Raw genomic sequence first — 144,179 nt, forward strand, 5'->3', positions numbered from 1 at the left:
ACCAATATAGAAGAGTCAGAAGTTGCTCCGTACGACCCCTAGATGGTTATGGAACGTCGTTGTCGACGTTAACTGCCTAATAGCCCCAAAAAGACAGAAAAATAAAGCCTCAAGGATAAAGGATACCGATTTAACTCTCTTTCGAATAGAACTAATAAAAAATGAAAGACTGCATCAATTTCGAGAGTTAACGAAGGAGAAATCCTTGCGAACCATATCACCAGCTTTCCTACCAAATCTGCTGATGATAACCAAGCATTTTCTAAGAAATCTATTCCCCCTTATACTCGCAAACACACTACCATGCAAACAAAAGCATTCAATTCCGATCCCAATGAGAGTAGACCAATTTTAAAATCAAGGGATAATGATCCCTATGCAGACCGACTGATTTTTCCAGATAATGTTGCTGAGAATTTTATTTAGTAAAATAATGTATTCAAAATTATTTCTTCAAATGGAGTGATTATTATAGTACACACGAAAGACGCATTGCACTCCATGCGTCTCTCCCCTTCCCTCGAAGACGCATTGTACTCCATACGTCTCTCTCCTCCGAAGACGCATTGTACTCCATACGTCTCTCTCCTCCGAAGACGCATAGCACTCCATACGTCTCTCCCCTCCCTGATGCCAGTCTGTATGCATCATATGCAACAATAACAGCATGAATAATGCTGCAATCACGGGTTTGGTGGGTTGGTTGGGTAATAATTGGGTTGGTTGGGTAATAATGGGGTTGGGTTGTTATTATATAGGGGAGTGTATGGGAGGGGGCACCAGGGAGAAGAAAGAAAAATAGGAGAATGAAGAAAGGAATGAAGAAGAAGAAGAAGAAGAAGAAGAAAAAAGAAATAAAAGAATAAGGAAGAAGAGAAAAGAGGAAGGAAGAAGAGAAAAGAGAAAGAAATAAGAAGAATAGAAGAAAGTTAAAGTCTATCTGTGCTACATTATTCGATAAATTTAACCTGGTTAGTTGTCTTCCGAAATTTTATTTGAGGTATTTGACTATTGATTATTACGTTAATATTATTTTTATAAATATTTGTTGTTTTTACGATTATTGTTATGTTAATATTATTTTTATATTGTATAATATCAATTTTATGATTTATGATCATAGTGTACCATAATTTTGCTATTCTAAATACAAATTTTGAATTTGTGGAGAAAATGAGCAACAAGTTTTTCATGATTGTCCATTATAATGGACATATTATGGAAAATAAGGTCGGAGTTGTTTTTCAGTCTAAAATACCTATAAATATGATATTCAAAAGGGACGTCACATTTGTAGAAATGAAGCAGATGATATAAAGGAATATCAAAGCTACAGTTGATGGTTTGAGGTATAGGTTCATGGTATGTCCCAATCTAGTTAGATATGATGCAGTACCAGTTGAAGAATATGATAATATTAGAACCATAATTGGAATACATGAGTCAACAAATATTTCAGTTATTGAGTTATTTGTTGATGTGCGTAAGATATCTGATGTTCCTGGGTCATCAAGAAATGTGGCTGGAGATTCATCTCAAATGGATTTCGGAAGTGAGTTTGAAGACCCGACATACAGATCGATAAACACTTTTATGGCGCTATTGGAAAGTGGAAATGAAATCGGTGGAACATCCGCATTAATAGAGTACGAGGAGAGAAACATATATAACTCGGAATTGACTATTGATGTTGATGCTGAAAATCGATGGGGAGAAATCCATGATGATTCTAGCGAAGATGAAGAAACTGAGGAACCGGTTTTAGTCGACGATGATAATTTTGGTTGTGGTGGTGCACCTTACCTGGCCACTGATGAAGTTCCGACACCATATCAACCTATCTCTCACATGTATGAGATAGACTATGATGCGATGAGGGCACCAAAGTTCCCAGACATGCCACATATACCTTCATACCACATGATTTCGACGCTGAAGGCATGCAAAAGGTAGCTGAATCACTTGACGATATCATCGACACTGTGCATGTTTTTAATTGCCAATATCGATCAAAGTTTCATGGATATTATCCATGGTAGCTAGTACGAGGAACTTGGGGTAACATGGGGGTCGACGAAGACTTCAACACTAACTACAGTGGCTTTTATTTCGGTATGAGGGTAGTAAATGACACTCTTTCGATGGTGGCAAAGAGTTGCTTATTTGGAAGGTCTAAGAAAACCACTATTTTGGCAAGAGTTAACTTTCTCGTCCCAAAACCACTATTTTACTGTTAACTCCCTCTATTAGCGGTATCTAAGAGTTGATTGTTTGGAAGGTTGATAATGACTTTGATTTCATATTTGGGTAATGCATGGAGAACGGTCGGGTCAGTCCTACACTTTGACATGGTTGAGACCTTGGAATTTGAATAGTTTCACTACCTTGGTTGCAGTCAGGAAGGGGCGGTTGTTGCCAACTTTTCCATAGTTAAATCCAACAGAATCGCATCATGTAAAATGACAAGAGTAAATACGTCACCTATAAAAACAAAGAAAAAAAGGAGGAAAAAATGAAAATGTGGGTTACCTACATTATTGAAAAAGGTGAAAATGAGTAAACGAGTGAATAAAAGAAAAGAGGTAACCATTGTTTTGCTCTATGTTTCATTGTTTGTAGAGCAAATATTAAACAGAGTAATGGTAAAGGTTTGATATAAAAAATTAACAGATGGGGCATATATTATTGCAATGAAGAGTGTAATGAAATGATAAAATTATAAAAGAAGAAGGCATGTGTCTTAAGGAGCAAGATTTCTGGCAATTTGAAGCTAGAACCAATGTTAGTTGGAGCATCCGCAGAATCCTCAAAATGAGGACTACAACTTATCCTCTAATTTCTTCTGGTTCTCTGCAGGTTAAGGAAATCAGGGAAAAAATTCGGATGCAAGGGCACAAAGTTTTTTGGCATAGACTTATATGGTATCCTATGCATATTCCAAAGCATAGCTTGATTGCTTGGATGACCATTTTGGATAGGTTACCTCCCAGAGACCATTTACAAAGAATGGGAATATGCACTGAAGGAATCTGTGTTAACTACAACAAATACCAAGAAACAAGGGACCACCTATTTTCCCATTGTTCTTTGGCTGTTGGTCTTTGGAAATCGATCTTAAACCTGAATGGGATGAATTATACTGCTCTGACTTGGGAGGAAATGGTCTCTCGGGCAAGCTCAACATGGAAAGGGAAGTCCCTTATCACCACCATCTTGAAGATTGCTTGGAATGCATTATCTATTCCTTGTGGCAGGAACGAAACCAGCGAATGTTTCAGGGTCGATTCCGAATTGTCGATATTATGCTCAAAGAAATCATTGAAGCTGTTGGTATTCGGCTTAGGGGTAAATCTATTAGCAGACTCGATAGTACTAACTTTTACCTTTGTAATGTTTGGGGTATAGTCTAACCAATCATTGGTTCTTTTTGTAATTAGGCTATCTATTTAGTTTACTTTTGTTGATTGGTTGTAGCAAAACTTTGCTATTTTGGGTAATAAAATCTAAATTATCCAAAAAATGATTAAATTATAAAAGAAGAAGACGTGTATTTGATATAAAAATAAAAAGATGGGGGCGTATATTATTGCAATGAAGAGTGTAATGAAATGATAAAATTATAAAAGAAGAAGACATGTGTCTTTGATATAAAAAAAATAAAAGATGGGGGCGTATATTATTGCAATGAAGAGTGTAATGAAATGATTAAATTATAAAAGAAGAAGACATGTGTCTTTGATATAAAAAATTAAAAGATGGGGCGTATATTATTGCAATGAAGAGTGTAATGAAATGATTAAACTATAAAAGAAGAAGACATGTGTAACACGTGGATTTTTTTACTTTTTAAATTGTGACATAATATTTTTGTTAATGAGTTAACAGATGAGTGACTTAAACCGAATGAACCGATAATATAAGGGATCAAACGCGCATAATTTTTAAACCAGTGACCAAATCCGATCATATCTAAAACAAAGGGGACTATTTTCATGATTTACCCATTTAAAATTTACATAAAATAAATTCCAGTCGCCAGCTGTCAGATCGCAAATCCGGTTTGGTCCAGTTCTTCCTAGTAATTTCGTTCTATTCGACCCTTCAAGCCTTCTCTCCTCTGGAGTCGAGCGTAGTTTTTAAAGCAATAAATAAAATAGACGTATTTATATTTTATAAAATATAAAATATTTCAATAAAAGGAATGGTATTTATTATATTCATTTTAATTTATTTTTAATATTTTATAATACTAATAAAATATATTTTTTCATATAGAAATCTCATAAAAATCATTTACCCTAAAAAATATTCACTTAATCTCTAAAGTTTAATAAACAATACACTAAAAAATCTAGATAATTTAGATACCATATTAAAAAAATTAGTGTTTATAATTTTAATTCAGTGTCAATATTAAGATTAATAAAACTTAAATGTACTTTAATATATATATAGGTTTAATACCAAAATAAATACCCAAACTATACCTAAATTCTTGTATAGGTGCTTAAACTATTTTTTGACACATCCAAGTACTTAACGTTACACAAATTACCTATTTAGGTGCCCTGGTCGTCAACGACATTAATTTTCACGTTAAGTGACACATGTCACAATATGGTATTTTAAAATTTATTTTCTTTTAAAAATATTATTATATTTATAAAACCCCTAATTTCTCTTAAATTATAAAAAAGCTCCAAAATACCTAAAATCCACAAATCCTATCCTTAACCTATCGTTTCCCCCTTTCCGACCACAACCACCGCCGCCTACATAGTCCCTACCGTCCTCCTAGTTATACCCCATCGTAGTTGTCATCGATTGACCATCAAGTTTGCTATTTTCATCCTAGGTTTTGCTGGGTATAAAATGTCAATTCGTCGTCGATCGATCACGATTTCATGGGGGTTTTGGTAGCTGGGGGGAGATGAAGATGTGAAGCTTCGTCGATGGTCAAGGGCGATGGCCGACGTAGGTTTAGGGGTTGAAATGAAGGTTTTCAAAGTTTTTGGTTTATTTCAAAATGTTTATGTTTTTCTTTAAAAATATATATAATTTTATTTTTTAAATTTTAAATAAAAAATTTTAAATATGATATGTGTTACTTAACTGGAAAATTAACATTGTTGACGACCTGGATACCTAAATGGGTAACGTTTGTAACATTAGACACCGGATGAGTCAGAAAATTAGTTTAGGTACCTATTCGAGAATTTTAGTATAGTTTAGACACTTATTTTGATATTAAACCACATATATATTAGTAGGTCTAGGTATTTTAAGAATTTATCAAATATATAATTATAATAAACAAATAAAAAATTTTAACGTGAGGAAGACGTAGCTTGACCAAGTATTACTACAATACAAATGCATGCCCGAACCTAAAAGGAAATTAATAAAAATAATAGTAAAAAGAAAACAGGGTTGTCCACAGCCGCCTATTTATTAGGAGCTATATTTTTTTCTCTCAAAAAATTCCTTCTCCACAATTCACTCTGAGGTGCCTTCATATATAGAGAGAGAGTTGTAAGATCAGAAAAGCTGCACGGAGCGTTCGATCTGAACATTTTTGATCAAATGGCTGAAAATAATTATTTAGTAAAGGTAGAGGAAGGGAAAGCGGCCAGCGACGGACAGCCGTCGATCGGCCCTTCTTATCGCAGTATTTTTGCCAAGGATGGATTCCCTGCTCCGATTCCTGGAATGGAAAGTTGCTGGGACATTTTCCGGTTAGATTTTTAGACTTTAAGCCTCTTGATTGACTGCTAAGAAAATAATGAAACTACGAGAGAAAGTTTGACTTTTTTTTTAGATTTCAGATGACTTTCGAATTGGTTGCTTTTTCTTTTCTTTTGAAGTTCAGTAAATTTTTTAATTTGTTTGCTTATTTGTTTGATTTCGCACCGGAGTGGCGATGAGATCGAGGAACGTCCTTTTAAGGATCGTATGAGAGTTTTTTTAAGATCGAGGCGCCTATTATATGAATCTTTTGAATTTTAACGCTCACACAGAGAAAGAATGAAGATGGTGATATTTCCATGCTTTTAATTGACAGATCGGTGGTTTTTATTCAGCTCAGTGTAAAACTGTAAAATATATAATTTAAAAGTGGGTAATTATTTCGATCTTGATGCTTATGTGATACGGAGATTAAAACTTTGCCTATTTATGATTTAGCTTAGTCATGGATGCGGGGTGATTGAACTTGTTAACTAACTGGAAGACAACTACTTATTATGCTCGGGTAATGAGTAATTTTGGATCTAGGATAATGATTTCCATTTCGTTCTCTCTTTGCAGTATGTCGGTTGAAAAATATCCTACCAACCCTATGCTTGGTCGCCGGCAGATTGTGGATGGGAAAGTATGGTTGCTGCTGCAGACTTCTTTTCCTTTTTCTTTCCTAGTTTATTGTTATTTTTGCTTTCTGTTCTAGTGCTTCCTTTGACTTTTACTTCATGTCTAAATTGCTGCTTTTACTGCAGGCTGGAAAATATGTGTGGCAAACTTACAAAGAAGTTTACGACATTGTAATAAAAGTCGGGAATGCCCTCCGAAGTTGTGGTGTTGAGAAAGTAATGCTCTAACTTTTTTGCTTTTTAATTGTAAAGTTATTTGTCAAGATTTTATAACAATAAAAAATTATTTCTGGGATAGATATCCACACCACAATTGATGCGTGTTTTAAATTTTTTAAGCGTTTTATTCTTTGTTACAGGGACAAAAATGTGGTATTTATGGTGTCAATTGCCCAGAGTGGATAATAAGCATGGAGGTATGATCAAGTAGACATCTCCGGTGTCTTGGATGTCACTGTAACTTATTTCTGTTTAGCATATGTTTTTCCACGAAAATGCTTGTTGCTCAAAATGTTTGCTAATGCTGCAACATTGATACAGGCCTGCAATGCTCATGGACTCTATTGTGTTCCTTTGTATGACACTCTAGGTATTTCTTCTTGAGAACCAATAAAAGCATGCTTTCAAGTCTTTCTAAATCAGTACTTTTCAGTTTTCACGGACAACAAGCTTGTGTATTATGGAAGCTTCCTCTTTTTTGGATATCATAATAGTCTGTTATTTAGAACATTTTTAAACCCTTTAACTTATTTGCCCATTTCGATGTGTTTGCTAATGTATATGATTTTTTGATTCGATCCTTTGTTGTATATTTATAGGTGCTGGTGCTGTGGAGTTTATAATATGCCATGCAGAAGTTTCTATTGCTTTTGTAGAGGAAAAGAAGATTAATGAGGTATGCATATTTACACCTATATTTGAAATCCTAGTATTGTTCTGGCAACAATTTCGGAAGATCTTGCTAGATATTTGCAAAAATAAGTTTCTACTTGATAGATCCACTGTTTTTTTATCATCAGCATTCGCTTCTATGCATGCTGCTCAGTTTTCCATATTTGGTTTTGATTTGGGAATCTGTGATTCCAAAATTTTTTTTTTGGTTTCTCATGTAAGGTTTTTCTTTGCCCTTTCAGCTGTTTAAAACATTTCCAGCCTCAAGAGAATACTTAAAATGTAAGTCATCTTATTTTATTTGTTGTGTAAACTAAATTCAGAAACTTGGAAAATGGCTGCTAAAGTTTATATTACATTTTCATTTTGGTGACATGTTTCAACGTGTGATTGGTCTATGGTTAGATGAAAATAAAATAATGGTGCTTGAGCTAGGATTGAAACCCAAGTAATCACTGCACCAACTTGAGCATTTTATTTACTTGTTAGTTGTTGACAATATTTATATTTTAGGTTGAAACTGAAACCGAAAAGTTTTAGGCTAAGCTAGAGTTCAAGTACTTGAAACACTACTAAACCGAAATGAAAACTTTTGATAGTTGGATGACCAACCATGTAATTTTCCCTTTTTTATTTTTATTTTTTGGTTTGGGGTGTTGGCAGGGATTTTATTCTTATGTATTGTGTTACAAATAATTTATGTGCATGTATGTATGTTCGCTATGCAGCCATTGTTAGCTTTGGGAAAGTAACACCTGAGCAGAAGGCAGAAGCTGAGAAGCATGACTTGGCGATATATTCTTGGGAGGAATTTTTTGCAGTTGGTAGGCTATTTGCTCCGTTATGCTCTTCTTGAATTTATCACTAAAAAAATTTATTCTGCTGAACATGTGTTTATTATAGCAGACTGCTATCCTGTTAGTTATGAGTTCAGATAAAACCCATGTTTTGCAGTGCTTAATATGAGCTAATAATTCATTACTTTTCCATGCACGGGTCTCTGTCTTTGTAAATATATGAGTTGACATGTTCCATGTATTCATTGTGATTGAGCATTCTCTAGCGAATGTTATGTAGATTGTTGCATAACCATGTCTCATGCATTTTTTTTAATAATTGTTTCATAATTTTATTTAATGTTTATCAACCATTACTGGATCTGGATTTTAGCTTATAAGTTACTGTTGATTCTGATTCAAGTTTGATGCCTGTTTCTTGCAGGGAGAAAATAAAACATTTGATCTTCCGGTGAAGAAGAAAACTGATATCTGCACAATAATGTATACTAGTGGAACAACCGGCGACCCAAAGGGAGTCCTGATTTCAAATGAAAGTATCGTTACTCTTATAGCAGGGGTGAAACGCCTGCTAGCGAGTGTAAATGAACAGGTGATCTTTTCATTTGATTTTTTGATTCGAATACAAACCATTTCACCAGTCGCTTTGTTTGACCTGTGTTATCTTTTTCCCTTCTAAATTTTGTCATGGTTTTTCTCTTCCTTGCTTTTTCTCTAATTTTTTTTGTTTCTTGTGAAATTAACAGTTGAGTACGACCGATGTATATATTTCTTATCTTCCTCTAGCGCATATCTTTGACCGTGTGATTGAGGAAGCATTTATTTCACATGGTGCTTCAATAGGATTTTGGCGTGGGGTAAGCACGATTAGTTGATACCGTTTCAATAAGAATTTATTCAAATTAGCAAGTGCTTATTTGTTTCATCCTCAGGACGTGAAACTGTTGGTAGAAGATATTGGGGAGCTAAAGCCAAGTATCCTCTGTGCTGTTCCTCGTGTGTTGGATAGAATCTATTCAGGTTACCTTCCTTACATTCTTGAATATTCTGAGGAGACTGGTTTCTAGCATTTTTGTATTTGAGGGGTCTTTTTAACCTGGCTTAGGCAATGTCATTTTTGGGTTGTTTTTGAAGGTTACATTAGGCAACCTGGAATACATACTTGCCGGAAAACTTAATTTTCTCTTTTAGTATTTATTTAAATAAATGATATAAACTATTGATTCAATTTTACATCAAACATAATAAAATTTATTCAGTTTTCTTTTGAAAGACGTCACTGCATTTTCAGCTGACTGACTGTCATAACCTTCTTACATTATCAGGTTTAATACAGAAGGTTTCTGGGGGTGGTTTCGTGAAAAAGAAGATGTTTGATTTGGCATTCGCATAGTAAGTTACTTATATATTCAGTTTCTAATGAGAAGTGGTTCATTTTATCTGCTAACCGGCAATAAATATTGATTGCAAATAGGGTTAAATTGTTTTATTAGTTTCACAACGCTTACTCACCAGTACACAGAACAAAGGATATTAGGGCCCAAGGAAGACTAATCAGTTTCTTCAGTTGGTTCAGTTTAAAAAAAAATGACCAACCTAATCCAGTCAATTTAGCATGTCTCACTTCAGTGTGTTAACCGTCTTTTACTGTTTTCCGGCCTTTTGTTTCTACAATGCATTATTGCTTGTGGAAAACTTTGATTAAAGTTTGCTCAAAAGTTTAATGTTCCATTAAATGTTTGATCAAAAGCATTTTATTCTTATTTCTGCAGTTAACTGTTATGTCGAAATAACAGAAATTGCTATAAAGATTTTGACTGCAAATCTTAAAGAATATAACCATAGGAGACCTGCTGGTCTGGGTGGAAATTGCTTCTAGAATTTACGTTCAATTCTTAGGACTGTTTTGTACTTGAAATAAATGGATGCGTGTAAAAAGAACTTCGGATTTAATTTAAATTTGAGTTGCGTTAAAATAATTTGGATTGGACTGGCTTTTTATGGTGAATTTATGGGGTTAAATTACTTATATAAATGAAAATAATATATATTAAGGTCAGCCCGATTTGGTTATAAATTTCGTTGGTTGCTAACCAATCCAAAACCAATAAATTGAATGTGTCAGTTGGTTTTTGTGCTGACGTTTGCTCACCACTATTTGGAAGTTTTCTTTGGGCACTTAGGTTGGCTTTGCTATGGCCAGAAGTTATTTCAGGATAAGAATGATTTGGTATGCTATGCTTAGGCTGTCCGACAGGATTACTAAGTATTCTTAGACTGTTGCTATGGCAATACTACCCGTCGTGAGCTACAACCCTTGGTTTGTCAGACTGTTGTTGTGGTAATACCCCTCAGCGTGAATTATAGTCGTTGTCTATCCTACTCAAGTGTCTATCCCTTTTAGTCTATTGAAACCCTCTGCTTATCTCTAAGGCAGGTTAGAACATCACCATCCCGAATCTATTCCATTGCTCACGTAGATCTATCTTAATTCTCTCGAATCTAAGAATCTATTTCTAGAAAAACGGCAATCTCTCAAAAACACTCTGTCATTTCTCATCCCACACGAAAATAATCCCTTTTAAAGTAATTTTGTTGATGGGGAATCTATCATCGAGAAGTCCTAGATGAACCAATGATAGTACTTAGATATACCAAAGAAACTATGCATTTCTAACATATTCCTTGGTGGCTCCCACTCAACTACAACTTGAATCTTCTGAGGGTCCACTTGGATGCCGTCTGTTGCTACGACGTGACCAAAAATGATACCTCTGACAACCAGAATTCATACTTCCCGAGCTTAGCATATAACTGACACTCTCAAAGCATTTGCATAATAAAACGGAGGTTTTAGTCATGATCTTCTTTTGATCACGAGTACACAAGGATGTTGTCTATGAATACCACTATGAACTGATCTATGTATGGGTGAAAGACTTCATTCATCTTGTCCATGAATACCGATAGAGATTGGTGAGTCCAAACGACATCACGAGAAACTCATAACAACCATACCTTGTCCTAAAAATCGTTTTTGCTACATCTTTCACCTTCAATTGGTAGTACCCCGACCTTGTGTTAATTTTAGAGAAAACGTAGGTTCCCCTAAGCTGATCAAAGAGATCGTCTATCCTAGAGAGATGGTAACTATTCTTGATGGTTGATCGCTTGTAAATGCATATGCTAAGGCAAGCAAATCCGTGCAAGTATACACAATCGATGCAAGTAATATAGTAGTGAGTGAGTTATCGTCTTTATAGGGATTGGAGGGCTTTTAAAAGATTGCTACAGCTAGGAATAGGTGTCACTAACTAATCCTAAGTATATAAGTCTAATGATATAAACAAGGAAAATATGCAATGGAAAATGGTATGAACAGATCGAAAAAATATGGCCGAGCAAGAAAAATTGTAAAGTGAAGTGAGTAGAAAAGTTTTGTCGAGGCAAGAAAAATATGCTGCCTAAGATCACATCGAACTTCCGAAACGGTAGCTCCATCAAATCGGCTAAGAATACCTCACCCTGAAACTCTATAGGACATCGACGATAAACCTTGTCAATCAAGACATCTAATCCTAGGGGACTAGACACTCTAACCTAACCCCTATCTCTAAATCCTCAGCCGAGATATTTATCTTTCAGTCCAGATCCTAACAAACATAGGAGTGGGTGGAACCAGGATCTACCAGTGCAGTAACAAGAATGGAGAAGACTGAATATACCTAAAATCACATCAGCAGTATCGTACTCCTGGGCTCGCACGATATACTGGCATGAGGCTACTCTAGGCACCTGAATAGTTTCAGATCTAGTGGTACTCCTACTATACTACCTTGAAGCAACTCTGCCACTCCTCGAGAACACTGGGCCTCGCTAAACAGATGATTAGATCTTTGCGATGATGTGGGGGCTGAAATCTAAACTCGAGGACAGTCTCTTACAAAGTGGTCCAAGGACCCACAGCTAAAGCAACCTCTAGTCGCTCGATAGCACTCTCCGGGGTACCTCATGCCACATGTCGAGCACACCGGATGAGCTGGTGCCCACTCTGATATGCTAGCGCTAGATCCAAAAGCTGATAAAAAGGGTCTCCTACAGGAGTCGGATATACCCCCACTGTGTGAACTCTGAGTTGTTCCTCTAGACGGCCTTGACGGTGGTCTCCTTTAGGGACAAGACCATCTTTGTACTTGTAACAAAACTTGAATTGTCTCAAATACCTACTGGATTATGAGCTTTTGAATCTGTTGCGCATTTTGTGCTCGTGTTTCTTGTTACTGTGTTTAGCAGAGTTGCTTGATATGGATTACATTTAGCTTTGATCATACTAATATCTGACATCTATGCCAACACCTACAGCAAATACTATAACATGAAGAAAGGCCACAAACATGGAGAAGCATCTCCGATTTGTGACAAAATTGTCTTCAGTAAGGTGATGAAAGTCTTCATTGGTATATAATATGATCAAGGCTACTTTCATATTGGTCAAAAGCTAATTAAAACACATTTATCGGCAACACAAATGCTGTTGACTACTAAATCTCATGTCGAGATGTAATTTTTCTCAGGTAAAGCAAGGTTTGGGAGGGAATGTGCGGCTTATTCTATCCGGTGCAGCACCCCTTTCTGCTCATGTGGAAGAGTTCCTGCGAGTTGTGGCATGTTGTCATGTTATTCAGGGATATGGTATAGTTGAAGTCGGCCTTTGTTCTTGTGATAAATTTCCTTTTCCTTTACCAGCTGTGCACACTTGCTTCAACACAAACAATTTATCAACATTATATCAACCTGAATGTAGGTCTGACGGAGAGTTGCGGGGGGAGTTTCGTCTGTTTACCTAATGAATTATCAATGCTTGGTACCGTGGGGCCTCCAGTGCCAAATGTAGATGTACGCCTGGAATCTGTTCCCGAAATGAATTACGATGCCCTTTCTAGCACACCGCGAGGGGAGGTTTGTATCAGGGGAAAAACATTATTCTCAGGATACCACAAACGTGAAGACCTCACCTCTGAAGTATTGGTCGATGGGTGGCTCCACACAGGTCTTCTAGTTTGTCTCTTTTTAAGTAGAGATTTTATATCTATAAGTTGACATCCTTTGTTCTTTGTGCATTAGGGGATGTTGGTGAGTGGCAACCAAACGGAAGCATGAAAATTATTGATCGGAAGAAGAACATTTTTAAGCTTTCACAAGGAGAATATGTTGCGGTTGAGAACCTGGAGAATATATATGGTCAAACGTCGGCCATTGATTCGGTACGTTTCTTGTGCTCTCTCTGTGATACATTACCATGCATGATGTTGGAGTTAAAATGTAAAATGGATTTACATTTCTTGTTTTCATCGATTTCAGATATGGATTTACGGAAACAGCTTTGAGTCGTCCCTCGTGGCAGTCGTGAACCCGAATAAGGAAGCACTCGAAAGCTGGGCTGCTGGCAATAATGTAAGTGGTGAGTTCGAGTCCATCTGCCAAAACCCCAAGGCCAAAGAGTTCATACTTGGAGAGCTCGCAAAGACTGGCAAAGAGAAAAAGGTTTGTTATTAATGCTTTTCACCCCCTTTTCATTTTCCAGAGCCCATAAACTACGAGTCCACCTACAAAAGGAAAATATAAACCCGACATTTATACTTAATGTTATAATCTTTGCGCAGCTGAAAGGTTTCGAGTTCATAAGAGCCGTTCATCTCGATCCGATGCCCTTTGACATGGAACGCGACCTTATCACTCCAACATTTAAGAAGAAGAGGCCTCAACTGCTTAAATATTATCAGGTTAGCTTTTTCTGCCCCCTTTCACTTGTGTTTAGTTGGTCTTTTTCAACTTTCTCCTGCTGTCTCGGTTATCTTTTGCGTGCGTGTGTGCGTGCGTGCATGCATGAGCACGTGCCGGATCACTGACTAAAAACCATTTGGGTGCAGAGCGTTATTGACGACATGTACAAGAGTGCAAACCAGCCAAAAGCTTGAGAAAATGCTTATGGAGTTGTGAACGTTTGGTTCTGTGATTTTATTTAGATCGTATGGATTTAAGCCTTTTTATATTCTTTTGTTGGTTTCGAATTTACCTGTTGATGTTGGAAACTTGTTAGTCTAAAACCAAATTTCCTTTAGTACAACTCTAAGCTGTTTAATGACCAAAATATCCAAATTTGGTAAGTTCCTCTTGCAAATTTAGGCATACTGTTTCTTAAGCATTATTAAATGCCTTATTCGAGTTTAATTTACAGGGAACATGAATTTCTGGGGTCGAGCAATTACGAGCAATTACGTTTATAGAGCTTATACGTGTTGCCAATGGTTAATTTTTTTTTATACATATATTATTTTCTAATCATGTAATTAAACTTCAATAATAATTTTAATAATTGAAGTAATTACAAAATAATCCATCAACTAACTGATGGCTATTGTTGGCAGTGGGGTTCTAACCTTATTCAAATGCTAATTTTGCTGTGGTGTCGGCTGTTTTATTCCCTTTTCAATTAACATGATTAACAAGCACGTCTTATTCCTTATCGCATTCGACGTTAGTGATCAAGCTAATAGTGTCGTTATTTATATCTTATATTTTTTTATTAATATGGAGTAAATACAAGGTAATATCCGTTCAAAGATAACTCTTAATCATTTAACATTGTATGCTTACACTCTTAATCTTTATTCATCTCTTAAATCACCTGAAAGAAGCCTAATTCTCTCGCAAGAATTAACCCATCATAAACTGCCCATAATTCTGATTTTAGAATCGAACATATGCCAATATTCTGATTAGTTGGTTAAAGGTACAAGCACATGAATAAAACTTACTATAAAAAAATTAACAAATAAAAGCTATTTCTATATAGATAAAATCATATTCATAATAAATTTAGAATTTAAAATTATTAAGTAATATCCTTCGATTTTATTTTTCCAATAAAATAGCATCCAAAGGAAATAATTTAAAATTAAAGAATGTAGATTGGTAACATATAAAAATTAGATGTGTGTTTAAATAATGGTTTTTCTAAAAGAAAACATCAATATAATATGAAGATATTACGTTCTTTTAGTTTATTATTATTACAAATTTGTAGGCTTAATCTTAAAATTGATATACTTAATTTAGAATATTACATTACCTATTATAACACTAGGCTTGATATATTTTAACTAATTTAAGATATTGCATTACCTATTATAGTATATGTAATAACCTTTTTTAACGAGTTAATTGAATTAAAAATAATTATGATTTTGTTTTGGAAAATTGGATTTTTTTATTAAAATTTGATTTAATTTGAATTTGGAGTCATCATCGACCTTTGGGTTAGGTAGATTGAATACCTAAAAATGTCATTTAAAATTAAAAAATATTTTAAAGACAAATATCGGTCTGTGTTTATCAAAGATTCGTTTTTAAGAGTTCGAGAGTCGATTACATGTGGGGAAGGGTGAGAACCCCGCAACGCCTAAAATTAGTACCAAATCGCTTATACGTCGTCATCGTAACAATGGAAACCATAAATTCGAGTTAGAAATTAAAGTATGACCCTCTTTACTGAAACTGACTAATTAATTATAAGTTCGCTTTTCGTTTGAAAGTCGTCGAATCACACTTCTTCTATAGAGTGGTGCTTTTTACACCCATTCTACGATAAAAGTTCTTGAAAATATACTAGAAAGATATAATAAATAAATAAATGAATAATAAAATAATAGTAAAAATATAAAACCATATAAAATAAAATATGAACGTATTTTAAAAACATAAAAAATAGAATATATGTTACTAAAACATGATTTTGGATCGAGAATTCTTTTTATATTTTAATACCTATTTATACATATATTCGTAATATAATTAATTTAATAATATATATATATATAATAATAATAAATATCACACCTATATAATTAACCAAACTATATATGGCACACACACACATATAAGAAAGGTTAAAGAGTATTCAAATAAAGTAGAATAAAACACCAAATTGAATCAAACCCAACGAAACCTGCCAAGGAGCCAACAGGATATTAATCCACGTTATTTCTTAATGATTTAAAAAAACAGTGACTAAAATGAATCCACAACAAAACTTCAGCATTCAATGGTATAAATCATAATATTCTCACATTTAATAAACGGGGGACTGAAATGAACTTTCTCAAACTATTAGGTATGGCCAGATATTAAACTAAACCATAAATATAAACGAACAGTAACTGAAATATAAGCATAACAAAATTTAAATCCCAAAACATAATAAACGAAAGCTTTGCATTTACATTTAATAAACGGGGGACTGAAATGAACTTTCTCAAACTATTAGGCTTGGCCAGAGATTAAACTAAACCATAAATATAAACGAACAGTAACTGAAATATAAGCATAACAAAATTTAAATCCCAAAACATAATAAACGAAAGCTTTGCATTTAGTGACTAAATGAAAAGTTGCAAAACAGGGATGACTCTTCATGGAATTAGACCATGAGCTAGATAGAAACCCTAACCTTATACGACGTCGTTTTGGGTTATTTAAATACCCCATTATAAAATTTTCTAACCCCAACTTTCATTTTTTTTCTGTCTAAGCCATATCTTCTCTCTTCCTCACCCTTGCTTCTGTTATCTCCACCGAGAAAAAAAAAACTTTCTCCGACCACCCTAAATGGCCCCGACGAGGGGGCGATGACATTCTTTTACTCTCTAAATCCCATCTCTTTGAACCCCATTACAAACCAAACTTCCAAACTATGAAATCAACCCCACCCACTCTCTCAAGTATTGAAACCGAAAGGAAAAGGACTACCTTTTGATGCTTTGAAGCTTCTTTCAAATCCGGTGAAACAAGGATGTTCCAAATCGAGGGATAATGTTATCTTATTCAGTTTCTTCCTTTTTTTTCTTCTTATGTTTTCTCTGTTTTATATATCGTTTCTTCTCTCTGGTTTCGTTCCCCTCGGTTTTATCTCTTTTTTATTTTCTGTTGATGGTTGATTTGATGAGGATATGGCATGATTACCCTATCCCGAGACTTGACAATCCCAGATCTCCTCAGGATTTCCTTTTTTGCAAGTGGATCTTACATTTTATTTATTTATTATTTTTTGACTAATTTTGGCCCCTTTTTTTGACTGATCTGTGATAGCTAGCTAAAGCGTCGGCGTTAGAGTGATTGGAGAGGCTGGGCATAGGTGGTGGTGATAGTGAGGGTCTCGACGGCGGCGGCAATAATAGAGAGCAGTAGGGTTCCATAAACCCTAGTTATCTTCTTGTCTGGGCTGTTGGATCAAGCACAGATCCAATAGTTGGAAGCAAACGACGATCGGAAGAGTTAGGGTAAAACCCTATTTTATGGGCTTAGGTTAAAACCCTATTTTCATGGGCTTAGAGTGCCTATTATATCATTGATTGGGCTTGTTGTTTGAGCCTTGGTTGGATCTGTTTTTGTAACCAATAATCATATGAATAAAATTATTTATATATATATATAATTATTTAATATATACTTTATATTATATTAATTCTACCAAAAAATATAAATGAGCTTTTAATTAATTGTGATTAATACTTAATTCGCATACTAATAGTAATTGAAATATAAATAACTAAAAATTAAAATCATGATTAATCTAATAATTATTAAACTAAAATTCTCGGACAAAATATAGTGTCTACAGTTGTCCCTCTTTGCCCATTGTCATGTGACTAGAATGGGGCAAAGACCAAATACACCATGTTGTCCGATTTCGATGGTCACTCTTAATTTGGTGACGATCTCACTCTTTCCTCTAAAAGACTTTGAGTCATGGAACAATCTTACTCATTCCTCTGAAGGATGCTGAATCTGGTGACGATTTCACTCTTTTCTCTGAAAGACGCCGAGTCGTGGAACGATCTTACTCCTTCTTATGAAGGACGCTAAGTCGTAATTCGGGGTGATCCACTTCTTTTGCTGAAGGATACTAAATACGATGATGATCTCACTCTTTCCTCTGATGGACGCTGAGTCGTGAAACGATCTTACTCCTTCCTTTGAAGGATGTTAAGTCGTGATTCTACATTTGAATCTGTTGGATCTTGCACTTGCGAAACTCCTTGGTTCTGAACTCTATACATAGCTCTATTAGCAAGTTGATCACATCGTCTTCTATTAAATAAGTGTTCAATCTCAAGTACTAAAGGATATAGAGGTTCCTTAATAGCTCTTCTGGTAATGCAATAGTAAAACCTGAAAAAGAAGAACAAAGAAAACAACAAGTAGAACTATAAACAAAATCAAACAAACAGAAGTAAAATACAAATGCTATAACAAAACCTTTAAACTTTCAATTGCCAATCCCCGACAAGCGCCAAAAACTTGTTGTGTACTGTGAGTATTATAAATTGGACGCAAATTATGTGCAAGTATACACAATCACACAAGTAATAAAGAGTGAGTGAGTATCGCTCCCACGAGGATTGGAGGAAATTGCAAGTTAAGTTAAAGCACAAATAGTAAATTATCTAAGTATAGTTAGTGTGGTGGTATGCATAAATGAGAATGTTGTGGCAAAACGGAATCTGTGCGGATGGGGGTTTAATGATATTGTGGAAATGTGATGGAAATGTGGCAGTGTAGCAAATAGAAATGTTGTGACAATTGAAGATGTATTTGAACTGTAAACAACTGAAAATGTCAATGCAAAATGAGTTGAGAATTCAAAAATAGGTAAGCAGACTTAATAATCCTCACACGACAAGCTACTATGGGAATGAATGGTGGGGTTACTAAGGATTTCTAAGCCTTGCCTCTCATAATGTTTCAAGCTTCTATGGTCTATTTGTTCAACAAAGTTTACTAAGAGTGCCCCTACGCTATCTCTAGTCATGGGACTTGATAGATAAAAATGTCACGACAATAAGGATCTTTCACCTAGTTTCTCTCAAACACTAAGTGTTCTACCTAAGAAAATGCTACTCCCATAGCTCCTACAATCCTAAGAAATAAAGCACAATGAGCAAAAGAAATAGAAAAACATAAAAATTCAAATAATTCATTAAAGCAAATACTTAATCATCCATAAAAACCCACACCATTTAAGGTTTAGTTCATGGTGGGATTCGAAATATCCAAATGAATAATCCAAACCATACAACCAAAATACTTGAATGAAAATAAAAGCATAAGGGTGGAGGAAACTCCCAACGCATGATATCGGTTGCTCCTTGGACCATCACGAACGACACCTTAGCGTGCTAGCTCCTCTCGGACATCTAGCTCACCACTCTCTCGAGCTTGGCTATGGAAGAACCCTTTAAAAAGATGAAAGGGGAAAGAAAGTTGAGTAATTTCAATCGCCTCTTGCTTAGCTCAGTATTTCTCTCTAAAGAATCATCCCTTTAATTGTGTGGCCACATTTTTTGTTTATACTAGGGGAATGTCCTGGGTTTTAGTGCAAAAATTCCCATAGTACCCTAAGGTACATTCCCCTCACGTGAATTAGGATACAAAGGTGGCTGTTATCTTCCCCTCATTTTTGTCTTTTTCTGCGCACAGGAGTCATCCCAAATTACCTTGGCAATTTCCCTTTGCTCACAATCTGGTAATGTTGAAGTAATTCTCCATACTCATCCTTTTCTTCATCAACCTGCACATCATCAGCAAAACACAACATTCCCCGTAAAATAGCACCATTTACAAAATAATATGCCATGACAAATATAAACCACAAAATGAAAATTATATGCTCCTAAATACATCTATATGAACCTATATGTGATTTAAGATAGCCAATAACTTAAGTGAAAAAGCCCTAAATATAGCATTTTTACGGAGTTATCAATAACACTGCTTCCATCCCATAAACTAATGAGAATGGCGTCGCCCCTAACGATGTGTGAACATAATTACGATAAGCAAGTAGTCAAAAGGGAAACTTTTCATGCCAGTCCCTATATGTCTTAGTTGTCTTCATGACAATCCTATTCATATTTTTATTTGCTTCCTCTACTTCCCCATTCATATTTCGGTGATAAGGAGCCGAATTGTGATGTTTGATTTTGAACTTTGTGCAGACCTCAACCATCCAGTCATTATTCAAATTCAAAGCATGATCTGAAATAATTATTTCAGGTGTTCCATATCTGTAAATAATCTCTTTCTTCAAGAATCTACATATTACCCCCTTTATAAAACTAGCATAAAATGCAACTTCGACCCACTTGGTGAAGTAATTTATGGCCACAAATATGAAACGATGTCCATTAGAAGCCTTTAGTGTGATTGGTCTGATGACATCCATACCCCACATTGAGAATGGCCAAGGTGCAACCATTGAATGGAGTTGTGAAGGACGTACATGTATTTTATCACCATAACTATGATATTTGTGACATTTGCGAGCATAATTAATACAATATCCTTCCATTGTATACCAATAGTACCCCAATCTCATTATTTGCTTGGCCATTGTGAACCTATTGGCATATGTTCCACATATTCCTTCATGAACTTCTTCAAATATTTTCTTGGCCTCCATTTTGTCCAAGCATCTCAACAACATCTAATATTTTCCTTTCTTGTACAAAATATCTCCGTCAAGTACATACCCCATAGCCAACCCTCTCAAGGTTTGTTTGTCATTTTCAATGACTTATGTCGGGTAAGTTTGATATTTGGCATACTAAAGGATGTCATAATACCATGGAAGACATCATCTTTGTAACATCCTCCATACCGGGTTAGTGATCAAATTGTGAAATTATAAAATTCAGAGACCAAAGTAGATAAATTGAATAGTTGAAAGATTTAATGGGAATGTTTTGTGTATGATCAATTAATAAAGAAGGAGGAACTAAAGGGGTAAATGAGTCTTTTAATAGGGGAAATAATTAAATATTAGATGAGGATATTTAAATCCACGTGGAAGGCAAATGAAGAGAACAAAAGTTTCCAGATTTCTCTTCTTCTTTACTTCTTCTTCTCCATCAAGAGACCAAGCTAAAGGTGAGTTTTCTTGTTGATTAAATTCTTGATGAATTTAAGGTTTCTTATTGATCCTTAGTTGATAACTAAACTTAAGGAAAGCTTAGATTATCTTAAAACCATAAGATGAGGAGAATATGAAGAATCAAAGAAAGGAAGTAGAAAAGTGAAATATTGGATTAGAGTTCCTAATAAGAATTAGAAGTGGAATTTGACTTGTCATAAAGCTAACTAAGAAGTATGAGGTGTTAGAATTCAAATTAGAACATGTTGGAATTTGGGTTAGATTCTTAAATTCTACATGGAGAATTGGATTTTTAAGTTTCAAAAGTATGGAATGGATAATAATTAGTTTAAGTAAGAGTATGCAAGTTAAGGATATATAAAGAGGGGAAATATAAAGTGTTAAGTAGACTAAGAAGAGATTTTCGTGCTAAAATGACAATTCTGGGCAATGTGCATCGTTGCACATTCATTGTGCACCGATGCATCGATGATAAATCCCAGAAATTGTTTAAGGTGAATCGATGCACATGTAGTGCATCGATGCATTAATTTAAAAAGAAAACATCGAATAGGATTTATGCATCGATGCATAAGGAGTGCATCGATGCATCCCCATTAAATACAAACATCAAATAGGATTTATGCATCGATGCATGGTGTAGTGCATCGATGCATACCTCCATTAAAAGATGAAAATGGCTTTTCTTTTAGCCTAAGAAATGATAGTTTAGAATATATTAATTAGTATACTGATAAGTATCAATGAATTATTATGTAGATATCGAGCCTAAACGAGTTCCGGAACCATTAACAAGTATGATCAATCGAGGGAAAGACAAAGAAATCTAGGTGAGTGCATATGCATAGCATGAATATGTATTTTATTCAGTTCTAGACTTGTGATAAGTCTAGATTCAATATTTTGATACATGATAGTATTTCATATTATGATATATGACATGAATCCATACCATATGCATTATGGGACATGAATATGCAAGAAAAAGTTATATGAGTTATGTGATAAAGGTATGAAAATAATATGTCTACGTGATACAAATAAGATAAATTGTGAAAGCCCATGTTATGTAAATGAGAACTATAGGTATAATTCTCATGCCAAGGGTAGAGGGTCTATGTGGTCCTTCGGGACATATATGTATTCTTTAGAACATGTGTGAGGTCTGGTGAGACACATACTTGATCCTTGGCATATGTATATGATTCTTAAGGAATGATATGTGGTCATTCGGGACATATATGTATTCTTTGGAACATGTGTGAGGTCTGGTGAGACACATACTTGATCCTTGGCATATGTTTATGATTCTTAAGGAATGATATGTGGTCCTTATGGACATTATATATGGCACTACAGTGCAATTCTACGCGGCACTCTGGTGCAATTCTACGTGGTACTTAGGTGCAATTATATGAGCTGTGGTGACAGCATAGTGCACAACCTCACAATACTCACATACCTTAGGTTCTCTGTATGGTACCATGGGCTAATAAACTTACTAAGGCGAACTTATGAATGTGAATTTGATAAGTATATGTGTAAGAAACATGGTTCTGGTTATTGCATTGTTTACATACATCTTATCATTGCAACCCATCTTATTTTGGCAATTACTTTATATTTATCGATATTATTATTATATTGCCTCACTAAGTCGATGACTTAGCGTGTTAGTGTTTCACACGTAGGATCTGATAAAGTAGACGATCGAGGTTAAGCAACTGGACAACATTACTCCTGCAACTATCAGATCAGAAGCAACTTAATCAGTAGGTCATTTTGTTATGAAAATGGATGTTGGCATGTAACTAAAGAGTTAAGTTGTGTATGCTCTGAATATTTTAGTAAACTTATATTACCATATGTATATTATTGTATTTGTCGTAATATAAGTTCAAATATTTTGATATTATTTGTAATGAGTTGTGTTTTAAAAGTCAATGTAATATCTCTGAATCGTATCCGGGTTGGATACGGGTTGGGGGTGTTACAATCTTCATCTTCCTCGATGTTACAATAGTAAGTTGGAACTTCTCTTATGCTTATCCGAATAGGCATCATTCGAGCTTGATCATTGACATTAAACATTGAGGCCAATGTAGCTAAGGCATTTTTTATTTGATTTTCTTCACGTAGGAGATAAGTAAAGGCAATTTCCTCGAATTCTTTTATCACATCCATGACCAGATTCTTGTATTCTATCAACTTGGAATCTCTAGTCATTCATTCTCTACGAAACTGGTAAATGACTAATGCAAAATCACCAAACACTTCTAGAATTTTGATTTTACGTTCAATTACAGCTTAGATCCCCATGATACATGTTTCATACTTAGCCATGTTGTTTGTACATTCAAAGGCAAGCCTACTGGTAAAAGAATAGTGACCCTCTTTAGGTGAAATCAAAACTGCTCCAATTCAATGCCCTACGACGTTTGAAACACCATCTAAATTCAACTTTCAAACTTTATCTTTTGGGGCTTCTTCTTCTTCTAGGGAGGAGATACACATTAGGTCCTCATTAGGGAATTCAAATTTCATGGGTTCATAGTCTTATAGTGCTCTGCTTCCCAATAAGTTTGTGATAGCACTACCCTTCACTGCCTTTTGGCTCATATAAACTATGTCAAATTCAGACAATAATATTTGGCGCCTAGCCATTCGCGCAGTCAAGGCTGATGATTCCATTATATATTTCAACGGATCTAGCTTTGATATCAACCAGGTGGTATGGTATAGTAGATAATGTCTCAATCTTTTTGTGGTTCGTACCAAGGTGCAACATAACTTCTCAATCGGGGAATATCGAGTCTCACAGTCTGTGAATTTTTTAGTGAGATAATAAATGGCTTGTTCTTTCCTTTATGTTGTGCTAGTAAACATCCCACCGAATTTTCAAAGACAACTAGGTACATATCAGTGGTTTATCTGGGATCTATGGCATTAGAACTGGGGTATTTGATAGATAATGCTTTACTTTATCAAAACCTTCTTGAGAATTGTCATTAGGGATGGCAAACGGTTACAGTTTCGTGGATTCCGCACCGCATCCGTTTCAATTGGAGCGGGGATGGGTATAATTTTAGCGGGTAGTGGGCGGGTGTGGATTTATAAAGTAGTATCCGTCGTGGATGGTGGGCAGGTAATGGGTTTGAGACATTACCCGCCCCGCATCCGCCCGCCCCACATCCGCCCACCCAGCTAAATATCTATTAAATTTTGGATCATTATGAATTTAGGTGTAATTTTAGAGACTAATTTATAAATTTTAATATTGTATAATATATAACATATAATTTATCCAAATATTAAGGATATTTAGTCTTTAATCTGGTCTTTAATTAGGGAAATATTCGGCTCTTTGATTAAACCCATAATCCCACTAACCATGTCACTTTCCATGTTCTTTAGCCCATGCTGCCCATCCAAACACAAATTAGTCGTACTATAAGTATTAACATCAAAAACAGCAGTTCCCATGTTCTTTAGCCCCTCAAAACCCATATTAGGCGCACTATAAGCATTAACATCGAAAGCAACACAACAATCCAGCTCTGCGACTACATGCTCCCTACAATCTGTCTCCATAACATTCGTAGAGCTACTCCTCTGACAAATTGAAGCATGCGCTGCTACCCCATCACGAACTGTCTGGGAACCAACTCCAACATCCCATTAGTTTGTTTTCAGGTGGGTCTAGATGGGTATGTCGCTAGTGGGTAGTGGGTGTGGGGATGGATTTGAAAATATACCCGCGTGGGCGGGTGTGTATTTGAAAATTTGTACCCATCATGGGTGGTAGGCGGGTGGTGGATTGAAAAATATTAGGTGGGTATGGGGATGGGGGAGGGGGTATCCGTACCCGACCCGCCCGTTTGCCATCCCTAATTGTCATCTCATATTTCAGGGTTTTATCTTCTCAGCAAGCGGAAGATTGGATCATATTTCTGAGTTAACTGAGAGATATACTTGGAAATGTAATTCAACCTCCCTAAGAATCCTTGGACTTATTTTGGAGTTTTAGGTGGTGGCAATTCTTGGATTGCTTTAGTTTTTTTGGATCAATCTGTATCCTCTTTTCACTGACTACAAACCCTAGCAACTCTCTTGAACTTTCCCCAAATGTGCACTTGGTCGGGTTAAGCTTCAATTGGTACTTTCTCAACTTCTGAAAAAAAAATTTTTAGAACTTCAACATGTTTTTCTTTGGTTTGTGAATTGACAATCATATTGTCCACATATACCTATATTTCTTTGTGCATCATATCATGGAACAAAGTGACCATCGTTCGTTCATATATTTCCCCTGTATTCTTTAATCTGAATGACATCACCTTGTAAAAAATGTGCCCTACATTTTCATAAATGTTATCTTCTCCATGTCTTCAAGGTCCGTCTCGATTTGGTTGTACCTTAAGAAGCCATCCATGAAAGAGAAAAAAGTATGCCCAACTGTATTATCGATAAGGGTATCGATATTGGGAAAAGGGAAGTTGTCTTTGGGACTTGCATTCGAACCTTTCAATCCTTTTTAGGGATTGTCACAATATTAGCTACCCATTCGGGCTACTTAGACACCTGTAGGAATCCCACATCGAAATGTTTCTTCATTTCTTCCTTTATTTTCAATAACATGTATGGCCTCATTCTTCTAAGATTTTGATGTACTGGCTTGCATCCAGGCTTTATTAGTAACTTATGTAAATAATGTTCGTATCCAGACCAAGTATATACTGATACGACCAGGCGAAAACATCTTTGAACTCATGTAACAAATTTATGAGGTATTGCCTTATTTCTGATGAGAGTGGGGTGCCAATCTTGACCCTTTTCTATCTTCTTTTGTCCCCAAGTTTTTATCTCATTCATCTCTTGATGGGGTAAAATTTGTTTACTTTCTTGTTTAATTAATCTAACAAGTTCAGGGTTCAATTCACATTCGTCATTATCATTATAACCTTCAAATTCCTCTAGACATATATCTTTTTCAAAATCATCTTTTGGTTCGTGGATATCATTCTTCGAGAAATTGATATCTGGATATCTATGAATGGAAAAGAATATATTCAGGCTAAGGACATGTATTTTATTTTATTTAATGAAAAATTGTCATAATATGATAATAAAGAATTAAAGCGAAATATTTACTATGGGAAGAATGAACAAAATGCATCATTTCATTAAAGTAATGAAAAATAACAGTTTATCTTTACAAAAAGATCCGTATAATACTAAAGTCAAAAGATGACAAGATTATTATTATTATTATACATTACTCTGGAATATACTTGTAGAATATATGGAGTTCTTCAACAGTATAATTATCTAGAGAGTATCTAGGAGGACAAGGACATATCACTGCTCGAGAGCCTTCTGTAACTGAATCGTCTATTATAGCATTGATGCTCAAGTTTTCCATCATAACCTTAACCTCATCAACCTCTTCATCAACCCATGGGTACTCTAGCGTGTCAACCACGAAACCTCTAGACACAATAGTTTTGGTAATGGGTGGTATGACTATGGTTCCCCACATAACATCTTGACCACTTGCTCTCGCATTCCTTCTTTCCTTAAACGTCTGAGCATCCTTGACTTTATCTTGATATGAGGGCTTATACTCAATTCCAAAACAATTCCTTTTATATACCAAGGTTGGAATCTCAGCAATTCCTTGCTACCTCTTTATCAACCCATGGGTACTCTAGCGTATCAACCATGAAAACTCCAGACACAAAAGTTTTGTTAATGGGTGGTATGACTATAGTTCCCCACACAACATCTTGACCACTTGCCCTCGCCTTCCTTTTTTCCCTTAAGCTTCTGAGCATCCTTGACTTTATCTTGATATGAGGGCTTATACCTAATTCAAAAACAATTCCTTTTAGATACCAGGGCTGGAATCTCAGTAATTCCTTGCCAACTCTTGCCAAACCCTTTCCCAACTTCAGCTCCCCAAGCTATAGTTTCCTTTAAATGCATCATCGTACTTTTTGAGAGTTTATGGGAGGGTAATTTCTTTCCTTCAAAAACAAAGCTAGCATTGACAAATTCTAATGATTGGAATGAGGAATCCAACGCATTCTCCTCTACTTCCACATATGGTGCATCAGTAGTGACGAAAGCTATAATCTCTTCCCCAGCTTTGATGGTCAGCAAGGTCCTTTCAAAAATGAACTAAAGCTTCTGGTGCAATGATAAGGGAACTGCCTCAGCCATATGTATCTATGGCCTTCCTAGCAAACAATTGTAGTTTAGATGAATGTACAAGACTAAAAACTCTACTTCAAATGTAGATGGGCCAACTCGGAGAGGAATTGTTATTTTTCCCATAATGTTATTTTCGGTGCCATCAAACACACGAACAGTATTGTCACAAACTCTCATGTACGAAGTCTCTATAGGGAGTCTATTTAATGTTTCCAGGGCATAACATTCAAAGTTGATCCATTGTCTATTAATACTCCTGATAGAATGACCCCTTTGCAATGGACAATTATGTGCAATGCTTTGCATCTACCTTTTCCTTCTTTAAGTATTTCATCATCGTAAAAGTAGATGAAATTATCATCAATAATGTGATTCACCAATCTATCAACATGCTCAATTGGTATATCTTTTGGCACAAAAGTATCATTTAACACTTTCAACAATGTGTTTCGATGTACCTCTGAATGCAAAAGGATTGATAACATTGAGATTCGTGTTGAGGTCCTTCGGAGCTAATCCATAATGTTCTATTCACTGTGCTTTAGAAATTTTAGGAACTTCTGAGCCTCCTCAGTGTGAACAGGCTCATTCATACAATTTTTGGGTTCATTCATCACTACAACCCTTGTCTTTTTAGCTAAGCTAGGGGCATAACATCTACCAGTCCTGGTGAAGCCCCCAACTTCATCTTTCTTATCTTCAGGAGTGCTATTTTCGAAAGTGTAATTTCATGGGACCTTCTTGTTGCTTGTATAGGCAAACGGTGTTAGTGCTTGTATCACGACTTTTGGCATCACCTTTTCTTTGTTCTTCTCATAGTTCAGCTTGGATATAACTAACATTGTTTCCTCATATTTTCTTCATATTTTCTTCAACCTTTTCCATATTCTCTTCTGTTGGGTTCATATTTCCTCCATCGTTCATGAGACTTTCCTCAAAGAATTATATTTCTTTGGGGTCCATAAATTCTTGGACCAATCTTTTGAACTCTGTACAAGTCTGGATTTGGTTACCAGACTCACCATGATATTCACAAAACTCCTAGGATTCTTATCAGTAGATTCTTCCGTTGGACTTAACAATCTTCTTATGACCATTTGTTTATAGACCCAACTTAACGGTGTCTTGATTACTTCCACCTTGATTTTAATTCTTCGACCTTCATCAATGGCGTTGACTCCTTGATTTTGATGGTTTGGAAGCATATTTGCTGCAACACAAGACATTTATGAGTTATTGAATGACACCACCTTTCTCTTAATCAAATCTTCCACTACCCTTTTGAAAGCAAAGCAATTTTCAATGTTATGCCTCGGGATATTAGCGTGGTACTCACAAGTCTCATTTTCATTGTACCATTTTGGATACGATGGTTCAAAGTAGTTCACATACTTTGGAGCTGCCACATGTGCTTTGACAACAAATGATCTGACAGGAGACCCAGCAGACTTTTCAGGCGTAATGACCAGTCTTGGGGCCGACGGAGGTGCACATTCAGAAGTTTCAGTTACCGCAACCGCATACTCTTTTCCTTTCTCCACCTTCATTCCATCCAACTTTGTGACAATCTGATCCACCATGCTAGACTGATTTTGCATAATGCTATTTGCAGTAGATTTCTGTCTGCTCCATTTTAGCTTCCCAATCATGCTACATCTTCAGTAGATTCTCTTGCATCTCTTTCTTTAACTGTTCAAATTTTTCCTCTATGTTTTTCCTCGAGTTTTATGATGACGTCCTATTTTTTCTATCAGTATCTTCTATCATATAATCTTTCACGAATTAATTTTTATTATCCTTTTGAACATGAATGCATGTTATGTATGATGAATGTTTAATAAATGAATGAATGAATTCTTATGGAAATGTAAAAATACAATGTAAAAGGCATTTATCCCCAATAGAAAACATCATAGAACAACATTCATTAGACAAAAAGTTTCAACCATTACAAAGTAGTTAGATTACAGATAAGGCCTAACCCTCATATTCAATTCTACAATTTCGCTCATAAGCTCAGTGACCTTCTTTTCATAATAAAAAGCTGGACTAGTAAGAACTGAATTAATTTTTTCCCTATTAGCCAGTTCCCCTGTGTAGTGAGCTACATCTCCCATCTGAGCTAGCGCTTCGCCCATCATTCGCTCACGCTCTGCAACTATCACTTGATAATGCTCTAAGATGTTTTTTCATCCAGCATTGGTATTGTTGATTTCTTTCTCCAATTTAATGATTTGAATCCGAAATTGTTGGAATTCATCTTCCAGTCTTCTGATCTGTCCTTGCAAGGTTCTATTTTCTTCACGAGAAAGTCTTATATTTATTGATGCTGGTGGGACTTGCTCTTGTCGCAGAGCTTCTTCGAGTTGCGAGATATGGTCTTCTAACTCAAGGTTTCTAGCTCGAGTGTTGCTCATCTCCTATTCCGCCTTAGTTGCATCTCTTCCATCTCCCTATTAAGTTCCTCGACACGCTTATTCTTTGTTGAGTGCCTTTGCATCCAGGATCGGACCTCAGTCTGCTTTCTATCAAGGAGACGATTCCATTCTTGTCTTTCGGGCCACACTTCATCCTTCTTTCGCTCTCTTTCTTCTTTGAGCTCTTGGATTCTTTGGTCTCTTGTCTCGAAGTCCTCAAGTATAGTACTCATCTCAACCTCTAATCCTTAAACTCAGTTTTTCCGTATTTCCACCTATATCATACTATCTTCTTTCTCTTTCTTCCATTTCTCAACTTCACGGCTTCTAACTTTTCTTTCATTTATCAATTGCCTTTTGTCAGACTTTAGACCCTCTATTTTCTTCTTTGCCACCTCTAACCATTTGAGCTGACATTTGTTCTCGAATTCTAGATCTTTTACTCGACGTTTTCCATCTGCCACTTCCTTAGCCCACTGCTGAGATGTTTTGCTTGATTCGACTACCTTTCTTTTTCGTAGCAAATCTTGATAGTCTTTTTTCCAAGTTGCCAATTCTGCTTCCACATTTTTCCTTCCTTTCCCACATCATTTGAAACTTCCTAGCATGAAAGTCGACCTCAACAGATATCATAAAATTCTCCCTTCCCAATTCTTCTATTCTCTTGGCATCTTTGGCTTTTTTGCTGCGAATTCTCTTCTTTGAATTTCTAGATTCAAAGGGACTACCCTGAAGTGTTCTTCCATAGAGGATAGTCCTTTTCCATTCAATAAAAGGATCTTATCATTTGCTATTTTTCTTCTCCATACTTCGTAGTCTAGGGTCATCAAAATATCAGCTCCCTTTACTTTTATTCTGAATGTAATTATCCACTCATTTTTTACTTCATGGGCCCTCTTTTTATAATTGATTGTTTTGTAATCAAACTTGGCATCAGCGAGTCCAAAGGTCATTGGGACAAATTGTGGATCCCCATATCGTCGCAAAACTAACAATTGAGCATACCCTACTCCCCCAAAGTCTAAGGAGGGTGATCCAATCGGAATTGCCACATTTATACAGAATTTGGGTGTGCATTAACCATGGAACTTGCCATACAATATATTGGTCTCGAATATTTCTTAAGTAGCTAATCCACTGATCTTTGTGCGAGGTTACATGCCACTCTTTTGTGAGATACTCTTCAATATGTGAATAACCCCTTAAGAAATAATCAGAATTGGCATTTTCTTCTTTCCAAAATGACTTTGGATCCGCACGATAAGCAGTTGACTACACCCTATAAAGCGACCACCTTCAATCCTTTTACAAGCATTCAAGGACCTAAATGTCTCAACAAGATTGCAGGCACATGGTTTAGTTCGCCTTCTAGCTTTTCGAACAAATCGACAACAACCAGCTCGACGTGACCAATGCAATTAGGAAAAATCACTAAGCTGTAGATCCGCAGAGCAAGGACATCTCTCCTTATTTTCCATCTATGTGCTCCTCATTTATCTTTTGAAGATGAGACCATGGTACTCCTTCGCTTTTCCCCTTTCTTTTGGTGACGATCAGTCACCCACTTTTCATTTGTGTTAGAAATCTTCGCAAGCTTAGCTTTAAGGGGCGATCCTTTTGTTAACTTAAAATAAATCTTGTCCACTTCAACTCTTTGTAAATTCAACAAAAAGTGATACTCATTTAAGGTCGGGGTTATGTCTCAGATTGAAAGTGAGACAACTATATGCAAGGTTCCAGAATTGTATCAAGCTTCGGATAAGGATCAAATCTACTTCAATGTACAACAAGTGTCACCATGGTCCTGATGAAGTGCTTGCTTCTCACTACGGCTCCAACTCTCCCAAAGGAACTCTCCCAAATCCTTTTCAAAGCTCGAATATCATTCAACTTGATAATGACGGGTGCACAACTAGACAGTTCTGACACATACCGAGCTGGTAAACTATCTCGTTTTTTTTTTTTTTGCCTCAGACCAGTCACACACATGTGCGGGATTCACTTCTTTGTTTATGAAACTCTTCTCCATCTTAAAAGTTTTTTAACTGGATGAACAATTGTGGATCAATCACCCTTTTTTAATGCTATGAACATGCAACATGACAGAAAAAAGAAAAACAAAACAAACAAATCAATTAGTTCATGATAAATAAATTAATTAATTACATAAATTAAATAAATAAATTACTCCTATCCTCATATGATCTACCCAAACATAATTTATTAAAATAATCCCTAATCAGACACGCTTTCTACCCATATGCATTTCTTTGGGTAAATAAAATCTAACCGCATGATATCTAGTTCGTATGTTTTTATTAAAAAAATTTATTCAACAATTTTAAAGCAACGAAAAAAAGGTTATAGTACGTTTCACCATTGTGTGTACTTATTTTGGTACCTACCAATGGACATATGTTCGGTATGATTATATCGAGGGTGACCATTCTATGGTTCACTATATATGCATGGTTTCGACTCTATGGAAAAAGGTACTCGGATTGTCATTGATGTTAGTGCCCCCTTTAAGTTGTCAAACCCTCAATCCTCACCCATTACAGGCTTCAAGCGAAACAAGTTCAATTCGAGAGGATCCACTTCTTTATACCCATACGAGGAAATAAATTTCCACGGAGGTATAAGATGTGTATCCCAGAGGTTAACTGCTATAACTCATACAAGGAATAAATTCACCATGAAAGTATATCGTTCACCCCTACTTAATTGAGACGGAACTTGTGTATAAAGCTTATGTCATGGAATGCACGTGATGTGTGAGGAGGAGCATACAAACCTTTGACCAAACAACCCCACACCAAAATAAAAGAAGAACCTACGAAAAAAAATATGAAATCAGAAAATATAAGAAATTAGTAAACTTACCAATAACAAAAATATTCGAAATAAGTTAATCAACATTAGATAAAAAAGAATCATAAACTAATTAAGGACTCGAATTTATATTTTCCACTACTATGAAAATGTATAAGCGATTAACGACCTAACTCTATAAAATATCCTCGGCGAAGTCGCCAAGCTTTCATAGCCATTTTTAACGAATTAATCAAATTAAAAATAATTATAATTTTATTTTGGAAAATTGGATTTTTGATAAAACTTAATTAAATTTGAATTTAGAGTCGCCATCCACATTTGAGTTAAGTAGGTCAAATACCTAAAAATGCTAAAGAATCATAAACTAATTAAGGACTCGAATTTATATTTTCCACTACTATGAAAATGTATAAGCGATTAACGACCTAACTCTATAAAATATCCTCGGCGAAGTCGCCAAGCTGTCATAGCCATTTTTAACGAATTAATCAAATTAAAAATAATTATTATTTTATTTTGGAAAATTGGATTTTTGATAAAACTTAATTAAATTTGAATTTAGAGTCGCCATCCACATTTGAGTTAAGTAGGTCAAATACCTAAAAATGCTATTTAAAACAATTTTAAGAAAAATTATTTTAAAGACAAATATCGATATGCGTTTATCAAATATTCGTTTTTAAGAGTTTGAGAGTCGATTGCGTGTGGGGAAGAGTGAGCACCCCCACAACGCCTAAAATTAGTACCTAATCGCTTATACGTCATCGTACCAGCGAAAACCATAAATTCGAGTAAAAAATTAAAGTATGATCATTTTTACTGAAATTGACTAATTAATTATAAGTTCGATTTTCTTTTGAATGTCGTCGAATCGCAATTCTCATATAGAGTGATGTTTTTCACGTCTATTCTACGACAAGTGTTTTTGGAAATATACTAGTAAGATATAATATATAAATAAGTGAATAATAAAATGATAGTAAAAATATAAAACCATATAAAATAAAATATGTACGTATTTTAAAAACATAATAAAAGGGAATATATGTTACTAAAACATGATTTTGGATCTAGAATTTTTTTTATATTTTAATACCTATTTATACATATATTCGTAATATAATTAATTTAATGAATATATATATTTTAATTCCGGTCGTAAGAGCTCGTTAGAGGGTTTTGTGGTGCTATTTTCTTCCTCCGATATCAACTTCTAATTTCGACCATCATTCTTGCCTTGTGTTCAATTTTGGTCTGCGTTTAAGAAATTTGTTTCAATTTTGTGTGGTTTCTCAAGAAATTTGAGTAGAGTTACTAATTTTATTATAATTATTTATAGTATTATAGAAAAGATTTGTTTCAATTTTTCGACTTTCTCTAACCATATAAGATATATAAATATATATATTATATTCTTTTTACATTATAATATTATTTAATATATTAATGCAATCTAAAATCATAAAATATATTAATAATATTATATTTCAAAGAAAGTATTTTGAGGTTAAAGTATTGATTTAAGTATAAGGACTCAAAAGAATTTGATAGGATGAAAAAAAATTACAAACAAATTGAGTAAAATGCAAAGTTAAGGAATTAAATAAAAAAAAGGAAGTACAATTTTAGAAATTGAAATTACATAAGTATTCCATTGTGATATAAGAGTATGTTGTTCAAATTTAGTAAAAAAACTTAAAATAAAAGATGAATTGAAAAAATAACAAAATTATGAAAATAAAGGGACTAAATTGAAAAATAAAAAATTTATTATCCAAAAGAGAAATTGAAAGTATATATGCATTCTACTGTGTTTAGGAGCATATGGTTAAAATTTAGTGAAAAGTGAACTTACAATAAAGGAGAAATTAAAAGAATAATAGAATTAGAAACTAAATCATAAAACCATCAAAATAATTGGTCATAATTTTTAATTTTTGAGTAACTCGAAATTTCAAAATTTCAACTCGACTCAAACTCAAAACCCAAAGTGATAGTTCGATTTAACTCTAACAACTCGACTCGAGCAACTTGAATTTGGAAAAAAAAAATCAATTTTTCGAGTCAAGTTTTGCTCACCCCTTCAATTAACTCAAATTTTTACAACCCATATCCGGTTACTCACCTAGATATGACAAGTAAAATCAGGTCAGATTTTTTATTTCTTTGGAAAGTAAAACTTGATCCGACCCAAAAATATATATCTCCATCCAACCTAATTTAAAAAATATATATCATCCACTCAAAATTAATCCGACTTGAATTTTTAAAATGCAAATGTGATATGATCCAACCTGACCCCTTATAAAATAAAAACTCAATTAAAAAATAAATAAAGTAGTATAACAATTATCTACAAATTTATCTAACGAAATTACACTATTAGCCCTAGTTAAGGTCCAAAATTTTCACTCATAAGTGTGGGCTCTGGGCTTCAACAGGTTTGATATTTCCTTACGGGTACATGATTTTAGCACTTACGGCGGATAAAAAAATGGGTATATATACAAGTATATTTACAAATGAATTTACAAATAGCACTAATGAGTAAACATTTGACTAATGATCCATCTACAGACGATCTTAGACTGTCTAGGATGAAAGAAGATATATATTCAAATTCATAATATTATTGACAGTGAGGTGGTGGATTTCGTTAACAAACTAATTGATTATCTATATGTAATTTTTATATTCTAGTAAAGAAAATTTGTTTCCTATCTAGTAAAAAGGTAAAAACACAGTTCATCATTCAAGTACAAACATACGAGTACAGTAACACATATATATTGGAATTGGGGGAGGGATGAAATTAAAAATAAAAAAAAAGCAAGCTTTCATGTCTCACTTAGCTTTCTTGTTGCCTCTAAACAAAGTAGTTGTCAATGGAATTAGTCCATTTGATATTATTGTAAATTGGGTGAAACACTACCCGTCTTATGTGGATATTTAAGGGATAAAGGTGAAAACTGTAGTGCAAGTAACTCCTCTTTGCTATATTTCAATCTTTGATCTAATATTTGAGGGAAAAAAGGACAATTAGATTATAAAAGAGACTCGATATTTGATGCTAAAAGAATAAAATTGTGAACGTCTACTTACCTACGAGAAACTCGGGCATGGGTGATTTTTCCTGCTTTTTGTTCCATCGAGAAATCTTTGAAAATTGTTGTGATGAGGATGGGCTACTGGAAATTATTTGCTGTTCTGCTGAAAGGTTCTGGATAACTTCGTGTCGTATCTCAACTTGAGGATGTTTCTTTAAGAATAGCGAGATAGCATCTTCAGTTAAAAGCCAACAACCCATCAGGTCCAGTAATCTCAGTGTTTTTGGTGGGCTAAATGCATCCAGGCCACTAGTTGTTAACACAGCGTCACGGACCTGAAGAGTGGTCAGCTTTGGGAGAGATGATAGGTGATGCAAAGTGGCATCCGTAAGGGACACACATCTGAGAGATAAATGACTCAGATCTTTGCAACTTGATAAAGGGTACAAATCCGGATCCCTAATTTGTGTATGCTCCAAGTTCAAGCTCTCCAGATAATTAAGACTTTGAAGTACTGTTAGTGTGCTATCCTTGTGTGAGTCGGTGCCTGGCTGGAGAATAAAACCTGCAAATTGCAAAAGAAATGTTAAAAACTAATTTTTTTTATAAGAAAATGTTAAAAACTAAATGAGCATGCCAAGGATTAATAATTCCGTTTTAAGTCCACAAATGAAGAACAAAGGCAACAGAAAAAAATATTCCAAAGCCGTGAAAAACTCAAGACTTCCACAATATTCGTGATTAATGCAAGTAACAACTTAAGGTTTGTGGTGAAGAAACCAAACCTTTAATGTTTGTGTTGCTTAGATCAACAACCTTAAGTGATGGCATCAAGCCGATATAAGACAAGGCAACATCATCAATTGATGTTTGAGATAAAGATAAAATTTCAAGTTTGGGAACTTGTCCAGCTAAAATCCCAATCCCCACAGAGCTGACCTTTGTTCTGCTTAGATTTAGATTTTTCAGACCAGATCCAATACATACAATCATTTCAACAGAACCATCACCAAAGGTGCTAGAGTTGAGATCCAAATGTTCTAGCATTTTCATATCAGCTAAAAAGCCAAACTGGTCAAGGGAAGATTTGGATACATCTAAATAGGATAAGGAACTTGTTTTGATATGTAAAAAGGCCTCGGCCTCACTCGCGAAAGTTGCTCCGGAAAAGACGAGCTTCAAGAGAGGAGATTTATCACCACCACCTTCAAGGATAGAATCAATTGCACAATTACTCATGTTCAGACATTCAAGAGATGGCAGATTCGGAAAGCTTGTAACATTGGTCCAAGCAAGATTGAGGAAGCTCAGCTTGGGGAAGCTTTCAAGGACGAAAGCCCCTTTGTTAGATATTTTACTCCCCCATAGATCAAGGTATTGTAGCTTTGTCAATACCTAAAACAAAACAGCCATCACATATCATTTTAATCTGAATTATTTTACCTGAAAATGAAAACTAACTAATAGATCTTAAAATCAATCATTCAAAATGGAACAGCCAAACTTAGACTAAAATAACAATCTATGGTAATTGAAATATAACTAACATCGTCTAGTTCTTACAAATGATTTTAAATGCAAGGAAACTTCATTAACACAATACAACAACCGAGACACCAAGTTCTCATCTAAATAAAGTACTAACAGAGTTTGCAGAGTCCAGCAAAACTCAAGAGCCATGGATCATCAGTAATTTCGGATATAATTGTGGATTATTTTATTCTTCAGCCAATGATAATATATACAGTAAATACAATGTAGTACCTGGAGAGAATTCAATGCAGTATCTGTGACAGGCAAACCACCCAAGTCTAACACAGACAAATCCTTAAGAGACGAGAGCAGTGCAACGCCGTTCGCAGTGACACCAGTCTCAGAAATCCATAACTTATCCAAAGTTGAAATGGATATAATATGCCTAACGCCAGCATCACTAACCTTCATGCACCGTGAAAGGTCCAGTTCCTTCAGACTAGTCATTCCTAAAACGAAGAAAATAAAAACACTACAAATTTATAAAAGTAATTCAGCTTATCAATAACATGACAAAATTGAGTTCTGATAACCATTTCTTTGTGGAATTATTACTTTTAATGCTTCTAAAATATCCTAATTTTCGTACAGATAACTGAAAATAAACTCCCTTATATTTTTTTGTTACATTTGAAAAAAAATGAAAAACATACCAACCAAGGACCAAATAGCAGAACTATTAATTCTATGACAATCAGAGAGATTAAGAGTTCGTAGATAACGAAATGCGCCTAAATACGCCATCCATTCCTCATCAACATACTTCTCGCCTCTAAGATCAATCTCCTCCGCACTGTGTTTGAAGACTCTGCATTATGAAAACGAACAATCTACTTTAACAGGGATCAGATTGCAAAAATTCAAAATTAAACTGAAAGCTAAATAAACAACGTAAATTCCAATTCACGGTTTTTTTTTGGGCAGACAATTCAGATCTAAGTTTTTAGAAAATGTAACAATTGAACAAATAGAAAACTAAAAAAAATCAAATTATTTAGAAATATATCGAAAAATTGAAGTGATAATAAACGAATGTATGTTTACTCGAGCAAGGAAGGGAAGAGGAGGCGACGACGGAGGAGGTTTCGAAGGAGAGCTTGAGAAAGGTGAGAAGGCAAACGCTCAAGACTTCTTCTTTGCCTCCGCCATTTCTCCACGCTCTCTTTGCTTCGGCAGGCTGCTTCTATGCATCGCCGAATCAACTCGCTCTCTTGCTCCATTTCCTTTAGATTTATTACTTCTTTTTTGTTCTCCATTGAGTTTAGATCTATCTTGTTCTTCGCTTTTTCTCGCTTTGATCTTTCAGTCTTCAGATCTTCGAAAATTGAATCCGATAATAGAATTCAAAGTCGGCAACTATCTTATATTTGATTACCTTTCTCGAACTGAAATGTGGAAGAAAGTGGAACGCTTATTTATTTTGCTTTTTATTTTGGTTTAATACCAAAATAAGTTTCCAAACTATATCACTTTTTTCAAATAGGTGTCTAAACTATTTTTTGACTCATCCCGATGCCTAACGTTACAAATATTACCCATTTAGGTGCACGGAGCGTCAATGGTGTTAATTCATCTTTTAAGTGACACATGTCATAATCTCGTAATTTTTAAAAATTTATATAAAATTAAAATTATATATATATATATAAAGAAAACACATTTTGAAATAAAACACATAACTTTGAAAACCTTCATTTCAACCCCTAAACCCACACCGATCACGATCTTTTGTCATCTACGAAGCTCCACCCGACCTCTCCTTCACTCGACGACCAAAACCTCCATGAAATCGTGACTGATTGACGTCCGATCGACGACGAATCGACGTTTTATACCCTGCAAACCCTAGGATGAAAATCATGATCCCACTAGATTCTGACGGCCAATCGACAAAAATACGACAAAGTATGAATAGGAAGATGATAGGAACTATTTAGGTAGCGGTGGTTGTGGTCGAAAATGGCAGCGAAGGAAGATTACAGTTAGGGTTTGAGATTTTGAGGTTGTTTTATGATATAAGAAAAGTTAGTGTTTTTTAATAAGTATCATAATATTTTTAATATTTATTTAAAAATAAATTTCAAAATCATCAGATTGTGACACGTGACACTTAAAAGGGAAAATTAACGTCGTTGATAGGTCGAACACCTAAATGGGTACCGTTTGTAACGTTAAGCACCTGGATGAGTTAAAAAATAGTTTAGGCACCTATTTGGGAAAAGCGGTATAGTTTGGGCACTTATTTTGGTATTAAGCCTTTTATTTTTATTGAAGGCTAAGACAAAATTCAGAAAAATAACATTTTTATAAGTTAATTGCATCATATGTCCTCAATCTATAACTCTCATTTTAAATTAGTCCCTAAACTTTTAAACATTTCAATTTATCCTTAAACTATGAATATTATTCTAAATTAATCCTCAAACTTTTGAACATTTCATTTTCATCCCCCAAACTATGATCTTCTTCCTAAATTGGTCCCTTAACTTTTTGAATATTTTAATTTTATTCTAAATTATTTGTATATACGAATCACATCTCTTATTAACAAAATCATTAGACAAGTTATATTATTATTTGTTTGAAAAACAAATTAGGTTAAACTATCGTTGAAATGGATTGCATATTTGGATGAATTTTGGGATGAAATTAAAAGATCTAAGTTTAAGGGCCAATTTAGAATGAGATTTATAGTTTCGGGATGAAATTAAAATGTTCAAAAGTTTGATGACTAGTTTCAAATAAGAGTCATAGTTTAGGGGCATATAATGTAATTAACTCTTTTTTATTATAAAATATTAATTATAAATTTTACTTTTAATATTTATAGATTTGATTTTGAATTACTTTCTACCCTTACATTTCATTACCTATATTTATTTTTCCTTTAATTTTGGCGCTTTAATTTCAGTAATTAATTTATTTCCTAACTTACTTATTGACTTTTTCTTTCTTAAATTTTGTTTAAATTGATGACATATGTTTCTTTTAGTTTTACCTTTTTTATTCTGATTTGGGTTCCTTTCAATTTTGCTTAACTCATGATTTTCCTTTATATTTTATTTTCCCTAATTTGATGTTTCTTCTTAATTCTCCATTTACTTTGTAAACTTTTGCTTTAATTTTTCGTTTGTCTCTTTTTAAATTTATTATGATTTATTTATTTTTAGAATAACTTTTGTTTATTTGCTTGAATCTCTCTGACTGTCTGAGGATGACACTGCTCCTTTGCGTTGAGGAGATCTGGTCGGTGGATGAAATTTTTCCTTCGTGTTGAGGATGACACTGTTCCTTGAGGAAGTCTGGTTATCTGGATTACACTGCTCCTTCACGTTGAAGAGATTTGGTCGGATTTGGATAATGGAAACAACATTGTTCTTTCGCGTTGAGAAAGTCTGATTATCTAAGGATGACACTTCTCCTTTGTGTTGGGGAGATCTGGTCGGTGGATGGCATTGTTCATTCGTGTTGAGGACGTCTAGTCATACTTTGATGGTTTAATTCGACATAGTTCCTTCTAGGTTAGGAAAACTAGTCGTTCTTGAAGGATTGTGAATCTGAGGACAATGTTGTTCTTCTTGCTAAGGAAGTCTAATTGTATAAAGATAGTTTGACTTTGAAAACGACATTGCTCCTTCATGTTGAGGAGAGCTAAACGTTCCTCAGTGTCAAATCTAATGATGACATTGCGCCTTCTCGTTGAGGAGATCTAGTCATAGTTGCTAATGATTGGCTTGACATGAAATCTTCTTCTTCAACATGGGATTGCAAAACGAAGTCTTTGCTAACTTTGAATTCCTATCAAATATTCGACATTTAAGTGAAAATAAATGAGTGAAAAGAAATTTGTTTCAAGAGAAGCTATCTCAGGTGAGATAAAATTTTGTTTTGACGAAAACAATTTCAAAATTTGTTTTGACGAAAACAATTTCAAAATTTGTGTTTCAAGGGAAAATTGTCTCAAGCGAGACGATACTTGTTTTTAGGAAAACAATCTCAAGTAAGATCAATTTTTCTTCAAGAAAAATTGTCTTAAATGATATGAAACTTTGTTTCGAGAGAAACAATCTCAAAGGTGACAGACAGTCTGCTTCTTCATGTTGAGGAGATCTAGTTGCCTTTAGAAGATCTGTTCACTTCAGGATGTCAAATATGTGAACGACATTGTTCCTTCATGTTGGGGACGTCTAGTCATCATCAAACTTTTCTTTCCTGAAAGATCTATATAAAAAATGATGCATTTATGAATGACTATCCTGAATGTTTTTATGAATGTTAAGATGAAGTTTATTTCATGTATTTGATTTGACGTCTTTTTGAATTTTTCCTTCTGAGAGGAGAAAATGATCTTGAGAAAGGGAAATTAGATGATATCCTCGTGAGAGGAGAAAAATGACCTTTAAGAAAAATGAAATAAGGATTTCAGGAAAAAAATCTTAAGAAAGACTAGATTGATGTTCTTAGACGAACAATCTTGAGAAATATGAAATTAGTTTCTCAAGAACGATTATAAAGGCATCCTTACGAGAGGGGAAAACATTTTTATTGCATGCGATAATGAATGTATTATGAAAAGGTGCAAATTCATGATGTATATGTTTATGTTTATGCATGTTTTCTTGATCTGTGATGGGAATGGTTGCATGAGCAATCTTTATTTTATCCTTGATTCGGTTGTCTTCACTCTTTGTTTGTACCAACGTGCATCCTTGCAATTCTTGACTCGTGTTAATTTCTTCTTGCCCCAAGAAAAAAAATTTTGCCCCTGATAAATTTGGCTTCCCTTGCATGAACTTGTGTATAAATCCAATAGAGCTTTTATCCCACCGCAAAAACTGGCAGAACATTCGTGTTCTCTGACAAGTTCTACGATACATCCATACCAAGGATGGTAGTTAGAGCTATAGAGGCAATCAAAATTGAAATTGAATGTATTTGCTCAATTGCTAACATCGAATTCAGCTCTCGAAGCTTTGCATTGAGTTTTTTCAAAGTTCTGTTGCCCATTTAGCAGAAAGATAACTTCCCCATTGTCCATTTTTTATCTTGGCACAGACAGAACATGACCTCTAGATTGGGATTTAGAAATCCCATATGAACTCAACATTGGCTCTACTTCGTAACTACTGGTATAGAAAACATTCATCATTTGTGGTTTTAACATTAATGCACGACAAATCATCAGTATGATACAATTGTATATTGTGATGGTTGACAAAACAGTCATATATAGTAACCTTCACTGTCTCTACTTCATCATTTTCAGTCTTCACACCTTTCTATCTCATTAAAAATAAATGTCTGTTCGATTCAAAGATCTTGTATTCATAGATGATATGGGCCTTCAATAATGCCACAAATTTATCATTTCTTGCTCCATTTCTGATTCTATGCCTGAGCTTCTGTGTTTGGGAGACATGTTTCAATTACAAATATCTACTCTAGAGAGATTGTCTTATTTGAAAATGTTTTTCTTCTTCTAATATTTTCAAATTTTGAAAAAATCAATTAAAAGAATTTTGAAAATGTTTAATCAAAATTTTGAAAAAAAATATAACCCGTTTTTAGGTTTTATGACTGAGACAAATCATAAAACAAGAGTTCATTGGATAACAAAGAATTAATTACTCTCTTAATCCTTCCAAAATTATAGTTATTTGACAAGTGTCAAGATTAATGCTATCTTTGAGATAGGTTTAAGTCTGGAAAGATAAGGTGTCTCAAATTGGTTTATTTGGTTAGGATTTATTATCTTCAATTATCTGGTATTCATCGATTTGATGAAGTAGCTTCTATGCTCATCTTCTAGAAAACACTATTCGGTTCTCAGCTCTCGTAAGCACACTTTGGTTGTACGATATCTTATAAAGGGATTTGTGAGATCACCTCTTATACAACAGCTGCACAATCTTCCTATTCGAGTCTTATATTCAGGTTTTTAACTCGAATCCTCCTTTTCTTTCAAGACATTATTCAAAATTTTACGTCTTGAAACTCCCTTTGTCATTTTTTCTATATCATGCATTAAAGATTTTAGAAAATCTTTTGTAAATAAAAGATTAGTCCTGATGGGCGGGATAAAATCTAAAGATAGTCTCTTCTATTTAGAAAACCCTTTTTCATTTTTAGGCACATAATGTAGGCTATGGTTCACTGTTATGAAAGAAATGTGTAAATGGCCCAAACAAATGTTTAAGGGTTATCAAACCAAGGATCAATTCGTTATGTTGTCTTCAATCTTGTCTTGCTCAATTTGAATCTTGTCGTATGTGTCTTTTATTTTCTCTTGAAGTTCCATGATCTTTTTTGTGAATTGATTCTGGATCTTTGAACAAGTTTTACTTGCTCAATCTTACGACTTGAAGCTCGATGAGTCACTTGTTTCTTAATACTTTATCCATTTTCTTTCTTTTCCTTTTTTTTCTTTTTTTTTCTTTTTTTTTTCTCTTTTCTCTTTTCTTTGTGTTCTCACCTTGATTTGATCTTCAAACACCTCGTATTTGGTTTACCTTATAGTATTTTTATATGGATTGATGGTCTTCACTCATGCAAGTAGATTTTCTTCACCTTTCCCCCTAGTGTGGAAGGTGATCTTTGGTTAGGGTTGAATCAGAAAAAAATATAATTCAGGCTCAAATGGGGACAACAAGGGATATATTTTTTCATTTTACGAAGTGATAATGAAAGAAAGTCATTCGTCATTCTATACAAGGAAGTCCTTGCATAAGAGGTATCCCCATGGGGATACATATTCAGGATTAACTCTTATTCACTTGTAAACTATGTAACTAATGCATGGTAGAATTATTTCAAACCATTTCATTTATTTTTTTTTCTTCTTGCTTCTAGCATATCCCAATTGTTCAGGCTCATCTTAATAAAATTAATTCCAGATGCTCCATCTTGTTTCCCATGCAGAACCATTCTCGTACAAGTAAACATCTTGTACTAATTGCTTTTAGGTTTTATTGGTAGAAAATATCGATTTTGTGTCTCAAAAGACGAGGATGTGAATTTATTGTCTCAACGAAAGGTAAGAGTATGAATTTTTGTGTCTAAAAAAAGATAAAGACAATATTTCAAAGTTTCAAGGAGAGGTAATGTCAAAATTTTAGTCCTTTGGTAGTGACAATGAATTATTTTGGGTAAAAATGAGTGATCTTATTTTTGGCTTTGGATGGGATAAGAAAGGTATGATCTTTCCATATGTCAAAAATCTATAATTCTTGAATATTTAAAAGAATTTATAATTCAATCAATATTAAAAAAACTACAAGATTAAAACTTGATTAATTGTTCATAGCCTTAGAAGGTAGCATAAGTTCAATCATCAAACTATTTACAAAATATTTAAGGAAATATTAAAGGAAAAACAAAAACGAGTTCAAACAAAACAATTTTGTTAATGCAAGTGCAATAAAGCTTCATGGTAGATGCAATGACTTCTCGATCCACTTTAGAATGCCCCATCATTCTTCGAATGTCTATGCCCTTAAATCAATCAAATTTTGGACCTTACGCTTCAGTGCCTTATAATTCTTAGCGGAATGTCGTAAACTTCCTATGTGATAGTTGCATATGGAATCAATATCGTAGACCTTAGGATATGGGGACTCTTTTGTCTTAGACTGAACCAGAGTCAGAAGATTCTTCTCAACCAGCGTTGGAAGTAATTCCTCATAGGTCATTGGAATTGGATCAAAATGACTCTTTTCTCGGATCATCCTATAAGGCTTATCCCTACGACCAACTGAATTAATTGTTCGAAACTTGTTTTTATTCTTAATGTGGTGTCATGTGATTAAGATCACTTTCATCGAATCCTCCATGAATTAATTCCATGTTTTTATGAATGATGCATGTGAAAACGCTTAAATAAATGTAGTGCAGAATGTAAATATAAAAATGCAGATGTAAAAAGTATTGATCCCAACGATGAATATTATAGAATAATTTTCATCAGAGATAAAAAGTCTTCACATTAGAAGATAGTCCATTTTACAAACATGCTTTCGTTTAGACGCTAGGTCTGAAATTGGTCAATGCTTTGTCTCGGAGCTTCTTCCTTGAAAATTATACCCTTCAAACGCTCTATAACCTATCTCGGTGAATGCCCCTGTAGTGCTAGAATTATGTGGCATGCCTTGATGATTAATGGTGGAATAGTTGTAAGCGAAATATCTACCATTACTTTACCTTTTTGGATAAAGGGATTACCTTTCGAGTCTTCGAGGTTGTTCTATCAGTTAAGTCTAGTGCACAATCTTCAAGCGATTTTCTTCCTTATTAGCAATCAGTGCATGTCTGTGTATGCGGCTGCTTGATTAAAAGCTTTTATCTCTACTTATGAAAATTTTCACTTAAATATTCCCTTGCAGATTGACATTTTCGCATTATATTATGATGATGCAATGTAAAAAAGATGAAAATGACACAAAAAATAGAAAAAATGAGTTAGTACAAGTAAGATAATTGATATAGAAAAAAGTGTTATTCATATTTGAATATAACACCTACCCCATCATGGAATCTACTTGAGCATGCTTTTATTAAATAACAATCCTACCCAGACATGTTTTCTACCCGACGTGCTTTATTTTCAAGAAATTGATCCTAACCGCATGTAATCTAGTTCACACCTTTCAATCAAAAAGAAATATATGCTATGAATTTAAAGCTAAAGGTTTAGAATTGTTCCTCCTTCGATACAATTATTTCGGTTCCTACTAACGGACAAAGGTTCTGTATGACTCTACCTAGGGTGACCATTATATGGTTCACTACATGTTTCAGCCCTAACAGTGAAAAGATACTCGAATTGTCCTTTTTGTTGGTGCCTTTTGGGCTGCCAAGCCTTCAACCCTTACCCATTATAGGCTTAAACAGATCGATTTCAATTCGAGGGGATTCACTTCCTTATACCCATACAAGTAATAAATCCCTACGAAGGTATAAGGCATGTGTACCCCAGGGCTATTTGCTAAAGCTCATACGAAGAACAAATTCTTACGAGAGCAAAGCATTCAACCCTACTTACTTGGGACGAAGCTCGGATATAGAGCTTATGTCATGCAAATGCACGTGAGGTGTGTAAGGAAGAGCATACAAACCTTTGACTAAAAAAAAAGTCTCGGCAAAAACTTTAACAAAGCCGAAAACATAAATTAAAACATCAGTATGACAGTTTAAACAATAAAAAAACTATACAAAACTTCAATAAATGGATCATAAGTTAACGACAGACTCAAACTCATAACTCTCACCACTAAGACAATGTATAAGCGACTTACAGCCTGACTCTCTAAAGTGTCCCCAATGGAGTCGCCAAGCTGTCATAACCATTTTTGAAAAAAATTATTATTTTAAAAAATATGACTTTATTAAGAAATATGGATTTTTAAATTTATTATTATGAATTGGAGCTGTCATCGATCTTTGGGTTAGGTAGATCAAATACCTAAAAACGTCTTTTGAAATAATTAAAAAATCATTTTAAATATAAAAACTAGTTTGCGTTTACCAATGATTTTTTTTGGATTCGGGAATCGATTACGTATGGGGAAGGATAAGCACCCCACAGTGCCCAAATTTGGTATAGTCTCTTATATATTATCGTAAATGGTGGACATCGTGAGTTCGTATCAATATTTAAAGTATGATCCTTTTATTAAACATTGACTAATTTGTTTCGAATTATTCATCAAGGAACATTCCTTAATCTGAGAAGAAATCATGGGATTTGTACATCCTCCAATGGGAAGGTTGTCATATTTTTTTCTTCTTTATACGAGAAGTATTTTATCCCTAATGTTCGTTTAAAAGTACAAATCGAATATAAAGTGAACATCAGTAATAGTATGAAACAAATTGCTATTTAAAGAGACATGCATTGCATCATTTAAATTAAAATAAAAACGAATTAATTATCATTTTTATAAAAATAAAATCGACTCATTTCAAGTTCATTTTTCTTTCGAATGTCGTGTTGAATAACACTACTTCGATCAAGCAGTGTTTTTCACGCCCATTCTATGATAGAATGTTCTTAAAAATATTCGAGTGAGTCACATTTAACAAATTATTAAATAAATAAGCATTTAACAAAAAAATTAAAAAAATATACATAAATATACTATACAAAACATAAAAATATACATGCACGTAGACATATACATATAAATATTTAATATGGCATCACATGCATAGCAATATTTACAACAAAATATGCACTTGCTAAGTTAAGGGCTAATATACGAAAACAAACAATGTAGGGATCTAAAAGCATGAATACAAAAATACAAGGGGTTAATCAAATACTAATCCGAATTTTCAAGCATAAAATAGAGATCGGGTTGCGTATAAACAAAAAATCCGAGGAACTGAAAACACAAATAGACCGATTTTAAACAATATTGGAAACAATGGACCAAAATGCAATAATTCAGAAATAAACCATTGAGAATAGATATTTAATCGAAAGCTAGCAGTAAGAAAATAGTGACCAAAGTGCTAACGAAATAAAATTTAAAATATGAAGTATAAATAATGTAAAATTGCATTTAGTGACTACAATGGGGTTTACCCACACGCTAAAATACGCTCCTGCCCCTCCCAAAACTACGTCGTTTCATGCGTAATATATATGGTTAAAACCTAAGCCAAAACTGGTCATTCCCCACCATTTGCTTCATTTCCATTTTAGACCAAGGGAGAGAGAGAGAGCAAAAGCTCTCAACTCTCTCTTGTTCCTCCCTCACTTCCCCGTCGTTGGGAAAGAGAAGAAGACCACAGTCACCATAAGTCGGCGGTGATGGTGGTGAAAACTAAAAATTCCTCTTGTTCCTTCCCTAAAAACCCGAGCTTTACCTTCTATGATGAAGGATTCCGTTGGCTCCAGTGAGGCAACAGTGGCGGCTGTTCCAAATGTGAGAACTTTCTTTCAGTTTTTTTATTTTTCTTCTCTCTCGATCTGACTCCTCGTTCGAATCTCTCTTTGGTTTCTTTCTCTTCGTTTTGCCCCCTTTCTTCGAATCTGTTGCGTTATTAAAGAAAATGGTTGCTTGTTTGGTTGAGTTTAAGGTATAGGGAGGGTAAAGGTTCAATGATAGCTCCAAAAAAATTTGAGAAATCTCAGATTTTTTGGGAATGGTTTTATTTTATTTATTATTATTTTTTTATTGATTTAAGATGTTTGTGGTTACTGTTTGGCCGGATTCATTGACGACAATGGGTTGACACATCATCGATGACAGCTCACGCAACTAGGAGGTCTACGAGTTGACGCGTGCAACACGTGCGCATCTTCGGACAATCCAGATATGATGGTGGCACCGGCGACTGTTGACATGCTAGGGTAAAACCCTACTTTGTATCACAGATCAGGACTGTTGGATGGGTCCAAATCATGCGGACGAGGACGAACGGTGCTGAAGGGTTTCCCAAAACCTTAATGGTTGACGAGTGTCGATCGTTGGATATTCCACAGATCCAATGGGTGACAGTGAGGGGGGCCATATGCTAAGGGTGAAAACTCTAGCAGGGTTTGGGTTTACAAGTGGGCCATCTCTTATTGGACCTGATCTGGTGTGTAGCTTCAGTGGGCTTGGTGTTTGTATTTCGGGCTTCAATTTTTTTAGGCTTTGGTTTCGGGCCTATAAAAATGTAAAAATAAAATATTATTAATAAAATAATAATGATAATAATAATAACCAATTAAAACCTGGACAAAAACGGGTGTCTACAATGTCCTTTTTTCTCTTGAAGCACTCGCTCTGGGTAGAAGTTCTCTCCATGACCACCACAAAAAAAAAGCAAAACATTTTAAGCTTCTTGTATTGAAAAGTGTCATAAGCAAAACTGTCATTTGAAAGGGAAATTTTCTTCTTTCATTTCAGTGCCTTACGCTCATCCACCCCAACACGAATCCTCATGCTCCCTCTATATCCCAATGAAACGGTCGAAGCATCAAAATCAATAAAAGAACCAATAAAGTTACCCAACAGCCGAACAACTCACCCATACGATGCGCAAGCATGATGTGATAATTAAAATACCAAGGTGATAACCATCGTATTGCTATCAAAATAATTCCATCTTCTTAAATAGAAAGGAAAATGTAGTATAGAGAAGCAGGGTCGATCCACATGGACTATGATTTTTATGATTTAATAAAATTGTTTCTTGATTTTAGGAAAAGATAGAATTCCAGGTAAAGTTGAAAATGTTTAAAAATAAATAATAATATAATAATAAATAATAGTAGTAAAATAAAAAGGGGGTTTTTAAAAGTTATTTTTAAAATAAAAGATAAGAATTAAATAAAAGAAAAATAATTAAATAAACAAAATTAAAGAGATTGAGATAAAGAGAAACTTATTGTGAAAGCAGCCTCAGACTTCAGCTTCACCTCAAATTCCTCGGATCATCAAAATAGATTTTTACTTCAAGATTCATGTCAGTTACTACAATAACAATTCTTAACTGCCAACTCGGATTGCGTCGTTTCAACAATAACTGATTCTGATCTCAGTTTTCTCTTAGGAAACAATTTTGCTAAGTGTGTTCTCGGGAAGTTAAATATGCTTCAATAATCAAATCCTTCTTCAAACGTTAACCATAACAATATCCAAATCAATGTCGAAGTCGTTTTGATTTTAAAAGTAAGCTCAGAAAACAGAGAAAATCCGAAACGATTTAAGTACCTTACAATTCTCACGTTTGGAATTGAGCCTTCGCTTTAGTCTTCGGCTTGAAAGAAAATTAGCTAAGCATGACCAAAGTCATACTTAGCATAATTGAAAAGTATGTGAAAAATAGAGAGGAAGCTAGAGAGAAAAAGAAGATTTTATTCTCAGATGAGAGAGATATGTTTCTAGGCTCGCCCTTAAAGGGTATTTATAGCCTTCAAATTCCTAAAAACAAGATAAAACATCTTAGATCTTAATTAAAACACTTAAAACTATTTAAACTAAAATACCTAAAAAATAATATTTAAAATAATATTCTAAATCCTAATTAAAATACTAAAACCTATTTAAACTAAAATACCTAAAACAAATATAAAATATAAAAATATAATATCCTAAAACTTAATTAAAATACTAAAACCTATTTAAACTAAAATACAAAGATAAAATATAATGTTTAAAATATTATCCTAAACTTGAGTTTCAATCAAATCCAAATTCCAGCCTGCTTTGATTCTGAAACTGAAAAAAAACTGCAGAATTGTGTCCTTTTTGTGCAATTTCTAAAATCTTATGTCCTTTACAAAAAATGAATTAAAATGAACAAATAAACCACAAAAAATCAATGATTAAGGAGTAATCTAAAAGTAAAATATTAAATAAATTAAGCACTTATCAAAATTCCCCCTCACTTATTCAATGCTTGTCCTCAAGAATTTCTCAATTAACATATCAAAATCAGAAGTTGTCATCTTCAATTTCAACTTATTTCTCAAACTTCAAATCGAACTAAGTCCATGATATTTGTCGAATTCAAGTTACAATCAAGCAAAGATACACCCAAGAAAATTTAAAGTAAGCAAGATATCACAATTAATTGCCAACTTCAATGAAATATGACTCAATACCTCACAAAGATTCACACATATCCGCTCAAAGTGTTTGGGGTAAATGAAATCCCTCAAACCGAAACTAACCAAAATATTACCATAGGCTTGGAATCCAATCAAGTCTCCACTACGAAAAATGAACATAATGCAATAATCAAGGGGTCTTTAAACAAAATGTAATGAGGCTTAGGTTAGGGTAGGGAAAAGGAAAAAGAATAGATGAAAGAAAATTGAAGCGATCGATTTTTCCTTCTCCTTTTTTTTTCAAACAAAGGGTCTTTTTGTTCTTCTTCTTCTTCTTTTTTTTGCTGTTCGAAACAGTGAACAACGTTTTTTTTGAAACATTGAATTTTTTTTCTTCGTGGAACAATAATGATACAAGATCTCAAGTCTCGGAAAGAGTGTGAAAAGAGAGGAAAAATAAAAAGAAAGGTTTCGAGTTTAATTATGAGGTGTAAAACAAAGAAAGAGAAATAGGCTTAAATGTGGTTCACTAGTGGATATATAAACGGGTAGGCTTTTTGGGAAGAGTGGGTTTATCCTAGGTGCCCCTATCACATTAAAACATTACGTTCAACATGTAGTCTCGATATGCATTGTGATTACAAGTTGTAGAATATCCTAATTAGTTCGGCACACACAAGTCAAACAATGAGCAAGAAAGAAAATGTATGCTCGTTAGGCTCAAATCTCACAAGAAAAGTTTATATGCATTGAGTCAAGTTCATCTCTATCGATAAAAGCATGAAATATCAATACTCAACAAAAAATTCACCAGCTATATAAATCACCAATCATGCAAATTAAATTCGATAAAAAACATGGTCATAATCCAAAAGGAAGCAAGAGTATAAAGCGAAATTCAAGACTAGCAACCAACGATCCCAACATATCAACATCAAAATAACTCAATTTCAAACAATTAAACAAGTCAAGGAAAAATTTGACACATGTTTATCCTTCCCCCCCCCCCCCACTTAATCTAGTGGCGACCACAACCACGTCGATACGAGCTGTTGTAGAGTAGAATGTCCGATACTGCACTGTTCTGTTCGAACTTTTCTGCACAGTTCGAATCAAATCTATTTTTTCTGCACTATTTTTTTCCTACACTGCATTGTTCGAATCTGGTGTGTATTTTTTTTGCACTGTTTGAACCAAATCAATTTTTTCTGCACAGTTCAATCGGAATTCAGATCTTTTCAGAGAAAAAATAAAATAAAATTAATCAAAATAAAATAAATAGAATGAAATAAAGTTTGCTAAAAAATAAAATAAAAATAAAACGAAATAAAAAGAAAATGAAATGAAATAAAAACAAAAATATAACGAAATGGGTTGCCTCCCATCAAGCGCTTTTGTTTAACGTCGTTAGCTCGATGACCTGATTTTTCAAAGCATGGGTTCCTCTAAATTGATTTCTTCGATTAGACCAACCAGAGCATTTTCATAATATGACTTCAATCTTTGACCATTAAATTTAAATCGTACTCCTGAGTTATCTTCAATTTCAATAGCACCGTGAGGAAATACTTGAGTAACTGTAAACGGTCTGAGCCATTTTGATTTGAGTTTTCCTGCAAAAAACTTAAATTTGGAGTTAAATAATAAAACCTTTTGACCGACAGAAAAAGTTTTAAAAGAAATTCTACTATCGTGAAATTCTTTTGTTTTTTCTTTAAATATCCAAGCATTATCATAAGCATTTCTTCAGATTTCCTGAAGTTCTTAAAAGTGTAATCTCCGAGCTTCACCAATTGCATCCATGTCCATGTTACATTGTTTAACGACCTAGTAAGCCCGATGTTCTAACTCAACTGGTAAATGACATGGTTTACCGAAAACAAGCCTATATGGTGACATCCTAATGGGACCTTTATAAGCGGTTCGATATGCCCAAAGTGCATCGGTTAATTTTAAACTCCAATCATTTCGGTCCGGTTTAACAAGTTTCTCAAGAATTGTTTTAATTTCCTGATTTGATACTTCTGCATGTCCATTTGTTTGTGGATGGTAAACGGTAGCAATTCTTTGAGTTACTCCAAACTTTTTCATTAGCGACTCAATTACTCGGTTGATGAAATGTGTTTATCTGTCGCTTATTATAGCCCATGGCGAGCCAAACCAGGAAAAAATATTTTTCAAAAAATTAACTGTAGTTTTAGCATCATTATTTCGAATGGCTTTAGCTTCCACCCATTTAGAAACATAATCTACATCTAAAATAATATAAGTATTTCCCAATGACGAAGTAAAAGGACCCATATAGTTGAATCTCAAACATAAAAAAATTTAGAAACTTGTATAGAATTAAACGATATTTCATTCCTACGGCTTAAATTACCTGTACGTTGACATCTTTCATAAGTTTTGCAAAATAGATAAGAATCTAGAAAGATGTTAGGCCAATAGAAACCGCATTCAAGAATTTTATGAGTTGTACGTTTTGGCCCAAAATGACCACCGCAAGAGAAAAATGACAAAATTGTAAAATTGAGTTTACCTCACTTTCGGCAATACATCGTCGAATTACCTGATCTGAGCAGTGCTTCCATAAATAAGGATCGTCCCAAATATAGTATCGAGATTCTCGCTTAATTCGATTGATTTCAGCTCTCGACAAATCTAATGGTAACTTACCTATGGCCAAATAATTAATCATGTCCGCAAACCATATGGTTATGCTTTGCGCCACCATCAATTTTTCTCCAGAAAATTCTTCTCTAAGTGGTGGGTCGGATGTGGAAAGGGTAATTCGACTCAAGTGATTCGCAACCAAATTTTTGTATCCCTTTTTGTCTTTAATTTCTAAGTTAAACTCTTGTAAAAGTAGGATCCATCTGATAAGCCTCGATTTTGCCTCCTTTTTGCTCATCAAATACCTTATAGCTGCATGATCAGAAAAAATAGTAATTTTAGTGCCAAGAAAATAGGATCTAAATTTTTCTAAAGCAAAAATTATAGCAAAAAGTTCTGTTTCTGTAGTCGAATAATTTTTCTGAGCCGAGTCTAAAGTTCAGGACGCATAGGCTATGACATGTGGCTCTTTCCTTATTTTTTGGCTGAGAACGGCTTCAACGCTAGTGTCCGATGCGTCACACATAAGTTCAAAGGGATGATTCCAATCTGGCGACTGAACAATTTGAGCTGAAATAAGCTTTTTCTTTAATGAATCGAAAGACTCCTTGCATTTTTGAATTAAAGTCAATGTCTTGATCCTTTTGAAGTAGATTGCATAAAGGTTGTACTATCTTCGAAAAATCCTTAATAAACCTGCGGTAAAATCCTCCATAACCAAGAAAAGAATGAATTTCCCTCACAGTTGAGGAAACAATATGACCTAAAAATAACCCTTTATCAACCATAAAATGACATTTTTCATAGTTCAAAACAAGGTTATATTCTAAGCATCATTTAAGCACATTAGTTAAATTATCAAGACATTCATTAAAAGAGTTATCATAAACCGTGAAGTCATCCATAAAGACTTTGATGCCCTTCTCCACATAGTCGGAAAATATACTTATCATGCATCTTTGGAAGGTGGCCGATGCGTTACAAAGACCAAAAGGCATTCGCCTATATGCAAATGTACCGAAGGGACAAGTAAAAGTCATTTTTTCTTGATCCTCTAGCGCCATTGGGATTTGGAAAAAACCTGAAAAACCATCAAGTCAACAATAATAAGTTTTCCCAGTTAATCTTTCAATCATTTAGTCTATAAAAGGAAGAGGAAAATGATCTTTTTGAGTAAGAGAGTTCAACTTCCTGTAATCAATACAAACTCGCCATCCATTTTGAACTCTTGTTGGCACTAACTCCCTTTCTTGATTTCGACTACTTTGACTCCCGTTTTCTTGGGAACCACTTGAATCGGACTTACCCAATTACTATCCAAAATTAGATAGATTACGTCAGTATCAAGGAGTTTCTAAATTTCTTTTTTTACTACTTCCATCATCGGTGGATTTAATCAATATTGTCCTTCACGTGATGGCTTTGCTCCTTCTTAGACTTTAATCTTGTGCATGCAAGTCGAGGGTCTTAATCCTTTAATGTCAGCAATGGTCCATCCTATGGCTTTTTTGTGAGAGCGTAGCACTGCTACCAAAGCTTTCTCTTCTCCTTCAGATAATTTACTTGAGATGATCACCGGTAAGGTTCTATTTTCTCCCAAAAAGGCATATTTCAAATGTTCTAGTAATTGTTTAAATTCTACCTCAGGTGCCTGTAAAACATAAGGTAAAATTTTAGTTTTAGAGGAAGATAAAAAATCAGAATTAATTGAATGAATATTTTCAAACTCCCTTTCTTCCTCTTCGTGGCAAAGTTCAGGAACCTTAGAAATATTATAAGAAAGATTGGATTCAATATATTCATCAATTAAAGGATCTATAACATCACCATAATTAATTCTTTCAACATGATCAGGGCATTTCATTGCTTTATAAACATCAAATTAAACGATATCACCATCAAATTCCATTGTCAGTATACCACTTCTAACATCGATATTTGTATGTGCGGTTCTTAGGAAAGGTCGGCCTAAAAGTACCTCGGAATATGTATCCAACCTATCATGTTCCATGTCAATGACATAGAAATCTGCAGAAAAAAATAATACATCGACCTTCACTAAAACATTTTCCATCATTCCCACTGGATAGATCACGGACCGTCAGCCAACTGTAGGGTTACTCACGTTTCCTTCAAAGGCTCGTTAGTAATCATTTTATGAATATATATAATGGCATAACGTTGATTGAAGCTCCTAAGTCACGCATTACGCGTTTAATTTTAAAATCACCTATTTTGCAAGGTATAGTGAACATACCTTGATCCTTCATCTTTGGTGGGAGCTTTCGTTGAAAAATTGCAGAGATATGTTCTCCCAAATTTACCTTTTCGTGCCCCATTAATTTCCTCTTTGTAGTGCAAAGTTCTTTTAAAAATCGAGCATACCTTTTCTTTAGCTCTTTTATCACGCTTCATCAACCTTGATGGGAAGGGTGGTGGCGTGATTTCATGAGAAGAAAGAGAAATATGTGAGTCAGACATACCTTGTATTTCTAAAGGTGGTGTGTCCTTTTGTTCTTCCTGATGTGCGACTTTTTTTTGCTGGAACTTCGGGTGAGATAATTTTTCCCCTTCAGAGTGTGATGGCATTAACATTCTTTCTCGGATTTAACTCCGTTTGAGAAGGTAGTCTTCCTTGTGATTATAATTTCCCATATTTTGAGCTAGTCAACTTACTTGGTTATCTAACTCTTGAAGATGTGTTTCGGTTTGGCTTTGGGATTTTTCCTATGATGCAATGAACTTTTCTTGTGAAATTGATAACTTCCCTATGAGTTCCTCCAATGATGATTTTTGTGTTTGCTGTTGAGGAGGATAAGTTGGTATTTGATTTGCCGCATAGCTGAAGTTTGGGTGGTCTCGTCATCCTCCTTCTTGTATCAGCGAGCAACAATCCGTCGGATTGTCTAGCTTTGTGCATATCCCATATGCTCTTGTTGCTCAAGATTTTCCTACAACAAGTGAATTAACTACTCCAGTTAATTTATCTAACTTATTTTCAAGGGAAAATATACTTATCTTGTGAACTCGTCGGCTGGGTTCACTTGAAAACTGTTGAGAGTTGGCTGCCATGGTTGAAATCAATTCCCTTGCTGTTGTTGGGGTCAGGTTGACTAATGGTCCTCCACTGGCGACGTCCACCATTTTCATCTCCATTGGTAAAAGGCCTTCATAGTGATGTTTGCTCACTTAATCTGTGTTGTGGACAACGTTCGTAAAGCTTTTTAAATCGCTCCCAATAGTCATAAAGACTTTCTTCGCTCTTTTGCTTAATGGAAATAATGCTCCTCGCAACTCGCTTGCTTTAGCTGCTGGAAAGAACCTGTCAAGAAAAATTCGATTCATGACAGCCCATGAATTAACTGAATTTGGAAGTAAATAAAATAACCAATCTTTAGCCAAATCGGCTAAAAAGAAAGGGAAATTTCTCAATTTAATTTGATCCTCGGTAACTCCCTGTGGTTTCATGCTCTTGTTCCTAATTAAAATACTTAAAACTATTTAAACTAAAATACCTAAAAATAATATTTAAAATAATATTCTAAATCCTAATTAAAATACTAAAACCTATTTAAACTAAAATACCTAAAACAAAAATAAAATATAAAAATAATATCCTAAAAATTAATTAAAATACTAAAACCTATTTAAACTAAAATACAAAGATAAAATATAATGTTTAAAATATTATCCTAAACTTGAGTTTAATTCAAATCCGAATTTCAGCCAGCTTTGATTCCGAATCTGAAAAAAACTGCAGAATTGTGTCATTTTTATGCAATTTCCAGAATCTTACGTCATGTACAGAAAATGAATTAAAATGAACAAATAAGCCACAAAAACCAATGATTAAGGAGTAATTTAAAAGTAAAATATTAACTAAATTAAGCACTTATCACAAGGGCCTTCAGATAAAATCATGTTCTAATCAATCTCATGATACAGTCGAAAAAAACCAACTCTCACCCAATTCCTTGAAAGATGCCAAAAAATTTGCTAGAGTAGTTTTCATTGCTTGAAAGTTAACCATACATGAGGTTAAGAAACAACCAATAAAGCAATTCTAAAAAATATATATTAGGGGCGAGATAGTATTAGGAGCAATTGTAAGGGCCTCTTCCTTCTTATCACCAAGATTTAATCCTTCTAAGTCGTGCATAATCTCCATCATTAGCAAAAACCACCAAAATAGGGCCAAAGAACTGAACCAGAAAACTAACAAAAGCTAAAAAAATTAAGAACAAACCTCAGAGACATGCTATAAAAGCATAGATAAATCGTGTTAAACGACAGAGAAAAACCCTAACACAGAGAGAACCCCTAACACATAGGCTTATTTTATAACTTTTTAAAGTTTTTTTTATTAATCTAGGATAAGTGTAAGGCCATATATGTTTAGAAATAACTCTCAACATTTTAATATTGAACGCTCACACCCCTAACATTCATGGTGCTCAAATCCGGATCCTCAAAGAATAATAAGAATTCCTTTACTACGAAAGCCATGATTCGTGCAACTTTTGAAAGTTAAATGACTAAAAAAATCATTTTAATATACTTCAATATTTATTTGTAAATTTTCTTATTTTATAATAATGTATATCAGTATGTAATGTTTGTTGTAGACTCATTTATTCCTATCTATATCTCCCACGGATGAAATGACAATTAAGTTTCGTAGATTCATTATATACAAAATTCGTTGTAATGTATAAAGCTGATTGAATATTACAATAAAAGGGCATTACAACAAATTAAATCAGAAGCTGTTGTAGTCATTGACTGATATTCTGCCTCAACAAACCCTTTAACCATTCAATTGTTCACTCTTATCAGGTTCATATAGCCTAATAATTACTGTCAACTCGATCTAAGGCTAACCAAGGTGGTGTACATATGGACAAAAATGGGTAATCTACAAGTTTATGGAAGGTCTTTCTCTTATAATCAGAACTTGTAAGGTCCACGCAATGGAAGTCTATTTTTGTTTGAATGGATGAGTGACGCTAGACAGAATAGTGATTATCCTGCAAGCGCTCCAACAGATGATTCACAAGAGAAAATTCGCCCAAAAAAATCCAGAGAAAAAAACTCTTTAGGGTTTAATAAAATATTATCAAATCAAACCATCCAAAATCAGTCCACAAGCCGGACTGTTATAGCCAAAAATAGTCTTTATTCAAATTTTGCCAAAAATAGCAAATTCCCGAAAATCACTCTAAATTGAAATTCGAAATAAAATAAGCAATCTCCAAAAAATTTGGCCTAAATCGGATTTAAATTGACTTCCTAATTGACAATCGAAATATTACCATAAATAGTAAAAATATCTAATTCTAGTGATTCGGAGGGGAAAATGGCAGAATTTGAGGTTGAAAAAAAGACCACATGGAGCTAAGCTTAGCTCCATGTGGAGAGCGTGCGCGTCGAAAAGAGCTTTCCGGATTGGGGTCTTATGCGCGATTCTGACACCTGTAGCCAAAGTTATGGCCAAAAGACTGAAACATACTCAAAACGACCCCAATGAGGAACATGTCACAATTAATTCCCGCCTTTGCGCTGATATGCCAATTCATGGTATCTCAGCGCCATCAAGGTGCAATCTGACAGCTCAGCATCATCTGTCTTGGATCCCCCTGTATCAGTCACCCCGGGTTGGAAAGAACTCGTCCTCGAGTTCAGAGTAGTGTCATCAGAATCCACAAAACAATGACTCAGGTGTTTCACATTAAAGACATCAGAAGTCTTCAAGTGGCTGGGAAGGCGCAACCTGTAAGCATTATCATTGATCTTCTGCACGACCTCACAATGTCCAATCTTCCGATCCTTAAGCTTATTATACTCACCAACAGGAAAACGATCACGAGTTAATACAGCCCAAACAAAATCACCAACATCAAAAAGTACCTGACGACGATGATTGTCGACCTGAGTCTTGTACTTGGTATTGCTCTCATGAATAGTTTATTTCACCTGCTCATTGATACCCCGAAGATACTTTGCCATCTCATCTGCTTTAGGACTGAAATGACCTATACGTGGAATAGGGGCTAAGTCCAGCACCCCGGATGGGTTCTGACCATAGACAATCTCAAATGGGCTTAAACCTGTGGTTCTGTTTTTTGATCTGTTGTAGGCAAATTCTGCCTGAGGCAATGCCAAATCCCACTGCTTCGGCTTCGTTCCTGCCAAACACCTCAAGAGGTTTCCCAAACTTCGATTCACCACCTCGGTCTGGCCATCCGTCTAGGGGTGGTAGGCGCTACTAAAATTCAACTGTGTTCCCAGTTTCCCCCACAGGCTCTTCCAGAAATGACTGATGAACTTAGTATCACGATCTGAAGTGATGGATCGAGGAACACCATGTAAACGCACAATCTCCTTGAAATAGAGATGGGCAATCCGGTCAGCATCCATAGTCTTTCTGCAAGCTACAAAATGAGTCATCTTGGAAAACCTGTCAACCACAACAAAGATAGAATCCGAGGCCCTTTGGGTGCGGGGTAAGCCTAGTATAAAATCCATGCTGACATCGAACCAAGGAGCTTCAGGAACAGGTAAGGGAGTGTACAAGCCCGCATTGGTGAGAACTCCCTTAGACCGCTGGCACACATAACAACGGTCCATATAATGGGCCACATCACTAGTCAACTTGGGCCAATAAAAGTCAGAAGAGATAAGGGCCAAGGTCTTATCTCGGCCAAAGTGTCCCTCATTATGGAGTTCACTTATAATTTGCTGCCTCAATGAACAATCTGGAATGCACAACTGTAATCCACGAAACAGATACCCATTATGCAAAACAAAATCATGACGGTGACCCTCAGTTACCTCTTGAAATATCCTTCCAAATGAAGGATCAGCTGCATACATATCTGTGAATGTCTCAAAGCCTGTAACTTTAGTACTCATGGTGGTGAGAAGTAAGGTACGATGGCTCAGGGCATCTACGACGCGGTTCAAACTCCCTACTTGGTGCCTCAGCGTAAAAGTGAATTCTTGCAAGTATGCCAACCACTTGGCATGACGTCTACTCAGCTTGTGTTGTCCATTGATGTACTTCAAGGCCTAATGATCGGTAAACAGAATAAACTCCTTCTGTACTAGGTAGTGACGCCAATGCTTCAGGGACTGAACTATGGCATAGAACTCCAGATCATAAGTGGAATAATTTTTCTTTGATCCCGATAGTTTTTCACTGAAAAAAGCAACCGGACGACCTGCCTGACTCAGAACACCACCAATGCCAACGCCAGATGCATCACAATTTACCTCAAACACTTTGTCAAAATCTGGAAGTGCCAAAACTGGAGCCTCGATCATCTTCTGTTTGACCAGTTTAAAACTGGCCTCTGCCTCCTCGGACCACTGGAAATCACGCCCCTTGAGGCACTCTGTGATAGGGGCGATCAGAGTACTGAAATTTCTAATGAATCGGCGGTAAAAAGACGCCAAACCATGGAAACTTCGGATTTCATGTAAGGTCTTTGGTCTGGGCCACTCCAAGACTGCATCTACCTTTGACTGATCTGCATGAACACCATCAGTAGACACAACAAAACCAAGAAAAGTCACAGAAGTAGTGAAGAAAGAACACTTCTTTTGATTGACAAACAAGCACTCCGTTTTCAGCATCTCAAAAACAGCACGGAGGTGATTGAAGTGTGAAGTCCATGTCGGACTATAAACGAGGATATCATCGAAGTAAACTACAACAAATTTCCCCATAAAAGGCCACAAGACCTGATGCATAAATCTCATGAACGTACTGGGCGCATTGGATAGCCCGAAAGGCATGATCATCGACTCATACAACCCTTGTGGCGTTTTAAACGTCGTCTTCCACTCATCTCCAGGTCTTATTCTGATTTGGTGGTAACCGCTCTTAAGGTTAATTTTTGAGAAGACCTTAGAACCAGATAGTTGATCCAACATATCATCTAGACGGGGAATTGGAAACCGGTACTTAACTGTAATTCTGTTGATAGCTCGGCTGTCAACACACATACGCCAAGAACCATCTTTCTTTGGCACTAGTAGAGCAGGGACTGCACATGGGCTCATACTCTCTCGGATATAGCCCCTCTCCAACAACTCTTCCACCTGTTGCTGCAACTCTTCAGCCTCTTTGGGACTGAGGCGATATGCTGGTCGATTTGGCAAACTTGACCTAGGAACAAGGTCAATTTGATGCTGAATATCCCTCATAGGTGGTAGCCCAGGAGGAAGATCCTCTGGCATCAAGTTAGAGAATTCTGCTAGCAGCCGCTGCACTTCTACTGGTAAATCTGCATCCACGTCTACTGCATTGTTCTCGCAAGGTAGTAAGGTATAGACCACGTCGCCATGCTCAATCTCATCTAAAAACCTGGACATAGAAAGCAGAGTAGTATTATGGGTTACTGGGGTAGGAGTGAGTCCTTCCCGCCGGGGTGCCAACATAATTTTTTTTCCCTTGATGCTAAGGGAATATGTATTCTTCCGTCCATCATGAATGACACTGCGATCATACTGCCAGAGAATATATGACATGCATCCATTGACACAACATCACACTAGGCATTATCAAAATATTTTATACCAATTGAAAAAGACACGAGGCATCGCCTATCAACTGTTACCTCACTACCTTTATTTAGACATGACAGCTTGTATGGCTTAGGATGGCGGTCCATCTTCAACTGTAATTTCTGGATAACCTCCTCGGACACTACATTCTCACAACTGCCGCTGTCAATGATCATTTTGCAGACTTTATCTGCAACTGTGCAGGTTGTGTGGAAAATATTGGTTCTCAACCAATCATCCCCTGAATCGCCCTTGGGAGTAAGTAAACTCTTGCGAACCAGAGTCTCATGACCATCTCCATACAGCACATCATCAGTCTCATCATCTTCATACACGGGTTCGCCAATCTCCTCAGTCTCGTCTTCCGCGTTTTCCTCAATCAACAAATTTTTGCCCTTTTTACTAGCAGGCTTCCTACAATCAGTCTCCCTATGCCCTTGTTCACCACAACGAAAACATCTAATAGTAGGGTTAGAATTACCCTACGGTGGCTGTTGAGCATGACGGGAATCCTGAGGATGAACTGGTCGACTGTTATGATCGTTCCTGATCACTGGTCTCCTGTTTTGCTGTTTTTCAACAGCAAGTGCACGCTAGTAAGCTTCTAAAACACTCCACAGTGAATGAAGGCTGAGAACATCTTGTAAGGGCTGGCGTAAACCACCCAAATACCGCGCCACCATTTGCTCCTCCGTCTCAGATAAATCGTTCCGGGCGACCAATTGGTAAAACTCCTCCATGTAATCATCGACTGATCGTGCGCCCTGCCTCAACGCATGAAGTCGCTGAAACAAGGTTTGTGTGTAGCCGAAGGGAAGGAAGTGACCCTTCATCTTCTTCTTCATCTTCTCCCAATCAATGATCTTGGCCTTGCCCTGTCTTTCTCGTGAACGTCGCAACTGTTCCCACCACGCAGATGCTCTGCCCTTGAGTTTGATGGCGATCAGTTTTACTTTCACACGATCGGGGACTTCCTTATATTCAAAAAATACGCTCTACTTCATTAATCCAATCCACGAATCCCTCGGCCTGTAACGTACCAGAAAACTCATGGAGATCGACCCGAAAATCGAGGTCTCCATGACGCTCTTCCCGACCACGGTGTTCCCGGAATAGAGCACGATTGTGATATGGGTTTTCGAAAGCGGAATTGGTATCGTGATCAGAGGCCTCACGATCCTCGAAATCCTGCGTCGCCAGGCGCTGGGTTAATTCTGTGACTTGCCTCTGTAAATCCGCAATCATCACATCCTGAACGTTACGATCACGGCGTTGGGTTTCCTCATTCGGAACCTGCTCACGATGACCACGACCACGACCTCCAGCCATTGAAACTGGTGAAATTTCCCAGGAAGATGTAAGGTCCACGCAATGGAAGTCTATTTTTGTTTGAATGGATGAGTGACGCCAGACAGAATAGTGATTATCCTGTAAGCGCTCCAACAGATGATTCACAAGAGAAAATTCGCCCAAAAAAATCCAGAGAAAAAAAGTCTCTAGGGTTTAATAAAATATATATTATCAAATCAAACCATCCAAAATCAGTCCACAAGCCGGATTGTTATAGCCAAAAATAGTCTTTATTCGAATTTTGCCAAAAATAGCAAAATCCCGAAAATCACTCTAAATTGAAATTCGAAATAAAATAAGCAATCTCCAAAAAATCCGGCCTAAATCGGATTTAAATTGACTTCCTAATTGACAATCGAAATATTACCATAAATAGTAAAAATATCTAATTCTAGTGATTCGGAGGGGAAAACAGCAGCATTTGAGGTTGAAAAAAAGGCCACATGGAGCTTGGCTCCATGTGGAGAGCGTGCGCGTCGAAAAGAGCTTTCCGGATTTGGGTCTTATGCGCGATTCTAACACCTGTAGCCAAAGTTATGGCCTAAAGATTGAAACATACTCAAAACGACCCCAATGAGGAACATGTCACAATCAATTCCCGTCTTTGCGCTGATATGCCAATTCATGGTATCTCAGCGCCATCAAGGTGCAATCTGACAGCTCAGCATCATCTGTCTCGGATCCCCCTGCATCAATGAGTTGGTCAATGGGTGAGTTAATCATTATCCATTATCCTTTTTTACATGTTTAAAGAAGAAGAAGGAGATGGACAATGGGTGAGATGTTTAAAGAAGAAGAAGTTAAACCGAACGAACCGATAACGTGCACTTAATTAAAAGATCGGTGACCAAAGTCGAAGAAGAAAAAGAAAAAGAAGAACGACCGAGTGACTTATATCGAGCGAACCGATAACACAAGGGATCAAATGCACTTAATTAAAAAATCGGTGACTAAATTCGGTCAGATCGAAAACAAAGAGGGCTATTGGCATATTTTACCCAATTTTAAATTATCATGCATTTTAGATTTTTTTTAAATATTTTTATTGATAATTTGTTTTCATCCTTTTAGAGAAAGTTTGTTTTCTAGTATAAAAATCTTACGTCATTCTCTGTTTATGATGATACTTCAACATCAATGTTAATTTCTTTAACGATGGTGGCCAAAATGAAACTAAAACTAAACGCAATGTATGATTTTGAAAAAAGAATAATTGAGTGATCAAAATGGGATAAAAGTGGTAGTTGGGTACTAAACGGTAGTTTACCCTAAATATTTATATGAAACTTGAAGCATTGAGGGAGACACAACATTGTTGTACAAACAGTATTTATAGGGGAAATACAAAATGCTGCACAATGCAACATCACGACACCAAAAGGAAACAAAAACCAAAAGGAAATTGGGTGCTCTGAAGTACACATGAAAAACAAGATTACTTGCAATCTATATGATAAGTCAGTCGGGCATTAACTTCTCAATTCTAACTCTTTTAATGCCTCTCAATCTTGTCTATTAGATATATAATAACAAAATGAAGCAGAAGGAGAAAGAGGATGAGCAACTCCTTTAATTTCTCTTCACTTCTTTCTCCTCCCATCTTCCACTGTAATTTCACCTAATGATATCAACTACAACAGCTTGAAAACCAAGGACACTGCATTTTTTATGGCTGCACAAATATGTATCACCAAATTTCTTCTTTCTTAAGCCAAATTGTAGCTTGAAACTGAGACATCGGCAGGAGAAGCAGCATGGATGTACACAAACTCGATACTCTTTCCTGCAGGTAAAGAGTTTATGTGTGTTGGGAGACCATAAGAAATCCCAGATTTAGTGAGACCCCACAGAGGACCATAGAGCTTTGATATAGACAGCTTGAGATCCTTTAGTGTCTTGGAAGACTTGTTGGTCACCATTGTGGAATACCTGTAGTAAGTTCTTCCTTTTTCGTTCCAGGACTTCGTCACCTTCTGTTGTATGGAAACTGGACTAGAAGATGCTGCAAAACAGAATCCCCGGGTCAGATTCGTGATTTGATATCGAATTATAAAAGAACTATGACTGCAATCAATGTACCAAGAGTTGATTTGGCTTTTGGCTCGGTCCTCGGTTTGGCAGAAACTGGTTTAGGAGCTGGGATGGCCACTGCATTGGAAGGAAAAGCCATGATCATAATCATTGATACAAAAAGCAAGAACCATGGAACTAGATGGGGGGGGGGGGTACACGCTGTATATACCAGGAAGCAGCTGGTTGTAACCGCATGACCGCCCCCGAGTCTAGCCAGTATGCCGAGCAGAGGAGCATTGTTATAGGTAGCAGGCTCTGTTTGTTCATAATTGTCCCTTTCATCAGCAAAGTTATCGTAGGCATCAGGCCCTCCAACCACAGCACCGGTGAGGACGTTTGGGTCGCTTGTTTTCCTTGAATACCAAGCGGCATAACCTTGTCGGCAAGCGATGAATTGAGGGTGGACCTTGATTGAGACAATCGAAGAACCTCGGTGATGAACTTGTTGCGGGAAATTGTTACCATAACCAACCATGTAACTTGTAGCTCTTGGATTGTCCCCTAGAAGATAATCCACCTGAGATTTTAACATAGAAAAAAGCCATTAGAAAACATTGCTTAAGGCTGAAGTGTTAATCATTTATATCTAGATCTCTTTGGAGTTACCTGAGATTTAGCAAAAGAAAGAAGCTGAGATGGTGCAACATTGCCAGCATCACACCTCAAGGTTCCTCCAGAGGAAGTGAGATAGTCAGAGTACACGGTGGCTAAAAACGAGGCGCTCGTTACGAACTGCATGTTGTTCCATCGCTGTCGGAAAATCAAACCACCGGGAGTCTTCTGAACATTACGGCTACCCTTTCCGATCAACGCACACATGAAGTGCTCTGCCTTCTGATGATACCTCTCAAACACTGGAGCATGGAGACCAGCTTTGCCTTGCATTAAGAACTGCAGGTTCACAACAACCATTAATCACGAGATAAAGCAAAGAATTACTCGTCGAAAAGACGAACAATTATCGTTCGATATACCTTGGCGACAAGGGTCTGAACACCAGCGTACTTGACGTCCCAACCGAACTCGGTCATGGCCCAACCGGTTCCACCCATTGAGTCACCATTCTTTCCAAGATAGTTCAAGTAGTAGTCATTGTTACTAGCCTGGTACAACCATGCAGCGGCCCACAACAACTCATCCTATACAAAATTCCAAAATTCCGAGTTATCACAGCAAACATCCCATTTTCAATCATCAACCGACTTTTGCAGTAACATTGATTAACAAATATATTTTGATTAAGAAGAAAAAGGAAACTTACATTGTAGCCACTGACGGATCGGTAGTACTTTTGGGCAACTGTGATGCTGCTGTCATATTTGCCTCTGTATTTATCAGCAAATTCGAATAGCTGAAAAAACAGAAACCAAAAATCAAAATGTTTATCACTACAACAATTAATGAAACTTTCGTTAAGAAGCAAGTTGGTGATGTGTTTGAAATATGTGGAAAAAAAGGAAGAGTAAGCCTGGGATTGTATTCAGGAATACCAACTACAAATTTTTTTAAAAATGGGAACTTTTACAAATTTAGAGAAGTGAAAACACATTATCCGTCTAAAATACAAAGAAATATCTAAAATATATAGTAATTTAAAATTGGATAAAGAACGTAAATGGTCCCCGACTATAGGACATTGGTTTATTAAGTCCCTCAATTATTAAAAGTTACAAAATAGTCATTCGACTATGGAGTGTTGTTTTGTTGAGTCTCTTAACTATTAAAAGTTATAAAATTATCACCTGATTATTCATGATGTTCCAAACTGTCCTTCTTTCGTTAAAAAAATGGCAGCTGTTTAAGCTAGACGTTAACATGATGATTAGAATGTGATAGTTGAGATTTTAAGATCAAATTTTATCATATCACAGTTAACAAGTTAACGTTCAACTTAAAATATCGTCCATTTTTTAATGAAAAATAATTAGTCTATAATAAATAAAAACGATCATTTTATAATTTTTAATAATTAATACAATTAATAAATGGACGATCACCCTCGGCTATTTTCTCTATCCATTATTGGATATGTACGGTTTCATTTGGAGAGTTGACATATAGGTTTGGTACGTGAGGAACAAAAGAATTTTATTGTAACCTTTGCGGTACAATGAACGGTTAAGATCTACTAGTACAACAGATCTGTGGGTCAAGATACAATTAATCACACATGACAAAGGTACCAAGCCAAGCGCCTCCTAGATCCAATTTACACGCCGAAAATGTTTACTCGCCTATATAAAATTCAATTTGACACCAAAAGTTTTGAAGAAAACACCTCTAAACGACAACGTTTCTTTTGTGGACAGTTTTTTAGGAAACAGATACTAACACGGAAAATAATTATTACTATCATATTTTATTCTTCTTGTAATTTTATATAGATTAAACTATATGTTTAGTATCCTATTTATTACTTTGATTTGGTTTTGATCACTCGACTAATTTTTTAAAAATCATGCTTAATGTTATGTTTTAGTTTTATTTTGATCATTCGTCGTTAAAAAATTAAAAAAACTATTTACGTGATAATTTTTTTCAATGATGACATGACATTATCTTACGGCGATGCTCATCACCGTTAATTTTTTTAACGTTCGTAACTAAAATGTAACGTTAAGTGTGATTTTGAAACAAATAATAGTTGAATGACCAAAACGAAACAAAAGTTATACTTGAGGTACTAATCTTGTAGTTTACTCTTTACATAATACACAATTAAAAGTTGCTAGTAATATTGTTGAATTACTTTTAAAATCTAGAACTAAAATAAATCCACCAAAATAGGCTCAAGAAGTGTAACCGTAAGCTAAAGGGAGTAGGAAAATAACCTGAAAAGCGTGGTGAAGAAGCTCGCTGGAATACGCGGGGTAGGAGCGGCGGAAGACGACTGAGGCGGCAGCCATGGCTGCGGCTGTCTCACCGGCGAGATCCGACCCGGGATTGCTTGGATCGATCTTGTAAGCATGACGGTCGGTGGTCATGTCCTCGGGTCTTTGCCAACAGTAGTGGTCACTGTTGCCATCTCCCACCTAAAATGAACATCACTGGAAAGTTTCAGAAACAAATACAGATTCAAAATGCATCTTCACTTACTAAGAGTACCTCTCCGTAAAGAACGTAAGGTTCGGGGTGAGCTTTGATGAGATAGTCAGTGCCCCACTTGACAGCCGCCATGGCATGACCGAGCTCTCCGTTCGCTGCCATTTGCTTGCCGTACTCTACTATGCTCCACGACATCATCGTGATGGTGAACGCCATCGGCAGCCCAAACTTCACATTGTCCCCTGCATCATAGTACCCTCCTACCAGATCCAGCTGTTCGATTCCACATCCAAATTTCAATCATAATTTCCGATTGCAAAATTCAATGAGGGCGTTAAGCGTTAAGTTTAGCTTACTTACCCCACTGGCCTTGCCGTCATTCAAGCCGGAATTAGCTCTCCATAAAACTCTCTGGTCACGAGGAAGATAACCAGATCTTTGAGCTTCAAAGAAGAGAATGCTCTTACTCAGAGCTTGGTTATAGTCATGCCCACCAAATGCCAAAGGAAGACACAGTATTAAAAGCAAAGGAGCCATCGAAAATAGCCTCGTTAGCTTCTCCATGTAAAAGAAAAATCTGTTTTCTGCAGAATCTGTACACTGCAAAATGGGATTTCCTTCAACTTTCTAAAACCGAAAGAGATTGAAGCAATGTGGGTAGAATTTTATGGATTAAAATTCCAGATAAAACCCACAAATAAGAGACTCTTAGAAAGAAGAGAGAGAGAGCAGTGAGAGTGGGAAATGGAAGAGGAGCTGAAGCCTCTTTATATTGCAGAGGGGAGGAAGCAACCAAGAGAGTAGAAATAGGCCGGGATCAATAAATGCAAAATATTTTAATCTTTCATATGAAAACAAAAATAAAAACTTGTTTTTCCATTTTGGAGGAGAGGGAAACGGCTGATAAAAGAAAAGAACAGAACCATGTGGCTCTTTTACTGGGAAGAGTCGGTGTGGATTTTAATGCATTATAGGTGAAAGCAAATAAGGGTGTAAAAAGTTGATCCGACCTATAAAATTGATTGAAATTGACTCAAGTTAAAATTGTTTTTGATCTGTGCTGTGGCGATCCGAAATCGATTCGAGTCGGAATTGGTGTTGATCTGAACCCGAATTGGACCTGGAAATTGTGTATCTGAACCCGACCTGCATCCGACCTGAGAATGACCTGAACCCGAATTGAATCGAAAATATGATACCCGAACCTGAACTGCATCCGACTGATATGAACCTGAACCCCAGATTGACCTGGTAAATAACTGGTATTACCCGACCTGTTTTCAACCTAACCTATAATTGACTCAACCTGTAAATGATCTGACATGTTAAAATGATCTGATATTATCCTGACTTATAAGTGAAATTACAATTACTATAATTATGTTATTTTAAATTTATAATAAACTTATGATAATTAAATTAATATGATTACTTTTTGAAATTTAGTTTTTATATTAATTATAATTTATATATATTATAAATTTGGTTTTTATATTAATCCCAATTCTTTATATTATTTATATTTCTTATATTATAAATTTTATTTACAATCACTAAATTAAATTTAAATATTGTCTTATTGAACTTGATTTTATTAAATTATATTAATTAAATTAAAATATTCATAAATCTAATTTACTTTTAATGTGAAAATTAATTAATAATTTAAGTATAACTTAACTTGAAATTTTAAAATAAAAATATATTAGTTGAAATGATGAACTTATTAAATATTTGAAACTTGAATAACATTACAAATACTAAAACAAAAAATTTATAAATGAAATTAATTTTATTATACTTGAAAACACTAAAATTACAATAAAATCAACTAAACAAAATAAATTTATGTTGAAATAAATGCTCTCAAATCTTATAGCTAAAGTTTTACAAGGCTAAAAGCTTAACTATACTACCAGAAATATCATCATCGAGTCTTTATACCAAAATGTTGCCAACATGTTTAATTATGGGCAACTTTCTAGATTTAAAATTCAAAATGCCACTAACATAATTTCACATGAGTAACTATTTAAATAAGAATTTATAAGGTTCAAAATTTGATTTAAGTCACACCAACAACAATAATTTACAAGGCATCAATGAGTTATAGATAATAGCAACCGGCAAACATCAATGTACCAATTCATCAAGTATCAATGTACTAATTCATCAAGCATTATTGCATCAATTCAGCAAGCATCCTGCATTAAGAAAACATACAATCAGTGGTAAAGCCAAAGGGAATTCGATGGCCAAGAGTGCCAAACATTTCTGACTTTACCAAACCCTTACAAATATCAAGTAGAAGCAAACAATATCAAACAGAAGCAAACAATATAAAATAGAATAATGCAGAATCAAGCACCAAATATTGCTTCTTGTAAGGCACCCTACAAAAAAAATATTAATGAACTTAGCACAATGAATGGGGCATGCACCTAATATGCTGCGATGATGTAAAATCAAGAAAATAACAGACATACCTTGTAGCAGACTGGAGGGCTTTAAAGCTGGAAAGACGTCTCAAATTAGCTAGAGATAACAAAAATGAATTCAGATCTTAGCACAATGAAGATTAATGATATTCACATATAACAAAGATATGAGCAAAGGAAAATTTTCAATTGGATGATGATTTAGAAAAATGGGATAACTTCAAATGAAAAAACAGACTTTAACGTTTTAAGTAGTATAGAAAAAAGAAGTAGAAGAGGCAAGTGGATTCAGGTTATGTTTCCACTGAGTAGTGAGTACATAGCTGTAGCAACTTTGAAATTAGAAACACAATTTAAAGTTCGTTTATCACCAACCTCTATCTTTCCGTTGAAACACCTTGGATAGCATCAAAAATATATGGTGTAAACACATAGACACCGCAGTTGATTCGATCACTTACCTGCATTATGGCAAGTAATTACAGCAGAGCATCCATTATATTCAAGCATTGAAAGGTAACAAAAAATAGAGAATTTCCTGAATTGTAGTTGAATCTCTAATCATACAAAAGTTTCAGGTTTCTCCGTATAATGTAACAGTTCATTGGTGACTGGATCTGCTACCAACTCCCCAAACTGGTTGGCTGACTCAGCTGAAACCTGCAAAGAGCAGAGAATGAGACCAAACAACAAAAAAGTAATAATAATACAAATACTAAAAGATCACACGATGACAGAAATTTCATTGTGTGAACATCTTGCAAGTCTGCCGACCAACCTTGATTACTAGAATAGTCCCCATGCCACCATATCTTTTGTGAGCCTCTACAAAGGAAAAAAGGAAAGAAAAAGGAAGAATTAATCCTCAAGAAGGACAATATAAACAGAAATAAACCTTGCTGTCATTGTATAGTGCCACTGCTAGTTTTACTTCAGTCCTAAAAGACTGACACCAGAATTTTCGCAATGTAAAACACACCACTTAGCATGATAGCAGCAAGAAACTATATAAATAAAATTAAGATTGATACGTTACAGGGCTCAAACATTGAAAAAAAGATTACCGAGCATTTCTGGGAGTGGGAAACTGCAGCAAACATCACAATTCAGCAAGAAGATATGAGACTGCTCAAAGAAAAGCAAGGATTTACCTGACAGGAACTCTTAGCTCGGTAGAGATTGATGAGACATACAATGCAAACTCACGCTCCTCATAGAAACCGACTAGATAGATCTGGGCTAGATTCGGAATCTACAACAGAGATGTTAATCTTAATAAATACCGGAACTATAAATAAAAAGACTATATTTTATGTTCTCTTAATATATAGATCAAACATTATACCTTTTTACAAACAGAAATTGGGTGATGTACCATAGGTTGTCCAGCCAAAGGAAACAAAGGCTTTGCAACGTTCAATGACAAGGGACGAAAGCAAGTGCCTGCAATATGCGAAGTATTATATAACAAAAATAAGACGACCATTTGCTAAAAAAACAAACAAAATGAATTCACATCCAACACACGACCCAGATGAGCAAATTCGACGAAAATTCAGTTCATTCGCTACCGACCAAATAAGATCGAAGCGGCAGTGACTAAAATGTCTGAAAGTGCTTAAGTAGAAAGAAAGAAATGTTGAGAGATAAAGAACGTAAAACAAAGGAAGCGACTTTCTTGAATATCCAGTAAAGTGTGCAGAGAATCGGATAAACGAGTAGAAACTGGGATATCCGAGGATGAGGCAGAACACCACTCGCTTACGATAAATCAAAACACAAAGGAAAGGAGAGCAAACCCCAATATAGCAAAATGAAAACAAAAATTAGAATCTAACAATTTCCTCACAGAAAGAAAAGAAAAGAAAAGAAAGTGAAAGGGAGCAAATTCGATAACCTTTTCGACCCACAGTATACGTTCCGTTCTTGAAAATATAGAACTTATCTTCTTCTCCTATTTCTTCAGCTGCCCAAATGGAATAGGGTTTCAGTCTTGAAAATAATGCAACGCAAAAATGAAGCAATAGTAGCAGCGGGAACGGTTGGAGCGAAAGGGTTTGGCCGAAAATAAAGGAGGGAGCGTTTGGCCGGGAAGAAGCGGGAGAAAATGGGAAAATGGCTATTTTGGCGCTTCAATTTCATTCCTATCAAATCTATATTAATAAACTATTTATAATTAATATTAAAATAATTATATAATATAATTAATATTAAAATAATTATATAATATAATTAATATTAAAATAATTATATAATATAATTAATATTAATATTAACTTATATTAATATAATATAGTTTATAATTTATAATTAATATTAATATAAAATATAGTCTATAAAATTAATATTAATATAAACTATATGTTATAAATGATATAGTATAGTTTATACTATATTAATATAAATTATAATTAAGATAATTAACATTAATATAAACTATATAGTACATTAATATAAACTATAGTTTATATAGTTTATATATATAGTTCATATATATAGTATATAAATATAAACTATAGTTTATATAAATAGTATATAAATATAAATTATAGTATGTAGATTATATAAATATAAATATAAATATAAATATAAATATAAATATAAATATAAATTGCATAGTTTATATATAATTCATATATAAACTATGTAGTTTCTATATAGTTCAATAGTTCATATATAAACTATATAATATTATAGTTTATACATGGTATATATAGTTTATACATAATATATATAAAAACTATATAGTTCATATGTAAATTATACTATATAGTATATATAGTTTATATATATATAATATATAGTATATAAATATAAACTATAGTATATATATAGGTCATATGTAAACTATATAGTATATAAACATAAAATATAATATATATATATATATATAGGTCATATGTAAACTATATAGTTTATATATATATAGTTCATATGTAAACTATAGTTCATATGTAAACTATATAGTTTATATATATAGTTCATATGTAAATTATAGTTCATATATATAGTATATAAATATAAACTATAGTTTATATAAATAGTATATAAATAGTATATATTTATAAATTATAGTATGTAGTTATATAAATATAAATATACACCCTAAACCCTAATACTTAAACCCTAATATCTAAACCCTAAACCATATAGTTCATATATAGGTTCTATATAAATAGTATATATTTATAAATTATAGTATGTAGTTTATATAAATATAAATTATACTATGTAAGTTCTATATAGTTCAATAGTTCATATATAAACTATATAGTATTATAGTTTATACATGGTATATATAGACTATAGTTTATACATAATATATATACAAACTATATAGTTTATATATATAATACATATACTTTTTATATAAACTATATAGTTTATATTATATATATATATATATATATATATATTAGTTGTTTTAATTTTTTTCTCAACTTTTAAAATGAATGCAATTTAGTCCATTTTACAATATTTTTCATATTTGGTCCCTTTTGTGTTGTTTAATTTATTAAAAATTTTATTTGTAATTTCATATTTTTTTAATTTAGTCCTCCATATTTTATTTGCATCTGAAATTGACCCATACTTATTACTTATTTCTATTTATTAATTGGCCCATAACTTTTTAAATGAGTATAATTTAGTACATTTTTGTATTAATTTCAACCTCAAAATTTAAAATTATTTCGATTTGATCCCTTTTGTGTTGTTTAGTTTATTTAATTTTTTTGTTATTTTATATTTTTTCAATTTAGTCCTCCAAATTTTATTTGCATCTGAAATTGACTCATACTTATTACTTATTTCTATTTTTAAATTGGCCCATAACTTTTTAAATGGGTATAATTTAGTATTTTTTTGTATTAATTTCAACATCACAATTTAAAATTATTTCGATTTGATCCCTCATCAATGTGTGTTGTTTAATTAATTTAAATTTTTATTTTTAATTTCATATTTGTTCAATTCAGTCCTCCAAATTTTATTTGCATATGAAATTGATCCATACTTTTTACTTAATTCTATTTTTAATTGGCACATAACTTTTTAAATGGGTATAATTTAGTACTTTTTTGTATTAATTTCAACATCACAATTTAAAATTATTTCGATTTGATCCCTCATCAATATGTGTTGTTTAATTTATTTAAATTTTTATTTGTAATTTCATATTTGTTCAATTTAATTCTTAAATTTGTATTTTTCATAAAATTAAACCATGATTATTTATGTTCTTAGTAATCTACTCTAAATCATATACAATTACAAATTGCAATTTAACGTTCGTGAAAGACGAAAATAATTAATCCAAAAAAAAATTAACCCGATTTGAACTCAATCCGTATCTGATAGAGATCCGACCTGAATTTTATCTGCCAATGATGTGACCCGATCTGAACGAGATCCGCCTGAAGTCTATCCGAACCTGAATTAACCTGGTCTTTATCTGCTTCGGACCTGAACTGTTTTGACCTGAACTGGCAACGATCCGAACTGAAAATGACATGACCTGAACCCGATCTGGATATGGTGTCAAATCAACCTGAAAACAACCCGAACTGATTTGACCTGACCTGAACCCGATCTGGATCTGGTGTCAAATTTACCTGACTTTACCTGTATCCAATTTTATCCGACCTACCAGGATCCGACTGAAACCTGAACGATTACCCGATTTTACAACCCTAAAAGCAAACAAGATAAAGGCAGCCCAAACTGAAAATTTTCACCTACATTTTGAAAAATAATAACTAATTTCTCAAACAGGTACGAGAAACAAAAGTAAGCTTGCAGGGTTTCTGTCCCCTTGCCCTGATTCAAGATTAAAATCTCTATGATACCCCACAAATGGTTCAACAAAATTAGGGTACTTCTGCACTAATCTAATTTAATAATCTAATTTAAGGTTAAAGAAAGACGTGAATGAAAATGTTATAAAAAATATATTTCAGGTTGGACGCAAATTAAAATGTTAAAACATTATGTTTTTCTAACATTCTCGGTTGCATTTTTCCTTATCCTTAAATTAGGTTTGTCTTTTCTTAGACTCTCCCCAAAATTAGGGTGTAAATAAATCAAGTTCGAATAAATAAAATTGTGTTTGTGTTTGTTTGTTTGTGAAGATATTCTTGTTCAATTAGTGTTGTCGCGGCCACCTTTCGGTTGGGTCCGGAATTGGGCTTCGACGTAAATAATTAGGTTAGAGTCGCCACCGATCATTTATTTTAACAATAAATAGGTTGATCGGATACCTTTATTTCTTACATGATCTGCGTTTTACCAGAAATATGTCATATTCGGGAGTCGGTGACAGTCAAGGAATGATTAGCACCCTTGAACTGCCCTTTCGGTACTACGTAATTTCCAGTTGTCTTTAATTAAGAAAATTGTAGGTTTAAATTAAAAGGTAAAAATATTATCCAAATTACTTAACCCTGATTGACTCGAAAGTGTACCCTTTAAAAAATCGAGAAACGTGTTAGAAAAAAAAGTAATAAAAATAAAGAAAATAAAAATAAATCAAAGTAAAAATAAAGAGGAAAAAATAAATGAACTAAAGAAAATAATAATAATATGTATGTAAAATAAATAATTAAATAAAAACAAGAATAAAAATAAAAATAAATAAAGAGATAAAAATAAATATAAAAGCAATAAAAGTAAGATAAAGATAAAAGAAATAAATAAAAATAAAATAAAGAAAAAGACAAATAAATATTTAAAAAAAAACTACTTCCATCACTTCACCGAAAGTGAGAGAGAAATTTTTGTCAGTGACAAAAAATGGGAGCCCCTTAGGAGACAAACATGACAGGTAATATATGTGTGTGTATATATATATATATATATATATATATATATATATATATATATATAGTATTTAATAAAAATAAATAGATAAATAGTAAAAAAGAATAAAAATAGATATATAACAATACATTTTTAAAAAATAATGATATAAAAAAATAAATATATATTTATATTAGAATAATAATAAAATAAATAAATAAATAAAAATATATATACATTCTAAAAAACAAAATAATAAAGAATAATAGAAACCAGAACATAATAAAAATAATAAATAATAAATAATGAAATATGTATATTAAAAATAAGGGACTAAATTAAAATAATAGCAAAATTGGGGGTCAATTTAAGAAAGAATCGAGGTTAAATTGAATTAAGCAGGTCAAAATAAAGGTTTTAAAATATAAGGGGGACCAAAACTTAGATTAACCCATCTTTAAATAAAAACATCGGGTCGGTCCAATCGGGTTGACTATATAAGTAAAAAAAACCCTAACTCATTCATCTTCACTTTGCAAATTACAAAGCCCCCTAACTCAAGTCGATGAACACGTCGCTGTGTTATTGGTGAGCCCAAATTCCAGCCACCGTTGAACGGCCCCGGCCGCCGTTCAACGGCGGCAAACTTTATATTTTTTTCCGAATGCTCTTCTCTTCCCCTTCACGAAAAACCAAACCTTTTTTAAAAACTAGCCTCAGGGAGGGCTAGATCTAAGTTGAAAACCTCCCCTCGTTCATCGACCGATTTGGGTTCTTTGGGTTTTACAAATCGAAAACAAAAATAAACAGACATGCAAGGTTCGAAAAAGGCACGGGCTTTACCTCTTTACTTATGTTCGAAATATAAATGCTTCGAAATACCACTATTTTTTGTTACTATGGTTTGCTTCTATTTTTCATATGTAAAATTGCTTGTATTTCGTATAATCAGCCTGTCCAATAGTGTTCTATTTACATGGTTTTATAGCCTTGAGATTGGCTATTTTTAGAGTCAGATTTAGAGTCCTAATTGAACTAAACTCCTGCTTGGTTGTTGTTTGTTGATTTTGTGACGTTGGTGCCGAGGACTAGCCGGGAAACTCAATCACTTGGTTCGTGCGGTGCGAGGAGAGGCGGCTGAACAGTTAAAAAAACCCTAATATATTCTAGGATTACAAACCGAGTCGGGCTCTAGAATCGGGTCTCAGGTCGTGGATCGGGTCGCACGTTTTGGCTTCTGCTGGGCCACTTGTTTGGTTGTTTTGTTTGTAAGTGGGTTGGATGTAATGGGCCTGACCCTGTAAATAAAAAATAAATTAATATGTATAATATATGCTTATATAATTATAGTATATAATATAGTATGTACACAAATTTTCGTTCGGTGGAGTTGAAAATTGACTTTGATATTTCAATCAAGAATAACTCCCTGTCGAATTGAGTTGAAGATGACTCCTCCGTCGCGAAGTTGAGTCCATCTTGAAATGATATAGAATTGAAGTCGTAGTTCGGACTTTGAATAGGAATGTGGCTTCTCGTTGCCAAATTATAGTGAACTTCGGTCTTCTTCTCGGTTTAAAGACTTCGGTTTAAAAATTCGACTGGAAAATAGTTCATTTACTCCACCATGTGGTTGATAGTCTCTCGAAATCGAACTCAGAAATATTCGTTGACATATAGCTTTTCTCGACTTAAGTCATGCTACCGGAAAATGGTTTCTTGTCATTAAGATATAGCTAACCCAGGTCTTCTTCTCGACTTAAAGACCTCGGTTTAAACTTTAGCCTGAAAGTAGTCGATAGGTCATCGAGCTGAATGGAACCGAACTTGAAAAGTTTTCATTAACCGATAACCCTTCTTGCCTTGAGTTATACTATAATGAGCTGAGAGATTGCCCCATATATTCTTCTTGACTTGAAGACCTCAGCTTCAACTAGAAAGTAATTTCTCGATGCTACCATGTGGTGGATGTGTCATCGAGCTGAATGGAATCAAACTCGACAGCTTTTTTTGTTGACAGATAGCTTTTCTCGACTTAAGTTATACTGTAAAGTTGACATGCCCTTGAGCTGAATGGAATCGAACTCGAAGGTATTTCTTGACAGATAACCCTTCTCGCCTTGAGTTATGCTGTAAATTGGATTTGCCTCTGAGATGAATGTAATCGAACTCGAAGGACTTGGTTGACAGATAACCCTTCTCGTATTGAGTTATGCTGTAAAATTGATATGCCTTTGAGTTGAATGTAATCGAACTCGAAGGTCTTTTGTTGGCAGATAGCCCTTCTCACCTTGAGCTATGTTACAAATTTGATGTGCCTTTGAGCTGAGTGTAATTGAACTCGAAGGTCTTTTGTTGACAGATAACCCTTCTCGCCTTGAGTTATACTGCAAATGATGTGCCTTTGAGCTGAGTGTAATCGAACTCGAAGGTCTTGGTTGATAGATAACCCTTCTCACCTTGAGTTATACTGTAAATTGGATGTGCCTTTGAGCTGAGTGTAATCGAACTTGAAGGTCTTTTGTTGGCCAATAGCCCTTCTCGCCTTGAGCTATAATGCAAATGATGTGCCTTTGAGCTGAGTGTAATCGAACTCGAAGGTCTTGGTTGACAGATAACCCTTCTCGCCTTGAGTTATGCTGTAAATTGGATGTGCCTTTGAGCTGAGTGTAATCAAACTTGAAGGTCTTTTGTTGGTCGATAGCCCTTCTCGCCTTGAGCTATGCTACAAATGATATGCCTTTGAGCTGAGTGTAATCGAACTCGAAGGTCTTTTATTGGTAGATAACCCTTCTCGACTTGAGATATGCTACAAAAGATGTGCCTTTGAGCTGAGTGTAATCAAACTCAAAGGTCTTTTGTTGGCAGATAGCCCTTCTCACCTTGAGCCATGTTGCAAATTTGATGCGCCTTTGAGCTGAGTGTAATCGAACTCGAAGGCCTTTTGTTGAAGGTACTTTTGAATCAAGTATCTTTCTTTTTGGAGTTGAAACTTAACTCTAAAAGCTGCAAAACATTATGTATGTGAAAAATAATAAATGTGATGCTCTTAAGTATGTATAAGATGCATGCAATATGAATTAGTTCTGTTTTATCTCCTGGATGGAGTCTCGTTCTTTGTCTACCGATATGGTCCTGGGAATCGTTCGTGTCCCATTTTCTTCTCAGATTTCAGCTTCAAGGACCTTTTATATTTGAGACTGTACTGTTTGAAAATGTTTTTCTCCTTTCTCTCATCTTAGGAGGGAAAAAAGATATAAAAATATAAGAATTTTGCAAAACATTGCCTCTTAAATCAGGCTCATAATCGAATCAAATCATAAACATGAGTTCATAGAAAATCAAAAGAATCAATATCTCTTTTAATGCTTTTAGAGTTATAGCTATTTGACAAATGACCAAGTTGATGAGTTGGTTTCAAGTTGGTTTCTATTTTCTAAGGTTTCGGTCACCAAAATGTCATTTTTCCTCTGTTCTTTTAGACATTGCAACATGCCTCTATTTCTTGGTTTGGTATTTTAATCAGATGTGGAAAAAACAACGCAACTATCATAATCAATTACTAGACCTTCTATTTGGGTCCTCTGAAATCTTCCATTTGTTCAAGCTTTGTGGGCTTCTTTAACAAAGGCATTGCATAAATATCAGACTAAAGATGAAATTCCTGAGTGCTTGTGTGAAGTTGACTATAATAGGTGTTCCTTAACTCCCTTAGTCCATATTTACCGAAACTCCTTATTTAGTTTGCCATTATCTGGCTAGCTGGATCCATAGAGCTGAGTTGTTTAACCAAATGCTTTAGAGGGATAGCTCAGCATCATTGTATAGATATTATAATCATCTTATCAGGTTAGCTGAATATTATCCATAAAGCCGAGGCGTTTAACCAATTGCTCTAGAGGGACAACTCAAGCTTTATTGTACATTATAATCACCTTTATCAGGCTAGCTGAATCTTATCCATAAAGTCGAGGAGTTTAACCAATTGCTTTAGAGGGACAGCTCAAGCTTTATTGTATATATATAATATTATAATATGGGTATACGGGTCCATTTTCTTAAGTTTGTCAAGAAGAACTTCTTATAGTCTAGGTGTTGTTGAAAGTTAAGAAATATCATCTTTAAAGTTCAATTTCCAAGTAACTGGTCTGAATTAGATTCACCTACTCCACTATTCCATCTGTGAAGATCACCATCATTATTGAACGTCTTAAACAAAAGTATAGTAACGTCATATGCAAAAGATGCCCCATGTCATCCGCTCCTATGCAAATCTAAATAACAAGCCTCTTATTTATGGTGTTCGAGTGTATCTTTATGAGGTAAGGCCAAAGTCCTTTGTTTTATTGATTGCCACTTTGTAAAAGATTTTTAATTCTGAATCATTTACAGAGTTCTTTAATTCAGTTGATATTCAAAGAATTTTGTTGAAAAGATTTTGATATTTCGATATAACAAATTAAGTTAAATGAATTTTAAGATTTTCCAAATGATTTTCTAAGTATATTCGATATAACTATTCGAATATCAAAACATTACTCCAAATCTTTCAAAAATCATTTTTTAATTCTTACTCAAGTGTAAAATTAAGTTTTAATCTTAAAACAATTTCAAAATAATTTTACAAAGTATTTCGAACCATTTCAAAGCCAAAAATTTCAGATTGCACAGAGGGAACCGATTCCCCTCAAGGGGGTACCGATTCCCCACTGAATGGTTTGGCTCTGAGAATTCCAGTATGCTTGGAGAGAACCGATTCCCCCCCAGGGGGTACCGATTCTCCCTTGTATAACGGTCGAAATATTTGAATTTTACACTTAGGGAACTGATTCCCCATAGGGGGTACCAATTCCCCCATGCTCCAAGCTATTTTATTAATTGTTTTCACCCTAAAATGGCTATATGATCTTCACTAATCATCCCCAACTTTCAGAAGTGATTAAAGGTGTATTTAAACAAGTTCTGAAGCCTTTAATCAACAAGAAATCATAGAGAAACAAGAGAGAAAGCATCAAACACCAAGTTTGTGCAAATCAAGCCAATTTTCCTTTCAATATTCATTTTGCTTTCAAAGAACACCATTTGTGCTCATTTGTAATTATTTGTGAGTGTTCTTTTCTTGTTCTATAATTGTGCAAGCATCTTACCTTGTGAGGTTTTCCTTGTAAGTTTGAAAATTTGTGTATTTCTCTTTGAAAAAGAGTGTGCTCAAGAATTTGGGGTATAATTCTTGAGGGAGCTGTAAGGTTACTCTTTGTCCTCAAAAGAAAGAACAAATTAGTGAATTTGTTGGAAAATCCTTAGTGTGGATAGCTAAGGTAGTGGACGTAGACTTTGGTTGATAAAGTCGAACCACTCTAAATCGTTGTGCAATTACTTTCAATTTTCTGCAAAAGCTTCCACCAAAATTTTAATTGCCAATTCACCCCCCTCTTGGCTGATTCCGTCAATCGATTAACTCAACAATTGGCATCAGAGCCTAACTCATTTGAAGGTTTAATCGCCTCTTGATTCGATTCGGGAAGAGTTATATCGATAATCAAAGTCATCAATGGCCTCCGCTTCAAACTTCGACTCTGGTCTCGATTCGATGCCCGCCAACAAGCCTCCTTTCTTTAATGGATCTAACTATGCCTATTGGAAGAATAGAATGATGTACTTCATTCAAGCAAGTGACATGAGAGCATGGAATGTCGTAGTAGAAGGATATATCAAGCCTCTCACTCATCCAAGATTGTGGAGTAAAGGAGAGACAAAAATGTTCCAGCTCAACTCCAAAGCCATCCATATCATTTTTTGTGCTCTTGGACCAGATGAATACGGAAGAGTTTCATCGTGTACAACCGCAAAAGAAATATGGGACAAACTTCAAGTCACTCATGAAGGTACTGATGAGGTAAAGAAATCTAAAATTAGTATTCTAACGCATATCTATGAAAATTTCAGGATGAAACCAAATGAAGATATCAAAGCTATGATGGATAGATTTTCAAAGATTGTCAATGGTCTCAAATCATATGGAGAGATCATTTCAAATGAAAAGCTTGTGAGGAAGTTAGTCTACTCCCTCCCAAAATCATGGCATTCAAAGAAGACGGCAATCATCGAGTCTAAGGACTTAACGTCCTTAGCTCTTAAAGAGTTAATTGGGTCACTCCTCACTCATGAAATGATGCTTGAAGATGAGGTGTACCTTGATAAGATTGAAGAGACACCAAAGGAGAAGGAGAAGAAGAAAAACATTGGAGTTGCTCTCAAATCCACAAAAGATGAGAGTGATTCGGATGAAGATGACGATGACGAGGAAATGGCATTGTTTGCCAAACAGTTCAGAAAAATGATGAGACCTTACCGAGGAAGAAAATTCAAACGAAATGAAGGCCTCAAAAATGAACCAAAAGAGAATGACCCAATCATTTTCTATGAATGCAAAAAATCGGGGCATGTCAAATATGATTGCCCATAATTGAAGAGAAAGGGTCAATCAAAGAATAAGCACAAGGCTCATGTGGCTACATGGAGCGACGAAGAAGGTTCCGATGAAGAGGAACAAGAAGTAGCAAACTTGTACTTGATGGCATTCGGGGAAGATTCTAAGGTAACCTCTAACTCATCTGATTTTGATGATTTATCCTATGATGAGCTATTAGAGGAATATAATGGGTTGGCTTCGAATTATGAGAAATTGTTTTTAAAATATAAAAATGATGTTTCAAAATTGAAAAATAAAAATAAGCTCATATCCAAAACCAACAACGATCTTGAAAGTAAAATCAAAGATTTGCAAATCAAACTAGAAGAGTTTGAAAAGAAAAATTTAGATTTGCAAAATTTACTTTCAAAGGTCAATGATGATCATCAAAAGAAAATTGATGATCTTAAAGCTTCTTTTGATAAAGTTGGAACAAAACGTTTTAAATGTGGAGAAAATTCTAAATCCAACTTTGTTAGAAAAAGTTTTAAAAACTACAATCATAGAGGTCCCCAAAGAACCTCTAATGGAAAAATCGTTAGAAGTATATGGGTTCCTAAAGAGCTCATTACTACTAAAGATAAGGATATCCTACACAAATGGATACCTAAGGGAACTAGAATTTTGGAAACTAATGAATATGGACCCAAAAGAATTTGGGTACCAAAAATTAGAAATTAATCTATGTTTGTAGGAAAAAGAGCATTGCTACAAGGCATGAGAAACAAATTCAAACTCATGGTACCTTGATAGTGGATGCTCAAGACACATGACCGGAGACAAAAGCCAATTCATTAAGCTTAATGCCAAAAATGGAGGAGAAGTGACTTTTGGTGATGATTCAAAAGGTCACATTGAAGATATTGGTACTATTGGTAATACCTCTTCCATACAAATTAAGAATGTTTTATATGTGAATGGATTAAAGCATAATCTATTAAGTATTAGTCAATTTTGTGATAAGGGATTCAATGTCATGTTTGATATTAATGGTTGTAAAGTCATTGACATTGCATCTAATCAGATTATGCTTGTTGGTCATAGAATAGGAAACATATACATGGTGCATTTAGATTCTATTGATATGACTAATTTGTGCTAGTTGCTAAGGATGAACATGATAGTGGTTATGGCATAGGAGACTAGGACATGCTAGTATGAGTGTTTTGCAACGGCTAATTCAAGGTGATTTAGTTCGAGGGTTGCCTAAGCTTAAATTTGATAATGATAAAATCTGTGATGCTTGTGCTAAAGGAAAAACAAAAGCGAATTTCTTTTAAATCCATTAATGACGTATCAACTAGTAGAGTATTATAATTGATCCATTTAGATCTTTTTGGGCCAACTAGGACTACTAGCTTGGGTGGAAAACAATATGCATTTGTCTTGGTAGATGACTATTCTAGATATACTTGGGTTCTATTTTTAAGTACTAAAGATGAAGCATTAGAACAATTCATCACGTTTTCAAAAGTAATCCAAAATGAAAAAGGTTACTCTATAACTAGTGTTAGGAGTGATCATGAAACTGAATTTGAAAATCTTGGATTTACTGAATTTTGTAACTCTAACGGTATTAGCCATAATTTTTCAGCACCTAGAACCCCTCAACAAAATGGAGTTGTTGAGAGGAAAAATCGAACTTTAGAAGAAATGGCTAGAACCATGCTTTGTGAAAATAATTTGCCAAAATATTTTTTGGGCGGAAGCCACAAATACCGCTTGTTATGTTATAAATCGAGTAATGATTAGGCCAATTTTAAAGAAAACTCCATATGAAATTTTCAAAAATAAAAAGCCTAACATTAGCTATTTTCATCCTTTTGGATGTAAATGTTTTGTTTTAAACAACGGTAAAGAGAACCTTGGCAAATTTGATGCTAAAGTGATGAAGGAATTTTTCTGGGTTATTCCTTAAATTCTAAAGCTTATCGAGTATTTAATAAAAAAACTTTAGTTGTAGAAGAGTCTATACATGTTTTCGATAATAATCCCCTTCCGAGGAAGGATTCTTGTATGAATGATGATGTAGGTGTTATAAATACAAATGACGTTAGACATGACGTTGGAGAACCATCATCAAAGGAAGAAACAAAAAATGAGGAAACTCATGATCCTTTTGAGAATCCAACCATTGAAGAAAGGGAAATATCTTATCCAAGAGAGTACAACTATGTCAAGGATGGTGAAATTATAGGTGATCCATCGAAAGGGGTAACAACTCGATCTTCTCTTAGAAATATTTGTAATTATGTTGCATTTATCTCATGCATAGAGCCTAAGAATATTAAAGAAGCATTAAATGATGAACATTGGATTATGGCTATGCAAGAAGAGTTAAATCAATTTGAGAGAAGTAAAGTATGAACATTAGTTGAAAGGCCTAGTAATAAATCTACTGTAGGTACTAGATGGGTATTTAGGAATAAGCTTGATGAGAGTGGTAATATAGTGAGAAACAAGGCTAGACTTGTTGCTCAAGGGTATACTCAAGAAGAAGGCATAGACTATGATGAAACATATGCTCCCGTAGCTAGGATGAAAGCAATTAGAATGTTATTAGCATTTGCATGTTTTCATGAATTTAAATTATATCAAATGGATGTTAAAAGTGCATTTTTAAATGGTTTTATAAAGGAAGAAGTGTATGCGGAACAACCTCCAGGTTTTGAAGATTCAAAATTTTCGGACCATGTTCTTAAATTGACAAAAGCTCTTTATGGTTTAAAACAAGCTCCTATAGCTTGGTATGAAAGATTGTCAAATTTATTAATTGAAAAAGGTTTTTCAAAAGGGAAGGTTGACACTACATTGTTTTTAAAGCATAAAGGTAAAGATTTATTAGTAGTTCAAATTTATGTTGATGATATAATATTTGGTTCTACTAATGATGTTCTTTGCCAAGAATTTTCTAAGCTAATGCAAAGTGAGTTTGAGATGAGTATGATGGGGGAGCTCTAATTTTTCTTGGGACTCCAAAACAAGCAAAGAAAAGATGGCATCTTCATCAATCAAGCTAAGTACGTCAAAAGATATGCTCAAGAAGTTTGGACTGGAAAATGGCAAACCTCATGACACTCCAATGAGCTCTTCAACAAAGCTTGACTTAGATGAAGGAGGTAAATGTGTAGATGTTAAATTATATAGGTCAATGATTGGATCTCTACTTTATCTAACTGCAAGTAGACCGTACATTATGTTTAGTGTTTGCTTATGTGCTAGATTTCAATCATGCCCTAAGGAATCACATTTACTAGCTGTTAAGAGAATCTTTAGATATCTTAAAGACACTCCTAGGTTAGGACTTTGGTATCCTAGAGACTCTAGCTTTAGCTTGCATGCTTTTTCTGATGCAGATTATGGAGGATGCAAATTAGATAGGAAAAGGACCTCCGGTACTTGCCAATTCCTTGGAAATATGCTGATTTCTTGGTTTTCAAAGAAACAAAATTGTGTTGCATTATCTACTACTGAAACCGAATACATTTCAGCTGGTAGTTGTTGTGCACAAGTTTTATGGATGAAACAACAACTTTTTGATTATGGAATTGAAGTTGGTACCATTCCTATCAAGTGTGACAATACTAGTGCTATTTGTCTCACTAAAAATCCCATCCAACACTCTAGAACTAAGCACATTGAAATAAGACATCACTTCATTAGAGACCATGTCACTAAGGAAAATGTAGTTCTAGAATTTGTTGATACTTTGCATCAATTAGCGGATATCTTTACAAAATCTTTAGACAAGGAAAGATTTTGGACACTTAGGAGAGAATTAGGTCTGACCAACCTATCTTCACTTAGTGTTTAAAAAAAATTAACACTTTTAAGAATAAATGAAAAATGCTTATAATAGTAATTTTTGATTGCATTCATTGCTATTAGTTAGGGGGAGTTTATGATTCTTGATGAAAAATTCATTTTATGTTCAAATATCGTTTAAAGATTAATTTAATTGTTTGAACATGATTAATTTTCAATATATGAGTTGCCAATACCACTAGAAGAAATTAATTTAGCATTTTGGGTGTTTAAAATCGGATTTTAGCATTTTGGTGCAGAGGGAATCGATCCCCAATGAGGGAACCAATTCCCCCTTTGAAGGGGAACCGATTCCCCCCGCAGGGGAGTCGATACCCCCTGGGGTTCTGAATATACACGGGCAGAACCCTTTAAAACTTCAAACCCTCTTCTCTTCTCTTCCTTGCCGCCAATCACTCCTCTACTCTCTCAAATCTCCATTTTGCCTCAAATCAACGTTCTTAATCGGAATTCACTTCAAATATCATCTTCTAGACCTGTTGGAATCATCAAAGTGCAAACTTCATCTAATCTCACTCAAATCCGAAATCCTTCAAGGTATTTTTCCAAAACTTCTATTTCATCAATTTATGACCATAGAACTAGTTTTAATTAGTTCTAGGATGAACTTTAGATCAGACATTGATTGTTTAGTGATTAGAAACTAGATATCACAACTAATTTCATCAAAAACACAAGAATTTTCCAAAAAATTTAAATTTTCGAAATAAAAAAATGTTGATTTTCAAATTATTGTGTTTTGATTGGATTATGTTGTTGTTATGAAAACTATACATATATTGTTTCTCAAAACCGTATTTTTCAAAAGTTTTCAAAAACTTTTCCCATTAGGATTGATTTAGAGAACCTTGAAATATTGAGGACTCAATTGAGTTTTGGGATTGATAGAATTGCATACATGTGTTTTCTAAATTGCAGGTTATCCATACTATTTTGATTTCCTAAACAATGTCCAATCCTAAACGTGCTAGGTCATCATCTAGTCGCTCACACCGTCAACCAAATCCACCTCCAAATCCTCAAAATCCTATTCCTAATCCTAATCCCATTGATCCTAATTTGACAATCCAAAATTCGTGCTTCAATCATCCTGGTCCTAGAAATCATCGTTTTTGGTATTATCAATATTTCGACTCTTATAAAATTAGAGACGAATGTATTCCTTCTCGTCAAGCTATGCTAGATATTAATTTTAAATATCTTCCTCTTTTACAAGAGTGGAAATTTGACAAACTTTTTGATCTTGAACCCATTGTCTACCATCAACTTGTTCGTATTTTCTATTCTAATGCCGTTTATGTTAAAAACCAAACTGAAACCAAAACCATAGGAATTCGTTCCTACCTCCTAGGACAATTCTTATATATTGACTCAACTTACATAGCCAATGCATTCGGATTAGATAATGATGGTATTTCAAATGAAAAACAAATCTTAGGATCTCGTTATAAAAGAAGGGATAGTGCAAGTGTCTTAGACCTACATGAACGTTTTCTTCATCTAATGATTTCTTGGTGGTTTCGACCATCTGGAGGTTGTTATTCTACTCTTAAAGCCTTAGATTTTTTGTGGTTACATTGTTTTGAAAACAATATTAAAATAAACCTACCTCAGATTATTTTTGTTGAAATTGTTGAAACCGTAAATCTTGTTCCTAACAAGAAACTATGTTCATCTCTAGTTTACGGTTGCATTTTGAGTAATCTATTTTCCAAAGCTGGGCTTAGAGTCGGTCTAGATGCCATTTTTCCCCTTAAGAAACAAATTAATCTTCTTTCCTTAACGAGAACGGGATGGATAAAGGATAAGGAAACTGGTGAATGGGTTCGATCTTCTGCAAATACTCCGGGAGGTAGTTCTTCACGAGCTCCACCAGAAGCTGATGACGATCCCGAGCTTGAGAAATTAATGCGAGACATCGATGAAGCCGAAGATGAGCCTGAGCAGCCCGAGGAGCAAGCACAACAAACACATCAAATGCCTCCATATTTTCAATCCTTTATGGAGACATTCGATTTCCGATATGCTACCATGGATTCGCGCTTTACTTCTATAGAGTTTCATTTATCCACAATGGGAGCTCAATAATTAGAAATACTTCGGGAGATGCGTGCAAACAAAGAAGCAACCAACGCGTGTATTAATGAACTCACTCGCGAAATGGCCGCTATGCGAGCTCGTTTTCCTCCTCCTGATCCGAATATGTGATTCTGTGCTTAGCTTTAAAACTTTGAACTAAACGATTATTGCTTCAACTTTTTGGATTGTTTGATTTTGTGACTTTGGATTTATTTGGATGTTTGAATTTGTGGATTGATTGATTTTGAATTTGTTTGATTTATGGATGATGTGAACTTATATATTTGGTATGATTTATTCATTATTGCATCATTTACATAATTTTAGCAATATGACCAATTTTGCCATGTCATATTAATTATGAATATTGATTATGGAACTAATGGCTAACGTTTCTCTTGCTTGTGATCTTAGCAGCTTAAACTATATATAATCAATTGGCTAAATAATTTCAAAACCTTGTTTAAATTCTTTAAAATGTCTTTTTGATTTAACAAAAAGGGGGAGAAGTGTTAAATGTGTTTTAAATGTTTAAATGATAAATGGGAAAGTAAGAGGGAGTAATTTCAAAACTTGATTTCAAAATCTTAAAATTACTAAAATGTTTTGTTATATCAAAAAGGGGGAGATTGTTGAAAACATTTTGATATTTCGATATAACAAATTAAGTTAAATGAATTTTAAGATTTTCCAAATGATTTTCTAAGTATATTCGATATAACTATTCGAATATCAAAACATTAGTCCAAATCTTTCAAAAATCATTTTTTAATTCTTACTCAAGTGTAAAATTAAGTTTTAATCTTAAAACAATTTCAAAATAATTTTACAAAGTATTTCGAACCATTTCAAAGCCAAAAATTCCAGATTGCTCAGAGGGAACCGATTCCCCCCAAGGGGGTACCGATTCCCCCCTGAATGGTTTGGCTCCGAGAATTCCAGTATGCTCGGAGGAAACCGATTCCCCCCCAGGGGGTACCGATTCCCCCCTTGTATAACGGTCGAAATATTTGAATTTTACACTTAGGGAACCGATTCCCTATAGGGGGTACCGATTCGCCCCAAGCTCCAAGTTGTTTTATTAATTGTTTTCACACTAAAATGGCTATATGATCTTCACTAATCATCCTCAACGTTCAGAAGTGATTCAAGGTGTATTTAAACAAGTTCTGAAGCCTTTGATCAACAAGAAATCATAGAGAAACGAGAGAGAAAGCATCAAACGCCAAGTTTGTGCAAATCAAACCAATTTTCCTTTCAATATTCGTTTTTCTTTCAAAGAACATCGTTTGTGCTCTTTTGTAATTATTTGTGAGTGTTCTTTTCTTGTTCTAGAATTATGCAAACATCTTACCTTGTGAGGTTTTCCTTGTAAGTTTGCAAATTTGTGTATTTCTCTTTGAAAAAGAGTGTGCTCAAGAATTTGGGGTATAATTCTTGAGGGAGCTGTAAGGTTACTCTTTGTCCTCAAAAGAAAGAACAAATTAGTGAATTTGTTGGAAAATCCTTAGTGTGGATAGCTAAGGTAGTGGACGTAGACTTTGGTTGATAAAGTCGAACCACTCTAAATCGCTGTGCAATTACTTTCAATTTTCTGCAAAAGCTTCCACCAAAATTTTAATTGCCAATTCACCCCCCTCTTGGTCGATTTCGTCAATCGATTAACTCAACAAATTTCAATTCTGCAAATTTGATTCCATGCTCAATATAAATTCATTTAAATATCCTTATAAAAATGTCAAAGTTTAAGAGTTACAAAAAGAAATATGAGAAAGTTAAAAAAAACAAGTCTAAACACGATGTTGTAAAATGGAATAAAGCCTCATTAGGATGCCCCACTATTTCCAGAATATCGAGGATTAGGGCCTTTAACTACACTTACTTCATATTTCTCAATTGTTTCACTTGTCCTGGTTTCTTTTGAAATACCCTCAGATGCACAATTTTCTGCTTCGGGAGTGTCCTTACTTTCATCGTAAAATTCCAGCTCTTTTCTGTCCATCATTAGCTGGATCAAGGCTCTAAATTCGCAACACTCTTGTACATCATGTCCATCTTCATTATGATAATAGCAATGATTGTCCCGTTTGGAATCAGATGTGCTAGGATGTGGTGCAAGAAACTCCACATTTATCATTTGCATTCATACCCAATCAAGAGGTGACTTCACTTCGGAGACTCTGGTTTTGGCCTTTTTACCATTCTCCTCGGTGATTGAATTTTCCTCGTTCTCTTGATGATTAGACGGAGGGTTATACGTAACTTTGGGTGATTCTGAGTTATTGAAATGAATCCAGCTCCTGTTGCACATTCTTTTGGATAATCCTTTTAAAGGCGAGGCAGTTTTCAATTGCATACCCTGGAATACCTCCATGATATTCACAGTGCGTATTTTCGTGATACCACATAGGGTATGGGGGCTTTAGAGGTTTCTCTAGATATGGTGACACCACATGTGCGTCAAAAAGCCTTTGGTAAAGCTCCTTATATGTCATGGTAATGAGATCGAAATGTTCATTCCCATTTTCTATCATTGGCTCTCTCGAATCTTTCCTAGAAGTACCTGATGGTACAACTGCAATTGGTTTTGATTTGGAGATTATAACGCCTTTGCTAGCCTTAAAAATGTTGATTATCTCTTCTTGTTTCTTCTTCAGGAGAGGTCTTCTACTCAACCTACCTCCTTGTTTAATGGTCGTTTCTACCATATTTGTTTTAACTTCTTCACTAAATTTCAGAATACGGTAACCATCCGAATTATTTTGAAGTCCTGGTAAGATTCTGGGTGAGACAACCACTTGTGGGGTAGGTGGCATAGTTACCCCTTCCGATGAACCTGCCCCAGGCGCACTTGTCTGACGTAGGCCAGCTAACTTGGCAACAATCTGATCGACCAGAGACTCTTGGCTTTTCGTGATTGTATCCAGAGTACTCAAATTGCTCTGGTTTATCTTATCTTCTAGCTTTCTCTGTAACTTCAGCATATTTTCCTCGAATTGAACGAGTTTTGCTTCCATCTTCTTTTTTTTTGAGCGGGTGTTATGAGGATGACACGTGACCAAAGCTTGTGGAGGTAAACCCGGTGTTTGTTCCCCTTTTTTATGAGACATTTCTTGTTAGTTAATGTGAATGTAATGAAAAAAGGAAAAATTATGCGAAATATGAAAGGATGTATGATGCATGAAATGTTCGAGGCATTGATCCAAAAATGTGTATATTTATTATAAATAATCCTTATCAGGGATAAAAGTGTTATTTCTTAAGAGATAAAAAACATTTTAAAGGTAGACCCCGAATATGTTTTGACAAGTTGATTAGTCTTCCTCCTTCTTCTGTCACCGGTTGAATACTCTGTCGAACCGTTTCGGCCTCTCTGGCTAAATCGTGCAAGTGTTGAGCTACTTTTTGTACTTGTCCCAAGAGTATCGAATGACTGCATCTCTGGTTTTCACTCTCTGCTGAGTCTGCCCTCAACGAGAGCGCCTTTGGAAGCCTCCATTAAAGGGAACTATCTGAAACTCACTTGTTTGCTTCTTTAATTCGTCAACAATGGACTCCAATTTCGGCTATCGTCTTGCTCTTGTTGTCTTTGAAGGGACTCTCCAAGTCAAAAACCTTTTGTCTCGTCTTGCCCCTGTAACCCTTACCAACTCAAAAGGTTGACTTTTGGTGTGCACAGTATAAATCCCGGTCCATTCTGAGTATTCTCTTACCATAGTTGGACTTCTAAGCTTTTCCTCTCTTGTATTATAACCCATTTGTCCATTAATGTCGATTATTTATGTTTAACGAACACGTTTTTGGTGGATCAACACCTCTTTTGAATGATACAAATGATGAAAATAAAATAAAAGAGAACAAAAATAAAAAGAGTTAGTAAGGTAAAAATAATCAAAACATTCATGAAAATAAAAGTTCTACCCCACATGATATCTACCTCGCATGCTTATTATTCCTACCCGGACATGATCTCTATCCCACATGTTAATTTTGAACCAGTCCTAACCGCATAAATTTCTATTTCACATGCTTTGAATAGAAAAATAAAGCAGGAAATAATCTCAAAATAGCCTAGGGTTTGAAATGAGGTTTTGGGGTGGGCTCTAATTTCCTGTAATCTCCCGACTTAGGTTCTAAAAAAGGCATCCGAGTTCTCTTTAGTGGTGCCCTCTTGGGCTTGCTAGACCCTTATTCCTAAGCCTATTACAAGCTCATGTGGACTAAGTTAAACTCGAGATTATACATTCTCTTATGCCCATACGGAGAATAAATTCACACGAAGGCATAAGGTATATGAATCCCGAAGGTTACTTGCTCGGCCCATACGGAGAATAAATTCTCATGAAAGCGTCGCTTTCACCCCCACTTAAAAAAATGGGTTTGGAGCTCGGGAATAAAGCCTTAGATGGAAAAACAAGTTTTGATAAGCTGAACCCATTGAAAAGAAATTATCAGTACAACTATTTATTTGAAAAGATAATCAAAAGTAAGTAATAAGAATCGGAAAGTTATTTTAAAATTTAAACTTACCCTTTTGATTAAAAACACAACTCGAAATTAACCTTAGCCTGACTCACTTACATGTCCCCAGCGGAGTCACCAAGCTATCGCAACCGCCTTTCGGTTGGGCCCGGAATTGAGCTTTGACGTGAATAATTGGGTTAGAGTCGCTACCGATCATTTATTTTAACAATAAATAGGTTGGTCGGATACCTTTATTTCTTACCTGATCTACGTTTTACCAGAAATATGTCGGATTCGGGAGTCGATTACAGTCAAGGAAGGATTAGCACCCTTGAACTGCCCTTTTGGTACTACGTAATTTCCAGTTGTCTTTAATTAAGAAAATTGTATGTTTAAATTAAAAGGTAAAAATATGATCCAAATTACTTACCCCCTGATTAACTCGAAAGTGTACCCTTTAAAAAGTCGAGAAACGTGTTAGAAAAAAGTAATAAAAATAAAGAAAATGAAAAGAAATCAAAGTAAAAATAAAGAGGAAAAAATAAATGAACAAAAGAAAATAATAATAATATATACATATAATAAATAAATAAATAAATAAAAACATGAATAAAAATAAATATAAAGGAAATAAAAGTAAGATAAAGATAAAGGAAATAAATAAAAATAAAATAAGAAAAAGACAAATAAATATTTTTTTTAAAAAAACTACCTCCATCACTTCACCGAAAGTGAGGGGGAAATTTTGGCCAGAGACAAAAAATGAGGACCCCCTAGGAGACAAACATGCCAGGTAATATATGTATATATATATATATATATATATATATATATATATAGTATTAAAAAAAAAATAGAAAATAGTAAAAAAAGAATAAAAACTAAAAAGTATAGATATATAACGGTGCTTTTAAAAAAATAATGATATAAAAAATAAATATATATATTTATATTAGAATATTAATAAAACAGATAAATAAATAAAAATAAAATATATATACATTCTAAAAAACATAATAATAAAGAATAATAGAAACCAGAACATAATAAGAATAAAAAAATAATAAATAATAAATAATGAAATATGTATATTAACAATAAGGGACTAAATTAAAATAATAGTAAAATTAGGGGATCAATTTAAGAAAGAATCGATGTTAAATTAAATTAAGCGGGTCAAAATAAAGGTTTTAAAAAATAAGGGGATCGAAACTGGGATTAACCCATCTTTAAATAAAAGCACGCGGGTCGGGTCGGTCTAATCGGGTTGACTATATAAGTAAAAAAATCCTAACTCATTCATCTTCAATTTGCAAATTACAAAGCCCCCTTTCTCTGTTTTTTCTCGACTTGTTCATCAAGTCGATGAACACGCCGTCGTGTTCTCGGTGAGCCCAAATTCCGGCCACCGACCACCGTTCATCGACGGCGAACTTTATATATATATATATATATATATATATATTACTTTTTCTAATGTTCTTCTCTCCCCATCACGAAAAACCAAACCTTTTTTAAAAACTAGCCTCGGGAGGGCTAGATCTGAGTTCGAAACTCTCGAACCCTCCCCTCGTTCATCGGCCGATTTGGGTTCTTTGGGTTTTACAAATCGAAAACAAAAAATAAACAGACATGCAAGGTTCGAAAAAGGTACAAGCTTTACCTCTTTACTTCCGTTTGAAATATAAATGCTTCGAAATACCACTATTTTTTGTTGCTATGGTTTGCTTCTGTTTTTCATATGATTTCCGTATGTAAAATTGCTTGTATTTCGTATAATCAGCATGTCCAATAGTGTTCAATTTACATGGTTTTATAGCCTTGAGATTGACTATTTTCATAGTCAGATTTAGAGTACTAATTGAACTAAACTCATGCTTGGTTGTTGTTTGTTGATTTCATGATGTTGGTGTCGAGGACTCGCTGAGAAACTCGGTCACTTGGTTCGTACGGCACGAGGAGAGGCGGCTGAACAGTTGGAAAAAAACAAAACCCTAATCTGATCTAGGGTTCCAAACTGGGTCGGGCTCCATAATCGGGTCGTGGGTCATAGACTAAGTCGCACGTTTTGGCTTCTGTTGGGCCACTTGTTTGGTTGTTTTGTTTGTAAGCGGGCTGGATGTAATGGGCCTGACCTTGTAAATAAAAAACAAATTAATATTTGTAATATATGCTTATATAATTATAGTTTATAATATAGTATGTACATATTATATAATACATATACTATATATTATAATAATCGTATTAAAATGTTATGGACGAAAATGTGTGTCGACAAGTGTTCATTTAAATTTTTAATATCATGTTCTTTTATTTATTTTTAAAGGTATTCGTGTTCGTTCATGTATATTCATGAATATATTCATTTAATATTTAAAAACCAACTCTCTCTTATTATCTCCTCATTTGCAAGCTGTTGAGAATTAGCTAGCTTATTTAATGTTGGTTCATTTTGTTATATTGCAGTTTTTTATATTGCAGTATGGAATTGAAATGATCTGATTTTGAAATAAAGGTATAGTTATGCATTGATATGAACTGAAATAGAAAAATTACAGATCTAAAATGGCACAGTACAGTCTGAATTACAAATTTTTATAATAAATTCTTATTACGAGTTGACATCTAATTTTATACATGTTTTATTTTATTAATGTCTTTATACGATATTGTTTGTTTTATAAGTTAAACATTTTATTTATTTTATTTTATTTTATTTGGTTGCCTTACTAAGTGAAAACTTAGTGTGTGAGTGTTTAACACGTAGGTGCAAGCTAGGAGAAAATAGGGAGCGCATCAGTATCATTTTCGAGGAATCAGTTCTGCCACCAGAATCAGTCAGTAAGGACATCATGTCTATTAATTTATTTGGTAATAGCATGTATATTAAAGGAGTTTCTATTTGCTCTTATTCGAATCTATTTAATATATTTTTGTTTAAGTTATGAAGGTTTGGTTTTACAAATGACATTATTAATTATGAATATTGGTTTATTAAATTGTAATTATTTATGATATAAACAATTTTCAAATGTTTTCTGATAGTTTTGATTTAAGATATGTCACAGTACAGAACTATCTAAATGTTATCTGAATTGAATTTAAATTTTGATATTTAAATATTAAATTATAATTTTATATGGTTATTAGTTTTAAAAATAAAGAAATGTATTTTGAGATTTTAAAGAAATAATTTTTTACTGATTTCAAATAGTAAATGTTTTGTATGACTGATGCGGCATATTTGACTCATATACGGTACATATATGAGTTACAGTTGAGTAGTCTGACGACCTTTTTTTCTATTAACCAGACAAAATGAGATGTTTTTTTTTTGCTCAAGATGAGCTTCAGATGCATCGGGAAGCTTGAAGCTTAATATCTTGCTTCCAAGAAAAAGATGGATGAATAAATATTGTTGTGTGGATAACGAAGAAGAAAAGATTTTTTTTAGTTATATCAAACGAGAGGCACAATGATCCAATCACTTATGGATAACAAATTTGTTTTATAAGAAAATTAAGGAGGGAAAAAGTAGGGTAATATTAGAATGTAATTGAACAGAGTTGGTTTTGTTATTTGTTTATTAGATTCGTTCAGTTTGTTAGCATAAAATAGAAACTTGTTTAGCTGTGATTTGGGCTATATAAGCCACACTCATGTATTGGGTTAAGTGCCTTTTCAATAGTCTTTTCATTAATAAAAGTTTAAAAATATTAGCAAAACTTTACTTTTTATTCTTTTCTATATTTAGTCTTCTCTCTTTTGTCTCATATCGATACCCTTATAAGTATCGATACCAAAAATAGTTTTTGTTGATGAAAATTTGGCCCAATATCGATACTCTATAACCTGAGTATTGATCCCTATTAGTATCAATACTCCCAACTGGAAATCCCTAAATTTTGTTCCAATTCATCCAATATCGACATTTTTCATCTAGTATCAATACTCAAACCCAGAAATGTCTTATTTTAGCTCAGGAAACGCCAAAAAATCATCTCAAATATCTTAGTTTTGTTCATAATCATGTGCTAAAGCTTTAAAAAGTTACTTAGGGTTTTAAAATGGCATAAAAACACTTTCTTTACATCTAAAACGCCTTTTAATCAAGAAATCAAGTATGAAACCTAAAATGCTCAAATACACAAATCTTAACAATTCTTTATATTTATGAAGCCTTAACACTCGAAAGGTTGAATCCCAAAATGAAGCTCATTTAGCTAGCAATCACTCTCCTTCCAGAACTTGGTTGATTTTCCACCTTTTTTCCTCTAGCCAAACATAAAGACAATGATTTCTTAACACAATATGGACATGGGGAAGGTTATGGATGAATTCTGAAGCTTAAGGTAGAATAGAAGAACCCCAAACACTTACCTTGAGTCATGCTCTTGCCATGGAGGAGGAAGATGAAGGAAGAAAAGAGAAATGAAGAAGAGAAGATGGAAATATAAGACACCATGCTCAAACCACAAATAAAAGCCTAAGGTATCATCTTCTTTCCTTTAATGGTCTAATTACGTTTTATGTCCCTCATATTTTGCTTTTAATTCAAAAATCCACTTTTTGTGGCTAATTGGGCCCAAATCCAACCCAATTAAGCCTAACTCGACCTAACGACTTAAATTATGAAATCCACGGGGTCCACATACCTCTCGGGTAAACCCGAAACTACTAGCCTGGAATTTGGGGAGTTACAAGAAGTCATATAAACTATGCTATCATGTCATATTTGAAAAGACTTGCTACCTGGAAGACTGCTTTGGAAGAAAAAGGTCTAAGGATCAATATTGAAAAGACAAATTATGTATGTTCAAACTTCAGTGGAAACCAAAACGATGAAGATGTAGAAGTATGCATAGAAGGACACATTATCCCCTCAAATGATTGTTTCAAGTACCTAGGGTCTATGATACATAAAGATGGGGGTGTAGATGAAGACGTTACACACCATATAAAGGCGGGATGGCTAAAGTGGAGGGCTGCTACTGGAGTTTTGTGTGACAAGAAGGTGCCTCTAAAACTAAAGGGAAAATTTTATAGAATGGCAATAAGACCAGCGCTGCTGTATGGATCAGAATGTTGGGCAATCAAGAAGGATCACGTAAAGAGGATGGAGGCCGCAAAAATAGAATGCTTTGATGGACATGTGGTAGGACTCTGTGGGACATGACACCTAACTATGCTATTAGGATGTACTTGGGGGTGGTGCATGTATCCGAAAAATTGAGGGAGGGAAGACTACGGTGGTTTGGGCATGTCCTTAGGCGACAACCGTCGGATGCGATCAGGAGGGTAGAGTCGATTACAGTCGACGGTGTCAGAAGGAGAGGACGACCAAGACGGAAGTGGGAAGACTGCTTGAGATCTTATTTGAAGGAATTAGCCCTTACCGAGGACATGACCTCCGATAGGAAAGTATGGAGACTTAAGACCAGGGTAGTTGAGTAGTGCGGTTCACAGCCATAGGGTGTAACATCTTTGTCTTATTTTTAATGTCTTTGTAGTACTTTCCATGACTTCTACTTTATACATGTTTATGTCATTGAAATGTATGAAGGCTTAGAACTAGGGTATCGGAGTAATGTTGCCTTAGTTTAAGAATTAACTCATTTGAATTTATTCCTTCTCGTAGCTTGCTATTATTGACTTCTGTGTATCATTTCTATTCATGTTTCCTCTTTTTAAATTTAGATGGGTCTTACATTTTCAGTCTATATGCAGAGATTTCTATGTAGGGAATTATTTACAGGGAATTATTTATAGGGATTACTCCCCATTAGAGACGCACATATCAAGACTACATATGAAGACTGTTCATCTATGTATTTATTTATTTATTTATACACGCATTTGCATCTTATCTTTATTTTTAATTTTCTGACTGTCGGAGGTCTTCCACGGAAGCTGCTCTCAACTTGGCGTTGGGGTCAGCCTACTACCCTACCTCCCCCTTACCCCCATTGCATATGGGAATCAGGGTTTTGTTGTTGTTGTTGTTGTTGTATCATGTCATATTTGATTGGGATTGATAGGAAAATTCAGTGTATTCACCCAATGGAGTGGATTTCACTTTGGATTATCAGTGGCTCCTCCCTTCGAGGTGGACTCCACGTTAGATGGTGTATAGTAGAGAGTGGTTATGGGAATCTACATTTTATTCAAACAACGAACATTACTATTGATTCAGATTGTGCTTTTGACTTGTGATTTGAGACTTGTGTTTGTTTACACTTTAGAGAGACACTAAGCTTAATAGCTTACATCCTTTAGTTCTCTTTCAGATTCTCAAATTTAGGTGATCTAGTACTTGGACAATCACATTCTTTATTCAGACAAAACTATTATTTTCAATATGATTTATATTCGAATTTTCTTCCATTGTACTTTTATTTATATTTTGGAATTGTTATAGTTGTGAACGGGACTTTGGACATTACTATTATTATTGAAACTATTTATGCATGCACTTTCAGATATTTATTATTTATATCATGTTTTCCTTTGACATTTTTGAACCTTGAAAATTAAAAATTAATTTTCTTCATATCGTCCGATTCAAGATACCCGAAAAAATTGATTTCCAATTTTTGAACCTTTTGGGTTTTCATTATGAACAAAAATCTTAAAGACATGAAGCTATTTGATTTTCTCAACTTTCATGACCATACTTACAAGTCTTTGATTCGAGTTTTTTATTCAAATGCTCGTGTGTCATCCAATCAAACTCCGGATGACACCATTCATCGGACCATTATCTCTTATCTTGTGGGTCGTATCGTTACCATCTCCGCCGGTTTCATCGTCCAAACCTTCAATTTACCCCTTACTAATGATGACAATGAAAAAGATATATCCTCAGTATGCACCTTATGGGAAATAAAGTCTCTTTTTTCGTTAAATGATTGACTCCCCTATGTCATCCGAGATCATACTCAAAATTTTCGACAATTTGTAATTAACTATTGATGATTTTTTTTTAATAAATTACAAATTTTCTATTATATACCAAACACATCCTAAATTAAATCATGTTAACTTATCAATTAAATGGAAATCATTTTAAACATTGAAGTACTGAACTTTAATGATTACATCTAATACTTTTCATTCATATATACTCTTATCATAACTAATTAAATTTATAAGTTCCTACAAAAAAATCATCACAAGCTTTTCAGTGTGTTCAGTACACGTTTTAACCAAAAAAAAAAATTGTCAAAATAATCCTATTCTAGGCGATTTTACCGAAAAATCATCCTGACATATTTTATTTACTTGTCAAATACCTTTTTAAAAAAATTTATCGATCTAACACCCTTTGCAGAAATGCGTAGCGCCAACTCGGATAAAACACGGAGGATGATCCGTGTCTTTCTTAGATGGGTGTTACTGTGTTAGATCTATAAAATTTTCTGAAACGGTACATGAAGATAATTAATTTTTGTTATGGTGATTTTTGTGTAAACACATCACAAAATATTAAGGAAGTAGTTTTGTTTTTTTTTTGGAAAAAAAAATAAAATTTAATTAGCCAATCATTTTTATTTCCTATCTTTTGAAAAATTTAGTCCTATGACTATAAAGAAAATTACGTGCTTTTCACACTTATCATTTTCTTCAAATATTTTTTTCTTTTTTTAATAAAAATTTTCATTAAATCTGGAAATAAGATAATAAAATACATTTTTTTCAATAATAATCATAATGATGAAAAATAGTGTCAATAAATTTTGTCTCGTCTTTTGATTTTATCATTATTTAACCAATAAACTAGTGTTGTTTACTCTAGACAAGACCGACGTTGACCTTGAAAATTGAGTTTTTATCATTGATTTTTCAAAAAATTATTTTTTATTATTATATTTTTAATTAAAAAATTATTATTATTATTATATTTTTAATTCATTTTATTTTGATAATTGAGTCATTAATTTATATTCTTTTATTGGCATCATACATTAATAAAAATTTAATGAGTTAATGCTAGTGAACCTTTAAATGTGCATCATACTCTTAAGCAACGTATCCCCTTAAACCAACAGTGATTTATAAGAATTCACTAATTATCGATTCAATCAACGTATCAGAAATATATTCAAATATAGATTTATAAGAATTTTATACTTGATATATATATATATATATATATATTAGCTCAACGTATCTAAGAATAACTTTGATGCTCAATTAAATTTAAAAATGTATTCAACACAAAAAGGTTGGTTAAATAATGAAAAAATTAAGAGACAAGACAAAGTTTATTAACACTATTTTCATTATTATTATTATTATTGTTGAAGGAAAAATGTATTTTATTATCTTATTTTCAGGATTTAATGAAAAAAAATTATTAAAAAAGAAAAAAATATTTGAAAAAAATGATAAGTATGAAAGTCATGTTATTTTCTTTTATGGTTATATGACTTAATTTTTCAGAAGATAGAAAATGAGAATGATTGACTAATTAAATTTTATCTTTTTTTCAAAAAAAAAAAAACAAAGTTACTTCCTTAATACTTTGTGACGTTTTTACATAAAAATCGCCCTAATAGAAATTAATTATCTATCAGGCATCGTTTCAAAAATTTTACGGATCTAACACCCATCCCAAAAATGCACGAATCATCATCCGTGCTTTATTTGACTTGGCGCCAGTTCAATATCCGTGCATTTCTACAAAAAATTATTAGATCGATAAAATTTTCTAAAGCAATATTAACAAGTATATAAAATCTGTTAAAGTGATATTTATGTAAAATCGTGGAAATTCAAATCTAATCGTAGTCTACTCCTCCCCCAGGAATTCTAATATATATATATATATATATATATATATATATATATATATATATATATATATATCGGTTAAACTGAAATGTTTGGCATTCAATAATAGAAATATTGTACGACGCCCTGAAAAGCTTGGAATTAGATACTATAATAATTACGCAAATATCTATATCATATATATTGTTATAAGATCTCAGTATTGTCAATAAAACTTGAGATTATGTTTTTATGTTTAAATTTAATCATTTTAATTATAGTTATATAAATATATTTATTAAATTTTCAATTGCATATGTATTGATAAATTTTCATTATAATTATAAAAATAGTTATTATATATATAAATAAAGGAATTATGCACGAATGTTTAGGCCTGTAAATGAACCGAACAAACACGAATCAGGGTATGTTCATATTTGTTCGTTTAACTTTAATCGAACGAACACGAACAACTAAATGAACAAAATTTCTTGTTCGTGTTCGGTCATTAAGAAATTTAGTTTGTTCGTGCTCCTTCATTAAGAAATTTAGCTTGTTCGTTTTCGTTCATGTTTGTTCGGTTAATGATAAAAGAACACAGATGAAAACAAACGAACGTATACGAATACAAATGAACGAACATAAAATTAATTGGTTTTACATTTGAGAAGATTTTTTTCTTTTCAAATAATTTTAGGATTTATATTTTTCTTTAATTGATTTGAGTACTTTTTTATTTGGTTTTAAAATTAATTGAGTTTAAAAAAATAATAGGTTTAAGGTTAAAATTCATTAAGTCTTTATATTTCAAACGGGTCTGGAGAATATAAATGAACATAAGCAAATATAAACGAACGAATATAAATGAACAGATTATCGAACGTTCAAGAAAGTAAGTGAATGAACGAGCATTTTGTTCATGTTCGTTCATTTAATTAAACGAACATAAAATTTTGTTTATGTTCGTTCGTTTAATAAATAAACGAACATAAATGAACTTTCAGCCGAACGGTCCGCTGAATGCTCGGTTAATTTACATGCCTAAAAATGTTTGAGCGTTAATTTTTTTAGATAAATATTATTTTATAATCATTTTAGAATAATGAAAATAAATAAATAAATGAGCTAAATGGTGTATTGGAGGATGAAAACGTGGCGGTGTATTGATGGGAAGGCCTGGCATTTGCAGCAGTATCGCCTAAGAGTGGCGTGTAACCAGGATTCGCTTAACCAGACAGCCCGACAAACCAGACTGGATTCCATATTTATATAACCCACCGACTCTGCTCTGTAAAATAAAAAACATACTATGCAAGTTTACCATTTTGGTTTTAATTATTTTTTTGTTTTGTTTTGTGCCTTTCAAACGAACAAACAAAATTGACAATGCAAGATGTGGTCAAAAAGAGTGGTCCTCTGTCAGACAACTTTATTCCCAACCGCAATCAACGGTTTCCGCCGAAAAATAATTCCTTTTATTAAGATCATTTTTATTTTTCTCTTTTTGTCTTTTTAACTGCATTTTTGTTTTTTTTAAAGAACGTTGAAATGAAGGTGCATTTTGGGGAATCAAACCAGGGGTGTTAGGCTGCCAAGCAAGTGAGCAACCATTAAGGCTAGGGTATTGAATGCATGCTTTACAACATATAGTATATATCAAACCAAATGAAGGTGGCTGATAACCGTAGTTTTGCTATCAAAATAATTTTGGTTTCTTAATTAAATAGAAAGAAAAAAGATAGTATAGATAAGCAGCGTCGATCCACAGGGACTATGGTTTTTGTGATTTAGTAAAATTATTTCTTGATTATAGGAAAAGATAGAATTTCAAGTAAAGTTAAAAATGTATAATAAAATAATAAATTATAAATAATAAAATTAAAAATAATAAATTAAAAATTAAAAATAGTAATAAAGATAAAAGAGGATTTTAAATTATTTAAAGAATTATAATGAGATAAAAATTAAATAAACAAATAAATAAAATAAATAAATTGGGATAAAGAAAACTTATAGTGAAAGCATCTTCAGACTTCATCTTTGCCTCAAATTCCTCGGATCATCGAAACAGATTTTTACTTCAAGATTCACGTCGGCTTACAAGGACAATTCTTTGCTACCAACTCGGATTATGTCGTTTCAACAATAACTGATTCCGATCTATGTTTCCTCTTAGCAAACAATTTTGCTAAGTGTGTTATCGGGAAGGCGAATATGCTTCAATAAGCAAATCCTTCTTCAAACGTTAACCATAACAACATCCAGACCAATGTCGAAATTGTTTTGATTTGAAAAGTAAGCTCAGAAAACAAAGAGAAAAATACGAAGCGATTTAAGTATCTTACAATTCCCACGTTTGGAATTGAGTCTTCGCTTTAGTCTTCGGCTTAAGAGAAAATTAGCTAAGCATGACCAAAGTCATACTTAGCATAATCGAAAAAGAAATTCTAAAAGAAAATAGGAGAAGTTGGCGCAAAATAGAGAGAAAGCTAGAGAGAAAAATATGATTTACTTATAAGATGAGAGAGATATGTTTCTAGGCTTACCCTGAGAGGGTATTTATAGCCTTCAAATTACTAAAAACAAGCTAAAACATCTTAAATCCTAATTAAAACTATTTAAACTAAAATACCTAAAAAATAATATTTAAAAATATTCTAAATCCTAATTGAAATAATAAAACCTATTTAAACTAAAATACCAAAAACAAAGATAAAATATAAAAATAATATCCTAAAACTTAATTAAAATACTAAAACCTATTTAAACTAAAATACATAAAACAAAGATAAAATATAATGTTTAAAATATTATCCTAAAACTTGAGTTTAATCCAAATCCGAATTCCAGAAACGTACAGTCAATCCATTCGTGCTTCTAGAAACGTTGACTGGATCTTCTAGAAGGTGCTGATGTCATCACCTCGTCGGATGTTTCATGTCCAAATTCATGCCCACTAATCATAAAAACCAATGTTTAAGGAGTAATTTAAAAGTAAAATATTAACTAAATTAAGCACTTATCAAATTCTCATCACTTATTCAATGCTTGTCCTCAAGCATTCATCAATTAACATATCAAAATCATAAGTTGCCATCTTCAATTTCATGTTATTCCTCAAACTTCCAAACTAAGTTCATGATTTTTGTCGAATTCAAGTTACCATCAAGCAAAGGCATAACTATGAAAATTTAAAGCAAGCAAGATATCCCAATTAATTGCCAACTTCAATGAAACATGACTCAATACCTCACAAAGATTCACACATATCCGCTCAAAGTGTTTGGGGTAAATGAAATCGCTCAAACCGAAACTAACCAAAATATTACCATAGGCTTGGAATCCGATCAAGTATTCACTATGAAAAATGAACATAATGCAATAATCAAGGGGTCTTAAAACAAGGTGTAACGGAGCTTAGGTTAGGGTAGGGAAAAGGCCAAAAAAAGGTTTAAAATACCAAAACAAGAGATCAAAATAATTAAGAGCAATCCACGAATTAACATGAAGCGCAATAAAGAACAAAACAAGGAAAAATAGATGAAAGACAATTGAAACGATCGATTTTCCTTCCTTTTTTTCTCTTTTTTCTTTTTTTTCGAACGAAGGGTCTGTTTTTTTCTGCTATTTGAAATAGTGAACAACTTGCTTTTTTTCAATTTTTTCGAAACAATGATTTTTTTCATTTTTTTCTTTATTCGTGGAACGAAAGTGATACAAGATCTCAAGTCACGGTAAGGGTGTGAAAAGAGAGGACAAATAAAAAGAAAGGCTTTGGGTTTAATTATGAGGTGTAAAACAAAGAAAGGGAAATAGACTCAAATTTGGTTCACTAATGGATATATAAACGGGTAGGCTTTTTGGGAAAAGTGGGTTTATCCTAGGTGCCCCTATCACATTAAAACATTACGTTCAACATGTAGTCTCGATATGCATTGTGATTACAAGTTCTAGAATATCCTAATTAGTTCGACACACACAAGTAAAACAATGAGCAAGAAATAAAATGTATGCTCGTTAGGCCCAAATCTCACAAGAAAAGTTTATGTGCATTGAGTCAAGTTCATCTCTATCGACAAAAGCATGAAATATCAATACTAAAAAAAATATCACTAGTTATATCAATCACCAATCATGCAAATTAAATTCGATTAAAACATGATCACAATCCAAAAGGAAACAAGAGTATAAAGTGAAGTTCAAGATTAGCAACCAACGATCTCAACACATCAATATCAGAACAACTCAATTTCAAACAATTAAACAAGTCAAGGAAAAATTTGATGGCAGGCTTATCCTTTCCCCTCACTTAATTTGTTTTGTCCCAAAACGTATATTGAATTTAAAAACAAAGAGAGGGAAAAAGAATATTTCCCAATCTAGTGGCGACCACGGCCTCCAAGGTTAAGAGGCGGCGAAGCTTTACTGGCAGTGATGTAAGGTTTATGGTGGCCGATTGAAAGAAACAAATAAAGGAACGGTAAAGGACATGCAGCTGGAATGAAGAAAGATTGTAGGGTTATGGGGGGCTTTTCACGTGGGGAATAAAAAAGAAAAGATAAAAGAGTTTAATTTTTAGTCAAACTAAAAAGGTGGAATGAAAGAGTGTTGGGATTAGTATAGAATTGTAAAGGTAAAGATATTGATAGATAAGGTGGGGCCTAAAATGAATAATTTTGAAACAAAAGAGGTTTCAAACTTGGAATTTTCGGCAGAGAAGGGAACCAAAAATCTGGGGGTATACTAACGTGCGCCAGTTTGGTTATGGTAACGTGCATATGCCTCCTACTTCCAGATGTGAAACACCGTTCTTTCGTTAAATACTCGATCGGCGTTCGAATTTGTTCAGAGAAAAAATAAAATAAAATTAATCAAAATAAAATAAAATTAATAAAATAAAGTTTGCTAAAATAAAATAAAATGAAAATAAAATAAAAAAAATAGAACGAAATGGGTTGTCTCCCATCAAGCGCTTTTGTTTAACGTCATTAGCTCGACGATCTGATTCAGATTATAGGTTTCGAGAGAAATACTTCATACGCTTTTTCCAACTAAGAACTTCCTTATGAGAAATTCTATAATCGTATAATTCTTTTATTTTTTTTCTTATAGATTTTGGCTTTCTCAAAGGCTTTTCTTCTGATATTTTTTAGGTTTAAAAGCTTATCCAAAATAATAACCGATAAAGTAGCATTTTCTCCTAAAAAGAAATTCTTTAAGTGTTTCAGCATTTGTTTCAATTCTATCTCAGGTGCCTGCAAAACAGAAAGTAAAATTTTAGTTTTAGAGGAAGATAAAAATAAATCAGAATTGATTGAAAAAATATTTTCAAACTCCCTTTTTTCCTCTTTGTGGCAAAGTTCAAGATCCTTGGAAATATTAAATTCAATATATTCATCAATTAAAGGATTTATAACATCAACAAAATTAATTCTTTCAACATGATCAGGGTTTTTCATTGCTTTGTAAACATCAAATTCAACGATCTCACCATCAAATTCCATTGTTAGTACCACTTCTAACATCGATCTTTGTATGTATTGTGCTTAGGAAGGGTCGGCCTAAGGGTACCTTGGAATAAGAATCCGACCTATCATGTTCCATGTCAATGACATAGAAATCTGTAGGAAAAAATATAATATATCGATCTTTACCAAGACATTTTCTATTACTCCCACTAGATAGATCATAGATCGATCAACCAACTGTGTGGTTATTCCTGTTTCCTTCAAAGGCTCGTTAGTAATCATTTTATAAATAGAAAATAACATAACATTGATTGAAGCTCATAAGTCACACATTGAACGTTTAATTTTAAAATCACCTATTTTGCAAGGTGTAGCGAACATACCTTGATCATATATCTTTGGTGGGAGCTTTAGTTGAAAAATTGCAGAGACATGTTCTCCAAAATTTATGTTTTCGTGCCCCATTAATTTCCTCTTTGTAGTGCAAAGTTCTTTTAAAAATCGAGCATACCTTGGTACTTGTCGAATTACTTCAAGAAGAGGTATGTTGACTTGAACTTTTTGGAACACTTCTAAGATCTCATTTTCTTTAGCTCTTTTATCATATTTCATCAACCTTGATGGGAAGGGTGGTGGCATAATTTCATGAGAAGAAAGAGAAGGATGTGAGTCAGACGTACCTTGTATTTATGGAGGCGGCGTTTCCTCTTGTTCTTCCTGATGTGCGTCTTTGTTTGCTGGAACTTTAAGTGAGATAACTTTTCCACTTCTGAGTGTGATGGCACTAACATTCTCTCTCGGATTTAACTCCGTTTGAGAAGGTAGTCTACCATGTGATTCTAATTTTCTCATAGTTTGAGGTAGTCGACTTACTTGGTTATCTAACTCTTGAAGATATGTTTCAGTTCGGCTTTGGAATTTTTCCTGGGATGCAATGAACTTTTTTTGTGAGATTGCTAACTTTCCTATGAGTTCCTCCAATGATGATTTTTGCGTTTGCTGTTGAGGAGGATGTTGAGTTAATCGATTGACGGAATCGGCCAAGAGGGGGGTGAATTGGCAATAAAAATCTTGGTGGAAGCTTTTGCAGAAAATTGAAAATATTTGCACAATGATTTAGAGTGGTTCTATTTTCTCAACCAAAGTCTACGTCCACTACCTTAGCTATCCACACTAAGGATTTTTCACAAATTCACTAATTTGTCTTTCTTTTGAGGACAAAGAGTAACCTTACAAACCCTCAAGAATTATACCCCAAATTCTTGAGAACACTCTCTCTCAAAGAGAACAATACAAATTTGCAAACTTACAAGGAAATCCTCACAAGGTAGATTGTTTGCACAATTCTAGAACAAAGAAAAGAACACTAAAAAATGAATACAATTGAGCACAATAAGTGTTCTTGAAATCAAAATGAATATTGAATGAAAAATAGGCTTGAAATGCTCAAACTTTTATGTTTGATGCTTTCTCTTTGATTCTCTCTTGATTCTAGTTGCTTGATGTTTCTTGTTGTTGATCAATGGCTTCTAAGCTTGCTAAAATACACCTTGAATCACTTCTGAACGTTGGGGATCATTAATGAAGATAATATAGCCGTTTTAGTGTGAAATCAATTAATAAAACAGCTTAGAGCGTGGGAGGAATCGGTACCCCTCATAGGGAATCGATTCCCTAAGTGTAAAATTCAAATATTTCGACCGTTAAACAGTGGGGGGAATCGGTACCCCCTGGGGGGAATCGGTTCCCTCCGAGCATACTGGAATTCTCAGAGCCAAACCATTCAGGGGGAATCGGTACCCCCTTGGGGGGGAATCGATTCCCTCTAAGCAATCTGGAATTTTTGGCTTTGAAACGGTTCGAAATACTTTGTAAAATTATTTTGAAATTGTTTTAAGATTAAAACTTAATTTTACACTTGAATAAGGATTAAAAATGACTTTTGAAAGATTTAGAGTAATGTTTTGATATTCGAATAATTATATCGAATATACTTAGAAAAACTTTTTGGAAAATCTTAAAATTCATTTAACTTAATTTGTTATATCGAAATATCAAAATGTTTTCATTAATCTCCCCCTTTTTGATATAACAAAACATTTTAGTAATTTTAAGATTTTGAAATCAAAAACGACGTTTTTAAAAAAAAAATTACTCTCCCTTACTTTAACACTTCTCCCATTTAAAACATTTAACACTTCTCCCCCTTTTTGTTAAATCAAAAAGTCTCATAAAAGATTTTAAACAAGGTTTTTGAAATCATTTAGCCAATTTGATTATAGTTTAAGCTGCTAAGATCACAATCAAGAGAAACGTTAGCCATTAGTTTTATAATCAATATTCATAATTAATGTGACATGGAAAAATTGGTCATATATCTAACATGATGTAAATGATGCAATAATGAATAAATTTAACCAAATATATAAGTTCAAACATCCAAACAGATCCAAAGTCTAACAATCCACAAAATTAAACATCCCAAAATATTCAAAATGTTGAAACAATAATCTTTTAGTTTAAAGTTCTAAAGTTAAACACAGAATCAAACATCCGGATCGGGAGGAGGAAAACGAGCTCTCATAGCAGCCATCTCATGTGAGAGTGCATCAATACGTTCATTCATCGAAGCGTTGTTTGTGCGCATCTCTCGGAGGATTTCTAATTGTTGAGCTCCCATTGTGGATAAATGGGACTCTATAGAAGTAAAGCGCGAATCCATGGTAGCATATCGAAAATCGAATGTCTCCATAAAAGATTGAAAGTAATGAGGCATTTGATGCGTTTGTTGTGCTTGCTCCTCGGGCTGCTCAGGATCATCTTCGGTTTCATCGATGTCTCGCATTAATTGTTCAAGCTCGGGATCGTCGTCAGCTTCTGGTGGAGCTCGTGAAGAACTAGCTCCCGGAGTATTTTCAGAAGATCAAACCCATTCACTGGTTTACTTATCCTTTATCCATCCCGCTCTCGTTAAGGAAAGAAGATTAATTTGTTTCTTTACAGGAAAAGAGGCATCTAGTCCTACTCTAAGCCCGGCTTTAGAAAATAGATTACTCAAAATGCAGCCGTAAACTAGAGATGAATAGAGTTTCTTGTTAGGAACAAGATTTACGGTTTCAACAATTTCAGCAAAAATGATCTAAGGTAGATTTATTTTAATATTGTTTTCGAAACAATGTAACCACCAAAGATCCAAGGCTCTAAGAGTAGAATAACGACCTCCGGATGGTCGAAACCACCAAGAAATCATTAGGTGAAGAAAACGTTCATGAATGTCTAAGACACTCGCATTATCGCTTTTTTTATAACGAGAACCTAAAATTTGTTTTTCATTTAAAATACCATCGTTATCTAATCCTAATGCCTTGGCTATGTAAGCCGAGTTAATATGTAATAATTGTCCTAGGAGGTAGGAACAAACTTTTATGGTCTCAGTTTGAGCTCGGTTTTTGACACAAATGGCATTAGAATAAAAGACTCGAACAAGTTGATGGTAAACTATAGGTTCAAGATCACAAAGTTTATTGAATTTCCACTCTTGTAAAAGAGGAAGATATTTAAAATTAATATCTAACATAGCTTGACGAGAAGGGATATGTTCTTCTCTAATTTTGTAAGAGTCAAAATATTGATAATACCAAAAATGATGATTTCTGGGACCAGGATGATTGAAGCATGAATTTTGGATAGTTAAATTGGGATCAACTGGATTAGGATTAGGAATTGGAATTTCAGAAATAGGAGGAGGATTTGGAGGTGGATTTGGTTGACGGTGTGAGAGACTAGATGATGACCTAGCACGTTTAGGATTGGACATGTTTTTAGGAAATCAGAATAGAATGGATAACCTGCAATTTAGAAAGCACATGTATGCAATTCAATCAATCCCAAAACTCAATTGAGTCCTCAATATTTCAAGGTTCTCTAAATCAATCCTAATGGGCAAAGTTTTTGAAAACTATTGAAAAATAAGATTTTGAAAAATAATATATGTATAGTTTTCATAATTCAATTAAAAACACAATAATTTGAAAAACATTTTTTTATTTCGAAAATTTCTAAATTTTTCGAAACTTCTTGTGTTTTTGATGAAATTAGTTGTAATGACAAGTTTTTAATCACTAAACAATCAATGCCCGATCACTATTTCTATCTAGAACTAATTAAAACTAGTCCTATGTTCAAAATCAATGAAATAGAGAGTTTAGAAAAATTTACCTTGAAAGATGAGATTGAGTGGATTTTGATGTTGTTTGCAAAATTTTAATGATGCTAGCAGGTTTAGAAGATGATATTTGAAGAGAATTCTGATTAAAAACGTTGTTTTGAGGTAAAGTGGAGATTTGAGAGAATGGAGAGGAAAAACGACGTGAAGAGAGAAAGAGGATTTGAGGCAAAAACAAGGGTTCTGCCCGATAAAACCAGAACCCCAGGGGGGTATCGATTCCCCTAGGGGGAATCGGTTCCCCTTCAAAGGGGGAATCGGTTCCCTCATGGGGGTATCGATTCCCTCTGCACCAAAATGCTAAAATCCGATTTTAAACACACAAAATGCTAAATTAATTTTCTCTAGTGGTATTGGCAACTCATATATTGAAAATTAATCACGTTCAAACAATCAAATTAATCTTTAAAATATATTTGAACATAAAGTTAATTTTCATCAAGAATCATAAACTCCCTCTAACTAATAGCAATGAATGAAATCAAAAATTACTATTCTAAGCATTTTTTTCAATTAGTCTTAAAGGTGCTAAAATTATTTTAAACACTAAGTGAAGATAGGTTGGTCAAACCTAATTCTCTCCTAAGTGTCCAAAATATTTCCTTGTCTAAAGGTTTTGTAAATATATTCGCTAATTGGTGCAAAGTATCAACAAATTCTAGAACTACATATTCCTTAGTGACATGGTCTCTAATGAAGTGATGTCTTATTTCAATGTGCTTAGTTCTAGAGTGTTGGATGGGATTTTTAGTGAGACAAATAGCACTAGTATTGTCACACTTGATAGGAATGGTACCTACTTCAATTCCATAATCAAAAAGTTGTTGTTTCATCCATAAAACTTGTGCACAACAACTACCAGCTGAAATGTATTCGACTTCAGTGGTAGATAATGCAACACAATTTTGTTTCTTTGAAAACCAAGAAATCAGCATATTTCCAAGGAATTGGCAAGTACCAAAGGTGCTTTTCCTATCTAATTTGCATCCTCCATAATCCGCATCAGAAAAGGCATGCAAGCTAAAGCTAGAGTCTCTAGGATACCAAAGTCCTAAACTAGGAGTGTCCTTAAGGTATCTAAAGATTCTCTTAACAACTAGTAAATGTGATTCCTTAGGACATGATTGAAATCTAGCACATAAGCAAACACTAAACATAATGTCCAGTCTACTTGCAGTTAGATAAAACAAAGATCCAATCATTGACCTATATAATTTAACATCTACACATTTACCTCCTTCATCTAAGTCAAGCTTTGTTTAAGAGCTCATTGGAGTGTCATGAGGTTTGCCATTTTCCAGTCTAAACGTTTTGAGCATATCTTTGACGTACTTAGCTTGATTGATGAAGATGTCATCTTTTCTTTGCTTGATTTGGAGTCCCAAGAAAAATGAGAGCTCCCCCATCATGCTCATCTCAAACTCACTTTGCATTAGCTTAGAAATTTTTTGGCAAAGAACATCATTAGTAGAACCAAATATTATATCATCAACATAAATTTGAACTACTAATAAATCTTTACCTTTATGCTTTAAAAACAATGTAGTGTCAACCTTCCCTTTTGAAAAACCTTTTTCAATTAAAAAGTTTGATAATCTTTCATACCAAGCTCTAGGAGCTTGTTTTAAACCATAAAGCACTTTTGTCAATTTAAAAACATGATCCGGAAATTTTGAATCTTCAAAACCTGAAGGTTGTTCCACATACACTTCTTCCTTTATAAAACCATTTAAAAATGCACTTTTAGCATCCATTTGATATAATTTAAATTCATGAAAACATGCAAATGCTAATAGCATTCTAATTGCTTCCATACTAGCTACGGGAGCGTATGTTTCATTATAGTCTATACCCTCTTCTTGAGTATACCCTTGAGCAACAAGTCTAGCCTTGTTTCTCATTATATTACCACTCTTATCAAGCTTATTCCTAAATACCCATCTAGTACCTACAGTAGATTTATTACTAGGCCTTTCAACTAATGTCCATACTTTACTTCTCTCAAATTGATTTAATTCTTCTTGCATAGCCATAATCCAATGATCATCTTTTAATGCTTCTTTAATATTCTTAGGCTCTATGCATGAAATAAATACAACATAATTACAGATATTTCTAAGAGCAGATCGAGTTGTTACCCCTTTGGATGGATCACCTATAATCTCACCATCCTTGACATAGTTGTACTCTCTTGGATAAGATACTTCCCTTTCTTCAATGGTTGGATTCTCAAGAGGATCATGAGTTACCTCATCTTTTGTTTCTTCCTTTGATGATGGTTCTTCAACGTCATGTCTAACTTCATTTGTATTTATAATATCTACAACATCATTCACACAAGAATCCTTTCTCGGAAGGGGATTATCATAGAAAACAACATGTATAGACTCTTCTACAACTAAAGTTCTTTTATTAAATACTCGATAAGCTTTAGAATTTAAGGAATAACCCAGAAAAATTCCTTCATCACTTTTAGCATCAAATTTGCCAAGGTTTTCTTTACCGTTGTTTAAAACAAAACATTTACATCCAAAAGGATGAAAATAGCTAATGTTAGGCTTTTTATTTTTGAAAATTTCATATGGGGTTTTCTTTAAAATAGGCCTAATCATTACTCGATCTACAACATAACAAGCGGTATTTGTGGCTTCCGCCCAAAAATATTTTGGCAAATTATTTTCACAAAGCATGGTTCTATCCATTTCTTCTAAAGTTCGATTTTTCCTCTCAACAACTCCATTTTGTTGAGGGGTTCTAGGTGCTAAAAAATTGTGACTAATACCATTACAATTACAAAACTCAGTAAATCCAAGATTTTCAAATTTAGTGCCATGATCACTCCTAACACTAGTTATAGAGTAACCTTTATCGTTTTGGATTACTTTTGAAAATGTGATGAATTTTTCTAATGCTTCATCTTTAGTACTTAAGAATAGAGCCCAAGTATATCTAGAATAGTCATCTATCAAGACAAATGCATATTATTTTCCACCCAAGCTAGTAGTCCTAGTTGGCCCAAAAAGATCTATATGGATCAATTGTAATACTCTACTAGTTGATACGTCATTAATGGATTTAAAAGAAACTCGCTTTTGTTTTCCTTTAGCACAAGTGATAACTCCTTGAAAAGGTCATATTTTGGGACCTTTTCACTTAAGTTATTGAATGTCTAAGAGCCCATTTAGGACTATTTAGATGCATTTAGGAGCATATAGTTGCATGTGGTGGATTTCAGTTTGCCGTGGCATTTTATTTTTACAGCGGTGCTGCTTTATGGGAAAGGTACTTGTCTGATGATGTGCAGGTGTTGAAAGCAAGGAAAAGAGGATTTAAAATGTCGTGACATAAGGATATTACTGAGCTAAATAAAAATGCCAAGTTCAAATGGCATTTCAGGAGCGTACAAGGAGAGAGAAGATATTTTCTAGCCAGCTGTCCCGGATTTTACGCATGCTCTGCCCGAGATACCCACCGCAACATGGCGCTTCAACCACCGGTTCTGTTGATGACATTGCCTAGTCTGACCCTACAGATCCTATCGGTCCTAGGGCATTTGTAGCGGGATTATGCCGGTCTCTAGCCAGCTACCTAGGCTGTATCATTGCCTAGTCTGCTCGACTCTCAAGTAACTCAACCATGGTTTTGGGGTTTCCTAGGATGGTTAACACCAAACCTTAGGATTTCTTTTCCCCTATAAATAGAGGAGGAAGCCATATTGAATAGGACTTTAGTTCCATCCACATTTGATCTTAAAAAGTTAGAGAGAGAAAGTTTCATCTTTCTCCGTCAATCCTACTTGCCGTGGCATTTCTCCTTGACAAGCTGAAGGGAGTGGCGTTCTGAGCATCCGAGAGGAGCCAGTCCGCTAAGAGCAGCTCGTGGTGGCAGAGGGAAGCATTAGGCAGTGCACGTCGAAGGCTTTTTCTCCTCCCCTTAGTACTTGTTTTCATATTTTGTTGATTGAGTTGTAAGGAACGAATGAATCTTGCTTTGTGCTTGTTGATTTCGAACCCCACCATGAACTAATCCTATTTGGTGGGAGTTCGCATGGATGTTTAAGTTTTTGTTTTAATGAATGGCTGTTATTTCATGCTTTATTCTGTTTTGTTTGTGAGAATTAAAGCCTTAAGGTTGTAGGAGCTACGAGAGTAGTCTTTCCTTAGGAGGGTTCATGAGGTTCGAGAGAATGCCTTGGCAATTTATCTTTAGACTTCGAGAGAAGCTAGGGAGGAACTACATAAACAACGGGTTCTAGGTAGTAACTAGGCCTAATCCACCTTAGAGATAAGGCTAGGATTTCATTCGACTAAAAGGAGTTGGGTATAAACGATAGGTTAGATGTTAATGCTGCCGCAAAAAGGTATTGCCGAGACATATCCTATTAGTTGAACCAATAGGGTCACTGCTAGGGCTTACGCCAATCGGTTTTGCCAGGGCATCTTTATTCTGTCGAGTCCCTTACTAGAGATAGCATAGGGCGCATCAGTAGACTCTGTCGAGCAGGGTAAGCATAAAAGAAACACCATTCAGAGAAATAGACTTAGGTTTTCCTTGTGACTCCCATCACTCATTTCCATTGCTGCTTGTCTTGTGAGAAAGCTAAAGTCCTACATATATTAAATCTAGTATTTGCATTTTTATTTTTCCTTGACATTTCCATTTGTTTTCACGTATCACAATTTAATTTGCTACGACATATCCATCTGCTACCACACTATCACCACTCCATTTCCACTACGTCCATTCCATTTTGCCACTGCATTCTCATTTGTATATACCATAATTAACTTTACTTAGGTGACAAAGTAAAGTGCCTTGACAAACCTATTTGATTTCCCCAATTCCCTGTGGAGACGATACTCTACTTATCACTTTATTACTTGTTCGATTGTGTATACTTGCACACATATCCGCATCATATTTTAGTACTCACAAACAGTGGACAAGTTTTTGGCGCCATTACCGGGGAATTGGCAACTAGAAGTTAATTAGTTTTGTCATAGCATTTTTATTTTACTTGTTCAATTTTTTTGTATAGTTTTACTTGTTATTTTCCTTGTCTTTTTCAGGTTTTTATTTTATGTACTCAAAGTGCTCCAGCAAAGATGTATCAAATTAGAAATCAAGGAATAGGTCAAGAGGAATATCAACATGCCGAGGCAATTCCGAATGCTGGGAATGCAGCTAGGCCTCGTAGTATTCGAGATCATTTAAATATTATCATGGACGAACTAAATCCTGGAATTTTGGCACCCATGATTCAGACAACCCACTTTGAGCTCAAACCAGTTATGTTCGACATGTTGGACTTTATTGGACAGTTTGGTGGTGCTCCTCATGAGGATGCAAGGCAACATGTTCGGGCATCCAACTCAGCATGTCTATTATGCCACGGCAATCACTATGAGAGTGACTTCCCGACCAATCTAGAGTCCATCAACTTTGTAGAGAACTACAATCGAGATAACAACAACCCCTATTCTAACGATCTTGGATGGTGTCAACATCCAAACATTTTATGGGGAAATCATGGAACCAGCAACTCTAGTCAGCCCGCTAGGCAGAAGAACTTCAATGACTCCTAGGGTTTTCAAACGAATATGCCATGGCATAATTCTAACGAGGGAGTACCATATTCATCTAACACAAGCTCTTTGGAGGCCACGATGCAAGATTTTATCGCAACAATGAAGACCATGCTGCATGACCATGTGACCTCTATAAAAAGTCAAGAAGCTCTGCTTCAGAGCCACAGTTCGTCGTTGAGGGCTTTGGAGGGTCAGGTTGGCCAAATTGCCACGGCATTACATTTTTGCCCACATGGCAGTCTACCTAGTGATACTGAAGTCACTAAGGATCAAGACATAGAGCATTATGGTACATTCAGCTCAAGGAGTGGCATCAAAATCTATAAAGATGCTAAGTTTGGGGGGAAGACACTTGGAGAGCCCGATCATGAGATTATGCACGAAGATCCGAATGTGCAAGAAGATTCAAATTCGCTGGAAAATAAGGATGAGGGTTCGAAGAATACAACCAATGAAGAGAAGAAAAATTTTGCCACGGCAAAAGAAAAAACCCCATCAGTAGGACTTGATGACCAAAAGAAAGCTACAGAATTTTGCCGCAACAAATTTTTATGCAGTGATAATCACTTCAATCTTGATGAAGAAGACGAAGAGGAGCTCGAGGATATTCCAAAGGAGATGAGTAAGTCTAGCTCACCCATAGCTAGACCAGGTATGAAATTTGAACCTTTGAATCCTATTGAATTTACTCATCCTAAACCTCAACTAGCTGCTCATTTTTCTAGGCTAGAAATTGTGAAAGAACTAAGGAATGAAATGGAGATTAAAAAAATTTTCACTAATGAGAAATTATTATTTGCCGCGGTAATTTCGTAGTATGCTGACATTGTCAAATTTCTCGTTAGTGTTGTTTTACTTCCTTACTTGACTGGCCTAGGAAAGAACAAGGTCATACACGATGGTGGCTACTGGCATAGGGATGACCTCGACCTCTCCAACGAATTTGCTGCCCAAGTGATTTCAAGTTGCCACAGCAAAAAGGAGCAAAAAGAGATCCCATTCCACTACCATTCAACTCCATGCATAGAGCACTTTGAAAGAGAGAGGACTACTGCAAAGGTCCTAAAATTTAGATGTGAAAGACCCGAAATGCCAAGGCAATTTATTTTTAAGGCAGAACTGTTATATGTGTGGGGCATTTTGGTCTACACTGGTGCTCCGATCGAGCGTGACAAATCTGCACTTTTATTGGACGATGTCGATACCGGCCAAGCATCTTGAAGATGCCGTGACATTTCAGATTTACTCTTGTGCATAAATAATATTTTATTATGCTATCGTTTTAGTTTATTTTCTTTTAAGTGCTTATTTTTCTTTGCAATGTCCATCCCATGCAGCCCACCGAGTCAATGGAGGAGAAACAATATGAGATGCTACAACAAGTTCCTTTGCGAAGGAGCCGACGTCGCCTTAGGAAGGTATCTCAGCGTACGGAGACCCCGCTCCCAGCCGCCCCAGAAGGTCCTAGCACTCCTCAAGTCGCACCCGCGTCTGACTCCAAACATTCCAGCCCTGCTAAGCTCCGCAAGCACACTCGTCGTGCGAATGCTGCACCACCACCATGAAGCCAAGGTACCTTGCATTGCATTGCATTCATAGCATGTAGTTTTCATTTTTCTTAGATTTAGTAAGCATTGGGGACAATGCTTCTCTCAAGTTTGGGGGAAGTAGGGTTCTCGCATCATTGTATGATAGTATTAGTAAAATGAATATGCCATGACATTAGTAAATATAGAATTAGTTTTCTGGAATTAATAGAGGATGCCCGATGATGAAGAATTCTTGATAGCTAGGATAGAATGTATATGATTTGGTTGAGGATGATAGAACTAACTCTAGGACTTGCTTCTTTGAAACCCTTGAACACTAGTGTATGTTTTTCATACTTGAGAAACTTAGAAATTTTTTTATAAGAGAATTCTTAAATGTCGTGGCATAAAACTGTGAATGATGAAAACCCCGCATAAAAAATATATGTATATATATATATAAATTATAAATAAATGCCTTGGCATATCTGTAGAGGAACACTCCGCTATGTCTTGGCATATGAGTGAATGAAAGTAGTCACAAGATGACTCTACCTGACTAGCTCGGGGGTGAAAGGTATGCTCCCTTTCATCTAGAGTGTGGGATGGTAGAGTAGTAATTTGAAAATGTCAAGGTAAATTGAGAAAGCTTGAGTAGAAAATTTTTATGTTTGTTAAGCATGGACTGGATACAAACACGCACACACCCACATAAAGAATCTTGCCCTAGGGGACGGTACTTGATTTCTCAAACTAGTCTAGCATGTTGAAGCCATATGAGCTGAGGGCTGAAATTTTATCCCATATAACTATTCTGCTTCTGAACTTGTCATGGTATTTTTGTTTTACTTATCACTATCCATTGCTTGAGGGCAAGCAATAGCTTAAGTTTGGGGGTGTGATAACTCCTTGAAAATGTCATATTTTAGGACCTTTTCACTTAAGTTATTGAATGTCTAAGAGCCCATTTAGGACCATTTAGATGCATTTAGGAGCATATAGTTGCATGTGGTGGATTTCAGTTTGCCGTGGCATTTTATTTTTACAGCGGTGCTGCTTTATGGGAAATGTACTTGTCTGATGATGTGCAGGTGTTGAAAGCAAGGAAAAGAGGATTTAAAATGCCGTGACATAAGGATATTGCTGAGCTAAATAAAAATGCCAAGTTCAAATGGCATTTCAGGAGCGTACAAGGAGAGAGAAGATATTTTCTAGCCAGCTGTCCCAGATTTTACGCATGCTCTGCCCGAGATACCCACCGCAGCATGGCGCTTCAACCACCGGTTCTGTTGATGACGTTGCCTAGTCTGACCCTGCAGATCCTGTCGGTCCTAGGGCGCCTGTAGCGGGATTATGCCGGTCTCTAGCCAGCTACCTAGGCTGTATCATTGCCTAGTCTGCTCGACTCCCAAGCAACTCAACCATGGTTTTGGGGTTTCCTATGATGGTTAACACCAAACCTTAGGATTTCTTTTCCCCTATAAATAGAGGAGGAAGCCATATTGAAGAGGACTTTAGTTCCAGCCACATTTGATCTTAAAAAGTTAGAGAGAGAAAGTTTCATCTTTCTCCGTTAATCCTACTTGCCGTGGCATTTCTCCTTGACAAGCTGAAGGGAGTGGTGTTCTGAGCATCCGAGAGGAGCCAGTCCGCTAAGAGCAGCTCGTGGTGGCAAAGGGAAGCATTAGGCAGTGCACGTCGAAGGCTTTTTCTCCTCCCATTAGTACTTGTTTTCATATTTTGTTGATTGGGTTGTAAGGAACGAATGAATCTTGCTTTGTGCTTGTTGATTTCGAACCCCACCATGAACTAATCTTATTTGGTGGGAGTTTGCATGGATGCTTAAGTTTTTGTTTTAATGAATGGTTGTTATTTCATGCTTTATTCTGTTTTGTTTGTGAGACTTAAAGCCTTAAGGTTGTAGGAGCTACGAGAGTAGCCTTTCCTTAGGAGGGTTCATGAGGTTCGAGAGAATGCCTTGGCAATTTATCTTTAGACTTCGAGAGAAGCTAGGGAGGAACTACATAAACAACGGGTTCTAGGTAGTAACTAGGCCTAATCCACCTTAGAGATAAGGCTAGGATTTCGTTCGACTAAAAGGAGTTGGGTATAAACGATAGGTTAGATGTTAATGCTGCCGCAAAAAGGTATTGCCGAGACATATCCTATTAGCTGAACCAATAGGGTCACTGCTAGGGCTTACGCCAATCGGTTTTGCCAGGGCATCTTTATTCTGTCGAGTCCCTTACTAGAGATAGCATAGAGCGCATCAGTAGACTCTGTCGAGCAGGGTAAGCATAAAAGAAACACCATTCAGAGAAATAGACTTAGGTTTTCCTTGTGACTCCCATCACTCATTTCCATTGCTGCTTGTCTTGTGAGAAAGCTAAAGTCCTACATATATTAAATCTAGTATTTGCATTTTTATTTTGCCTTGACATTTCCATTTGTTTTCACGTATCACAATTTAATTTGCTACAACATATCCATCTGTTACCACACTATCACCACTCCATTTCCACTACGTCCATTCCATTTTGCCACTGCATTCTCATCTGTATATGCCATAACTAACTTTACTTAGGTGACAAAGTAAAGTGCCTTGACAAACCTATTTGATTTCCCTAATTCCCTGTGGAGACGATACTCTACTTATCACTTTATTACTTGTTCGATTGTGTATACTTGCACACATATTCGCATCATATTTTAGTACTCACAAACAGCGGACAACAAGCATCACAGATTTTATCATTATCAAATTTAAGCTTAGGCAACCCTCGAACTAAATCACCTTAAGTTAGCCGTTGCAAAACACTCATACTAGCATGTCCTAGTCTCCTATGCCATAACCAACTATCATGTTCATCCTTAGCAACTAAGCACAAATTAGTCATATCAATAGAATCTAAATACACCATGTATATGTTTCCTATTCTATGACCAACAAGTATAATCTGATTAGATGCAATGTCAATGACTTTACAACCATTAATATCAAACATGACATTGAATCCCTTATCAAAAAATTGACTAATACTCAATAGATTATGCTTTAATCCATTCACATATAAAACATTCTTAATTTGTATGGAAGAGGTATTACCAATAGTACCAATACCTTCAATGTGACCGTTTGAATCATCACCAAAAGTCACTTCTCCTCCATTTTTGGTGTTAAGCTCAATGAACCGGTTTTTATCTCCGGTCATATGTCTTGAGCATCCCCTATCAAGGTACCATGAATTTGGATTTGTTTCCCATGCCTTGTAGCAATGCCCCTTTTCCTACAAACATAGATTAATTTCTAATTTTTGGTACCCAAATTCTTTTGGGTCCATATTCATTAGTTTCCAAAATCCTAGTCCCCTTAGGTATCCATTTGTGTAGAATATCCTTATCTTTAGTAGTAATGAGCTCTTTAGGAACCCATATACTTCTAACGATTTTTCCATTAGAGGCTCTTTAGGGACCTCTATGATTGTAGTTTTTAAAACTTTTTCTAACAAAGTTGGATTTTGAATTTTCTCCATTTTCAAAATGTTTTGTTCCAACTTTATCAAAAGAAGTTTTAAGATCATCAATTTTCTTTTGATGATCATCATTGACCTTTGAAAGTAAATTTTGCAAATCCAAAATTTTCTTTTCAAACTCTTCTAGTTTGATTTGTAAATCTTTGATTTTACTTTCAAGATCGTTGTTGGTTTTGGATATGAGTTTATTTTCATTTTTCAATTTTGAAACATCATTTTTATATTTTAAAAACAATTTCTCATAATCCGAAGTCAACCCATTATATTCCTCTAATAACTCATCATAGGATAAATCATCAAAATAAGATGAGTTAGAGGTTACCTTAGAATCTTCCCCGAATGCCATCAAGCACAAGTTTTCTACTTCTTGTTCCTCTTCATTGGAACCTTCTTCATCGCTCCATGTAGCCACATGAGCCTTGTGCTTATTCTTTGATTGACCCTTTCTCTTCAATTGTGGGCAATCATATTTGACATGCCCCGGCTTTTTGCATTCATAGTAAATGATCGGGTCCTTCTCTTTTGGTTTATTTTTGAGGCTTTCATTTCGTTTGAATTTTCTTCCTCGGTAAGGTCTCATTATTTTTCTGAACCGTTTGGCAAACAATGTCATTTCCTCGTCATCGTCATCTCCATCTGAATCACTCTTATTTTTTGTGGATTTGAGAGCAACTCCAATGTTTTTCTTCTTCTCATTCTCCTTTGGTGTCTCTTCAATCTTATCAAGGTCCACCTCATCTTCAAGCATCATTTCATGAGTGAGGAGTGAATCAATTAGCTCTTCAAGAGTTAAGGACGTTAGATCCTTAGACTTGATGATTGTCGTCTTCTTTGATTGCCACGATTTTGGGAGGGAGTAGACTAACTTCCTCACAAGCTTTTAATTTGAAATGATCTCTCTATATAATTTGAGACCATTGACAATCGTTGAGAATCTATCCGTCATAGCTTTGATATCTTCATTTGGTTTCATCCTGAAATTTTCATAGCTATGCGTTAGAATACTAATTTTAGATTTCTTTACCTCATCGGTACCTTCATGAGTGACTTGAAGTTTATCCCATATTTCTTTGGTGGTTGTACATGATGAAACTCTTACGTATTCATCTGGTCCAAGAGCATAAAATATGATATGGATGGCTTTGGAGTTGAGCTGGAACATTTTTGTCTCTCATTCACTCTATAATCTTGGATGAGTGAGAGGCTTGAAGTATCCTTCTTCTACGACATTTCATGCTCCCATGTCACTTGCTTGAATGAAGTACATCATCATATTTTTCCAATAGGCATAATTAGCCCCATTGAAGAAAGGAAGCTTGTTGACAGGCATTGAATCGAGACCGGAGTCGAAGTTTGAAGTAGAGGCCATTGATGACTTTGATTATCGATGTAACTCTTCCCGAATCGACTCAAGAGGTTATTAAACCTTCAAACGAGTTAGGCTCTGATGCCAATTGTTGAGTTAATCGATTGACGGAATCGGCCAAGAGGGGGGTGAATTGGCAATAAAAATCTTGGTATAAGCTTTTGCAGAAAATTGAAAATATTTGCACAGCGATATAGAGTGGTTCGACTTTCTCAATCAAAGTCTACGTCCACTACCTTAGCTATCCACACTAAGGATTTTCCATAAATTCACTAATTTGTCTTTCTTTTGAGGACAAAGAATAACCTTACAAACCCTCAAGAATTATACCCCAAATTCTTGAGAACACTCTCTCTCAAAGAGAACAATACAAATTTGCAAACTTATAAGGAAATCCTCACAAGGTAGATTGTTTGCACAATTCTAGAACAAAGAAAAGAACACTAAAAAATGAATACAATTGAGCACAATAAGTGTTCTTGAAAGCAAAATAAATATTGAATGAAAATAGGCTTGAAATGCTCAAACTTGAGGTTTGATGCTTTTCTCTTTGATTCTCTCTTGATTCTAGTTGCTTGATGTTTCTTGTTGTTGATCAATGGCTTCTAAGCTTGCTTAAATATACCTTGAATCACTTCTGAACGTTGGGGATCATTAATGAAGATAATATAGCCGTTTTAGTGTGAAATCAATTAATAAAACAACTTGGAGCGTGGGGGGGAATCGATACCCCTCATAGGGAATCGGTTCCCTAAGTGTAAAATTCAAATATTTCGACCGTTGAAAAGTGGGGGGAATCGATACCCCCTGGGGGGAATCGGTTCCCTCCGAGCATACTGGAATTCTCGGAGTCAAACCATTCAGGGGGGAATTGGTTCCCTGTTAGCAATCTGAAATTTTTGGCTTTGAAATGGTTCGAAATACTTTGTAAAATTATTTTGAAATTGTTTTAAGATTAAAACTTAATTTTACACTTGAGTAAGGATTAAAACTGACTTTTGAAAGATTTAGAGTAATGTTTTGATATTCGAATAATTAAATAGAATATACTTAGAAAAACTTTTTGGAAAATCTTAAAATTCATTTAACTTAATTTGTTATATCGAAATATCAAAATGTTTTCAACAGAGGAGGTCTTAGTTGATAAGTTGGTCTTTGATCTACCGTATAGCTGAAGTTTGGGTGGTCTCGCCATCCTGGATTATAAGTATTGTTGTATGGGTTGTATTGTCTTTGTGGAGGTCCTCGAAAGTTTCCTACGATATTGATTTCTGCATTGCCTCCTTCTTGTATCAGTGGGCAGCAATCCATCGAATGGTCTAGCTTTGTGCATATCCCACATGCTCTTGTTGCTCTAGATTTTCCTGCAACAAGTGAATTAACTACTTCAGTTAATTTGTCTAACTTATTCTCAAGGGAAAATGTATTTATCTCGTGAACCCGTGCTTATCTCATGAACTCGTCGGCTGGGTTCACTTGAAAACTGTTAAGAGTTGACTGTCATGGTTGAAATCAACTCCCTTGTTGTTGTTGGGGTCATGTTGGCTAATGCTCCTCCACTGGCAGCATCCACCATTTTCATCTCCATTGGTAAAAGGCCTTCATAAAAGTATTGAAGTAACGTTTGCTCATTTAATCCGTGTTGCAGACAACGTGCGCAAAGTTTTTTAAATCATTCCCAATAGTCATAAAGACTTCTTCGGTCTTTTGTTGAATAGAAAGAATGCTCCTTCGTAACTCGCTTGCTTTAGCCGCTGGAAAAAACATGTCAAGAAAAATTTGATTCATGTCATCCCATGAATTAACTGAATTTGAAGGTAAATAAAATAACCAATCTTTAGCCAAGTCGGCTAAAGAGAAATGGAAAGCTCTCAATTTAATTTGATCATCGGTAACTCCCTGTGGTTTCATGCTAGTGCAAACCATGTGGAATTCCAACAAGTGTTTTTAAAGATCTTCAGTGGGAAAGTCATGGAAGATGGAAAAAAGATGACTGAGTCCCGTCTTTAATTGAAACGGAGTCCGACCACTAGGAAAATTGATGCATAATGGTGTCTGAGAGACAGGAGTTGTGGCTAGCTCTCGGATTGTTTGTTCTTCTTCTGCAATCGGGATGTTGTATGTGTCTGCCTCAGAGTCTGTCTCTGGATTTGATTGTGCTTCTGAACTCTGTTCTTGTTATTCTTGTCTTTTTCTCTTTTCTTGAAGCGTTTGTGTGTGGATTCTTCGTGCTCGTTCTTCGATCTCCAGATCTAGATCTACTAATTCACCTGGATTACTTCTGATCATAAATCAAAAACTAGAAAAATAAATCAGTACTTGCCGTTAGTCCCTGGGAATGGCGCCAAGTTGATAATCGTAGTTTTGTTATCAAAATAATTCCGGCTTCTTAATTAAATAGAAAGGAAAATATAGTATAGAGAAGCAGGGTCGATCCACAGGGACTATGGTTTTTGTGATTTAGTAAAATTGTTTCTTGATTTTAGGAAAATATAGAATTCTAGGTAAAGTTGAAAAGGTATAATAAAATAAATAATTATAAATAAAAAAGGAAAAATAATAAAAGGAATTAAAAATAGTAATAAAGATAAAATGGGGTTTTTTAAATTATTTAAAGAAGTATAATGAAATAATAAATAAATAAAATACATAAATAAATTGGGATAAAGAAAACTTATAGTGAAAGCAGCCTCGTACTTCAGCTTTACCTCAAATTTCTCGAATCAATAAAACAAATTTTTAACTCAAGATTCAAGTCGGCTTACAAGGACAATTCATTGCTACCAACTCAGATTATGTCGTTTCAACAATAACTGATTCCGATCTCTGTTTCCTCTTAGAAAACAATTTTTCTAAGTGTGTTCTCAGGAAGTCGAATATGCTTCAATATGCAAATCCTTCTTACATAAAATGGATTACATGGAAACTGTTTTAAGTTAAATGAATTACATTTTTTGGAAAACAATCTTCGGAAACTATTTTACAGTGTTTTGATAATATTGTATAAATCATTTTCACTAATTGTTTGATACACTATAATTAATTTTATAGAAAATGATTTACATAAAATTAATAAAGTTTGGTTAGTTAATATTTTCAAAAAAAAATGATTCGACTAACTATTAAAAAATTCAGTTAATTTAGTTAATGGTAATTCAATTCAATTCGATAGGTAGTCGAATTAACCATTCGAACACCCTTAATTTTAATTATTAGTATTTTATTAACATAATACTAAATTATTATATTAATATTAAATATATAAAATAATTTACTCATTATTAATAATTTAATAATATTATATTTATAAAAATAATAGAGAATATTAATTATCTTAATAATTTATTATATATTACTAAATTAAAAATATAATCTCATATATTATTATAATATATTTGAGTATATATTAATATAATATTAAAAATATAATATTATTAAAATTATATTATATGCATATTAATTTTTTTTTGGGTGCTCATATTTTGAAATGAAAAGTTATGAAAATATTTTACGAAAAAATAGAAAGTAAATTATTTTACAAAAAATACAAAGGAACTATAAAAATGAATTCCATTAGGAAAATCAATTATAACTATCAACCAAGAGGAAATATTTTTCGTAAAACTGTTGGAACCGTCTTTCGGTTGGGCTCGGAATTGGGCTTCAACTTAGGAAAATGGATTGAGAGTCACCACCGATCATTTATTTACAAATAAATTGGTTGACCGGATACCTTAATTCTTACCTGATCTGCGTCTTACTAGTGATATGTCGGATTTGGGAGTCGGTTACAGTTAAGGAAGGGTTTGCACCCTTGATCTGCCCTTTCGGTACTACGCAATTTCCAGTTGTCTTAATTAAGAAAGTTGTAAATTTAATTACAAAGGTAAAAATAAGATCCAGTTACTTACCTCTGATTAGTGAAAATTCCCTTAAGAGTAAAATACACGTGTTAGATAAAAAAGGAAAATAAATAAAATAAAAAACAAATAAAAATAAAAGGTGAGATAAAAAGAGTAAAAAGGACGGGGTAAAAATAAAATAAACATAATAACTCTAAAGAAGGTAAAAGAAATGAAGATATAAAACAAATACACATAAAGAAAACAAATAAAATAAGAAAGATAATATATTAAGTAAATAAGTGAAATCAAAGTAAAGTAAATTAAACAAATATAAAAGAAAAGTAAGGATAAAGAAAAATAAAAATGAAATGAAAAAAAATAATAAAAATAATAGAAAGAAAGATAATAGTAAATATATATATATATATATATATATATAATAAAATGCTACGAAAGAAAAAACATGAAAATATAAACAAAAGGTAATATATATATATATATATATATATATATAGGTATATAAATGTTAAAATAAATAAATAAATATGTATATGCTAGTGAAGTATTAAAAAAATAATTAGTAAAAATAGAAAGAGGAATATATATATATATAATAAATAAATAAATAAATGAAAAAGGATTATAATTATATATAATAAGAATAACGGATTAAAATGAATAAAAATGAAAATGGGTGACAAAATTAAGAGATAATTAGCGTTAAAATCGAATAAATGGGGCGAAATGAAGGAATTGAAGTCAAGGGGGACCAAAAATGGGATTACCCCACTAAACGATGAAAACACACGGGTCCATAAAAGCGGGTCGGGTCCAGGCGCGGGTCACCTAGGATCCACGGGCGCACTATAAAAATTAAAAAATTTTAAACATTCATTTGCTCTCTTCTCTCACACGAGAGCCTCTCCCCTCCACAATATTTTCTCTCCTCTGTTCTTAATGAATGAAGAACAGGGGTCGTATTTTCCAGAAACCAGAGGATGTTCCAGAAATCGGCGGATGTTCCACCTCGCACTGGCCGCCGATCATCAGCGGTAAAAGTAAAATATTTTGTAGTTTTTTAAAAGAGTTTCCTCCCCTCTCCTCAAATTTCAAAACCGTTTTTCAAAAAATCCCCGGGGAAGTGTAGATCTGAAAAAGAAAACTCGGAAAAAAAATTGTTATATTCGAGTCAAACGTCAAACAAACAAAGATAGCTCCCACATGCAAGTATCAACAGACGAAAAAGGTGAGATTTTTACCTTTACTTTGCTTTCAAAAGATTGAAAAAACAAAATATGCTCCGATTGTTCAATTCTTTTTGGCTATGATTTGCTCGTGTTTCTCTTGAATATTCGTGTTTATTTCGTATCCCGAATGTGTTTACAAAATGGATGATTACATGCTTTTATAGGAATAAAAATCCTATTTTTAGGTCTTTGAAACTGAATAGAACACTAATGCTAGTGTTTGTTTGTGATGCATGTGAGATCCTTGCATGTTGGTGGTTGTCGAGAAGACCAGGCATTGTTGAGAGGCATGCGGCCGTGGGGAGTGGAAAACGGGGCGTGTGGCGCTGATAAAGCCTTATCTAGGGTTTGAGACAACCCTATATATCTCTACTATGAACTGTTGGATCTCATCTAGATCCAACGGTCACTGTTGCTGGCGGCTGGGAGCAAGGATGGATGTTTGGGTTTTTATTGTTGGGCCTTATCCCATATTTGTATTTGGGCCTGAAAATGTAATAAAAATGAAGTGTAAAAATGTTATAATTATAATAAATAATATTATATGTATACATTATGTAATACAAATAAACCATATATTATAAATAATAACACATAAATGCAAATGTAAACGCCACATGGACGAAAATTTGTGTCGACAGTTGCCCCTCTTTGTCCATAGTCGTGTAACGGGTGTAGGGTAAAGATTAAAAGACACACTTTTCGTCTAACATGAATATATCAAACACCCTCCATATAGGGGTCAATCCCCATTGAATATCCTTTATTGTAGAGTTGAAATCCGATGCTGAGACTGATTTGTCAATTTGAATTAAATCCTGAAATGACTCATTCGTCTTGAGGTTGAGTTATGAATGGCTCCTTAGTTGCGAAGTCAGGTCCATCTTGGAATGTAATTGATGCCGCAATTCAAAATTTGAATTGGAATGTGGCTTCTCGTTGCCAAATTGTAGTCAAATCTGGTCTTCGACTAAAGAATAATTTCTTGATGTGACATCGAGCTGAATGAGATCGAACTAGACAGCTTCTGCTGATAGCTAGCTTTTCTCGACTTAAGCTATGCTGCTTGAAAACAGTTCCTTGTCACTAAGGCACAGCTAACCCATATCTTCTTCTTGACTTGAAAACCTCGACTGTAACCGGACAGTAGTGCGGTTGATGTGTCATCGAGCTGAATGGAATTGAACTCGACAATTTTGTTGACAGATAGCCCTTCTTGCCTTAAGCTATGTTGTAAATTTGATTTGCCTTCGAAGGTCTTTCGTTGGCAGATAGCCCTTCTTGACTTAAGCTATGCTGCAAATAATGTGCCTTGGAGCTGAGCGTAGTCGAACTCGAAGGTCTTTTGTTTCAAGAGAAACATTTTCTAAGGTTTTTTGTGTTTCAAGAGAAACAATTTCAAAGGTTATATTTCATGGGAAACTGTCTCAAGAGAGACAAGATTTTGTTTCAAGTTAGGTCAGTTTGTTTATGAAGTTAGAATCATGTATGGCCCCTCCGTCGTGAAGTTGAGCCTTGGAACTGGATATCCTTCGTCGTGAAGTTGAAATCCAATTTAAGTTGCGTTGTTTCGAGGCCAATATCCTTCGTTGTGAAGTTGAAATTGACTCTGAAACTGGGAAGTTTGTTGACAGACACTCCTTATTTGAGTTGGATATCCTTCTTCGTGAAGTTGAAATCCAATCTAGAGATGGATGATGGTTGTGTGCATGATTCCCTTCGTCGTGAAGTTGAAACCGCGGATGGCCTCTTCGTCGTGAAGTTGAGCCTGGTAATTGGATATCCTTCGTCGTGAAGTTGAAATCCAAGTAAGTTGTATTGCTCCGAGTCCAATATCCTCCGTCGTGAAGTTGAAATTGGTTCTGGAACTGGGAAATTGCTTGTTGACAGTCAGTCACCCCTTCGCTGTGAAGTTGAGCTTGTTCTGTCTTGAGTCTAATATCCTTCACTGTGAAGTTAAAATTGACTCTGAATGAAACTAAAAAGTTGTTTGTTGACAATCAACCGCCCCTTCGTTGTGAAGTTGAGCTTGTGTTGTCTTGAGTCCAATATCCTTCGCTGTGAAGTTGAAATTGGCTCTGAAATTGGGAAGCCCCTTCGTCGTGAAGTTGAGCCTCAAATGGCACGATATCCTCCGTCGTGGAGTTGAAATCGTGGATGTGTGGGTACGACATCCTCCATCGTGGAGTTAAAATCGCGGATGGCCCCTTCGTCGTGAAGTTGAGCCTTGACTTGAATATCCTTCGCCGTGAAGTTGAAATCCAAGTAGCGTATGTTGCGGGTGGACACGATTCCCTTCGTCGTGAAGTTGAAACCGTGGCTGACCCCCTTTATTATGAAGTTTGGTCTTCGAGCTAGATATCATTCATCGTGAAGTTGAAATCTACTTTTGAGCAAATTGTGTCGTTTCGAGTCCAATCTCCTTTGCTGCGAAGTTGAAATTGGCTCTAGATAAAACTTACAAAGATATGCATATATGCGATAATATGGATGCAATGCTCTTAGGTATGCCTAAAATGCATATGCAACATATGTTATTCTGGGGTTTGGATAGAAATCTCAAACCCTGATTATCAGTCTTGATGACTAGTGATGCTGGAATCTTGAATATGCTTAAAACAGAGTGTTGATCTGTGAAGGGAATAATTTCATGAGCAGTCTTCACTTTCTCAGTTCGCCTTCATTTCCACCAGGGTGTACTCTTACAAACCTCGGCCTAAGACAATTTGTTTTCTTTCCTTATCAAATTTTGCCCCAAAAAATTTAGCTTCTCCTGCCCCAGTTTCAATCTTGAGCTTCGGAGATATATTCGTTTATTTCCAAGACATGTTTCCAGAGAACTCATCTTGTTTGAAAATGCTTTTCTTCCTTTGAATTTTCAAAATTTTGAAAACTATCAAAAGGAGTTTTGGAAAATATTGTCTCCTTTTAGGTTTCAGAATTGAAGCAAATCATTAAACAATAGTTTATTGGATATCAAAAGAATAAAATGCTCTTTTAATCTTTAATAGCTGCAAACTTTTGACAAATATCAAGATCGAAAAGTTGGTTTAGAGGTGGGTTATTAAGGTTTGTTTCATCGATTCAGTCATCATGAAGATCATGGCATACCCTTTTTCTTGATTTGACATTTTGATCGGAGACGAACAAAGTGACACAACTAGCATAATCAATGGCTAGACCTTTCAGAATACTTCTATTTCAGTTCTCTGAAATCTGTCATTTGTTCAAGTTTTGTAAGCCCCTCTAACAAAGGTAGTGCAAAATTATTGGTCTAAAAATGAGATTCTTAAGTGCTCGTATGTATTTGACTATAACAGGTGTTCCTTAACTCCCTTAGTCCATTTTTACTGAAACTCCTTATTTAGATTTGCCATTAAATGGCTAGTTGGATCCATAAAGCCGAGGTGTTTTACCAATTGCTCTATAGGGACAACTCAATATGTAAATACCTTTATCAGGTTAGCTGAATCTTATCCATAAAACCAAGGCGTTTAACCAATTGCCTTAGAGGGACAACTCAGGCTTTATTGTATAGTATAATCACCTTTATCAGGCTAGCTGAATATTATCCATAAAGCCGGGGCGTTTAACCAATTATGCTAGAGGGACAACTCAAGCTTTATTGTATATAAATAATATTATAATGTGGGTATATGGGTCCAATTTCTTAAGTTTGTTAAGAAGAACCTGTTATAGTCTAGGTGTTTTTGAAGGTAAGAAAATCTCATCATTAGAGTTCAATTCCCAAGCAACTGACCTAAACTAGATTCACCTACTTGACCATTCCATCTGAGAAGATCATGATCATCATTGAACGTCTTAAAAAAAGTATAAACTAATTTGTTTTTCAATCTCATGTGCTAGTTGCTCCATTCTGTTCGCTCGTAACACATACCTGAATACCAAACCTTTGATGGACTCTTCATGAGAAGGGAAAACTAATTCGGTACCTGTAAGAGAAGAACATGTAGTCTGATGCATCTTTTAAATTAGGACCAAGGGGTCTTTATTTTGCAGGGTTCAATATTATCATTTGTCAAAGATTTACAACATCAATTATTAAAAAGCTTTTAATTCAGGTGATATTCAAGGAATTTCAAGTTGTAAATTTGGTTCAACATTCAACATAAATTCATTTAAATATCCAAAAAGAGTTCAAAAATAAGTTCTAAATATGAGAAAATTCAAAAAACAATTTCAAACAGAATGCCACGAAATGGAATAAGGCCTCATTTGGGTGGCCCACTAGTTAGATTAGGGTTTTTATCTGCACTGGTTCTCTATTCCTCACTGGCTGGGACTCTTTTTGATGTACCCTCAAACACATCAATTTCTGCCTCATCCGGGTCATTTTCCAGGGAAAATCCCACTTATTCGTGATTTATCAGTATTTTCTTTCCTGGTTGCTGGAAATTGGGCCCAAATTTAGATCCAAAACGAATTTCCTCGGTGGTGATAGTTTTAGTTGGATCCCGAACACATATCGCAGCTGTGATTGGTGTAATATTCATCCAGCCTCCTAAGCTGCCTAGAATCCCTCTTGCTTTTAGGAAATCTAATATAGGTGTTGAAGCTACGTCTGTTCCAGTGATTCTTAAACCCACGGGCCAATCTCGGACCACATTCATGGGAGCTCCTTTACTTGGATTTCTTTTTCGATCCTCCTGCGCCTTAAGGTTTTCTTAAGAATCCTCTGTTGAAGCAGTTTGAGGTGTATTCCTGGCTACAATTGCCCCATCCATTCTCAAACCCATAGGCCAGTCCCGGATTACATTCACGGAAGCCCTCATGTTCGGATGTTCTTCGTAAGCATTCTCTGTTGAATTGAAAACTTTCGAGTCTTCTACCTTGCACTTCTGGATTGCTTGTTCTAAAGGATCCTCACAGTTTCCAAGAACCTTAGCTGAACAAGTTGGGGTTCCATCTTGGTTTACCTAAGGAATCTTCTTGTAGGTCCATTTCTCATTCGGGGGCCACTGTGGTTGGATATATCTCGGTGTAATCAATCCGACTGAGAGCATTTCTGAACGTAGTTTTTCAAGTGAAAAGTGGAAGGGAGGGAACTGAAAACCATGCACTTTGTTTTTCTTCTCATTTAGTCCCCATGACGAGAGACTACTGGTAATGACTTCATATATAGAACTTGAGTGTCCTGTCTTGATGATTGAAAAGGGGTAAAACCTCTAATTATGAGAGGTTGATCCTTCTTGGCTTTCTTGGTCAACATTCGGTCATATTCTGTGACCTTCTTCTTTGAGTGAAACTTATCTCTCACAAGGGAAAGATCATTTTCCATGGTTGGCCTAGGGGAACCTTCTATAACCACATTTGGTTTTTGGGGCGGACCTGAAATATCTAGCTCTTTAACAGGTCCTTCGATCATTATCGTTTCAGCTTCAGCACCAGCATTCATAGGATCCACTAGTGGCTTCTCTCCATGGATCACAACATTTATCATATACATCAACTTGGTCATCTGTTCTCTGGATTCTTCCTGAAATCTTCTTGTTTGATCAATCATCTCTCATTGGGTTTTCATTAGTTGCTCTTGAATTTTCTTGATCTTAATAACACGCGCTAGTATCTTATTCATCATTGTGGATCTTCAAACACGTTTCAGGTAATCTTCAATTTGCGTTCAAAACTTGTTTGTTCACTTTATGAGACATCTCGTGTTAGAAATGAAAAAACGAGAAAGAAAATAAAAATAATGTATAATATGCAAGAATGCATGATGCATGAAATGTTCGAGGCATTGATCCAAAAAATGTGTATGTTATTATGAATAATCCTTATTGGGGAAAAAGTGTTTTATCTTTTCAGAGACTAACAATATCATGACAGCTTCTGACATACTGACTAGTATTCTGCGTTCGTCTGTCACCGGTTGAATAACCTGTCGAACCACTCTGGATGAACCGTGCAAATGTTGAGTTGCTTTTTGTACTAGCCCAAGAAGTCTCAAATGACTGCATCTCTGACATTTATCTTTTGTTGAACCCATTTCCAATAAATACGTCATTGGAGCTCTCAATTGATAGGAACTATGTGAAGTCATTTGTTTGTTTCTCGAATTCGTCAGCAATGGTCTCTAATTTCAGCTATCGTTTTGCCATTGTTGTCTTTGAAGGGACTCCCAAGATCAGTAACCTTCATCTTGCCCCCTGCAACCTCTGCCAGTCAGTTATTCCAGGATAGACTTTCATTGTGCTTGATGTAGACCCGATTCATTTTGAGTCCTTTATAATGCAATATAGTGATATACTCTTCAATTGTGGGCACCACGCCTTCTGGATTGAATGTGACACAGTTGCCTTGTAGAATGTCCTTTGTATTTTCATCTCTTGATTACAACCCCTTTGCCTATTAATGCAAATTATTTATGTCTAACAAACACGTTTTTGGTGGATCAATACCTCTTTTGAATGATGTAAATGAAATGAAAAAAAATGCCAAAGAGCAAAAATGAAAGGAAAAAAAAGTTATTGAGATAAGGATAAGAATAAAAAAATGATGAAAATGAAAAGTCCTACCCCACATGATATCTATTCCGTATGCTTGTTATTCATACCCGGACATAATCTCTATCTTGCATGTTAATTTCAAAAAATCCTAACCTCATATTAGTCTAGTTTGCATGCTTTGAACAGAAAATAAAGCAAGAAGTAAAGCAATCTAGGGTTTGAAAATGAGGTTTTGGGGTGGGCTCTAATTCTCCATCGTCTCCCGGTTTAGGTTCTAAAAAATGGTACCCTAGTTCTCCTTGCCGGTGCACCCTTGGGCTTACCAGACCCTTAGTCCTAAGCCCATTACAAGCTTATGTATACTAAGTTAAGCTCGGGAGGAAACATTCCCTTATGCCTATACGGAGAATAAATTCACACGAAGGCATAAGGTATATGAATCCCGAAGGCTACTTGCTAGGCCCATACGGTGAATAAATTCACACGAAGGCGTCGCTTTCACCCCCACTTAAAATGGGCTTGGAGCTCGGGTTTAGAGCCTTATATGAAAAATCTTTAGGGGCTGAAATCATTAGAAAACGGTTAGTACAATTATTTACTCGAAAAATATAATCAAAAGTAAGCAATAAGGATCGAAATTTACCTTAAAATTTAAACTTACCCTTTTCGTTAAAAGACAACTGGAAATTACCTTAGCCTGACTCACTTACCTGTGTCCCCAGCAGAGTCGCCAAGCTGTCAGAACCGTCTTTCGGTTGGGCCCGGAATTGGGCTTCGACTTAGGAAAATGGATTGGGAGTGGCCACCGATAATTTATTTACAAATAAATTGGTTGACCGGATACCTTAATTCTTACCTGATCTGCGTCTTACTAGTGATATGTCGGATTCAGGAGTCGATTACAGTCAAGGAAGTGTTAGCACCCTTGATCTTCCCTTTCGATACTACGTAATTTCCAGTTGTCTTAATTAAGAAAATTGTAAATTTAATTAAAAAGGTAAAAATAAGATCCAATTACTTACCTCTGATTAGTGAAAATTCCCTTAAGAGTAAAAAAAACGTGTTAGATAAAAAAGGAAAATAAATAAAATAAAAAACAAATAAAAATAAAAGGTGAGATAAAAAGAGTAAAAAGGACGGGGTAAAAATAAAATAAACATAATAACTATAAAGAATGTAAAAGAAATGAAGATATAAAACAAATACACATAAAGAAAACAAATTAAATAAGGAAGATAATATATTAAGTAAATAAGTGAAATCAAAAGTAAAGTAAAATTAAACAAATATAAAAGAAAAGTAAGGATAAAGAAAAATAAAAATGAAATGAAAAAAATAATAAAAATAATAGAAAGAAAGATAATAGTAAATATATATATATATATAATAAAATGCTATGAAAGAAAAAACATGAAAATATAAACAAAAAGGTAATATATATATAGGTATATAAATGTTAAAAAAATAAAACATATGTATATGCTAGTGAAGTATTAAAAAATAATAAGTAGTAAAAATAGAAAGAGGAATATATATATATAAAAAATAAAAAATAAATAAATGAAAAAGGATTATAATTATATATATAATAAGAATAACGGATTAAAATGAATAAAAATGAAAATGGGTGACAGAATTGAGAGATAATTAGCGTTAAAATCAAATAAATGGGACGAAATGAATGAATTGAAGCCAAGGGGACCAAAAATAGGATTACCCCACTAAACGATGAAAACACGCGGGTCCATAAAAGCGGGTCAAGTCCAGGCGCGGGTCACCTAGGATCCACGGGCGCACTATAAAAATTAATTTTTTTTAAACATTCATTTGCTCTCTTCTCTCACACGAGAGCCTCTCCCCTCCTCAACATTTTATCTCCTCTGTTCTTCATGAATGAAGAACAGGGGCCGTATTTTCCAGAAACCGACGGATGTTCCGCCTTGCACCACCTCGCCGTCGCCGGTCATCGACGGCAAAAGTAAAAAAATTTGTAGTTTTTTAAAAGAGTTTCCTCCCCTCTCCTCAAATTTCAAAACCGTTTTTTCAAAAAAAATCCCCGGGGAAGTGTAGATCTGAAAAAGAAAACTCAGAAAAAAACTATTATATTCGAGTCAAACGTCAAACAAACAAAGATCACTCACACATGCAAGTATCAACAGACGAAAAAGGTGAGATTTTTACCTTTACTTTGCTTTCAAAAGATTGAAAAAACAAAATATGCTTCGATTGTTCGATTCTTTTTGGCTATGATTTGCTCGTGTTTCTCTTGAATATTCGTGTTTATTTCGTATCCCGAATGTGTTTACAAAATGGATGATTACATGCTTTTATAGGAATAAAAATCCTATTTTTAGGTCTTTGAAACCGAATAGAACACTAATTCTAGTGTTTGTTGGTGATGCATGTGAGATCCTTGCGTGTTGGTGGTTGCCGAGAAGATCAGGCATTGTTGAGAGGCATGCGGTCGTGGGGAGTGAAAAACGGGGCGTGTGGCGCTGATGAAGCCTTAGCTAGGGTTTGAGACAACCCTAAATATCTCTGCTATGGACTGTTGGATCTCATCTAGATCCAACGGTCACTGTTGCTGGTGGTTGGGAGCAAGAGTGGGGCGAGCTAGGGTTTTTGGAAACCCTAATTTTGGAACAGGTTTGGGCCATTGTTGTTTGGGTTTTGATTGCTGGGCCTTATCCCATATTTGTATTTGGGCCTGAAAATGTAATAAAAATGAAGTGTAAATATGTTATAATTATAATAAGTAATATTATATGTATACATTATGTAATACAAATAAACCATATATTATAAATAATAACACATAAATGCAAATGTAAACACCACATGGGCGAAAATGTGTTCTAATACGGGGATGTCTAAGGTACGACATCCCAATATACGAAGGAAATACGCTACCGAAAATGTTAATATTTTTTAACATTTCTAGTAAAACGCTACTTAAAACATTATTTTTTTTTACTGGAAATGTTAATATTGAGCGTTACCTAAAATATTATTTTTTACCAGAAATTAAGGTGCGAAATTAACATTTTCAGTAAAAAAAAAATAATGTTTTAGATAGCACTTTACAGAAAATATTAACATTTTCAATAACGTCATTCCTTAACGATATATTAATGCAGAACAACCCTTCGAATACTGATTGCAGGGATGGAAATTTAAGAAACAACCTTATCCCATTCCTTCGTCATGTTCAAGAATGATGTTCCACGTGCAATCAATTAATTGTTGGAAAATAATTAAACTTCTATGTCTATTCAATGAAGTTTGTTTCCGGGGATGTGTTAAATTATTTTGCATATAAATTTAAGGGTAAACTATACGGGTGACCACTCAACTATTATCTCCTTTCATTTTAACTCCTAATGTTTCAATTTTTTCAACCAAACTATGCAACTATTTAAATGCTTCAAATAAACTATTTGCCTTTAAAATTTAACGGAGAATGTGAGTATGCAACATAGTAATTAAAAATTTTGATAAAATTACACATTCAATCACTATTGTTTATACATTATTTCAATTTGCCTCTAATTTTAATAAATTAAAAATAAATTTAACCCTCAAATTAGATGGTGTCATATGTCATTAGTGGCATGTGTCATCATTCGATTGAATGATTAAATTTATTTTAATTTAATAAATATATTTTTCACCAATCAGAGAGTGACACATGTCACCATTTGATTGAAAAAATAACACCAACGCACAATTAATGGCAAGAGGAATCAAACCAGGGAACTCTTGGGAAACAAACGTCAAATCATAGAGTCAAGGCTACCATTTCATATAATATATACAACCTGTAATGTATATCATGTATCTTGATATATAAATGCTTTATTTGAGTTCATAATATTTTACATATCTTAGTACCAAATTGAAACTTAAACTAAACGTTAAGTATAATTTTAAAAAATAAAGTTTAGGTATTAAAACAAGATAAAAAAAAGTAATAGGTTAGGCACTATATATGTAGTTTACCCAATAGTTTTTAGTATATCATATTATATAATCACGCAGTCATCGTTGAATTAGCAACCCTGTAAATCGGGAATTGGGTAACACGTGTCTTGCTATTAGGAAGGCATTAAATATCGTCATGTGAGAGCACGTGCATTCTGACAAATTTCAACGCAGGGGCCCACCCACGTGATGACTCGCTCCGACAATGCATTGCTATTAGCAACCATGTCATGCTACGTCTCACATGCTTCTAACCTCCATTGGGTTTGCCGTCACCTTAAATTAAATTGGCATAATCTTAAAATTAACCCCGACGTTTATTAAAATGATCATTTTGGATCTTATTGTTTTTCTTGGAGCATCTTGATCCAAATGTTTTATTTTGGAGCAAAAAAATCCCTCTATGTATGAAAATTATTAATTAACAAATAGTTAACGTTCTAAAATAGAGGTTTTTTACATTAAAATGAAACGTTGATGGTCAAATACTTCAAGAAAAAAAGATTAAGAGCCAAATATTTATTTAGTTAAATATTAGGGATCGTTTTGCCCTAAAATAAAATGTTTGAGGCCTAAATACTCCAAAAAATAATTATTTAAGCAAATATTGCGAGTAATTTAGTATTACTCCTTAAATTAATCCCCGCCCCCAAAAAAAGTTTTGGGAAAGATTCATGAGAGTGACTGTTTTACAATTAATTCAAGATGAACTAGAATTATACGACAATTATTTATATGATTCTATTTGTTTTTCCAAAATTATTCTCTACTTTTAAGAGCAAATATCATATTCGGTAGTTTTTAAGAAATGAAAATAGAAAAGGAGTTAAATTTTAATTGATATTAAATTTTAAATAATTTATTATTGAAAAAAGAGATTATGGTTTAATTGTAAGGGTATTCAATTTATGAAATGTAAATTATTTTGTGAATATAATTTTATATTAAGAATATTATTTTGTCTTGTTTGATTTATTTAATGAGAATGTAAAATTATAATTTTTGGTTGAGAGAATATAAAATTACTCAAAAGTAAATTTTATCAAATTATCTTATAATATATATTTTTAACAAATTGAGCTGAAAACATTTGTATTAAAATTTATATTTCGTTTCACTATCTTGATTTTAGAAAGAAAAAAAGTTTATCTTTATCATAGTATAAAAATAATTATTATATTAAAAAAAGTTAAAAAATTATATAAAAAATTATATTATATATATAATATATTTAATCATATAAATATTATAAATTCAATCCGATTACACTGGAGGGGTTGTAACAATTTTCTATGTAAAGAGTAACATATTTCTTAATGTAATATTTACAATTCAATAATCATAATGATTAATATTGTTAATTACACCTACTATATTATTAACCAATAAAACGTATCTAGGCTTTCATCATGAAGTAGACAGTTTCTTAGAACCACATTGAATAGATATAAGTGGTAAACAGTTTGATATCAGTTAAATAAGTATCGAGTTTGAGTCTTTGTATATGCAGAAAATCTCATTGGGAGACTCATCAAACAAAATAAGGTGTGTGACTCGGATCAGTCTGGATTAGTTAAGGCGAAACCTTGAAAATCGGGAGGACAAAACAAAATCAGAGGGAGTGAATATGGAAAATCATTGAAAATAGTTTAAAATATGTCAGTTAAATGTTTATTGAAATATTTGATTTAGGGATTTTAGTTTTGTTCTTAAAATAAAATTTGGAGGCAAGGTGGGAAATGGGAATAGAGAAGAGTTGGATCCGTATGAATATATATTATTTTAAAGGTAATATGGTTTAAAAATATAAAATTATTAATTATTATTTTTTTTACAGAAATCGTTAATTTTATTTAAAATAAAAAATATATCAAATTATAATCAAAATTTACAATCATAATCGTATATTAAGCACATAATTAGGACAATTTCTTATAATCATTGAAATAAAAAATAGTCACTTAAGATCATATAAGGATCGAACAAGAAAATATTAAAAATCTAATCAAGAAACTTAAACAAAGTTAGATACAAAAAGATTTGATTGTATTGACAAACGACTGAAAAATGTATCAAAAGGTAGAAGAAAACATGTCATAAAGTCAGGTGAAAATATGTCATACAAGTAGACTTATTGAAAATCAAACAATAAAAGAAAATAAAGGTGTAATATAAGAAAATAAAAGGACAATAAAAAATATCGACGATTGACAACCAATATTAAAATTAATGTCGTTGCTGATTAGTTAAGATAAAAAAAAGAGAGATGAACGTCACACCAATAAAATAAAACTAGATTTTAAAAATAGATGAAAATAAAATCCCTACATTTTTTAACAATGGACACTTTGTAGTATATAATTATCACATGGATAAAATCCATACAAACTAAATGTGAAAAATGATTTTTTTAAAAATATATAGAAATAATATTTAATATTCTCGAAGTAGAAAAAAACTTAAAAAACATGTTTAAATAATTAATATCCAATTCCTGGACACTCAATATTCAAACACTTAACTTAGGGTCATTTAGTTCTAAAAAATATTTTCTGTTTTTGTTTTATATTTTTATTTCTGGAAAATATTTTTCATTTTCAGTTTTTAAAAAATAATTTAAACTTAAATTCAAAAATAAAATTGTGAAAATATATTTGGTACCTAATTTTTTAAAATAGAGATGAATAAATAGTTATTAAATAATTAAATTAAAATATAATTATTAAAAAATCATTACATAAATTTAACATGTGAGTTATGCAAAAACAATAAAATTGATATGAAATTTTATAACAAAAAAAAGCTATTGAATTTTTTGACCAACTAAATCAAACCATCAAGACGATTACATGACAATTCAAAGTGTACATGATAATCTACAATGTTGATGTGACAGTTCATTATGTTGTTATCGCAATACACGATGGATAATGATGATGTGGTAAATGAGTTTAATTGATCGACCTAATTAATATATTAGAAAGTTTGAGGATTTGTTTAAATTTTAAAAAAAATTAAGGTGTTATTTAAATTTAAAATATTTCTAGAAATTGTTAGAAGGATTTGAGGGACCATATTATTGTTAGAATGACCACATTGAGAGTATTTTCTAACAATATTTTGGACACTCAATATTCAAACTCTTAAAAAATAGTTTAAATACCACATTGAGTGCAAAAAAGTTTAGGGATCATATTATTTTTTTCAAAAGTTTGAGGGTTTTAGATATCATTAAATAAAAAAAATTATTGTTAGAAGGATTTGAGGGACCATATTATTGTTAAAAGGACCACGTTGAGTGTATTTTTCTAATAATAATTTGGACAATCAATATTCAAACTCTTAAAAAATTAGTTTAAGGATCACATTGAGTGCAAAAAAGTTTAGGGATCATATATTTTTTTCAAAAGTTTGAGGGTTTTAGATATCATTAAATCAAAAAATTATTGTTAGAATGATTTGAACATGTGTAAGTTAAGTTAAAAATCTAGATTTCGTATTTTTTTATTTTTCAAAATTTCAAAATAAATTTTAATAAAAATACCGAAAACTTATTTTTTATGTTTTCATATTTTCACTTATTTTTGTTTTCATTTTCTAAATTTACCACCAAACATGTTTTCTTCAATATTTTCTATTTTCTAAAAAAATAAAAATGAAAATGCCCTATATTTTTTTAACCAAACTGACTTTTAGTATCCAATTTCTAATTTAGAAATACCACATGCAAAGTGGGCTTTCACGTAGTTAATAGTCAATCATGTTTAAATAAGGTTTTTTTTTTATCTAATAGGGTAAACGAGTAAATTATTTAAGAAAATAGGGTAAGTATAAGTTTATTTTGGGATCTATATATTTTTTACGGTATTCATGGAACTTATCATGTCGAAGTGACGAGTTTTAATAAAAATATTTTTTATTTAAATTCGTCAACTCGAGGTGACGAGTTGTAATAAAATATAATTTTTTTATTAAAATTTATTACATCGAGATAAAAAATTTGAATAAAAATATTTTTTTATTAAAACTCGTTTTTCTAAATGTGACGAGTTCCATGTACCGTAGGAAATGTTGTACATCCCAAAATAAAAATGTTTGTCTCCTATTTTGCAATTTTTTTTGGGGCTGCCTATTGGATAAAAAAACTTTGTTTAAATAACTATTGCTACTAAGGCCCACTAAACACATATTACTATTAGTGTCCAAGATCAAGTATTATTATTGAGGTCCACTATAATGCCAAGTTTTATAAAGAAAGGATGATCGATGAGAGTGAAAGACACCCTTAAATTTCATTATAATCTCATTTTTTATCCTTAATCATACTTTCTTGTTCTCCAATAACCTTAATCACGTTCTTTTCAGGAAAATATATGTATGAAAAAACTAATATGTGAAGGGTAGAAATTAATTAGGTTATTTTAATGCGGTGTGTAGTACAAAATAAAAAAGAGAAGTTTCTTTTCTTAAAAAAAATTATAATTGATGTTATTAGGGGTGTTTAATGTTCGGTTAAAATCGAATTAACTGACCAAACTAAATTTTCGGTCGATTAATCGGTTGGTTAATTTTAGGTTCTGTTGGTTAACGGTTAATTTTTTTTTAAATTTCAGTTTCGGTTAATTCGGTTCGAAATCGATTAATTACCCGAATTAACCAAAATTATTAAATATTTAATATATTATATATATGTTATTTAGCTTTAGGGTGTTTGAACTCGGTTTTACCGAATTAACTGACCAAATTAACCGAATAAACCAAAAAAATTAAATATTAAATATATAATATATATTATTTATA

General features: G+C 34.1%; 2 protein-coding genes and 2 pseudogenes across 2 annotated transcripts; 1 reads left to right on the forward strand and 3 right to left on the reverse strand.

The window, feature by feature from the left end:
* The first annotated feature begins 5,476 nt into the window (after positions 1-5,476).
* On the forward strand, positions 5,477-14,204 carry LOC120203180 (long chain acyl-CoA synthetase 4-like). The gene is made up of 19 exons (XM_039203526.1): positions 5,477-5,735; positions 6,307-6,370; positions 6,492-6,581; positions 6,725-6,781; positions 6,906-6,954; positions 7,184-7,260; positions 7,499-7,538; positions 7,985-8,076; positions 8,478-8,645; positions 8,800-8,910; positions 8,986-9,073; positions 9,379-9,445; positions 12,416-12,491; positions 12,628-12,745; positions 12,858-13,103; positions 13,178-13,317; positions 13,415-13,597; positions 13,717-13,836; positions 13,984-14,204. Exons 1-19 carry the CDS (start codon positions 5,584-5,586, stop codon positions 14,029-14,031), a joined length of 1,986 nt encoding a protein of 661 aa, XP_039059457.1. The 5' UTR covers positions 5,477-5,583; the 3' UTR covers positions 14,032-14,204.
* A 21,039-nt stretch (positions 14,205-35,243) lies between these two features.
* On the reverse strand, positions 35,244-38,459 carry LOC120203181 (receptor-like protein 15). The gene is made up of 7 exons (XM_039203527.1): positions 38,134-38,459; positions 37,743-37,897; positions 37,321-37,538; positions 36,342-36,951; positions 35,612-36,121; positions 35,335-35,522; positions 35,244-35,290 (listed from the first exon to the last, which is right to left on the reverse strand). The coding sequence occupies exons 1-6, from the start codon at positions 38,343-38,345 to the stop codon at positions 35,416-35,418; spliced, it is 1,812 nt and encodes a 603-aa protein (XP_039059458.1). The 5' UTR covers positions 38,346-38,459; the 3' UTR covers positions 35,244-35,290; positions 35,335-35,415.
* A 26,124-nt stretch (positions 38,460-64,583) lies between these two features.
* LOC120203182 lies at positions 64,584-69,061 on the reverse strand (annotated as a pseudogene).
* A 1,396-nt stretch (positions 69,062-70,457) lies between these two features.
* Positions 70,458-91,905, reverse strand: LOC120203185 (annotated as a pseudogene).
* Between the last annotated feature and the right edge of the window lie 52,274 nt (positions 91,906-144,179).

The sequence above is a fragment of the Hibiscus syriacus genome, unplaced genomic scaffold (genome assembly GCF_006381635.1).
Source record: "Hibiscus syriacus cultivar Baekdansim isolate YM2019G1 unplaced genomic scaffold, ASM638163v2 tig00009117_pilon, whole genome shotgun sequence".
Taxonomy (NCBI): Eukaryota; Viridiplantae; Streptophyta; class Magnoliopsida; order Malvales; family Malvaceae; genus Hibiscus; species Hibiscus syriacus.

Excerpts from the sequence above, each read along its gene's own strand:
- LOC120203180 (XM_039203526.1), top strand. The coding sequence starts at position 5,584 with ATGGCTGAAAATAATTATTTAGTAAAGGTAGAGGAAGGGAAAGCGGCC. Across the intron at positions 6,582-6,724 it reads GAAGTTGTGGTGTTGAGAAA|GGACAAAAATGTGGTATTTA; the intron begins GTAATGCTCTAA and ends TCTTTGTTACAG. Across the intron at positions 8,646-8,799 it reads TAGCGAGTGTAAATGAACAG|TTGAGTACGACCGATGTATA; the intron begins GTGATCTTTTCA and ends TGAAATTAACAG.
- LOC120203181 (XM_039203527.1), bottom strand. The coding sequence starts at position 38,345 with ATGGAGAACAAAAAAGAAGTAATAAATCTAAAGGAAATGGAGCAAGAG. Across the intron at positions 36,122-36,341 it reads AAGCAACACAAACATTAAAG|GTTTTATTCTCCAGCCAGGC; the intron begins GTTTGGTTTCTT and ends TGCAATTTGCAG. Across the intron at positions 35,523-35,611 it reads CATGCCCGAGTTTCTCGTAG|ATCAAAGATTGAAATATAGC; the intron begins GTAAGTAGACGT and ends CTCAAATATTAG.